Source organism: Mirounga angustirostris, unplaced genomic scaffold, assembly GCF_029215605.1.
Source record: "Mirounga angustirostris isolate CCGP_5_RB_7025 unplaced genomic scaffold, mMirAng1.0.hap1 SCAF_7, whole genome shotgun sequence".
In the NCBI taxonomy this organism is placed as follows: Eukaryota; Metazoa; Chordata; class Mammalia; order Carnivora; family Phocidae; genus Mirounga; species Mirounga angustirostris.
This window is the reverse complement of record NW_026991715.1, coordinates 130,621,586-130,765,764: the sequence shown is the minus strand read 5'-3', so window position 1 is coordinate 130,765,764 and position 144,179 is coordinate 130,621,586.

Genomic DNA, 144,179 nt, shown 5'->3' with positions numbered 1-144,179 from the left:
AAAGAAAGAAAGAAAGAAAGAAAGAAAGAAAGATCTAGGGTAACAGCATGGGATGTCACAGGAAGCCAGAGAAGTCAGGCTGGTAGGTTTTGGAGGAGCCATGGAGAATCCCAGCCTGTGGTACTGATGTGGGAGCTGCAGCTGTGTTCAAAATGCTCCGTCGGAGTTTTCACTCCTTATCTCAGGTGGCAACATCACAACAGGTGGCTCTCAGGCACTCACCAAGAAATGGCTCTACCGCTCTCATTTCCCCAGGCATCTGGTTACAGCCAACTCCTGAGAATAAGGACTCTGCCTCCCTCTGCCTTCCAAACATTTCCAAATCATTCCATTTGGCAAAAATGGAATCCTAGACCACAAGGGAAAGGAAAACAGGAAGCTTCTCCTTAACAATGCAAAGGTGACTTTGAAAGAGAGGTGAGGTGCTGCCAAGTTTACAGTAGGGAATATAACAAACTCACGATAGAAAGTCAGGTTGTTGGAAAGTTTTGATACCACAAAAACGAGGAAAAATTTGTACATCCATCCGAACAGGAATGTGGGACAAATTCTTTAGAATATTCTCTGTAGAGGCCGCTTTTAGGTAAAGAGGCTTGAGCAGTGGAACCTAGACAGGGTCTACAGTGACCCCCTGGACGAATTCAGATAGGCCCATCCAGGGACTCACCTCACAATATCCATAGGTCCTAACCGATGCATGGGCTACTTACAACCAGGCGCAGTTACCAAAAAAGGAAAGATTCCACATGCTGCCATACTTCCTCATCTCCCCCCCCACCCTTTAAAAACAGCCCTCACCCACTGCCTCATGGCAGCCATTCTCACCTCCGCTGCCTTACTTGCTGCTCCCTGGCAGTGGATTCAATAAACGTTTACCTCCTTTGTTCTGTCTCAGGTGAATCCTTTCACCTCCAATGCCACCAGCTTCCACCTGATCATTGCCCCACATTTGAGGGTCACTATCCCATCGAGAGACACCCCATTTAGACACCACATTCTGCAGCCAATGGAACACACCCGTAGTACATTTTTGTGACATTAAGTACATTCATATTATTGTGCAACCCTCACTGTCATCCATTTTCAGAATTTCATCTTTCCCAAATGAAATCCTGTATCCGTTAAACACTGGATAACCCATTGTTTTCTCCCCCTGCCCCTGACAACCACCATTCTACTTTCTGACTCTATGTTTTTGGTTATCTTAGGAATCTCACCTAAGTGGTATTATATAGTATCTGTCCTGTGAGTGGCTCATTTCACGTAGCATTATGTCAAGGTTTATCCACACTGTAGCATGTATCAGAATTTCCTTCCTTAATTTTTAAAGATTTTATTTTTAAATATTTTATTTCACTCATGTGGAATTTAGGAAACAAAACAGATGCAAATAGGGAAGGGAAGGAAAAATAAAAGAGGAAAACCGTAAGAAACTCTTAACTGTAGGGAACAAACTGAGGGTTGCTGGAGGGGATGGGGGTAGAGGGATGAGGTTATTGGGTGATGGACATGTAAGAGGGAACATGATGTAATGAGCACTGGGTGTTGTAGGCAACTGATAAATCACTGAATTCTACCTCTGAAACTAATGATATAGTATATGCTAATTAAATTGAATTTAAATTAAAAAAACGATTTTATTTATTTTGAGAGAGAGCAAGAGTACAAGCAGGGGGAAGGGCAGAGGCAAAGGAAGAGAATCTCAGCCAGTCTCACACTGAGCACAGAGCCCAGTGCAGGGCTCAGTCTCTCAGGATCCTGAAGTTATGACCTGAGCTGAAATCAAGAGACAGGTGTTTAACCCGACCGAGCCAGCCAGGTGCCCCCAGAATTTCTTTGAATAATATTCACTATTATTATATTATATTATACACTACATTTTGTTTATCCATTCATTCATCACTGAATACTTGGGTTGCTTCCACATTTTGTCTTATAAATACTACTACTATGAACATGGGTGTACAATATCTTTTCAAGTCTGATTTTAATTCTTTTGGGTATAGGCCCAGAAGTGGAATTGTTGGACCATCTGATTATATGGTAATTCTGTTTTTGTTCTGTTTTGTTTGAGGACTCACCATACCATTTTGCATAATGACTGCCCCATTTTACATACCTATGTAACCTGGGGTTTCCAATTTCTTCACATCCTCTCCAACATGTTTTTTCTTTCCTTTTTTATAATAGCCATCCTAATGAATACGAAGTGGTAATAGCCATCCTAATGGATGTGAAGTAGTATCTCATTGTGGTTTTGATTTGCATTTCTCTAATTACCAGTGGAATGTTGAGAATCTTTTCATGTGCTTGTTGACCATCTGTATATCTTCTTTGGAGGAATATCTATTCAGGTCCTTAGCCCATTTTTGCTTGGATTATTTGTTTTTGTTGAGTTGTAGTAGTTCTTTATATATTCTAGGTATCAATATCTTATTATATATTATTTGCAAATATTTTCTTTCATTCTGTGGGTTGTGTTTTTATTCTGTTGATAGTGTGTTGTTTTTTTGTTGTTTAATTTTGATGAAGTCTCATTTACCTATTTTTTCTTTTGATGCCTGTGATTTTGGTGTCATATCCCAGAAATCATCACCAGAAAGCTATTTTTGTACACAATGTTCACTGTGGTCCTCCTATTGTATTATCTTGTTTACAATTATTTGATTGATACCTTTGGACTTCCTATGTAGATGATCATTGTAAATAATGTCTTCCTTTACAATATTTATCACTCATTTCCTTTTCTTTTTTGTATTGGATAATGTCCTGTATTTTTTAAGCTAAATTGCTGGAAATCTTAATGAATTTTAAAATTTACCTTGGATTGTGTCAGGATTTGTAAGAGGCTGTGAAGGATATGAACCAGACCCCAAAATAGTTAATGAATATTGCCAAAGTGATTTCAGAGAGCAGAGTAAAACTATGTTGAGAGGAAACGAAGAAAGATTAGATAATTCAACAGATAATGAAGAGCATATTGATATGGAATAGGAATTCAGAAGACAATGTACAATTGAGCAAATGAAGACTGAAAAATGCTTACTCTTCCCAGGCTATCACATTTTGTAAGAATAAGATAAGATACTAGTGTCCAATCTCCTTATAATTTATTGTACAACTTATTATAACACCAGAATTGCCTGAAGTTTCCTGACTGTATCTAGATCAACTATAAAGAGGTGATAAAGATTGACAATTGTTTCATATACTTTTGTACTAGTGATGGTGGGGGGAGGGTTAGTTCTTTTCTTTCTGAATAAAAGTAGAAAAGCTATCTGGGCAAGGGACCTATTCCTCTAGATCAATATATACTATTTTAATACTTAAATAATATTTAAGTACATGTAATGAACAAAAATTTAATCACTGAAAATTATCGAGAATAAAAACTTAAAAAGTGCAGGGGCACCTAGGTTGATCAGTCAGTTAAGCATCTGCCTTCAGCTCAGGTCATGATCCTGGGGTCCTGAGATCAAGCCCTGTGTTGGGCTCCCTGATAGTGGGGGGCCTGCTTCTCCCTTCCTCTCTGCCCTTCCCCTCCCTTGTGCTCTCTCTCTCCCTCTCTCACTGTTTCTCAAATAAATAAAATCTTAAAAAAGAAAACTTAAAAAGCACATTAGTTGTTATTGCCACAATGCCAACCTGTCCTGTCCCACAGTAATTCTACTCCCTTTTAGAGCTAGCAACACCAGGTTGTGATATGTCCTTCCAGAGTTTTGAAAATGCATTTTTTGTAACCTGTCCATAAACAGATATATTGATTTAATGTGCTTCTTTTTACATGGAGTCAAACAATGCATATTGTTCAGTAAGTTTCTTTTTAATAATGTCTCACATATATATGTCCTCCTATTTCAAACTGTATCTCTAATTTATTTGTTCCATCATACAGTTACAACTTTATCCATTATTCTTTTGATGGTCATTTATATAGTTTCAGACTTTATATTTTTATACATTAGGAGGGTAATGATCATACTTACTATATCTTTGGGCATATGAGAATATCCAGCACATATATCTAAAGTTGGAAATAATAACTGAAGGGGCATTAAGATTTTAAAAATACATGAAACCTATTAAAATGTCTAACAAAAAGTTTGTATAAGGTCGTACTGTTTCTTGACTTCTGAATTCAACTCATCCTTTAAGGCCAGAGTTAATGCCATGTTCCCCTTAGACCACCTAGGGCCACATTTACTTCATCCTAATTATCTGTGAGATGCCCTTGCAATTTTCTTGTACTTTCAAAATTGCATTATCCTTTATGTATAATAGAGCTGCATATTGACATTATATCCTCTTACTTATTTCTCATGAGGAGGGCAGTATGAGTGGAAATAAGCATGGACTTTGAAGTCATTTGCCCACATCCCAGACTCCCTTTCACCATTTGCCACTTGTGCTATGTGGATAAATTTCTTCATCACACAGAACGATAGCTTCTTACTCTCTCAAAAAGAATTAGTAATGCAAACCTATGATTCCATACCAGAATTCACCATAAAAATAATTTAAAATGTTGTTTAAATATACTTAAAATGGGTGGTTGAAGTCACAAGGTTTACTTGATTTAAATAGCAATATTTTTTCCAGTATTTTTAATCTGAAAATTTAAGATGGATGAATTCAAGAAGGGTCTTGATAAAATATTGGATTTATTATTAAAATAGAAAAAATAAGTAAGGCACTCATAGAATTCTGAGCTTTAAGCAACAGGTTTACTAAGGTGCTATATGAAATATGCACAAATATATGTACAGGTATATTTCAATTTATTCTTTTTTAATTGTGTACTAAAAAAGAAATATGAACAATGATAGAATTTTGGTGAAACAAGAGTTTTGTTTTGAACATCTAATAGTTTATGTCTTTTGTCCCATTATATAGAAATAGTTTGTGAAATATGAAAAATGGAGAAAAAGTAATTTAAAAATTTGTATGGATAAATTTGTTTACATTTTAATATTCAGAAATTCTTTTACTGAAGAACTGATTCATCTTATATTTATGAATGAATTCACACAAATGCTTATGTTACTGCTTTTTGTCTAGCATGCATACAATGAACATTTATATCATACAGGTTGAAAAGAGTAACAGAAAAGAATTAAAAAAAAAAGGAGCTACCAATTTGTAAGGGCAGTAAGTAAATAAATATAAACAAGGCCTCCAGGAACTTTTAGTCCAGGTTAAATTAGTCACATAAATGTGGAATTGTGAGGTGGATATAATTTGGGTTGCCTTTGCCAGTGGCTAATAATAATGAGATACTTCCTTGTGAAGTAAAATCACATTATCTATACTAAGCACACATTTATAAACAATTTTTATAAATATCCTGCTCAGGGGCACCCAGGTGCCTTAGTGGGTTAAGCATCTGCCTTTGGCTCAGGTCATGATCCCAGGGTCCTGCTCAGCAGGGAGTCTGCTTCTCCCTCTCCCTCTGCTCCTCCCTCCCCTCACTCTTGCTCATTCTCATTCACTCTCTCTCTCTCTCTCTCCAATAAAAAAAAAAATCTTTAAAAAAATATTCTGCTCACATTTTTTGGTGGATAGATGCAGAGTCACTAAGACTTTACAGAAAGATATATCTTAGAATGGTTTGGTTATGGTTTATAATTTAGAAAGAACATTTCTCTATAAACATGTGTTAGATCACATTATTTTACCATCACGAATAGTGGCTAATGGTTTCCCTGGAGCAGAATCTGAGACAAGAATTCCTAGAGAAGTGACTTATTACAATAAGCCAAGAAGAATCTGGTAAGAGACTGGAGGAAAGCAGGTGAAGAAGGGAGAAGAGAGTCCAGTCAGGTGAAGTGCTGGCTTCGATGATAAAGCAGGGATGAGGACCATGAAAAACAAGGCAGAGTTTGTCCTCCACTGAGGGGAGGGAGCTGGATTTTTAGAATCCTATACCAGCCAATTGCTTGAGGGGAGAGGACTGAACTCTGGGCACAGTTATCTCTTGGAGCATCTGAACATCTAGGTATCTGGTACACAGAACCATTAAGGGGATCACAGATGATCTGACTGGCTATAGCTGCTGGAAAGAAATTTCAAATAATTGAAATGGACAAGATCATGAAAGAAATTATTTGCTTTAATTGCATAACATTACCAGCAATGAGATCTCTTGATATCATATTTGATAATTATAAGTTACTTGGATAAAAGATCATAAATTCATTGATAAAAATAATCAATGAATGATAATGATGTTCTCAATATTAAGTGAGCAGAAGCCATGAGAAATGCCAGGACCATAAATGATTACCTAAGTGAAGATTCTTCTCAGGAATGTGGTGTCACTGAGAGAAATCATGGTCTAACATAAATGTGATACTAACATTTGTTGACATGTAGCAGCCACTGTATAGTAGGCATTTTATAATCCATATCTCATTTCATTTTTTAACATGATCTGTGTTATAGGCATTAGTTTTCTGTTTTAGGCCTGAAGAAACTGAGGATCTAGAAAATTATATACTTTGTCTAAGTTTACATTATTGTTGAGTGAACTGTGGATTTGGGTCTCTCAGTGCTAAGGTCTGCACTCTTTTCAGTATTATTTTAGATATTTCCTAAAGTTCTACTTTTGATCATCAGATCTTCTGGATTAGAATTGAAAACTAAATGAAGCTGATATAAGCCTTAGAAACTTTCCTCTTGGAATTTTAATCATTTCCTTACATAAAGGGGACTAAGCTACTGCTAGGATTTAGAATTTAGACAACAAATATGAATCAAGAATCAAAAATTAAAATTTTACTAGTCAGTAAGACCCAGGTATGAAAACGGTGTGCCTTAATAAACTTGTATCCCTAAGACAAAGTAGATAACCCAATAGTAAGTAATCCCTCTATCTCCTATCTTCTCCTGGGCCTTAAGAGAAAATAATCTACAATTACTGATCATGCCTTTTTTTAATTAAAAACAGTTCTCAAGTTTTAAAGGAGAGAAAAGATATGGTTAATAATAAGCCAGGAAAAATAATTAACTCTTCTTTAAACAGGATGTGATATTTAGCCCATAATCTAGTAATAAAATAATAATTGTTTTATATTTATTGAAGTTTGAGCTCTGGAAACATTTCTCATACTTTAGGTATTCCTATATGCTCCATATTGAAAACCAGTATGTACTTACTAATTTAAAATTTATAAATTTTCAAAAGGTAATAGATTATTCATTAGGAATTATTCTGCTTGATTTATTGAGATAATTAGGACAATCTGACACATAAAAATAAATTGATTAATCACCAAAATTTTTCTTGTGAAGCTAATAATTTAATTCATTTTCATTTGCCCAGTTTCTTACCTTTCTTCTGAGAGAGGTTTCTTTTTTTAAGAGGATATTTTAAAGTTTGATCTGAAAAGCTTAAAAAAAATAGTTGTGCCTTGTCAAATATTAAGAAGACAAGATGAGAAGTGATTCATTTTAAGGCAGTAACACCAGTGACAATGAGCTGTGAAGGGTTTTATTTTTATAATAGAACTAATTCAAGAAGTAACTATGGAAAAGTTGAAACCCCATGAGCTTGTAAAGCATATTGCTGTAATTATCTCTGCTTTCTCCTTCTTTCACAGAAATGAAATCACTTCAAACAAAACTATTTAAAAAAGAGACAAAGCCACCACATATAATATACCCAAGCCTAGGAAAAGTCAGTTATTTTAATGAATACAAAACAAAGTCTAATGAAATGAATGACATTGAGTAGTGTGAGCATAATTTCCATTTTTTGCCTTCCTTTTAGGAAAATGTCTTTATACTTCATTTTAAAAATAATAATCTAAAAATAAAACAAGCTTTTACAGTGATAACTGGCATTGTTAGTAAATTGCAAATTCTTGTTCCCACACAAGAAAGTTATTTTTCCTTGTTCTTGTTCTATAGGGAAAATTTGCTTGTTTTGTTAATATAATGTAATAAAATATGCCACTTATTTCCAACATTTTGCTTGTAATTATTCAAAAGTTAACTTTGGTAGTAATTGAAATAGTCTTTTAATGACACTGTTCCAAAATAATTACCAGTAATTCTTACAAAATAGTTATTTGACAACTTTCTAAAAGCAATAGAAACCTTTCCTGTAAGGCAAATAATATGGAATTAAAAGAGGAGGATAATTTATGATTAAATCACATATATAATTAAACATATATAAATATAAGATATATAATTAGAACATATAATTAGATTTTATTGAGCTGTAATGTATATGTAGTAAAATTCACTTTCTTTGATGTACAGTTTTGTACTTTGAAATCATATGCCACCATAAAATTATCATAACCAAGATACAAAAAAGATCTATTACCCAAAAAGATTCCCTCATTTTGTAATCATTCTCCTCTGCCAAGTCCACCCCTATGCAACCACGGATGAGTTTCCAATCTATATATGTTTGCTTTTTCTAGAATGTCCTATAAATGGAATTATGGAGACCATAGGTTTTGAGTAAGGCTTTTTTCCATTTGAGTTTCATCCATGCCTTTGCACACTGTCAGCCATCAGCAGTTCCTTCATTTTCACTGTTGAGCAATATTCCACTCTAAGATTATACCCTTAGACCACAGTTTATCCACTTACCAGATGAAGGACATTTGTACTGTCTCCAGTTTGGGTCATCAGGATTAACATTAGTTATAAACATTCATACACAGTTTTTTGTGAAAATAGCTTTCAATTCTTTAGATAGATACCTGTGAATGGTATATCTGGGTATATCTGAATGTAGCTTTGTAAGAAACTGCCAATCTGCTTTCCAAAGTGACTACACCACCAGGAATGTATGAGAGTCCCAGTTGGTCCATGTTCTATGCCAGAATTTGTAATTGCCATTTTAATTTACTTCTATCCATTCTACTAGGTTCATAGAATATATTCTTTTTTAAAATAAAAAGTAACAAGAACTAATTTTTTTAATGGAGCTATTTTGGGGCACCTGGGTGGCTCAGTAGGTTAAGTGTCCCTCTTGGTTCAGGTCATGATCTCTAGGTTGCGGGATCCAGCCCCATATTGGGCTCTGAGCTCAGGGCAGCATCTGCTTGAGATTCTCTCCCTCTCTCTCTGCCCCTCCCCCTGCTCTCTTTTTCTCTCAAATAATAAAATAAATAAAATCTTTAAATGGAGCTATTTAGTTGAGCATAATGATTAATGTCTAGAAAAAATGACTGTCTTATGTTCTGAAAAGTAAAACTAATCCTCTGCAGTATACATTAATATTCTTATTATTTATAGTAAATTTAGAATTCAAGATATTTTATAGTTATATGATTCAACAAATTTTGTTGTCAGGATAATTCAAAACATCTAGATTATTAGAGATCTTAATAGCTATCTAAACTTACTTGTCATTTCAGAAATAGGATATCTGCAGAAGACAATATTTCTTTTTTCCTTTTCAAATAGGACAACTTACTGAGAATCTAAAATTTTTCTGAATTATATTTCCATGAGCAAGTTAAATAGAATTAAACTGAAAAGAAGTACATGCATTTCTTAAGCACTGTAACATTTGGATCAAAGAGTGAATAGTTTTTTTTGTTTTTTTTTTTTTAAAGATTTTTTAATTTATTTTTTGACAGAGAGAGAGACAGCAAGAGAGGGAACACAAGCAGGGGGAGTGGGAGAGGGAGAAGCAGGCTTCCCGCTGAGCAGGGAGCCCGATGTGGGGCTCGATCCCAGGACCCTGGGATCATGACCTGAGCCGAAGGCAGACGCTTAACGACTGAGCCACCCAGGTGCCCCCAAAGAGTGAATAGTTTTACTCATATAGTATGGCTTAGATCATAAACAAAATTATTATAAGTTTCAAACATCAGTGTTGAGTCAACAAACAAAAACATTTCTAGAAATTAAGTAAAAAGTACTCTGATCCACAGCAGCTGTGTTTCTAAAATCAATTAATAAGCAGAGAACGTTTTTAAAGACCACCAAATCTAATTTTTAGAAAATTTCATCATCTTAATTTCATCAGTGATGGAGTCACTCCTATACCATGATTTCACCCATTTAGTAGATATTCTGAGAATGTAGCACCCACGGAGTTAGCATCAAAAATTAAAAACTAGCAAATTACTTTCTCAAGATCATTTTAGGAATTCCGGAATCTGGCACTTTGCAAAACCCCCCAAACTGTGAAAATTAGATTTCCCTAATGTTTAGACTTTGATTATATGTGCAAAAAAGTTAGTTAATTGAAGAAAGGAAAAGAAAAAAATATATAGGGTACCATATTGGCAAACCCAGTTGATAAAGAGCTTCAATTGGTCTCATCAGTTGTTCTTCTTGGGATTCACTGCTATATGAGAATTTTCACTAAAATATGTGAAAATTTTTGAGCCAAATAATAATAGAGCTTGATCAGCTTTTAGAGGTGATTCTACTTAATGGTATCTTTGGTTAATTTCCACATGGCTGAAAAAAATTGTTCACTGTATATAAAAATGTACTTAAAACTTGAGAAAAATAATTTATTTTAATTTGTTGAATAATTTAGCATAATCATATGAAACAGTAAAAATTAAGAGTTTTTCAACTTTAAGCTATTTTTGTCATTCTCTATACAAAAAAATGCACAGAAATGGGTTTTGTCACTGTACTTTTTCTCCCTTCTATCTTGCATGATCATAAAGATAAACTATATTATTATATTGAAATCATCAGGAAAACGTTTTCTTGAAGGTTACTGCATAGCTAATGCAAAAATATTCAATGGAAAATTGGTTACATTTCCATATTTTTATCCTCTAAGTCTCTTCTTCTTAATGAAGGAGATTGTGACTGCCATTTCAGTGCTCCAGAGAGACTGGAGTTTACCAGGGACATGGTGGCATCTTTTTTTATGTTTTAAGACTAAATTTAATGTGCCAGAATATAACAGGGGCATAAAGACAAGAGATGGTGATACCTGTCAAACTCAACCACGTTAATTCGGATAAACTGAAACACAGAAAGTTAATTGTGTCAGATAAGATATCACACTTTAATTATGTGTTTAAGAGGTGTGATACGAACTTCAGCCCAATCCTTTATTATTGTAAAAGGTCTAGCTACTTCCACATGTGAAGTTTGAATTTGTTCTTTTGATTTAAAAAGAGTAAAATTCAGAAATCATATTTTGACACAGAAGACTACAGGTTTACGCTCTTGCTCATAAATTAGATAAGCTAACGAATGACTTGTACACCCTTGGAAATAAAGCCTCACCTCAATATTTACCTTAGAGACAAATGGAAAAGTGATGATAGTTATTAGGGACAAATTAGGAATAAGTAACACCCAAAAATAGAATATCAGTTTTGCCTGTAATAGGTATTTGATAAAATTGTGTTGAATTTATTTTTTTATTCTTTCCTATTAAATCTGAATTGAAACACATAGCCACATATTCAGTCTTATAGAATTGAGACTGAATTCAAAGTTAACTATAAAACAAGTATCCACTGAGAGATCATCCATCTAAAAATTATCAGAGATATATTTTCCTAGGAAAAAGTTCTCAGTAAGCAAAAATGACTAAAGTTAGTTCATTTATGCTTTGCTAATATGGTTAATATAATATATAGAAATGATGAAGGTCTAAAAGAGAAACTGATATTGAAATTAATATATCTCAACCCTTTTGTAGTTACAGAATTTGTGGAAAGGTTAAGTTAGTGAGCTAAGGTGCATTTTTATTGGCTTGTAGAACAACAAACAGAGTTTTAAGCTAGATCTGAGTTTGAAACCCATTCTTCCATCTATTAGCTATATGAAATGGGAAAAGTTATTTAGACTATATATTTTATCCTAAAATATGGGTTCTTTTGAATATGAGACCAACCATTATTATTAACTATGCCTTAAGAATATACAGGGACCAATACAACCCCAGGAAAACTGGAATTAGAGTTGCCCCTTGACAACATGAGTTTGAACTGCATAGGTCCATTCATACATGGATTTTTTTTCTTCAATAAATACAGTATTGTACTATGAATGTATTTTCTCTTATATTTTTCTTAACATTTTCCTCACTTTATGGTAAGGATACAGTCTATAATGCTTATAACATACAAAATATGTGTTAATCAACTATTTATTTTATCAGTAAGGCTTCTGATCAACAGTAGGCTGTTAGTAGTTAAATTTTTGAGGAGTCAAGAGGTATTCACATATGTCTGACTTCATGGGAGTGCAAGTTAGGTGCCCCTAACCTTGTGTTGTTCAAGGGTCAACTGTAATGATCATCCTGGTTATAATTTCTCAACTTCACTTTCTTCATCTAGCATAGTCACCATCTTCTGGTTCGCCTACCTAATCAAAAACATTTTTGGAAATAAAGGTTACTTCGAGAAGCTGTACCTAATTCAGATCATGTGCCTTCCATGGCAGATGTTATAGGATTTGGAAATGTCAACATAAAGAATGGCTTATTTGCTTATGGGGTCTAGAGTAAGATTATGAAAGAGGGAAAATCTGTCCAGTCTGAAAGCTCATAGATGGCTTTCTGTCATAGCTTAGTGCCTTCTCTGCCAGTAGCTATAGACACGCCGAGGAGCATGATCAGAATATCATGAATCTTGGCAAACTGAAGAGTCTGAAATCTCTGATACCTTATAGTTAATAAGCTTTTAGGAAACTGTAACATGGATAAGAGAATGGAGAGGCTGGAGTAATTAAGAAAGCCTAATCCCTCCAACTACTCACACATACTTCCTGCTAGTAGCATCTCATTTGAATTGGTTTTGGCCCTGACTGTGGATGTAGAAGATAGTCATGAAGAAATATGCATCTGTTCTTCTTGTTACCTTTCTCTATTATTTATTTCAGAATAGATACTTAAAGTTGTACGTTTAACTTGCCATGCTTGGGGTAGGTGAATTACCATACCAGCACTCTTAGCTAGTTGGGTGAATACTAACCACAGGACATTGACTAGCTGAGAAGATGGAGTGACATATCCCAGATCACTCAGATACTGCCAGCAATGAGTGTTTAAAATAGCCTTTGAAGACAAAATCATCTGGTATGTCTGCAGCAGGCTGTCTCCAAATGATTGACTATGGAAACTTCAACCCTATCTTACTAACTGCTAGCATATCCCTGGCAGAGGGACACAGCATGGCAGGTGACTTGCTGAGACAGTCTTTTCCTTCACTAGACATGCACAACATTAGATCGTGAGGCTGTCTCCAAATGTCAACCATTCCATGTGCCATTAATGACAATCACCATGAACTGTGTTCATTCACCCACACTGCCTCTTTCCTCTCTTGTTTAAAATGAGTGTCCCCACACCCCTCAAGACAAGGATTTGTACTTGAGTAACTCTCAACTGTGTGCTTTTAAAGTCTTCACTTCTCTCTCCCACATCAATTTATTTCTGCCAGCTGGAAAATACACATTGGCATACAACTATAACCTCTTCTGGTGTTTGTTATTTTAAACAAAGATTTTTCATTCTTAACCCTTTCAGTCTCTGTTTCAGTTTCCTTTCAGTCTTTGTTACCTTTCTTCATATCATTTCTCTGAAAGTTTGTTTGCAGATGTCTTCCTATCTTTACTTGCATTCATTCTTCAACACCCTTAATAATTTCCCACCTGCACAACTGCAATATTCTCTTTTGTTTTTGCCTTGTGACCCAAAATTTCTTTTCCACTAACCAGTCAGAGTGATTTAAAAATTTTTAATCACACTATTGCTCCCCTGCAATTGCCACCCAGTAGCTTCCCATTGGCTTTCTTTTTTTTTTTTTCAAGATTTTTTTTTATCCATTTTAGAGAGAGAGAAAGAGAGAGAGCATGCATGCATGAGTGGGGCTAGGGGCAGAAGGAGAGAATCCCCAAACTCCCTGCTGAGTGGGGAGCCACACACTGGCCCAATCCCATGACCCATGAAACCACGACCTAAAACCAAGAGTCTGTTGCCCACCCAACTGAGCCACCCAGTCGCCCCTCCCACTAGGCTCTCAACAGACCTCAAGATTCTTTGTGATGGGAATCTGCCTTTTCCATCAATGTCTCCCTCCCTCATAATCCCCAGATACACTGATAAAATTTTTTCCCTTAAACATGCCAAATTTGTTCTAAAAAGAGTGTTGCACTTGCTGTTCCCTCTAAGACTTCTCCACCAAATTCTTAGTATCATCCTCTTTCACCATTCAATTTCAATGTTTCCTTTACAGAAACTTTTTTGATCACTCTGATCACTCTAAGGAACTACCCACCTGCAATTTCTACCATATCACCTGTTTAATTGTATTTATGTCATTTGCCACGGTCTGAAATTATTATGTGTTTATTTTTCCACTACTTTAATAATTTGTCTCCTCCTATAGAATAAGCTGCCGAGGGAGGGAGAGAAGGGAAGTCTCTTTATTGTTTGCAATTGTCCCCCAAGTGTTTAGAACAGAGCCTGACACCTTATAGATGCCAATCAATGTTTGTTTGAAGAATCCATTGTTATGTGTAAATCAGGGTAAATATTACATTAAGAGGATACCTGAAGAAATCTGGCTAAATTAGAAACCTTTGGGGGATTTTTTTGTCCATAATAAAACAATGGGAAAAAGTATCTTCTAATTTGTTAACAAATTATAAGGGCTATGGGTGATTTCTCTCTAAAACCTAGAACGCATAGTTTGCATACTTTGTAACTTGAAATCTCCTAGGAAATGAAAACAAACAAAATAACTCAAGAAAACAAGGCTATTATTCCTTGCCAACTAATGTACCATTTGCTGTCACTTTGATGATACATTACCAATTCTATTCACCTAACCCCCCCAAAAAAAGTTCTATATGTTGTGAGATTAAATATGTTTTTAGAAAAGACAGACTTGTTCTGGGATGAACAGTGGTGCAGATATCCTTCCTTAGCTGCAGACCTTTGTAGATTATTTTTTTAATGAATTTTCAAAAGTCATGGAGTAAATGATAAATTAAAGATAATTAAACCTTACAAAATAAGTATGGATCTTTAAAGAAGTAATAAGTGTTTCATTGGGGACATCTCATGTATCCAGAAATGTCCCTTTGATGAAAGGAAGGAGAAACATTTAACTCTCAAGTTGATAACTAATCAGTGTCAACCCTAACATTTTGGGGAAGTTAATGGAGATTGAATTCAGGAGGTTGAGATCAGCGGAGGAGTTAAAATGCCTGAAGTTAGCTATTTGGAATCACACTGAAAACAAACAAAAACAAACCTAATGGCTGTTAAATAGCTAGTTTCACAGGGAGCAGGAAATATATTATCAAGCAACAGCTTTTAACAGAGGATAATTTATAATAAAAAAATGTCAGTTTGTTATTTCAATATTACTGAGATTAATGAACTATTAGTTATTAAATATATTTCCATTTTTAAGCACCCAAACAATTTGAACTTTTGAATTTGGGAGTTTTAAAAGTATTAACTATAATGAAAAACAAATGATTTAACATTCTGCTTTCCTTTGCCGTCAACTGTTGTAATAGAAAGTGAAAACATAATTATGGTACAGGAAGTGATGGAAATGATTCAGTGATCAATAGAGACAGGGTTAATTTAATATCGGGCTATCTATCATCCATGTTAACAGATCTGTACTGTAGACATCAACTGACAAAGAAAAAATTGAACATTTAACTGTTTCAGGTTAAGAATAATCTTCTTTTGGTATTTATTGCCTTGATTTAATAACACGGACATTTGAATTTACCAGGAAAAAGAAAAGTTACAGCTGAGACTGCCCACCGTATGGATCACGTGTGTTATATGTTAGTTGTCCCCACAGGGGAAGAGCTGATATCCTCCAGTATTGAGGATTACTATTAGCAACGTGTGGTGGTCAGGCATTGATGACAGACGATGTCAACATATGTAGATAAGAATTTACCAGGTAATTTTTTTAATTCAAATATGCAAGTATTTTGTTTAATGTGCTTACAGAAGGGGAAGGGAGGGAATATTAAAGGACCAGCCACACTATTCCTATTGGCTTGCAAGACATGTTAGGCATGTTATCTCATTCACTTTTCTTCACGACTATGTGTGTTATATTTTATTGCCATTTCACGGTTGATAAGCAAAAGTTTAAAAACCTACATAATTTGTCAGAAGCCGCTCTGCTGGTTAATGGCCCAGCTATGGTTTCTATGCAGTTCTTTCCAAGTGGAAAGTACACAGTGCAGCTTTTCCACATAATCTGGTGGTCTCATTCTGGATTGGTGGAGGTAGAGGGAGGAACAGATCGTGAGCAGGAACATGACTAAGTCATTGTCAAATGCAACCAGGTAGCAAGCCATCAGAAACTCAAAATAACTTCCTTTCTCTTTAACTCAAATAGTTCAGATGAGCTAGGGCCACTGCATAATGTTTTAGAATGTTGATTGCACGAGAAACCCTGTATTTCAAAGGGCCTGTCTTTAATTTTCCATGACACCTACTATAAGGCAAAGAACATGGTCTTCCACATAAGACACAACTTGTTTAAATCTCTGTTAATCAACTCTTTTCAAACGTCACTCTTCCAAGAATTTTGCAAGTAGTTTCTCATTTATCTTCATGCTGCTGGTAAGTACGAAGGCATACTGTTTTCTACCATTGTACAGATGTGGCATATAGTTCCTCAATCACAGGGTTTCGTCATCTATAAAATGACAACAATAGCATTCTCAGAGTGGTGGAGGGATAAGGGAGTGAATCTGTGTAATGTGCCTCATGTGTAGTATTTGCACATTAAACGGCACTTCCTTTCTTCTCCAACTGCATAAAACACAGCAAGTTTAACACTGTGGTCTTTTCAGGGACGACAAGGCTCTGAGAGTAATGTTCACCCCTGCTGCACAGTCCCTGGAGCTCCCTCTGACCTCTGGGACACAGAGGGAGTAGAATGAGTTGGGTGGACTATCCAAAGAGGAACTGGTCTGCATTTTGACAATAAACAAGAACTTTTGTTCACCAAATAGTGCCATGAAGCTGCAATTACCTTCAGAAGCATTACATTAAACTAGACGGCAGAACAGTGAACATAAATCACAGGCAGATTACTTAGGGCTTTTAATGCAGGCATTTATACCTCCCATTAACAAACCACGATGGCCATGGCTTATACATAGAGAGAACAGCAAATGCATCTACATAGACCCTGTTAGTTTGATACCCTATTGATTTTTGCTGTTACACATATGGGTACTTGATGCATAATTTACTTCATTATTACTAAACATGTGCTGACTTACTTCAGATGCCATTATTATGCAAATCATATGCCAAGACACTGAAGAAGCATTATAATATGTTTGTGTTTCTCTTTGGATTCATTCTCTTTGGAGGATCTTATAGTTACACCAAGTGTGATGATGGGAAGCTGTTTTGTTTTGTTTTGTTTTGTTTTGTTTTAAGATTTTAGTTATTTGAGAGAGACAGAGGGAGAGAGAGCACAAGCAGGGAGCATAGGGAGAAGCAGGCTACCCACTGAGCAGGGAGCCCGATGTAGCACTCGATCCTAGGTCCCTGGGATCATGACCTGAGCTGAAGGCAGATGCTTAACCGACTGAGCCACCCAGGTGCCCCGGGAAGCTACTTTTAAATAGATTTATGCTCAACAGAAAACTACGGCTGGTTTGGTTACCTTGTGTTCAAGCTAAAGAAAAGTCTGTTTCTATCTAAGGTTATAATTCAAATTTAACTTGTGAACCCATCCTTTGGAAATGTGGTTGATTTTATGTGCTAATTACTGCCTAATGGAAGAACTGTAGATATCAATAATGTTAACTGGTATATACTGTCAACGGCTGAGTTATTTTCATTCGCCAAATATCTAACTTTTAAAGATTTCATTATTTTGTAACTATGTTACAATAAAATATGTTAAAATAAATATTTCCTATGGATATTCATTTCCAATTCTGGATACATGTTACAAATGTATGCACAGGGATCACCTCATGGTCCTCACTGAAATTGTGCATTCTAATCATTGGTTTCTCCTATCTGAGTATCTACCATACTGACACTTATTAACCCACCACTCCCACGCTTATTTAATACATCCCATTGTCCTGATGCCCTTTTGCTTCCCAAGTTTCTCCTTAGCTATTTGCACAGTGATTGCACTATCAACCATTTATTTTCTTCAAATTAGTTCTGCATTTTGTGACTTTTCCTATTTGTTACACCTGCAATGTGACCTCTTCTATATGCTACAACTTACTTTCAACCTAAGTGTGGATTCATAAAATGCATATGTATGTGTAAATACAATGTCCACATAGTTTATCTGACACTCTGTTTACAATCCTATAAAAAATGATGATCAACGTATTATCTACTCAATCATTTTTAGGACATAACTTATAGAACCACAAAGTCACTAGAGGGCTTTCTTCCCCAGAAACAATTCACATAAGCCCCTAGTCCCTTTATTCCCTTCATAAGGAAACTAATTCTTGGTATTTAAGGGTGAATGTTAACACTTCCTTCACACTAAAAAGAAAAAGGAAAAAAAAAAGAGAAACAATGAAAGCTCATTTTGATGTAAAGCAATTTCTTAACCATATACCTATTCATATAAAATACACCACAGACTACTCCAATAGTTTACACTTCTAATTATAGTCTGTTCACAAAGAAATCAATTATCTAGAAAATTCAGCCAAATAAAAGCAGCCCAATAGGTTAACCAGCCTGATCAGTGGTGAACTGAGTTTGAAATCATGAGGGGTGGGGAGTAGAAGGTAGGTGGAAGGTTTAGTTTTTTCTAATGGAGTCACTTAATTAAAGAAAAATGATACTCAAGGCTGTGACCGTTTATTCCAGGTGTTTTGTCTTTCAATAATGGGTGAGTACAAGATTGTGAAACTCAGCTTGCTTATTGATTGCTTCACCTCAATTCCACCTAGAATGTTAACCACGATCTAGTTGTAGGTTACAGGCAGAAAGAAAGCAACACAATCATTTGTAAGCATGGAGGGCTATCTTTGATTATTTCACTTCTCTCCCACCCTCAGTGTTATTTTTGCAGTTACAGTCACATAAGTATTCAATTACAGTTGACCCTTAAACAGTGCTCAGGGCATAGGGGCACTGACCTCTGCAAAAAGCTACCTTTTTAACTTTTGACTGCCCCCAAACTTAACAACTAATAGCCTACTGTTGACTGGAGGCCTTACCAATAACATAAACAGTCAATTAACATATTTTATATATGCATGATACATTGTATTCTTATGATAAAGTAAGCTAGAGAAAAGAAAATGTTATTAAGAAAATTGTAAGAGAATACATTTGCAGCAACGTACTATAAGAAGTCAATGTGTCCGGGGTCCTGTGGGCTTGTCCTTGCTTCAACAGTGTTTGGCAGAACTGACCCAGAGATGGCCCTTCTCCCAGCCTCCAATCACTCTCCAACTTCCTCTCTGTTGCAAGCCTCCAAACTATTTTCTCAGCTGCCCTCTGCCTCCAGACCAGCCAACAACTTCACCCCCCTGCTTTTTTTAAGCTTAGCTCCTTATTTCCAATCAACCATAAGCTCACAGATTTTGTCAGACTTATTCCACCACTTTGGGGGCCGCAGTCAAACACCTAGTCAACATGCATCTATGGGCCTTTTACACCTACCTCTCCCTGGGCTTCTATTTCTGTGATGTAGGTCTGGAGTGGGGGCCACTTTTTCCATGAGTTGGCAGAGGAGAAGCACAAGGGCACCAAGCGTCTCTTAAAGATGCAAAACCAGCACAGCAGCTGCTCCCTCTTCCAGAACATGCAGATTGTCCCAAGATGGGTGAGGGTAAAACCCGGGATGCCACGGAGCTGCCACAGTTCTAGAGAAGATTCTAAACCTTTGACTCTGCGTGCCCTGGGCTCTGCGGAGTAGACCCACCTCTCTGTGACTTTCTGGAGAACCACTTCCTAGATGAGCTGGGGGAAACTTATTAAGAGCATGGCAACCACCTGACCCACCTCCGAAAGCTGGTCTGGCCCCCAGGCTGGGCGGGGAGAGTATAGCTTAGAAAAGGCTCACTCCCGGGACGCCTGGGTGGCTCAGTTGGTTGGGCAACTGCCTTCGGCTCAGGTCATGATCCTGGAGTCCCAGGATCGAGTCCCACATCGGGCTCCCTGCTTGGCAGGGAGTCTGCTTCTCCCTCTGACCCTCTTCCCTCTCATGCTCTCTCTCTCAAATAAATAAATAAAAATATTAAAAAAAAAAGAAAAGGCTCACTCCCAAGGACAACTAGAAGCTTCCTAAGCCAAGCTGCTTGTTCTTGAGCGGCCCCTCTGTCATCCCTCTGGTGTCAGGTCTTCTACCTGAGCCTCTCCCTGCAGCCACTAGGTACCTCTTTAACCCCTCTGGAGCCCTCTCCAAGCTGTGGGCCAAATGGAAATAATAAAGCTTTCTGCAGGGGAAAAAACATCAGCCTATGAGTGGACTTGTACTGTTCAAACCTATGTTGTTCAAGGGTCAACTGTGTTTGATAATTTGTTCGAAGAGCCACATGAACTTGAAGGAAAAAACCCCAAAAAACCTGCATTAAAGAAGAAGGTTGAACTGCAAAAAAAAAAAGATCATATAAACATTTATAAAGAATATGCTTTTAGGGGCACCTGGGTGGCTCAGTCGTTAAGCGTCTGCCTTCGGCTCAGGTCATGATCCCGGACTCCTGGGATCGAGCCCCGCATTGGGCTCCCTGCTCCACGGGAAGCCTGCTTCTCCCTCTCCCACTCCCCCTGCTTGTGTTCCCTCTCTTGCTGTGTCTCTGTCAAATAAATAAATAAAATCTTTAAAAAAAAAAAAAGGAATATGCTTTTAAAACATGTCAGTAAAACTTTGTGAATATTGTTGAAGTCAGTAGTAATGTGTTGTCCCATAAACACAATATGCAAATAGGCATAGGACACAAACAATATGCAAATAGGCATAGGCTACATGATTCAAAGTATTATTAATCTTTCATCAATTTTGTTAGCATAATTTATATACAATAAAATATACCCATATATAAAGTACAGTGCAGTGCCTTTGGGCAAAGTATACACCTGTATAACTCTTACCATAATTAAGATAGAATATTTCTTATATCTCAGAATAATGTTCTTGGCTGTTTATAGTCAATTCTCCCCTAACTTAAGGCAATCTTGGGTCTGATTTGGGTCACTGTAGGTGATTTAGGGGTTTTCCTATAAATGGAATCCTACTTTGTTTTCTCTCTGGCTTCTTTTTCTCTCAGTAACATTTTGAGATACGTGCACATTATTGTGTGTATCACAAAAATCATTGATTTTTATTGCCAAATAATATATCATTGTATTTATGAGGTGCAATTTATTTGTTAATCCACTGTTGATGGACACTGATTCATTTGAATTCAAGGCTATTATGAGAAATAAGCTGCAATAAACATTCATGAACATATGTTTTCATTTCCTTTAGATAAATAATTAAGAATTGAATTGGCGGACCATATGATATCTGCATGTTATACTAAAATGCCCAACTTTTCTAAAGCAGTGGACAAATTTGCATTTTACAAGCAAAGCATGAATATATCTGTTCTTCAAAAATTCATTCTACCACTTGGTTTGATGAATTTATTTTATTTTAGCTAGGATAGTAGGTCTGAGTGGTATCTCACTGTGGCTTTAATTAACATTTTCCTAATGACTAATAAGGTTGACAGCTTTCTTTATGTGCTTATTAATTGTTCATAATGGTTATATTTTTATATATATGAATTTCTCCTTCTTTGAATTACCTTTCCATTTTTCTTTTTTGTTTTGTTTTGAGAGGGAGAGAAAGAGAGAGACGGGGTTGAGGGGCAGAAGGAGAGGGAGAGAAAGAATCCCAAGCAGGCTCCATGCCAAGCGCAGAGCCTGATGTGGGGCTTGATCTCACGCACTGAGATCATGACCCGAGCCAAAATCAACAGCCAGACGCTTAACTGACTGAGCGACCCAGGTGCCCCTCATTTTCTTAATTTTTATATGGTGCATTTAACCGATTTTCTTACTTTATAATTTGTGCTTCCTGGTCATACCTAAGAAGTCATAGCCAATCCCAAGGTCACAAACACTTTTTCTTATGCATTTTTTTGGAAGAAACTTTAAGGATTTAGGTTTTAAGTTTAGGTTTATGTTCTATTCCAAAGTAATTTTTTTTTTTTGCTGTGATAGAGGTAAAGGTTAAATTATCCAGTACCAAATTAAAAGAAAAAATAAAACTCTTTTTCCCTAATTTTATTTCCTGAAATATATATATATATAATGGATCTATTTATGGACTCTATTTTGTTTCCTTGATCTATATGTCATGCCAATACTACATTTTCTTGATTCCTATAGCTTTATATTTTATCTTGAAATAAAGCACTCTATGTTCTCCAACTTTGTTGTTCACTTTAAAAGTTATTTTGGCTGAAAAAAGAAAAAAAAAACAGAGGTATCACAATTCCAGATTTCAGCTTCTATTACAAAACAGTAATAATTTAAATAGTATGGTACTAGCATAAAAATAGACACAGATCAATAGAACAGAAAACCTAGAAATAAACCCACAATTAAATGGTCAATTAATCATCAACAAAGAAGGAATGAATATACAATGCGAAAAAGACCATCTCTTGGGCGCCTGGGTGGCTCAGTTGGTTAAGCGACTGCCTTCGGCTCAGGTCATGATCCCGGAGTCCTGGGATCGAGTCCCACATTGGGCTCCCGGCTCAGCGGGGAGACTGCTTCTCCCTCTGACCCTATCTCCTCTCATGCTGTTTCTCTCTCTCTCTCTCTCTCAAATAAATAAATAAATAAATAAAATCTTTAAAAAAAAATAAATAAAGATTAAAAAAAAAAAGAAAAAGACCATCTCTTCAATAAATGGTGTTGGGAAAACTGGACAGTCACATGCAAAAGGATGAAACTGGACCATTTTTTTCACCATACACAAAAACAAACTCAAAATGGATTAAAGACCTAAATGTGAGACCTGAAACCATAAAAACCCTTGAAGAGAGCACAAGAAGCAATCTCTCTGACAGTAGCCATAGTGACATTTTTCTAGATATGTCTCCTGAGGCAAGGGAAATATAGGCAAAAATAAACTATTAGGACTACATCAAAATTAAAAAGTTTCTGCACAGTGAAGGAAACAACCAACAAAACTAAAGGCATGGGTGAAGATATTTGCAAAAGACATATTGGATAAAAGTTTTCTATTCAAAAATATATAAAGAACTGGTACAACTCCATACCCAAAAAACAAATAATCCAATTGAAAAATGGACAAAAGGCATGAACAGACATTTCTCCAAAGAAGACATACAGATGGCCAACAGACACATGAAAAGATGCTCAACATCACTCATCATCAGGGAAATGCAAACCAAAACGATAATGGGGTATCACCTCACACATGTCAGAGTGGCTGAAATCAACAATACAAGAAACAACAAGTGTTGGTGAGGATGTGGAGAAAAAGGAACCCATGTGCACTGCTGGTGGGAATGCAAACAGGAGCAGGCACCATGGAAAACAATATGCAGGTTCCTCAAAATTTAAAAATAGAACTACCCTACAATCCAGGAATTGCACTATTGGGTGTTTATCCCAAAAATACAAAAACTCTAACTCAAAGGGATACATGCACCCCTATGTTTGTTGCAGCATTATTTACAGTAGTCAAACTATGGAAGCAGCCCAAGTGTCCATCAATTGATGAGTAGATAAAGAAGATGTGGTATTTATACACAATGAAATGTTAGCCATAAAAAAGATTAAAATCTTGTCATTTCCAAAAGCATGGATAGAGCTAGAGAGTATTATGCTAAGCAAAATAAGTCAGTCAGAGAAAAACAAATACCATATGATCTCACTCATATGTGGAATTTAAGAAACAAGAAAACAAGCAAAGGAAAAAAAAAACAGACAAACCAAGAAACAAACTGATGGTTACTAGAGGTGAGGTGGGTGAGGGGATGGGTGAAATAGGGAATGGGGATGAAAGCGTACACTTCTCATCATGAAAAATAAATAAAATGATGAAAAAATTTATTTTTGCTATTTTAGGTCTTTGCCTTTTTCCAAATAAATTTTACAATCAACTTGATGTTACCCAAAACATTCTGTTAGAATTTTAATGGAAATTATATTGAATCTATATATCATTTTTGAGATAATAAATATTGTATCACTACTGTGTCTTCCAAACCACATACGTACATGTAGATATTGTTTAATATCTATCATCAATATTTTATACTTTCACTGTACCAGTCTTGCACATATTTTATTAAAGATATTCTTAGGTGTTTCATCTTTTCTGATAATACTGTAAATGATATATTGTATTTCATTATTCATTTAAAGGAAATATATATACAATTTAATTTTGAATTTTGACCTTGCTAAATTTACTTATGAGTTTTAGTGATTTTGTATATATTTCTTCAGATTTTCTCTGTACACAATCATGTCATCTGCAAATAGACTGTTGTGCTTTACCTTTCCAATTTGTATGCATGCTTTTTCTTTTCCTTTTTCTTATCTTTTTGCCATATTACACTGGCTAAGACTTTTAGTTTAATGTTAAATGGAAATAATCAGAGCAGATATTCTTGTTTTATTCTCAATCTTATAGAGAAAGAATTCAAACTTTTACCATTAAGTTGATGGTAGCTGTTAAGTTTTTTATAGATAATCTTTATCAACTTAAGAAAGTCCCCTCTCTTCTTATTGAGAGATTTTATCTTAATGGTTTAATTTTGTTAAATGCTTTCTGTGAATCTAATAAGTTGTTCATTTTTTCCCTCCTATATTTCATTTATATGGCAACTTGCATTAATTAATTTCTGAACGTTAAACCAATCTTATATTCCTGGAAAGAACACCAATTGGTCATGGTGCATTCCCTTTCTTATGTATTGCTGGATTCAATTTGCTAATATTTTGTTAAGGACTTTTATATCTATCATCATAAATGATGTTTTCTATATTTTTATTTTATCATAACAATTTTCATTAGTTTTGCTCTCAGGATAATGTTGGCCTAATAAAGTGATCTGGAAAGTTTTCCTTCTTTCTTGGTCTAATCTTGGAAAGGATTTACATATGAGTAATATAATTTCTTCCTTAAGAATTTGATAGAATCATGCAGTCAAATCATGCAGATCTAGGGTGTGTGTGTGTGTGTGTATCAGGTTTATAATTATGAATTCAATTTTTTTAGTGTAAAGAGGGCTAAGCTGATTTTCTCTATTTGAGTCAGGTTTGGTAATATATATGTTTAAATAAATGAGTTAATTTCATCTCAGTTTTCAATTCATTGATCTAATTTTATTCATATTATTTTCTCACTATGTTTTTAACATTTGTATGATTTTTAGTTATGTCCCCTCTTTCACATCTGATATTGGTAATATGTATTTCTTTTTTTCTTGATCTCTTTTGCTAGAATTCTATCAATTCTATTGAATTTTTCAAATAATCAAATAAAAAACTCATGGTTTATTTTTTTGTTATCATCAATTCTTTGACTTGTTATCTTATATTTTCTTCATTGATTTCTTTTTTTTTAAGATTTTATTTATTTATTTGACAGAGAAAGAGAGGGAAAGAGAGAGCACAAGCAAGGGGAATAGCAGAGGGAGAGGGAGAAGCAGGCTCCCTGCTGAGCAGGGAGCCCAACTTGGGACTCAATCCCAGGACCCTGGGATCATGACCTGAGCCAAAAGCAGATGCTTAACCGACTGAGCCACCCAGGTGCCCCTCTTCATTGATAATTGCTATTTTCTTCTTTCTGCTTATATGGGATATAATTTACTTTAGTTCATTAATTTAGATCTTTATTATTTTCAAAAATAAGCATTTAAGGTTGTTAATTTTACTCTAAGCCTTACTTTAACTCCTTCCCACTAGTTTAGATATGTTGTGATTTATTCTTCATTCAGTTAGAAATATTTGAATATTTAAATTTGTCTCTCAGATTTAATGAGACATGTTTTATGATCTGGTATCCAGTTAATATTGGGAATCTACCATTTCTACTTAAGATGAATGTGCTTGCTGTCTTTCTTAAGTATCATGTTCTAGAAAAAAGCAGTTAGGTCAAGTGTGATCAGATCTTCTAATTCCTTATTGATTTTCTTTCAAAATTAATTTTCAATTACTGAAAGAAGAGTATTAAAATCTGCACTTATAATTGTAGATTTGTCAATTTCTCCATTTTGACAAATTTTGTTCCATTTATTTAAGTGATCCATTTATATGAAAACTCAGCATACGTTAAGATTATCAGTTTTGAAAAATATGGGAATTAAAGTTATGCAGAAGAAAACACTGAGTGGTTGTGCAATTTGTTAGAGTCAAATACTAAGTGCTATCATCCCTCTGTCTTCCTCTGTTAGGATTAGGCTTGATTATATGTTGGAAGAAAGCACACAATATTAGCATAGCTAAAACAAAATATGACCTTATCTTTGAGATAAGAAATAAATTTGAGGTTGGGTGTCTTGTACACTATAGAAACTTGCTGCTATCTTCTGGGTCCCAGCCCCTACTTTCCTATTCCAAAATCCTCAGTTAGACCTCTTGCTTCAGAATAGTTGCTAAAGCTACAGCCATCACCGCAGACTTCTAGGCAGCAGGATGGAAGAATAATGTCCTAATATAAAGATTTCCAGAAAGCCCTTCACATAAATTGTTCTGGTATCTCATTGTTGAAACATTAACACACAGTCACACTAGCTTGTAAAAGACAATGGGAAATGTGGTCTTTTATTCTGGATAACTGTGCCTGATAAAAATTTGGACTTTGGTGACTATGGAAGGGGGATGATGGTTATTGAAAAGTGTCCAACAGCGATTGTTACAACTATTTGTCAATTTATTTTTTTTCACTTTACTACATATATTTCTCTTTCCATATTAGATTATGTGCTCCCTTGAATAGAAACAATATATATGATAAATGAGCAATACTAGTTCCATGGCATAGGCCAGAAATATTAACAGAATCTATAAATATAACACTAGTAAAATCTGGAGAAATCCAGAGAAGCTTATGGAAGGGGACATAGTTTCAGCTGGGTATTAAACAATGGATTAAAACTCAAGAATTTATTCATTATTCAGGAACAGGGGTAAATCAAATCTAGAGGAGACCACTGACCAGTTTTTATAAAGAAATAGCATTTCTATCATAAAAAGTGAGTGTATTTTTAAATTTTTTAAATTTATTTTATGGTTATAACATGGGTACACTAAATTTCATTCTATAAGAAACCTGGGTACATTTTTTTAATTAAAAAAAAGATACTAGTTATATCTGTGGCCATGTTTTCAAATGTTACCATTATTTAGGAAATTGCAAATAAAGGAAAATCATTTCTATGAAAATACCTTTCAAAATTTAGTTAGGTGTCTGTTAAGAGGTAGGTACCTGCTACGCAATAAGATCTAAAAGAAATAGGAGTGCAAGTTTCCAGCACACAGTTTTAATGGCTATGAGTCTCTGTGTGTCTATGAATGAGGAATGCCTCTAATTCCCTGTTTGATGGAAAGCTTATGGCCGCTGTTTGAATAAAGCACTAAAGTATCAAAATATAACAAATCCAAAAATAAGAGACAAATCCTATGCATTCCACCTGCTTCCTTAAGTCCTGTATCCTGTTCCTCTCAGGGTGTTTTGTCTTTCATCTCAGAAGCCCACAGAATAATTTCACTGGCAGTTAAAGCATGGTGACACATTTGACACCCAATTTCATTAATGCTAGATCAGTCTGGGAGACACAGCAACACTGCTATGTATGCAAGAGAGAAGGCCGTGTGTGACTACCAAGGAATACCCTCTAATTCCCAGGGTACTTGTTAAACAATTCGCATGTCACAATACCAGCAAGAGAGCTTGAACAATCAGAGGCACAATCACACAACGCAGGTTAACAGGTTGTTTTGAGAGCTTATGTGTTCAAATATATTGCCTTCATCCCTTCTCTCTCTGAAGTGGATTCTTCCCACAGCTCTTTTTTTTTTTTTAAAGATTTATTTATTTATTTGAGAGAGAGAATGAGAGAGAGCACATGAGAAGGGGGAGGGTCAGAGGGAGAAGCAGACTCCCTGCCGAGCAGGGAGCCTGATATGGGACTCGATCCTGTGACTCCAGGATCATGACCTGAGCCGAAGGCAGTCGCTTAACCAACTGAGCCACCCAGGCGCCCCTCTTCCCACAGCTCTTACAGTCAGTTTAAGATTCCAAAAGATGACAATGAGTTGCTTTACACGGGGTTATTGGAATAGTCATTACAGTCATTATTTTTAACACGGTACAGTATTTATTTAAGCTTTGTCTGTAGCACAGTTTAATCTACCTGATGTCTGTCAACTTTCACAAGAATTGGCAAAGTGCACTTAGTTGTTGCATTAGCAAATCTAAACACACAATAGGGCATGCTGCCAAGGCAAATTAATTATACAACACAGCCCAAATATTAATATTTGCACATGCTGATAAAAACTGGTGACTTCTTTGTTGTTTGTTGTTGTTCTTTTTTTTCTTGTTTTTTTACCAGTTATAGCTTATGTATATACATTTCAACTCTTTGGTGAAGTGCTATATGTAGTTCAATACTCTATAATTACTATTAAATTCATAAGAAAATTCGTTCATGTTAAAATCTTTGCATACTTGAATATCAGGAATGTTATAAATCCCTGAAAAATGACTTGTTTCAAACCATGGATACATCCTTAATATTTATGAACTTAAAATCTTACTTTAAAATTTGAGTTCCAGGGCCGCCTGGATGGCTCAGTCGTTAAGCGTCTGCCTTTGGCTCAGGTCATGGTCCCAGGGTCCTGGGATCGAGCCCCGCATCGGGCTCCCTGCTCCGCGGGAAGTCTGCTTCTCCCTCTTGCACTCCCCCTGCTTGTGTTCCCTCTCTCGCTGTGCCTCTCTCTGTCAAATAAAATCTTAATAAAAAAAATTGTGTGAAGTTAAAAAAATAAATAAATAAATAAAATTTGAGTTCCATCCATATATCAGGCACTCTATTAGGTAATGGGAATAGAACAAAAAAAAAAAAAAATACCTGAACCAACTGATATTCCTGAGAGTTACTGAGATTCAGAGGCATATTCTATCCTTCAAGGTGGTTTGAGGTGTACAAATGGAATGGGAGGTATATTTCCCTCAAAGATGGGTGATAATAACATCAAAAACACTAAAAAGGGAAAATGTTTACAATTTGTCTTTTAATAAACTTCAATTTTAGAACAATTGTAGATTTATGAAAATTGCAAAGATGTGGGAACAGAAAGTTTCCTGTAGCGTTTAATGTCTTTCATTAGTATGGTACGTATTTAACAATTAGTAAACTAATGTTGATACATTATTATTAACTAAAGCCCATATTTTAGGCACATTTACCCAGTTTTTACCTAATTTCCTTTTTCTGTTTCACGATCCCACCCAGAATACCACATTGCATTTAGTTGTCATGTCTTTTTAGGCTCTTCTTGGTTGTAACAGTCTCATACCTTTCTTTCTTTTTTTTTTTTTTTTTGATGACCTTGATATTTGGGGACAATGTTATTCAGGTAGAATGTCCCTCAATTGGGATTTGTCTGATTTTTTTAATGATCAGATTGAATAAGCTATCCATATTTACTGGCGATCAGTTGGATTTGGCCAATAAAGAACCTGAGTAGACAATCATAGGGGGATGAGGTTATTTTATATTTCCATGGCTCTCACCATGTGTACACCTTAGAGTGACTGTATCCCTCAAATACAGTACACAACTCCACTGAAGGTGTCCTATCTACAGTTCTCAAGTTCTCGTAGCCATTCTTCTCCTTGTCACTTCCAGGACTAAAAGGAATTGCATCTTTACTCTTAACCATTCCTAGATTATTTTATTACCACTCATGATTTCCCTACCCCTCACATACATCTTTGTAAACAGTATTTTCTTAAACACTCCTTGAATCATCCTAATGAAGTTATGGCATCTTTTTCCACTGGAACCCTGATTGGTTCATTATTGAATCAAATTTAGCTTCTCTTGCAATTGAGGCAGAACTAACTGCTTTAAATATATATCTTTATTATACTATAATACCTTAGAGGAGAAACTGTTTGTTGATGGGTATTGCTATTCTTTAGCACTTTCATTTTTTTTTTTTGAAATCCTCCCTCATGTGACAAAGATTTATTTTTCTATTTATTTTCCCTTTACAGCTGACTACAATTCCAAATAACTCCATTTTACTGCACTACTTCCTCCTACCCTTTAGGTTGGCTAAAGGCCTGCTTACCAGGAGAGAATTAACTGCTGCTCCAGCTATAGTCACAGGGAATAGGGACAGGGTGTTAGTTCATAACCTTCCCTTTGGGTCCCTGAGCTGTACCCTGTTTCCATCAAAATCCTATAGGCTCTGTCAGTTCCAGCTGAGACAGCCTTCCAGTCGTCGTTCCCAAGCCACAGCACATATGAGTGAAGACATTGTATACCTGGCAATCGAGCTCATCTGCCAAGTGAATCCCACAATGTTTTCTCATATGATGTCACATGGTACAGAAGACTTAACCAGACAAGCTCTATCCAAATGCTTGACCTAGAAAAAACATGAGATATAATTTTTAAAGTTGCTATTTAAGGCGCTTAGGTCTGGATAGTTTGCTATGCAGAAATAGAAAACCAGGGGCGCCTGGGTGGCTCAGTCGTTAAGCGTCTGCCTTCGGCTCAGGTCATGATCCCAGGGTCCTGGGATCGAGCCCCAGGTCGGGCTCCCTGCTCCGCGGGAAGCCTGCTTCTCCTTCTCCCACTCCCCCTGCTTGTGTTCCCTCTCTCTCTGTGTCTCTGTCTGTCAAATAAATAAATAAAATCTTAAAAAAAAAAAAAAAGAAAAGAAATAGAAAACCAAAGAAGAATCTAATACTCAGAAGAGGGGATTTCCCCAAATATCCTCGGCATATGACATCGTTTGGGGGATGAAGCAGAGGGCAGAAACTACAAGGGACTTAAAGGGACTGTTAGCAAAAGCCGGAAACGCCTGCAGAACACTCGACAAGGACTTTTAAAGACAATAAGGAAAATGTTATTGTCAGCTAGAGAGAAGCGGACGTCTATTACAGGATGAAAGGTTTGGTGACCCTGCACCTGTGGAAAACTAGGACAATGGATAGATGTTCATTATGCCGTGTGTTCAAGAAAGCTTTTCACAGTGTATGTTTGACGTGATAGGAGGCACACGAAAACCAATAGCATTATTTTATTTGTGGTGTTTTATTATAATAAGTCTTTAATAATAAAACTATGCATTTTTGAATTAAAAAAAATTGGGAATGTGTATCATGATGGTATTCTATTAGTCCAACAAGAAAGTTTCATGGTTTATAGTTGATTTGGGAAATATTAAGCTTCTGTGACTTGAAATACCACTTTCACTATATGGTAATCTTCAACTCCTCCTATTAAATTATTTTCCAGTTAAGCACTTCATTATGTTACTTGGATGTCCAAATCTGTAAGCACAATTATCAAAGATTTTAATTATGTATTAATCTAAACACTGTGTTCCCCTATCGCTTGTGCACATTTCTGGAGTTAGCGATTATGAGTGTTAATTGTGATATAACTGTGGATTCTGGGTTGTAAGGATTGCTGAAGATTTTTATACTCTGCTTTAAAGTGTGTTTGTAGGCCAGCATCCCAGATGTGAGAAAAATAAACGTGCTTAAAATTGTATTAGCTCTTCTAATAGTGAGACAGTGTCTAAATCGATCTTAAAAATGTTCAATTTAGCTGAAGTCTTCTTTGTCAAGTAATCGATGTGTTTACTGAATGATAAAAGTGGTGTCAAGATGCTAGTGAGACTCAAAGTTATTGGGAAGATATAATGTGGGCCAGGGAAAATCCACCAATGTGAACTTTACCATCATTAGTCAGAACTGATGATATGCAAGAGAAAAACGGAACATCTGTTTGCATGTTTCCAAAGTATAAGAATGAGGTAAGGAAGAATGAAGGGGGGGAATCGGAGGGGGAGACGAAACCTGAGAGACTATGGACTCTGAGAAACAAACGGAGGGTTCTAGAGGGGAGGGGGGTGGGGGGATGGGTTAGCCTGGTGATGGGTATTGAGGAGGGCACATTCTGCATGGAGCACTGGGTGTTATACGCAAACAATGAATCATGGAACTCTACATCAAAAACTAACGATGTAATGTATGATGATGAACGTAACATAATAAAAAAAGTTAAAAAAAAGAATGAGGTAAGGAGTTGACCTCCTGAATAAACACTGAAAGAAAGTTCGGTAAAAATAATGGGCACGAACAACAGATGGTATCCCCTCCATTGATGGCTTTGATTCTGATTTGAGAGAGTTTATAAATATTTTAGGAGCTGAATTAAAATACAGAAATCACTAAGAAATAACTGGTAGGTAATTATCGACTTAAACGTAGTTTGTTCTAGTCTTTGGCTCCTGCCTTTCATTCACAACCTTGTACACACAGGAAAACAGATAAGGCATGGCTTAACTCTGAGCTATTGTTCAGCAAAAGTAGATAACGGATGCTTCCCCCCTCCCCATTTTGTTATAGTGATCACATTAATCGTTATTTAAATTGTGAAAAGAAGGAAGCCTTGAAGAAATGTCCTTGATGTTGAACAAGGCTTATACAAATGGCAACCTATCGAGTGCAGAATAAATGAGGTAATTACCATTCAGTTTTACAGATGGAAAAGCTGAGTCACCAGGAGGTTAAGCGGCTTGCCCAAGGTCACAGAAGAAGCTACTAGCATTATCACATAGTTCCTCTTATTCTCTTTTATTTCTTCTATTTTATCTAGTACAGCAAGAAACATTCAAAGGTATTCTCCACATACATAGCAAGTTCATTCTTGCAATTTCACATTGACACAAAAGCAATGAAATCAAGTTTGGGGCTTTGTTTTGTTTTGTTTTGTTTTGTTTCCACATAAATATATTTTACTCTTTATTTCTTTTGTCCTTGTCACTGCAAAAATTGGTTTGTTCCCTTAATGTCACTAAGACAGCAGAGATCAACTAGAATACAGCAGAGTTTTCTACATCAGTGTTTTGGAAAGTGAAGTATGTTCATGGAAACGGACTTTGGAAACATACATGGAAACATAAATAAAACTCTTTCTCTCTTTTGATGACTCATTTAAATAGAAATCAGTTTGCAATATATGAATTACAGAAAAGCCAATAAACTAAAATAAAAATAATTTTGATATTATATTACATAAATCTACTATAATATATATTTTTCTAAGTGGTTAGTATCCTGATTTATAAATTAGATTAACAGAAATACTAATTTAGTGTGGCAAACATGGGGTAAATAATACTTGGATGCTACTTAATTTCTTACAGGATCTAAAATTGCCTGTGTGTTTTAACCTGATGTAAATTATGGTTTTACATAATATTGTATTTATGGGTGCCATGGGAACCAGTGTATTTTGTCATAAATGAGTTCACCTCATGGATAAGGATGAAATTATAGCCTTTAAATAGAAGCTGATTCTATCTTCCTATCTCTATAGCTCCTTACATAGATATTTTCCTCGTTCTCACATGGTTGTTACCCTAAAACATGTCAAAATTTAACTTCTTCCTACATTCTCCATTACAAGATAACTGTAAATAACTTAAGTTCCATTCTGCGAATGTTCATAGGTATTAAATTTACACACACATGTACACACATCTCCATCAATTTGTCACTCTTGTCTTTCTCAGATAGTTTTGTCTCTATGGCAAGTCAACACTCACATGGAGGTCTAGTCATGTATGTCAAAGGCATACAATATTTTTATACTAACAGGAAAGTTTGTATTATAAAGAATCAAAAAAGAATCAGATTTATAACCAAGCAGGATAATTCCACAAACAACATGCTGGCTTAATGTAAAACCCTGGTCAGTAGCCAGGACTACACTATAAGTATGGGTAGGAATTGCCCTAAGACAGTAATTTGTAACTGAAATTAACTTTTTCAGTTCTTTTTCTTAAAAACAAAAGCCGTTTCTCCCCTATTTTTTGAAATACATTTTCTCTTCCCTTAGCCGCATTTTATCCTGGTTTGCTTTCTATCTCTCTATCGATTCCCATTTGGTTATTTTTTGTTGTTGTTTTTTTTTCCTGTGATGGTTTTGTTGCCATTGTTGTTTGTTTGTTTGTTTGTTTTCCCATTTGCTTCTTTTCTGATTAAGGGCCCTTAAATATCAGTTTCTTTTACCTTCTTGTCTTCCTTCTCTATATAATTTCCATTAACAAGACTATCAAGGATTTTCTGATATTCCTAAATCTATACCCCCAGCCAAATTTGGTTGCATAACACTTCTTGAACACTTTACAGGTGCCTCAAACTCAAAATTGAAGTGACTTAATTCAATCCCTATGAACCAAAATATTTTACTTTTCCATGCAATTTATCTGAGAGAATGGTATCTGTCATACTCAAATTAGTCAGCTTTCAGTAGATTTTGCTACATAAAAAACAATCTCAAATTTATTTGTTCATTTACCCAAACAAAAAACCTGGCTGTCATCACTGACCCCTTCCTCTCATATATAGCTTATTCTGAAAATAAATAAAAGTGTTAAAAAAAAAAAAAAGAGAGAGGATGACCAAATCAGAAAAGTATTATTAGAAAAGATGGCTTTTTAGATGTACATAAAAGTGAAATGAATTGGGACATGAAGTTATGGTAGGGAAGGGTCTTTTTCATTTTCTTCAAACAAGTATTAAGTAATATTCTCATAAAGTATAAAATTCTTGGGCGCCTGGGTAGCTCAGGTGGTTAAGCTGCTGACTTCAGCTCAGGTCCTGATCTCCGGTTCCTGGGATCCAGCCCTGCCTAGGGGCTTCCCCGCCCAGCAGGGAGTCAGCTTGTATCCCTCTCCATCTGCTCCTCCCCCTGCTCATGTGCTCACGTGTGCGCTCTGTCTCAAATAAATAAATCTTTTTTTAAAAAAATAGAGTACAAAATGATTCAATACAAATAAACCACTGATATTAATATATTTAGAACCTTCAGTTTGTATTGAGAAAGTAAGACTTTATAATTAGCTCTTTCACTAAATCTGTAAGTCATCATTAAAAGTGACATTGAGAAAAAGGGGAAAGGTGGAAAGGAGATAGGAATGGATGAATGGTTAGACAAATATGCTCTGTAAGGTGTACTTGAAATCAATCACTATTAATCTTGTTCAGTTAGGTGAGCAATTGTTTAACTAGACTGCTTTTCTGAACTCACCACTTGCTTTAGCCATTTTTTCTATGTCTTTATTGATTGCCAATGAGGTTGTCATTTTGACTAATGCATTTATTTAAGGGCATCAAGGAATGATGATCTTGTTCCTTTGGCTTATGGAAAAGTGATGCCCCTCTGGATTTCAGAGGAGATACACAGAAGGAAGATATATTAAAACAACCACAACAACAACAGATTAGATGCAAAATATGCAAGAACAAGGAAGGGGAAAATGGAAATGGAAAAATCATGACATTGCAGAACCTATGGAGTTATTTTTTCATTTAAGTTATATTTACTGTCTTCTTGGTTTAATAATGAAGTTTAAATTTATGTAATACTCATATCATTTATTTAAATTCCATCACCTTAGTAAATATATTCATGGTTCTAACTGGATGATTTAGAAAGGGAGAAGGGGTGGATAAAATGTGAAATATGTCTTTGGGTCACTCTGACCCCATCTGCTCCAACACTCAAGAGGCACAGGTCTTGCCTTAGCTGGTAGAGAGAAGAGCTACCCAAAGCTCTGGAAGCTTTCTGCCTCCCAGTGTGTTCTTCACTACACAGAGTGATTATGTCACAGTGTAAACCTGATTATTACTTCTCTGCATACATTGTTCAGTGATATTCTCCACACTTTCTAACCTGACAAAAAGATGTCTCAAAATCCTAACTAATCATGTCTCTGCCTCTTGTTTTCTATGCTTCCACTTTTAAACATTTTGCCTACAGCTTTTTCATGCCAACAGCCTCCAATCAAGGCTCACCTGAAGTCTTTCCTTTGGCCCAGTCTAAAGCTTTGCACTCCTCTTGTCTGTGTTTGATTCTCCGCCAAAATGTATGTAACGTTGGCTGACGACCTTACTCTGGCAAGCTCTGAATAACTTTGCTTCTCTCATTTGGGAGTACTTTATTTATTTCCACAAATACCAGGTTTTCAAGTCAGGATTTTGTGCCTGGTCTTCTAGGAGTGATCTGCTAGGTATTCAAAGGGGCTCTAAGCTAAAATGGCTTAGAGCACGTGGAGGACCGATAGAATATGTAGGTGTAGAAGAACACAGTTTGGCTTTGGTAAAATACCAGCAAGGACATCCTGATCCTATAGCTATCACACTGATGAAATAAGGAGACTGGACTAAAAGATCTGTCATGTGCCTCAAGATCCGAAATGCTCATCTCAATGACCAGATTTTGAAAATAAATAACTCTGGATGATATTTGAGGAGAAGCAGCTACCTCAGAGACAGGCTACAGAATGGAGAAGAAATATCTTTGAAAAGTCCTACTGCAATTATCTCTAAGGAGTGCTTTCCTGACATCCATTAATAAGACATACTCTTGGGACGCCTGGGTGGCTCAGTCGGTTAAGCGGCTGCCTTCGGCCCAGGTCATGATCCCAGGGTCCTGGGATCGAGGCCCACATCGGGCTCCTTGCTCAGCAGGGAACCTGCTTCTCCCTCTCTCTCCCTCTGCTTGTGCTCTCTCTGTCAAATAAATAAAAAATCTTTAAAAAAAAAAAAAATAAGACATACTCTTACTGGTCTATTAGTGTTCTCCAAGATAATGATAATACCGATAATGATAATGAGAAATATGTTCGAGTACTTCTAATTACCTCAGAATTTCTGTGGTAGAGGGAGACTGTTATCCCTGAGTCCATTTCACAGTTAAGGAAGCTATAAATGTTTAACTCTAAGGAGAAAGAGGTCTTTTTCCTAAGGATTATAATCGCAAGGGTCCTATGAATATTTTATAAAATACTGCTACTAAGATAAATTACATGAAAACATTTTACCTGAATAATACCTCTTACCAGGATAAGATTTGGAAATTGGCATTTGGGATCATAGTGTAAATACATAGTCTATGATATGACAGAAGTAAGCAGAGTCTAGATCTACAAAGGGCAACATGACACTTACTGGACATCATACTAATAGTATAAATGTAGTTAATATGATGTATATATGTAACTCTTTTATTGGAGAGGGTCAGTTGTGAAAGGGGGTGAGAAGTTAGCTTGTATGTTTTTCAAAAACTGTCCCATCTATGATATACTGAACAACCCCCCATCCCAGCCTGTCTCCATCTTATCACTGGGGATGCTCACTTCCTTAACAATATCTCAGTTTGCTTGTACAGCTTCTCAGTCATACTTCTTTATTAAAAAGTCACTTTTATTATTTAGGACTTTATGAAAACCCCAGTCTCCTATTCGATTCAAAGCTCTTCTCTCTACCAGCTAAGGCGAGACCTGTGCCTCTTGAGTGTTGGAGTGGATGGAGTCATGTGGTCTGCTCTTCCATGGCGACCCCTCTCCCTTGCTCCAAGTGCTTGGTCTCCAGGCAGGGTGGGGGGACAGGCACGAGACAGACTCCTTCCTGACTCCAAAGCTCCAGTGCTCCGCCTTGTGGGCTGTCCCTCTTATCCTAGGCCATCTGTCTGGGGGATACCCCCACTCTTTCACACAAATGAGCACACACATGAAGGGTAGTCCCCAGCTTCATGGGGTAGTCACAGCCCTCTTTTCTACCCTCTCCTCCTGAGGAAGCACATGGCCATGCAGGGGAAGAAATGTCAGTCCATCCCATATGCAGTTATTCTTTTTTTTTTTTTTTTTAAGATTTTATTTATTTATTTGACCGAGAGAGACACAGCAAGAGAGGGAACATAAGCAGGGGGAGTGGGAGAGGGAGAAGCAGGCTTCCCGCCGAGCCGGGAACCTGATGCGGGGCTCGATCCCAGGACCTGGAATCATGACCTGAACCGAAGGCAGACGCTTAACGACTGGGCCACCCAGGCGCCCCCATATGCAGTTATTCTTTTGGGAAGTACCTTTCTCTTCAAACACTACACTCCCTGAGAGGTGACTCTGCCTTCCTCCCCAGATATATTTTCTTTCTTTTTTTTTTATAAGAATTTTTTTTTTTTAAGATTTTATTTATTTATTTGAGAGAGAGAGCACATGAGATGGGGCAGAGTCAGAGGAAGAAGCAGACTCCCTGCTGAGCAGGGAGCCCGATGCGGGACTCGATCCAGGGACTCCAGGATCATGACCTGAGTCGAAGGCAGTCGCTTAACCAACTGAGCCACCCAGGCGCCCCCCAGATATATTTTCATGTTGTTTGGGGTAGAGGGCATGAGTGCAGATATTGGAAGTATGACTTTTTGTGAAACGTTGATTATCAGAGAACCCATAGGAATGTGGTGAAATCCCTCTGAATTTAGAAGTAAGGAGACTTGGATGTTTTAATCCTTTAACTGTAAGCTTTGTCACAACTATGGGCAGATATAAATGATCTCACTCAGCAACTAACTATGGCTAACTAAAGTATTTCTAAAATAGATGACAAAATACAAAATATATGCTGATAGTATAACTGTTCAATTTAATATGTTTTTCTAAATTTTCTGGAGATTCTATAAATTTTTGCAATTCTATAAATGCACTTCTCACAGGGAACAAAATTCAACATTGCAAAATATAGAATGAGATGAGGATATCGGGAACAAGTATTTTAAGTGATTCAACCTACCTTAAATTCAAAAACTTAGCAAAAATATTAGATACCTAGAGTAAAATAATCCCTATCTTATACACACACACATACACACAAACACACTCATAAAACTGTGCTAAAAATAAATATCAGTTTGTGTTAGTTATTAAGCTTGTTCATCTTAGTCAAACTTACCAAATTGGGTCTAGAAGACTAAAAAAAAAAAAAAAACTATGATATAATTGGGGAAGAGCATATCATCTTCTCTCTTTTGTTATTATTTGTAGAAATTAAAAATTTAATGTTAGAACTTGAAAAAATATAATTTAAAATTATAATACTAATTATTCTTATAGTATAAAATATGTGTTTTAAAATCAACCACATAGGTAAATAAATTATTCATTTAATTAGATGTCACCCATAGAAAATCAAGGGTTCTATTCTAATGTGGTATCCTTTCAAATATATTTTATCACTGAAGAATGATATGTTAATTTGAATTTATTAACCTATGCAATTGAGAAATGAATCCCAAGCTAGCAGAAAGAAACCAATAACAAAATAATTTATCTTTCAGTTTTGTTAATACTAGAGTGCAAACATTTGTTGAAGAACTGAATCACCTTATTAATCAATTTGACTATAACTTATCATCTTGTACTCCTCCCCTCCACCCAAAATTTAAAAAAAGAAAATTGGAGACATAGACATATTAGGATAATTTATGAAATATACTAGGTGAGGAAATAAGTTCATTTTTTAAAACTCCACTTCCATAAACATAAATAAGTATATATATGTATATACATATATGATAGCTTTCATTTCCAGAATTTCTAAATTAAGAACAAATTATCCACACAATATGCGCATTTCTCATAGATATGTCAATAAACAATACTTTTCTCTTTGAATTTATTAATTCAGTTATTTAGATGAAGTGATAAAAATGTACTTGACATTAACATACTGTTGGCCAGAATCAAAATAGCCAGATCCAACAAACATCCTTCTATATTCATTGAGAAGTTAGAGAAGGAAGATATTGCCCACAGAGGCTGAGAGACTTGTACTTTGCGTGTGCTCATTCTATCAAGGGCATAAACACAAGGGGTGGTACCCAACAGTAACACAAGAGGCAAACACCTTCTTGTGAGGAGTAAGGGTTGGGTAAAATGAAAAATGTAAGTAACGGATAAAACGTTTGACTCCACATCAATAGCCATTGTGTAAATGGAAAATACTTGGGGTTTTTTGGTCTGGGGGCATAGGGTTATCAGGAAAAGTGTAACATTTACATTTTTGCCTGTGATTTAAAGAATGTAGACAAGATGACTGAAAGTAGAAGGTTTTGAGTTTAAACAGTCTGCACTATGCTTTTATCATCATTAAAAATCACCTCTATTATTAGTTACATTAAGTTTTTATAAAATTACCTCAGGACACTGAAAGTTTTCTTTTTCCTTTTTTCTTTCTTTCTTTCTTCTTTCTTTTTTTTGTTGCTGTTGTTGTTGTTGTTGGCAAACTTCTCATAGCTTTGCTTTTGTAACAAAATATAGTTATTGGGGTGCCTGGGTGGCTCAGTTGGTTAAGCGACTGCCTTGGGCTCAGGTCATGATCCTGGAGTCCTGGGATCGAGCCCTGCATCAGGCTCTCTGCTCAGCAGGGAGTCTGCTTCTCCCTCTGACCCTCCCCCTCCCCTGCTCTCTCTCTCATTCTCTCTCATTCTCTTTCTCTCAAATAAATAAATAAAATCTTTAAAATATATATATATAGTTATTGGAACTAGAACAACCATTTTCCTTATCTGTTGATTAAAATTCTGTCATGTAAATCTGGCTTTAAAAAGACACTATAAATAAATACCACACCAGTAACAGTGTAGTTATTATTAGGCAATACGGAGTATTCAGGTCGGACCACCACAAAGACTTTCTTAGAACAGAAACAAACATTAATCTGGAATAATTTAATCTATTTATACTTAATTTACAATGCATAATAATTTTATACTACCAGATATTTGAACTAATGGCTAGTATCTGCTTCTTTTTGCTTTTTAAAATTATAATCAAATATGTGTGAGAGAATATTAAGAAAATAAGGAAAGAATAATGAGTAAATTCATATATTAGTGAGTCTCTTATAATTATCACAACTGGTTGATGAAGATCTTACCCATCTCTCTGCTCCTCCTCCTGTCCCCTATCTTCTCATCTTTCTCTTCTTCCCCACATCTTCTTTCTTCCCCCATAATCTCAGCACTATAATAAATTATAACAAAGGCCAAAAATAAAAATGTTTGATAATCTGACACTTTTCTCCAAAAATATGCATACCAAAATGTATTGAAGTGGAGATACTTATGCTGAATATTCTTAATTTTGATTATAGTCAATCTCCTTTTTAATCTCAAATCATTTTTATGCTCTTCTGTCTGCTGAAAAAGACCCACCACTACTACTTATTATCACTATTATTGTTTTTTTGACCAATTCCATCTTATCTTTCAGTTCAGGCATCATATTCTCTAGAAAGATTAGCTTAGCTGCTGCTTTTTTTTTTTTTTAAGATTTTATTTATTTATTTGACAGAGAGAGCACAAGCAAGGGGAGCAGAAGAGGGAGAGAGAGAAGCAGGCTCCCCGCTGAGCAGGGACCCTGATGCAGAACTCCATCCCAGGGTCCTGGAATCATAACCTGAACCTGAAGACAGATGCTTAACCGACTGAGCCACCCAGGGACCCTGATTAGCTTAGCTTCTTAACTTCATCAGATAGGCAATCCTCCTTTATGATCCAATAAATTTCTAGATGTAGCTTTATCATTATATTTAACCCATACTTTTATAATTACTTATTTATATGCCTTTTCCTACAAAAGTAGAGAAATGTTTTGAGAACCAATATTTGTAAAATATTATTATATTTTGAATCTAGCATAGCACCTGAAACATGTCAAGGATCAAAGGGTATATGATGAATGCACAAATATATGAGCTAATAACTTAGTTTAATTTGTATGTATTTAATTATTTGCTTTGGCTTAGAAATCATGTTAGATGTCACGAGAAAAACAAAGCATAACATAATTCCCTGCTCCAAGTTTCCAAGAGGACCCCTGGCATATTGATATTATGTAACACTGGTATTGTGTTTCATAACATGTAGCTTAATTTATTGATATATGGATGTTGAAAATGAAGTTTTATATCTCAATGCCCAGCTCCAATGGTGGTAATTTCTCTGTATGGAATGCCATATAGAGAAAGATTCTAGGCCAGTGCCTGTCACATAATGGTTGCTCAATAAATACTTACTGGATATATTATTGAATGAACAAACTTTCTCTTAAATATGATGTTCTCTCTAGAGAATGACAGTCTTTATTCTCTTTTTCATCTTGATTTCTCAGGACGTTCTTTGTTGCTCTTGATTAACAAATGGCAGCAGGTCATCTTGGATCCACCAAAATGATAAAACAATGAAATAGAGATCAAGCTCTTTGACGCCATCCAGGTTACGAGACACCAGAGTTTGGACTCTTTGATGGGAGATAAACACAGTTATGTTTCTCATTTTGTATTCAAGTTAGAAAACATCTATCCTATTTGAAAGACTCCCATTAAGTAACATACTCTTACTAGCACTATAAAAGAGTTTTCATACTTTAAAAATGGCTATTTTTAGAGGTTCAAACTTTTACCCGTGTGATAGTGTGAAACAGTATTTGCATTCTCTTGATTAAAATAGAAACTTGCCAAATTTTCCCCCTGGTGTTTCTAACATATTCTGAATTCCATAGGCATTGTCTATGCATTACAAACCAAATGTCTTTATTGCTTTATGATGCTACTTGGTGAACTGAACTTTTTATACTAATGTAGTCAGATTAATTAAAGTTTTCCTTCAAGATATTCTCTCTTTATATAATATTTAAGAAATCTTTTCCTAGCCAGATATCATGAAGATAGGCTTCAGTATTTTTCAGCATCATTTTTAAATCTCTCTCTTTTACATTGATATCTTTACTCCACTAGGAATTAGTATTTGTGTATGATGCAAGATGGGAAGATGCATTTAGGTTATTTGCTTATTTACTTATTTGTAGATGAATGGCAAGGTGAAAGGTGACATAAATATATCTTTCACTCAGATTAAATGTTTTGGGGTTAAAATAAAGAGTGAATCAAATAATATGTATTAGCATAAAATGATAAGAATCTGAGTTAATGTAATGGTAATGAGAATTTTAAAAAAATAGTGTGGGAGATACAGGAACCATTACTCAGGAAGAATTAGCCAGACTTTATAGCTGGTCAGTTTTGTTATTGCATGATTACGTAATGGGGGTAATGTTAGAATAAAATGTAAAATGAAGAGAAGAATTTGGTTGAAGTGATAATAAATGATTTATTTCTGACCACATTACAAAAGATTATTTTAAAAAGGCCCAGCTCCTGGGTGAACACATTAATACTTTGACTCCTCTGAAGCATATCACTGGCATCCAGTAAATGCTTGCTGAATTAATGTAAATTGTTTAATGAATAAAAGCAGTAAACCATAGGACAGGATTAATAAAGAGGTGTTATCCGATAGCCAGATATTTTTATATTGAGAAAAGAAAGTCTTGAAAATATCACTGATATTACCGCAAGTCTGTTAAGTCCAGAAAACCAGCAAAGACAGGTCGTAGTGCATGGAGTTAGAATCTCAACCCTAAGTGGTAAGAAAGTATGGAATTTGAATTTCTGTGCTGGTGATGCTAGGTTAATCTGTGAGTTTATAGTTGACTCTCCTTGCTCTCTAATCCGCTCTATTTTTGCTGAGCCTGAGGCATTCCTGTTCTCAGGCATTATATCTTGTCAGAAGGGGCCCAGACAGCTATAGGTAGGTATTGATCCTAGTGCAAAGAAGAACAGAGAAAATGCTGAATATGCGGTGGCAGGCAGGCACCCAAGTGGAAACATCAAGGAGAATTCCAAGGATGTTGGACTAGACATAGGCAGCCATCTATGGTGATCAATATTTTAAGAGATTTTAACATTTCACAAAGCAGATAAGACTCACATCATTCTATTAAAAAAATAATAATGAAAGGTAAATCAAATACTCTAACTCTTCCAACTAAAACCAGGTTAATGCAATAATAATCGTTACCACTTATTAACTGCATATTTTTGTCAATACCCTATTCAATTCTCACACAGCCATAGGTAGAGCTGATTACTTAACTCACTTAACTGACGTGGAAAATGAGAGGTCAAGTGATTTTTTTTTTTCCAGATCATTCAAGAGGTAACTGACAGAAGCAAGGATCCAAATTCATGTCCGCCTGCCCCTGAACCCTGTGATTTTATTTCTGAGCTATTTTGCCTTCCCACCTGGAGAAGCAACTACAGAGAATACAATTTCTGAGAAGCAGGAAAAGGATTTGCTCACAGAAAACATACCTCTGCCTGCCAAGTGATGCTTAAAATCCCCTTTACAGGGTGTTAAATTCTTTGCTTCCACAGACTGAGATAAGGTTTAAAATGCAAATAAACTTTAGAGAGATAACATTTGGGTGTAAATTCATGAAAAAAAATCTTTTTGTGAGATTTGTTTAGGGAATTATGATTATGTGCCACATGGCATAGAAAGGGGGGCAGACTGGGGCAAGGGAGGGAGAAGGGGACCCTGGCAGACAAGGGACCAAAAAAAAAAAAAATGTCCTGCATTGCTGTTATTCTTGTGTGAGAGTCTGTCCTGAATTTCGTCCTGCCATGACATTACGATCTTCAGGAAAATAACAACAATAACAGCAAGGAAAACAAAACAAAACGTGGTTTTTTATAAACTTTCCTATTTTTGAACTCTGAGAGGGTAATAAAAACAATAATACTTACAAGAAAGGGAATATATTTAACTCTCTGATTTTGATTTCCTGAAAATTGCCACTAAGCCATAATGCTCCCCTCTGCCTCCCCCCTCCTCCACAGTCTTCTTTTTAAAAGCTGTGCATTCAGTTGTGTTCAGAGAGCCATTTCTACCTGCCAATGTTCTCTCTGGGAAAAGAAGCAAGTTAAAAGAAGGACATTCTGCTGCTCCTGTAATATTAGAAAATCTACAGGGCTGCTACGAATATGCTCCAAGGGTAACATCTGGATGAGAGCTCCCCGACTGATTAAATCATCGCCATTTAAGTGCAAATACACATCTTTCCTTATAGCTTTTCTCTCTCTCTTCCTCAATTCCCAGCTTATAACTAAAAAAAATCCTGCTTCGAGAATACCTGCATTTTTCCTAAATTTAGAATTCGCCTGAAGTGCGTTTGATTTGAAATTCACATGTATTAAGAAGTATTTAATCTGAAAACGGAAATCGTTTGGACAAATTCTCATAGTGCTTTCTTTTAACATTAAGTAATTAACTGACCCCACGTTAAAGAATGGGGGATATTTAATAACCGAGGAAAATACCAAGCAATTCCCAGTATAAAAACTTAGTATTCGGAATGTGCATAGAACTGTCTATGGGAAATTTAATTATCCAACAGGGAGATCTAAAGGGATGCTAGTTTACATTCACAAAACTTGAATTGCTTCCAGATAAGTTGGTAAAGAAGTCTCTAGGACTCTATTTTTTTTTTCCAAATATGTCTCGTCCACCAAAGTGAAAAAGCACCACACCTCCACGATGAAGGAAAAAGTAAAATAAAAAAATTTCAGTCTTTGGAATTTCAAGAACTGTTATAATCAAGAGAAAATGCTTTCCCATGCAATTTTAACTTTGTCAATTTAAATTATTTCATATTATAGGCTTAATGTAGCAGAAAGAGCCTTATTTATGATGATGAAAAGATAAAGTAGAAATACAGTACTAACAAAGTTGATTTCAGAATGAAAGTAACATGAAACATCTCCTCTCTCTCCCTCTCTCACACACCCACACACACTCGCTATGAAACAACTGCCATAATATTAGGCTTAAATAAATACAAAAAAAGAGCATAGTTTCTCCCAGAGCATTTCATTAACTGTTGTGCATTGTGAGTTGTCAAAAGATAGATATAAGCATGGGATACAGGTTTCCCCCTCTATCAGAAAGCAGAGCATTCCTATGAAACCTTTTGTAGGTGGGAATCACATAAAGTAAAGAAGCAATTACCACTTTATTGAAGTGAAAATCCTCTTTGGATTTCTTTCAATAAGGAAACAACAGGCACTACTGTAGCTCTTTCATAAAAGTAAAGTGGCATAAAGACTTTCAGATAGGGGAGGAAACCTGTTTGTCCCAAACTCATTGGATTCTGTAACTAATTTTTCAAGGAACTAAAAGTACTATCATTTATTGAATATATATTACATGTCAGGCATTGTATTAAGTACTTTATATATCTCATTTGATTCTCTAACCACTATATCACTTTATGAGCAGTGTTTTATTTTCTTCAGTTTGTACAAGTGAAATCAAGTCCTAAGTGGTTAGGCAATTTGACCAAGATAGCCAAAGTGGGGGAAAATATTGAACCCCTCTCCCTGATTCCCATATCTTCTCTCTTTCCTACTGTGCACTATTACCTCCAAAAATGTAACTTGAATCATAGATCAATATAGTATATGCAATCCCCAAAAGGATGTTCACTGATATTTGTGATCATTTTCAAGCACAGAGATAAATCTCATGAAGGAGTTATGGCCATTAGGCCCACTCAGCACATATAATTTACTATTAGTAATACCTTTATTTTCAGGTGGATTAACTTATTATCTACACAAGGGATCATAATATTAAGTGGAGGATTACATTTTGTATTGAAATGTACACAGTTTTCCATCCAGTGTAAGATCACTATTAACCATCATAGCAGTTCATTTTTGCCAAGTATTTTAATTATTCCTTAAACTCATGAGTTTGTTATTTGAGTTTTATGACTTGCACAACTGAAATATTTTTAAAAGCTTAACTTTGTGAAAATTCCATGTTCCAATTTAATGTCAGTATAATGCATTATAACAAAACTTCAAAATAGATAACATCTCTATTGCAGCATATATGTTTGAGAAAGAATGCAATGTACATTACCTTGTGACTTTTACAAAATTTTCAGAACCATTTAACATTTGTTTCAGAAAAATGGCTCCCTCAGTACTTGGCTTTCTGCTTTTCATGTGAAAATAATGCACTTGCCTTTTCTGTCTTTTCCTTTTTCAGCCTAGTTCAAACTGACCATCTGTAAAAGTTATCAACTTTCATATAGTATTATGAAACAGGACTATAAAATTAAAGATTGTTGTGCATCAGATTGTTATAAATTAGTAGAGATGAAAGAAGAAGCTGGATGATCTGGTAGCCTTCTCTTTAAGTAAAGTATCCTTACTTTATGCTCAGTTCAATAATTGGGATTCTTATAGGATTGTCCTGAAATTATCAGTCTTTTTTTTTTAAAGATTTTATTTATTTATTTGAGAGAGAGAGAATGAGAGAGCGAGTACATGAGAGGGGGGAGGGTCAGAGGGAGAAGCAGACTCCCCGCCGAGCAGGGAGCCCGATGCGGGACTCGACCCAGGGACTCCAGGATCATGACCTGAGCTGAAGGCAGTCGCTTAACCAACTGAGCCACCCAGGCGCCCCTGAAATTATCAGTCTTATTTAGATTTATTCCTTGATGTTCAAATATGAAAGGTCAATGTAAAATGTATTACATCATCTGATGATTTAGCAAATTTATACATATTTAAATAATTTTTAAGAGATTTGGAAAGGTAGACTTGAGATTTCTGAGAAGAATGTAGCATAAAGAGAGGAATTTACCATGTGGAGATAAAATTAAGTTATTACTGGGGACTTTATTATTTATAGCCTTTTGATCCTTTATAAATTAAACTATAGGGTTTCATAAAGCCACCTGCTCTGAATTCAAAAGAAGTAAGCTAGAAAAGTAAATTATTGCTCATGTATTATTTTAAGGAGCTAATATTTGCCCTACGACCAAACCCTGGTAAAAGACCTTCTTAAATTACTCGGTGGTCTTTAATTCTTGTGCAATTTAGTTTACATTTTAGAAGGACCTGAACCTTCATAGTCTACATCTTAAATTTTTATTGGATGGTATAGAAATTGCTATCCTTTATTGACTAGGGTATTGACCATTTATAATTAATGTAATATATATTTGAATTTATTCTATGCTATGCAGCATCATAACATTCTAATATGGCCCCCTAGTCTATGCCCTATGTAATTTCCTAGCCATAAGGGTCAGTGGGATTTGTGAATATGATGGGATATCATTCTGATAATTATGTTTTATGGCAGAAGGAATTATGGTCTCTAATCAGTTGATTCTGAGTTGATTGAAAAGGATATTATGCTGGGTGGGCACAATCCTTAAAAGGAAAGAGGTAGATTTTTATGATGGCCGTGTTTTGGAGATCACATGGCAGCAGCCTCTAGCAGCTAAGAACAGCCCCTTTTGACAGCCAGCAAGGTAACTGCTATTATTTCAGTCCTATAACTGCAAGGAAATAAGTTCTGCCAACAGCTAGTGATTTCGAGGATCTGGTTGACACTTTGATTTCAGTCTGTGATATCCTGAACAAAGGACTTAGTCATAGAGTGCTAGATTCCAACTTGTAGAAGTGTGAGCTAGTAAAAGCTGCTGAAATATACTGTAATGTGCCACTGGACAAGAGAAACTAAACATAGCCATCTTCTCATTCAGGGGCAATCTGCCATGATTTAAGTCTTGGTGAAACTTTGAAATAGAAAGAGATGGTATGAGGAGTGCCATGTGGGAAACTGCACAAGTTTAGCAGACATAACAGCAAGTTCCCACTGATGGCAGAACACCCTTGCTCTAAGAGATTCTTGCTAGTCACCATCCAAACTTTAAAAGGTGCATTTTAGGACATGGAAGAAATGAAAACAGGCCCTAACTGGATTCTGATCAGATTCTACTTCTTCTGAAGATACTGAACTTAGCATCACTCTGCATTCCCTCCTCAAGAATCAATACCTGGAAGAATGATGAAAGGCAAACAAGAAACAGAAAATGCTGTGAAAACCATGAAGTGACAGAAGTCAGTGTTGAACTGGTTTGGCTGGAGTGGTGGCTTCAGACTGGAGCAGGGGCTCTTCAGGCACCACCCTGGCAGGCAGTAACTTATGGAGTCCTGCTCTCTCACAGGTCACCTCCATTGGACCATAATCATTCACCTCCCACCCCGTGTCCAGGCTCCGCCATCTCAGCCCTACCTCACCATTGGCTTCGAGCAAATGGTGCCAACCACAATCCACAGCAGTGACTAGTGCTCTGGTCCATGTGTCTCATAAGCAAAACCAGGACATACCCGAATTCCTCTGTGATTTAAGTGGCTGAGAAAAATGGGCAGGGCTCAGTTAACTCTAGGCAAATCTCCTTGCTGCTATCCTCCAGATTTTCATGACTCTTGAATTAAAATCTAAAGTGTAGTCCTTCCTAAAGCCACTTCTCTATTGGGGGCAAAGGATGAAACCTTGATTTGAGGAGTGAGAGTGAGAAATGACTGAAGTTGATTTTGGTGCTTGGGGCTTTTTCAGTTGAGCACCTTTGGCTCCAGTATGAAATTTAGGATAACAAGAATGGCAATCTGGCCTTTTCCCTTATGCGTTGACTGACGAGTAGTGACAAGTAGTCGATGATGGGCCTAAATACCGAATATTTGAGAAGCACAATTACTTCAAAAGAAAAATGATACTGGATCATAGCCCCTATCAGAAGTATACAGATTAGAAAAAAATGCAACCATATACTCTATCATTCATATTGGTATACTTTGGGGAGTTAAATGTAAGTATTACTCTTAATAATTACCATGGAACAACAGGTATAAAATTGGACAGCCGCATGTGAATTGACTTATGGTGAGTCTACTAATAAATATACTAAAACAGATAAAGGAACTTATGAACAATTTGAAGGAAAAAAATGTTGCATTAAAAAAAAGAAACAAAATGCAACATTAAAAAAAATTTACTTGTTGAAATCCAAAAATAGGTGGATAGATTGTCTTCTGCATATGAAAGGCTTCTGTAATCAGACCTTACCTCTCAGCTTTTATATCTTATGAAAATTACTTCTAATATAAAACATTTTTCTTTATTTGAGAAAAGGATATCTCAGTCTACTGCCTCTTTACTAAGTCATGGGATCTAACTAGAATGTAATAAAATTATTTTGCTTTCATTGCATTAACATTAATGATCGCCCTCTATTTATTGCAAATGTAACTATTTTAAAGTTATAGCAGTGATGCCTTCTTTTAAAAGAATAAACTTATATTAAAAAAAGAATGAGACAATTTAAAGAAAATATTAAGTAAACATAGTGTAAGTAGAAAAGAAACAATTCCACATATCTGCCAATTGAATTTTAAATAAAATTTTTAAATGGAAATTAAGGAAAAGGAAAGTGCAGACCCCAGAAAGATAACTAACCAAAAAGAAAGAGGGGCGCCTGGGTGGCTCAGTTGGTTAAGCAACTGCCTTCGGCTCAGGTCATGATCCTGGAGTCCCGGGATCGAGTCCCGCATCGGGCTCCCTGCTTGGCAGGGAGTCTGCTTCTCCCTCTGGCCCTCCCCCCTCTCATGTGCTCTCTCTCATTCTCTCTCTCTCAAATAAATAAATAAAAAATCTTTAAAAAAAAAAAAAGAAAGAACGAAAGAAGAAAGAAAGAGAAAGAAACTGTGGCACTGATATAAATTATAAATAAACATAAATTGTAAATAAATATAAATTAATATAACTATATTGAATATATTTAATTTAATTTATGTATATAAATTTAATAAATTTATATAAAATATAAATGAGCTTACCCTGGGAGCCTAGCAAGAAACAGAACAGATTGAAAAAGAAAAGACATATTATAGTTGGTCATTATGCTTTTACTAAGAATTTTGTATTTTACCTTGAATAACGGATATTATTTTAAGTGGGAAAGTAATATATTTAAATGTGCTTCCTGTATAAAGATTACTTTGTAAAAGTATGCAGTAGAAAGTAGAGAGCCATGGGGCGCCTGGGTGGCTCAGTCCTTAAGCGTCTGCTTTCCACTCAGGTCATGATCCCAGAGTTCTGGGATCGAGCCCCATATCGGGCTCCCTGCTCCGCGGGAAGCCTCCTTCTCCCTCTCCCGCTCCCCCTGCTTGTGTTCCCTCTCTCGTGATGTCTCTTTCTGTCAAATAAATAAATAAAATCTTTAAAAAAAAAAAGAAAGAAAGAAAGTAGAGAACCAGGATATATTAGAGATGCCAAGACCAGTTAGGATACTATGGCAGCAGTGCAAGTGAGGTGTAAGTGACTGACCTACAGTATTAGCAGAACAGACAGAGACCAGATAAAAAATAAAGACAGCATCATGGAGGAAGAAACAGGTAAGTCTTAAGTGGCTGATGGGACAAGAGCCTCCCAGAGAGGATGAAGTCTGACGTTTGTCCCAGGTTACTGACTTAGATGACTGCTTAAATTATTTTTAGTTGTATTTAAATTCTTGGTGTTTATTCTGATAGTAAATAAACAATTTTTTTCTTGACAACAAATCACACACCAGGCTGTGCGCTAAGCACATTCCCTGAATTATGTCACCTAATTCTCTGAATTGGCGAGTAAATTTGGTGATATCATGGTGCCCATTTTGCACAAGAGGAAACGGAGATTTAGCCTGGCTACATAGCTCAGTGGCAGAGCACAGAGGGGAACCCAGGCTGCCTTGTAAACTCTGCCTGTTCCACCCCTAAGGATATTGTTTATAAATCCAAGCATCCGAGAAGAGAATGGGGAATCTGGGGGAGACAAAATGACTTTTGTTTGGTCCTACTGAATTGTGGATGTCTGTAGGACATTCATCATGCAGCTTTCTAATAGGCAATATTAAAGGAATCGGAGCTGGTTGCTAAGATTTGGGAATTACCAATAAACAGGTGGTTGAGTAAGCATTGGGTCAGGATAGTTTTCAGTGTGTGGCTTGGGGGAGAGTTTCAAAAGTAGAGAAGTGAAGGTTTTAAAGTGTCAAGGATGTAATGGATGTTGAGGCTTTATAATGAAATGGTCATCTGAACTGATGCCACAATCCTCTAAGAATATAACATGACTTCAGATAAAAATCAAGTTACCAAAGACCCCGCTGGAATCCAGTTTTCTAGCAGATGAGAGTATAGCAAGACGTCACCAAGCTGGAGGAAAACTATTTTTGCATGAAGTTGGAAGAATAATGTTTTGGGATTTGGCATTTTGATCCCCCCTGCTTCACCCAGCCCCTTGATATTTTAGAGAGAAATATTCATCGGTTGTTTGTATTATCACTGAAATTTGGGGGCTGTCTTAAGATAAAGGCTAGGTGACAGAGAGAGTCTAAAACATCAGTGGGAAAGGACAGAGCCCACGGGGGCACAGTGATGATGGCAGCCCTAGGATTTACACAGCAGGATTACTTGGGCTGATCCCAAAGAAAACTGTCTCCACTTCAAAGACTTTTCTGAGGAATGGTCCTCATTGTAAGAATTCTAACACAGAATTGTTAGCTACTCTACTTAAAACATTTTTAGAATTTTATCATGGTTTATTTTTCAGTATCTAAATTTAAATTTGGGGATAATGCTCATCTCAGCAACTTATTATCTACAGCCAACATACATAAATTAGAACACAAAAGCACATGCAGCTATTTATTGGATGGGAAAATCTACTAGGTGGGAAAAAATTGAGGAAAGAGTGATTGTAAATTATATATTTGTGTGCAAGAACTTAAGTTGGGCAAAATATGTTATTCCATCAGCAAAACTCATGGCATTTATAGATCAGTAAAACATCTTTGAACGTTCTTCAGATATCTGGCTTAGCAAAAACTGAAAAAGGACTTAGTCATATATTTTTAGGCTGGATGGTAAAGCCTATGAATACCACACAAGGCAAATTCCATCTTCATTTTTCTATATCATCTATATATGTCAGCCCCCATCTGTGCTGAACCTGTAGAAAATATTACCATTGCTGAATCATACAAATATTTTGAAAGGAAAGATTATGGATTCTCAAGGCTGTAAGAGACGTTAAAGTTCAGGAGCCCATCCACACAACTGGGCAAACTTGTTATGTGTAGAGTTGTCATGATTACCCACAGTTCTCTAAGGAAATGTTAGTCCCACTGTTCCCTTTGTGAGCCACAGCACTGGGGACATTTAGCTCTCCCTCTTCCTCACCGTCAGCCATGGGGTTAGGGTGTGTTGGAATCATTTCTATAGTACTGAGAAAGTTTACTGAGTGTGTTATTTGCTGAATTATGTCCCCCTCCCCTAAAATCCATATGTTGAAATCCTAATTCCCAGTATCTCATAATATGACTCTACTACTGATAGGGTCTTTAAGTTAAAATGAGATCAGTAGGGGGCGCCTGGGTGGCTCAGTCCTTAAGCATCTGCCTTCAGCTCAGGTCATGATCAGGGTCCTCGGATAGAGTCCCACATTGGGGGTCCCTGCTCAGTGGGGAGCCTGCTTCTCCTTCTCCCTCTGCCCCTCCCCCCTGCTCATGCTGGCTGTCTCTCTCAAATAAATAAAATCTTTTTAAAAAATGAGATCATTAGGGTGGGCTCTCATCTGATATGACTGGTGTCCTCATCAGAAGAGAAAATTGGGACACAGATGTGAACAGAGGGAAGGATACATGAAAACACAGAGAAATGACAAGCCAAAGAGAGAGGCCTCAGAAGAAACCAAAGCTGCCATGCCTTGATCTCAGACTTCTAGCCTCCAGAACGGTGAGAAAATAAGTTTCTATCATTGATGACACATCTGAGGCAACCTTAACAAACCAATACAGGAGGGAAAAGAGAAACAACCCCTAATATGCTAGTAAGTTCTGTGCGGATCCAGTTTCTAAGAGTCTCTTTCTGCCTCGTCAGTGACAACCCAGTTGTCCTTCCATAGACTGATACAAAGAGTTCAAGGAGAGGATTCAAGGCTGCCAAAGGATCTCTGTGTGTCTTCAAATCCTGACTTTTAGTACCATTTTTGCCCCTCATATTTCAGAAGGAGGGTTTGAAAAACAAGCTTAGCATTCCCTGGGGCAAAAGGGGTGGGAAGAAGAAAGAATTTAAATTACCTGCTAATGATAAAACTCCTTGGTGTATAAAGCTAAACTTTAAGTTACTAATTCAAAGATTTTCTGTTTAATGTATGATTTCAGAATACACTCCAATTTAGTGTTTAGGGCATTAGGAAAACTTAGAAGCACAGCTTGAATGCATTCTAATTATAAAATTAAAAGATGGGATATTGAACTGCTTAGTATGCCACTTACATACTTTCAAACAATAATGAGGGTTTCAAAATAAGCGGCAGTCTTATAAAATTCAAATGGATGATCACTGGGTTATGGTAAATACGAGCAAATTGTGATTTCCTTATCTCAACAGTAGTACATAGAATGAGACTATACCAAATATTTGTCTGCAGATGTCAACAATATAGTAAATCAAGCAATCTTTTGAGGGATTACAAAACAGATAGAAAATGGCTCAGTAGTAAAAGAAATAGCACATACTGGTAATTTTTTAATAGAGAAAACATTTCTTCTAAGTAAACTCGAACTTTTTCTACCTCTCAGTTACCGTATGATTGGGTGAAAGTCCTTCAGTACTACACACAACCCCTGAGAAACTGGCTGATCTTGTCCTGACGTAAGAGGGGATGCGCACTGACCAGATGAAGATACGAGGATTAAAACTGCTCTATGAGGGGCACCTGGGTGGCTCAGTCGGTTAAGCATCTGACTTTGGCTCAGGTCATGATCTCAGGGTCCTGGGATTGAGCCCCGTGTCAAGCTCCCCACTGAGTGGGGAGTCTGCTTGTCCCTCTCCTTCTGCCCCTTCCCCTGCTCATGTTCTCTCTCTCTCAAATAAATAAATAAAATCTTAAAAAAAAAAAAAAACTGTTCCATGAGTTGTTCTTAACTAGGAATCATTATACTACTAATACACAAATAACAAATAATTTCCCTTAAGTGGGAAAAGTATATATATCTTTTCAGTTGGAAAACCTGTCAGTACAATGTTCTCTGATGCTTTTGCCTCTCAAATGTATCCCTGAATCCAAGTGAAGTAGGCTACTTAAGTGGATTATTGATGAAGGAAGAAAACATTAAGTCTACAACAGGGGGAAGGATTGGAAGATACGAAAAATTGTGGATCCCTTTCTATTGACCTCAAGGATTATTCAAAACCTGTGATTAAAAGTGTAAAAGTGACTTTCAAAGTTTTCTTTTGCTCAAAAACTTCTAAATTTTATAATTTGGATGAAGAAATTTAAAACTGATTAGGAGACATCCCAAAAGAGTACCTCAAATAGTTGGTTGACATTTAATGTTGATATTATGACATACTATAAAATGATTTTATTCTTTTCAAAACATGTTCTAGTATTTATGACTGCCTTCACAATAGATTTACTGGATCTGGTTAGTATCATTGTTTTATTTCAAATACATGTGGTTTTCATATTATTTATCTTTCTCTTTAACAGCTTCTAGTTCAAGATGAAATATTATCATTTTAAAAATTGACTTAAGGGATTTCTGTGTGGCTCAATTAGTTAAGTGTCTGCCTTCAGCTCGGTCCTGGGATCAAGCCCTCTGTCCAGCTATCTGCTTGGCAGGGAGTCTGCTTCTCCCTCTCCCACTTCCTCTGCCTCTCTTTCGGGCTTGTAGTCTCTCTATCTTAAATAAATAAATAAAATCTTAAAAACAAAAAGGCTCAATAGACAGGGCTAATGGTTTAGTCCCCCTCCTTTCAAGAATCTCATTGAAATGACATATGTCATTATGGATTTTGCTAAACTTCTCTTCTTCCTAGGCCAAGATTTTAAAAACACCTCCTAAGGTCTTGGTTCACACCAAGCAAGGAAAGAAGAAGATGGTCTTTGTTAAGATGAAAAATACAACACGAATTCTGTATCATTAACAAAATAACATCAGCATTAACAATCAAAGGAGAGGGGCACCTGGATGGCTCAGTCAGTTAAACGTCTGCCTTCGGCTCAGGCTGTGATCCCAGGGTACTGGGACTGAGTTCTGCATAGGGCTCCCTGCTCAGCAGGGAGTCTACTTCTCCCTCTCCCTCGGCCCCTCCCCCTCACTCATGTGCTCTCTCTCTCTCTCTCAAAATAAATAAATAAAATCTTTAAAAAAATGAAAGGAGAGTTGACATGAATAATCCAAATGCTTGATTTATCTGTGTATATTGGTTCAAGTTTAGTTGGACAGTTTGTCTTCACTCCCCCCACTCCTCAAAACCCCAATAACAGACCTGAAAGACCTGAAGCTGTTTCCTCTTCTGACTCTTCAAAGAAAAAAGATCAGTTAAACCTTATTGGTAAAGGGCTTGAGTTAGAGTTGACAGAAGGCGGGGGGCACCTGGGAGGGGGAGGAGAAGTGGAAACAATCTGAGAAGACTATTCTGAATTAAGAAAAGAGTGAGGTGCACATGGAGAGGGAGAGAGGGAATTCCTGGATGTCCCAGATAACTCAGTGTAGACAGATGCGGACTGATAAGTACACTGAGGGAAAACATGAAAAGCAAACAAACAAACAAAAATTCTGCACCCATCCTCTGGATCCCATGTACATACTCGATCACATTAAATGGTACTTTTCTCTTATGGAATTAAACTTGCTATATCGATTAGACCATGAAGGATTATACACTGAAGAAGTAGAAAAATAAAAAGAACTTGATATCAAAATTGAAAATAAGAAGCCATCACCACAAGAAATAAGGACAGAGAATGATTTCTGGAAGATGTAAAGCATATTGGACCAGGTTGATCTTCATACTCATCAGTACTGAGGAATCCAGAGCATATACAAAGATGACAGGATCATAAGAAAGTACTTGCTCATCAGAATCCACAAACAATTCTACAGGCAGAAACAGAAGCACTGCAGGCAAGAGAAATATGCTGAATGTCAGAGCCATCCACCATTCTGCCCTACGGCTATCTGAGCAGAGTGGACCTGGGTCCAGAGCAGCAAAGTAGTGATCCAGAAACAGCATAGCATCTGAAGAGGCAGTAAACTACCACATCTAGAAGATGCAATCATCAGGGGGTTACTTCCTATAGTCAGAATTGAATTTATCACAAATACAGGAAGAAACAACATTCCCATTTGGACTAAGGACTAATGCTTATTAATTTTGCTTAAAAGTAATTTTAAAATGTGAAGTTAACTTTAAAATATTAACAAACTTACGATTTTTCTCCCATTTATTGGTGATGTGAGAAATATGTGGCAAATTTATTTATCAACTACTAAGTACCAGTCATGATTCTAGACATTTTATGTACACTTTCATAACATATTGCAAGATTATATTATCCATTTTACAGATGAAAATCCAGAGGCTTAAAAAGACTAATAATTATCAAGTAATTCAGATAGGAAACTGAGCCACCATCCTGCCTCTCTGAATCCTAAAATATTCAGGTATTTGGATATTTTAACCTGGATCAGGTATAAATTCTGGGGTCCTGGATGCAATTAACAGTTAGAGGTCCAAGCAAACATACGATATTGTACTAAAGTACACTTTATTCTGAGGTAATAATACATTTTCAAGGAAGAGAATCTAAGTCTCTGAAACACATAAATGTTTCAGATGTAAATGTGACATACATTTCAGAATGAATTCTGACTGTTGGTTTAATAGCACCTTGATATCTACTATAGCTGTATTTGCCCAAACTGGGAATCATAATGAATCATACAAATAAGACAGCATCTATTCTCTCGCTAATGGTTCTATAACTTCGATTGCTGTCAGCAGTAATTTTGAAGTCATACATTTTCGATGAAAAATCTTTGTGTTACAAGTTTTTATGCAGTACTTGACATGATTTCAGATTTGACAATAGTAATCTCACTATTTTTTACTTTGTTACATCTTTTTGTTAGTTTCATGGCCAGAAGTTAGACTAGAATGGCAGAACAACTACATATTATATATTAAAATTTTAACAATATAAGTTTTGTTCCAGTGTTAACTTCACTTTTCATTGACATTTTTCATTATCCTTCTATTGAACAACCAAAAGTTAGAGTAGTTCTTTTTTTAGACAAATGAAGAGAATTATAAAGTAAGATTATAAAGATCTGATATACCCCGACTACTAGTAAATATATTTATTTTTTTCATAGATATTCAATCATGTTTAACTACCCAACAAATAGTGAAGGTCCAAGCAGAAAAGAAAAAAAAGGTATTATTTCCCTGTTGCTTCTTTGTCTATCAAAACTGATTTTTAATAAAGAGTACATTTTTCAGAAAAGCTTTTAGAAATTAGAGAATAAAACACCTATCCAAAAAACATGGAGAAACTCTGGATTTTCATCAGAAAAGTTGCTGGCTAAATCACAGTTCCTGTATTATGCAAATAGTGTGCCTCTTTGCTCTGCTAATGTTATTATATCATTCCCCCTATTTAAAAAGACAGAGAATATACATTTATTTAGAGAGTACGTGGAGACTTTGAAGAGGGATAAAAATGAAATTAATATTTTTTGAAATAAGGTAGAGTGTTGAGAACTACATATTTGTAAATTATATAACATCCTGAAAGGCAAGCCTGAAGAATTCTTATTTTACAGATGACAAACCAAAACTGCGGTGAGCAACGAAGAGGACCAGCTGATGAGTGGCAGGGCCCAAAGTCTCCAAAACTCATGCCCATCCCAGCTCATGCAGAAGCACCTGATTTTTTGTGCAATAACTAAAAACTACAGCAGAAAATTTCTTTTGGGGAAAAAAGAAGGAAAAAAAAACTAAAATATTGGATTGCAGGTAGTAGAACATTCCTGCTTTTTGCAGATTGGGTGAGTGAATCTCTCCTGTACAATCAGAATCTGTCAGTCAGCTCTGCTTGAGCATAAGCTTAACAGGCCATAAATGCGAGAGCAGGATAAAGAGAGTAAGCGGGAGAACTGCTATTGACAATTTTAACAAGCTCTGATAATTGATTTATGTAAAAAATCCAATTAGATCTGGCTGACCAGAGCTCCAGTGACATCAGAATGAAGTCCAATTGTGAGCAGAGATTGTTGTTAGGATACCCGTTGGCCAACTGATCAAATATTTAAACCCCCTTTCATTCAGTTCCCGTAATAAAGGTACTACCATTACTTCTCCACACATTAAAATCCAAGTCCATGGAGAAAGGTGTAATAAAAACTTGACTGGCACAAATAATCATGTGATTTTGCATACATGTTATAAATAAGAGTATGTTATTTTTTTCTTAATCAAATGTTTCTGAACAAATTTAAGTCTTACATCCATTTCTATAGAAAAGGCCTAAAAATAGTCAAAGAGCATTTTCCATGGTGTTCATTTCCTGTTCTGTCACTAGAATTCCATAAAACTTCATCAGTTATTTAAAAAATAATGTAGCACAGTGGTTAAAAAAATACTTGTCCTCCCTAACTTTAAATTGAACGTATTTGTTATTTTTTGTTTCTTTTTCCTATTTTGGACATACCATTTTTACATGCATTCCTAATAAAATTCTATGTCGTAAGTTCCAAAGTTAATATACACTAAATGAACATATACACAGACTCAATTTGATTGTTCTTTGACCTGTTAGCGTTACTGGTAGCTGAGTCCCCACATCACGAAGAATGGCATTTAGCTCCATCTTCCATACACACTCAGGATTAGGTTCATCTTAATTAGGCTTTTATACTGTGAACTCAAATTTAGTAATATTCATATAGTGGATTTCTAGTGAGCTTGGCCAACCACAGACCTAACAATCAAATTTGGATACGTCTCCCTATGTGCTCTTACACTATTATGCACTTAATATGATTAGAGAAACCACCAGAAAGGCAGTTTGCACAGTTGGTAGGCAACAATACTTCAGTCTCTTGTCCTTGGGACTCGTTTTCTCATATGCCACATTTGCCATTACATTCTTTATTTTGGTCTGTCAGGTTTATATTTTCTTTAAATGGCTAAAGGAACAACTGAGCAGAATTAATTATGTTCTCATCTGGGAACCATTGTATTTTCTAGATTAAATCACTTTTTTTTAGATTTTTCTTATTTAGATTGAAACTTGGTTATTCATTTGTTCACAGTAACCAGTCTAGTGCTTGCCACAAGGTCTATGTTTAAGTTAATGAACAAGATGTCTAAGAAAAATATGCCATACATAGGTGTGTATCTATTTCAGCCCCCAAAAGTGTAAACTACATTGAGAACAGAGCACGTGGCTTTTGAAATTTTTCTTCCATGGCAGGTGCATGGGGATTGACAAGCAATAAACTCTCAAATATTTGTTGAAGGAATAAACAACTGAATAATTAAATTAATACATGATATTCATGGTCTATAAAAGATCACAAATACTTCAGAAAATTATGTTGTGTGAAAAAATTATTTGGGTCTGGATCCTGCCATATCAATCTATCATCCACACTTCGAGAATTTTCTTCTTCTCTAGGATCCCATTTGCAAAACAGTTTTCAAATATAGTGAAATATTATTCTAATGGTCCTCTTAAAATGTTTTGAAGTCTAAGACTTTTTAATCCCTTCACACATCCTCCATAAAGAATCTGAAGTTGTTTAGGAGTAGCATTCGTACAATGATAAAATATAAAATAGTTGAGCTGTGCACATAAGCATGTGAGACCATTTTAGAAGGAACTCCATGAACCTGGTGAACCTTTTTATCAAATCAATTCTGTGAAACCTTTTGCTTGTTGAAGCAAAGGGAACTGTCTGCAAGTGTTATTAAGAATTTCACGGAGACTAATGGAAAAAGACATTGCTCTCTTCGTGACCAGATGAGGCTCAGCCCCTTCTTAAGAAAAACTTACTCAATTCATCTAATGGACGAGAAGTAACAGTAAAGCCATAAACTCTGCATCGTAGGCTACTAAAAAAGGGAGCTGACGGGGGAAGTGTTCTCTCCCAAAGGAAATTTGTGAGTTATGATCTCTTTCCAAACTAGTGTGAATAACTACAAATGGTAGATTATTCTCCTGGGGACTGTGAATAATAACCTCTGAGTGGCCTTCACATTCCCAGGGAAATAGTCACTGGATCTTCAGCACACATCAAAACACAGCAAGAGCTAAAAAAATAAAATAATAAAATAAGATAAAAAATAAACCAGAATGTAAAAAAAATCAGGAGAAAAGGAACGTATTGTTCAGAAAAGAGAGTGAAAAAAATAAAGAATAGCAACACACACCAAATATTTCATTAAACTAAAAAAAAAAAAACAACAAACCTTTTCTCTCAATATCCATTCACACCAATTTTGTTGATAATTCATATAATTGATGGCATAGAGCATGTTTTGGAACATTATTCATGATCATAATATATGAGACATAGTAGAGAGCCTTTCTATAAAATTAGTGTCACAAAACTTCCAAAATTTTTAAAACAACTTATTTGACATGCCTGATCTCATCAAATTGATATTGGGTATAACTGGAAAGGAAGAATTCTGGCTAAGGAAACATTTTGTAAGGGTTTTTTGTTTGTTTCTTTTGTTTTGTTTTGTTTTTACATACATGGCATGCCTATTCTAGACATCAAAATTTTGTCTGCATTATAACCCCTGAATTAGCTAGCTCTACCAAATGAACCTGGCAATATTCTTTTATTTGGACACTATATTGAGACAAAGAATTGATTAAGCGTAACAATAAATAAAATAGCATATATATATATAATGTATTAATTTATTACACTGGTAAGTTAACCTCACAATACACAGCTATGGGAATCCACACAGAATGTGTTGTACATCTCCAATGACGTTCAGTAACAGAATTGTCAAGGTTGTGTAATAGAAACAGGTTCATATATGTGAAAAAGCCATGATGCAGTAATTCACTTGTGAAAGTCATACTTTCACATACTTGTAACATACTTTCTTTCCATTTATTAAAGCTGGTTCTGTCCCAATTAGAGTGAAACTGTGAACCTGAACATCTGAATTCAATGAAGCCATGTTAATAAAATTCATACAGCTTATACAAAATGAGGCAATAAAATCAACTGGAAGCCCAGAAGCTTTTGGGTCACATGCAGCAGCTTCGACAGTCTGCCCTCCCTCCCAGCTGGGGAATTCCAAGGAACCCTTTTGTCAATCTGTTCTCATCCCAGCTGGACAGCTTGAGACGTGAGCTGGTGGCTTAAATGAAGTGGCCTTCCTCTAGAGGAGGGCCCCACACAGCGGGTAGGGGAGGTCACTGTGCATTCGATACCAAACTCAACAAGACCTCGCCTCTCTTCAATTTCCATCTATGTACCTTTGAACCAACTATTATAGTAATATTGACAACAGTGTATTTCACAACAGCCGCGACAAGATAATAATAAACAATAAAGTAAATAAAGTGCCCTTCTGTTAATAAATCAGAATTCCTACTTAGAATTAATTTAAATTATTTCGGAAAAAAAAAGGAGAGGGTAATCTGCTTTGGTCTCTTTAAGATCCCTCCCTCCCTCCCTTCCTTCCTTCCTTCCTTCCTTCCTTCCTCCCTTCCTTCCTACCTTCCTTCCCTCCCTTCCTCCTTTCTTTCTTTTAGCAATTGCTACACTTCTCTGTGATTCTGTGATCAAATAATTATTTCTTTGAATGAAAGCATTCCATTCTTTGTGCAATCATTCAGAATCCCTGACTTAAATGCAGAATTGCTCTAATGTTGCTAGAGAGAAAAAGTTCTAATGAGCTCAGAAAAGAAAATCCCTTTCGCTTTATGTGTGAAACCTTGCAACTTTGTTACTCTAAGCCTATTCTTTGCTGCCTATGCTTTTTGCCATGACGAAAAATGAGAGGGAAGTTTTAAATTCCTTTCATTTCATGGGAATAATATAATTTCCAGGTAGGAACTTAGCTGTAATCAAATCTACACATGAACATAAATATGGTTATTACCTTTTTAGCATTATGAATGTAATTCCTGGTTGCCATAGTTTAGTGTTTTACAGTTTCTGCAGGATAGTGATTTCTAGACTTTTGGGATTTTGTACCATTTAGAGGAGCCAAGGAGTCACATAAAGTTACACTTTTTCTGGGTTCATATATTAAAAATAAAAGTGATTTATTTATCACCAATATGTCATAAAAGAAATATAAAAAAATTAGAAGTAGTGGGGTGTCTGGATGACTCAGTCAGTTAAGCATCCAACTCTTGATTTTGGCTCAGGTCATGATCTCAGGGTAGTGAGATCAAGCCCTACATCGGCTCCGGGCTTATCAAGGAGTCTGCTTGAGATTCTTTCTCTCCCTCTCCTTCTGCATCCCCTGCCCCAGCCCACACATGCTCTCTCACTCTCTCGCTCTCTCAAACAAATAAATAAATCTTAAAAAAAAAAAAAATTGAAGGGGCACCTGGGTGGCTCAGTCATTAAGCGTCTGCCTTCGGCTCATGTCACGATCCCAGAGTCCTGGGATCCAGCCCCGTGTCAGGCTCCCTGCTCAGCGGGAAGCCTGCTTCTCCTTTCTCACTCCCCCTGCTTGTGTTCCTTTTCTCGCTGTCTCTCTCTCTGTGTCAAATAAATAAATAAAATCTTTAAAAAAAAATAGAAGTAGAATTTAAGTATAGTCATAATTTTTCAAATCATGAACATATAACTTTTTAGAACACATTCTGTATATCATCATCCTTGTTTCTCTAGCTTTGGGGGACACTTCATCATGGACTGGCACTTCTCCTAAGACAGTCAGGAATTTGGGAACCACAGTCTTGGCTTCTCATATAGTCAGTCTATAGATAAAGAACACTTTGTACATTACAGCCTTAAACATATATATATGCATTACCTGGCATCATTTATTGAATTTAATTATTGCATAGAAGCTGTTTTTATATTCTGTGTCATAATTATAACTTTTGGAAAATTATGCAAGCATTGTTTAATAGTTTTTACTTTTTCTGTTGCTTAACATATGACTCTATCCTTTCATTTTTGGGAAATGTGACTTTGAATGATATTATGTTTAAGAAGATTAATATAAATTTAACAAAATTACTCACAGTTACTGCTTTTAATGATTCATTAGGTAAGTAAATCCAAGGAAGAAATAATTGGAGATTTGCAATTTACAGCAAGATTTAAAGCTAAAAGTGTTTATTTAGTAAAACTGCTTGATAAGGATGACACAATGAGAAGATACGTCTAAACCTTAACCTCTTTTACACTCTAGGAACAGCCACTTCTATTATTTTCTTATGGATACTTTCAGTGTTCTTTTGCAGATATAAGCAAAATTTATGTTATATATTTTATACATTGACCTTTCTTACACACAACTAGAAACTGTAGATCTTCTTATATGCTTATTTTTTTCATTTAATAAAAATATCTTGAAACTATTTCTGTATCAGTACGGAGACAATAACTCCATTCTCTTATCAACACGGAATGAAATATAACAAGCCTAGAGAGGTATAGCTTAAATATTTCACGCAAATAAAGACATCAATTTGATGTTATTGTTTGACCACATATATAGGATGTCTTTGTTTAACAGCTCAGTGTTTATAGATTACTTCACTTATTTATTAGTCTAGAAGGATGTTTTAAAAATACTATGGTAGGAAGAGTTCCAATTTGCTTATGTTCAAGGTGAAAAACAATTACTCATTATATAGTTATTTGGCATTTCCCATAAACCCCTATTAAATGTATGCTGGAAGCAGTGACTCAAGAGTTTTGTAGATCTTGCCAGTAATAATGAATGGGCACAGACATATTATACTGAAAGAAGTGGAAATAACAAAGACAAACTAAAAGGTTCAAATGCTTTAAATTCCTAAGGGTCATTTTATTTAGACTAATGATTACACATTTACTCAGAACATACGCCCTATTTACAAAGCCATTCCACATTTATTTATTTATTATTTATTTTTTTTTAAGATTTTATTTATTTATTCATAAAAGACAGAGAGAGAGAGAGAGAGGCAGAGGGAGAAGCAGGTTCCCCACCGAGCAGGGAGCCCGATGCGGGATCTGATCCCAGGACCCTGGGATCATGACCTGAGCCGAAGGCAGACGCTTAACCATCTGAGCCACCCAGGCACCCGCCATTCCACATTTATACCTATGTTTCATATTAACAGTCCAGAAGTAGACACCTAGTGAGAATGATTATAGCTAATTATTTAGGAGTTTAGGCTCTGTGTCTGATATAGTTTAGTTGTATTCCTGGAAAGTCACATACAAGCTGTAGGACATGGGGGCAAAGTGATTCCTTCTAAACTCCAGTTTCTGATTTGTGAAATGGGGAATCTATTTCATCACACTGCCATTCTTAAATGAGAAAGACATGTTTATCAAAGAACCTGGAAAATAGTATACATACAAAATAACTTATGATGATGATGTTGATGATGATGATGAATATATATATATGGGAATATTACTCAGCCATCCAAAAAAATGAAATCTTGTCATTTGCAATGAAGTGGATGGAGCTAGAGGGTAACAAGATCAAAACTATTAACAGAAATAGAATTAAAACTGTAACTAAATTATGTTTGAGGTTTAACTCTCACTTTGAAATAGGCATTTTTTAAAAATTGAACTTAACTCTTAAATTTATGTTCAATTCTGATAAAAAGTGAATTTCTGTCATACATTTTTAGTCTGAGATATATATTTTATTGAAGATTTAAGTGGTGATGTTTCTCAATATAATTTAAAGTGTTAGTTTGCAAAACATTAATTTTAATAATACTTCTGATGTTAACTTAAAAGAGGTACCAAATTTTTATAAAGATACAAATTTAAAAATAAGATATGTATTTCTAAATGTAATAATTCATAAAAATCATACATACTAGATATATGTGCTTGTGTGTGTGTGTGTGTGTGTGTGTGTGTGCCTGTAAGGAAAGTCCTGAGATTGAACTATATTTAACAGAGAAGTTTGAATATAACAATGTGAGTTTTGTTAGATTCCTTGGGAGAGTAACGCATTTATTTTAAATCTCAATTATACTACATATTTTGCTGTGGCTTTAGCATTCTATATTGTATCCAATTGCTTGTGAACCTTAATGTAGTTTCTTAAATATATACCCAAGAGCAAATAATGAAGTGCTTAGAAGTGTGTTGTACTTTTAGGATCATCCAAATCAACTTACCAGACACGTCTCTGGAGGAAAGGGAAACAAAAGCAAAAATGAACTATTGGGACTTGATGAAGATAAAAAGCTTCTGCACAGTAAAGGAAACAATCAACAAAACTACAAGGCAGCCTACAGAATGGGAGAAGATATTTGCGAATGACATATCTGATAAAGGGTTAGTATCCAGAATCTATAATGAACTTATCAAACTCAACACCTTAAAAAATAAATAAGAAATGGGCAGAAGACATGAATAGATAGACATTTTTCCAAAGAAGACATGCAGATGGCTAATAGATACATGAAAAGATGCTCAACATCACTCATCATCAGGGAAATATAAATCAAAACCACAATGAGATACTACCTCACACCTGTCAGAATGGCTAAAATTAACACATAGGAAAAAACAATTGGTGAGGATGTGGAGAAAGGGGAACACTCTTACACTGTTGGTGGGAATGCAAACTGGTGCCGTCACTCTGGAAAACAGTACGGGTGTTCCTCAAAATGTTAAAAATAGAACTACCTTATGACCCACCACTTGCACTACTAGGTATTTAAATACCCAAAGGATACAAATATACTGATTCGAAGGGGCACATGCACCCCAATGTTTAGAGCAGCATTAGCAACAATAGCCATTATGGAAAGAGTCCGAATGTCCATCAACTGATGAATGGATAAAGAAGAGGTAGTGTGTATATATATATATAGAAGGGAATATTACTCAGCCATCCAAAAAAATGAAATCTTGCCATTTGCAATGATGTGGATGGAGCTAGAGAGTATTATGCTAAGTGAAACCAGTCAGTCAGAGAAAGACAAATACCATATGATTTCACTCATAAGTGGAATTTTAAAAACAAACAGATGAACATAGGGGAAAGGAGAACAAAAAAGAGAGGGAGGCAAATCATAAGGGACTCAACTATAGAGAATAAACTGAGGGCTGCTGGGGGAGGTTAGCAGGTGATGGGCTAAATGGCTGCTGGGTATTAAGGAGGGCACTTGTTGTGATGAGCACTGTGACAAATCACTAAATTCTACTCCTGAAACTAATATTACACTATATGTTAACTAACTAAAATTTAAATAAAAACTTCAAACAAAACAAAAAAAAATGAAGTACCGATTCATACTGCAACATAAATAAATCTTGAAAACATTACGCTAAAATGAAGTCAGTTATAAAAAAACAGAAGTGTATTGTACTTTTAAAAAAAAGCTTATTTATTTATTTTTTTAGTGATCTCTACACCCATGTGGGGCTCAAACTAATGACCTCAAGATTAACAGTCGAATCTTCTGACTGAGCCAGACAGGTGCTCCAGAAGTATATTGTACTTTTATTTTTAATTTTTTAATATTTATTTATTTATTTTTTTTTAGAGGCAAAGAGGGGTAAGCAGAGGGAGAGGGAGAGAGAGAATCTTAAGCAGGCTCCAAAACCAGCATGGAGCCCTATGTGGGGCTTGAACTCAGGACCCTGAGATCATGATCTGAGCCAAAATCAAGAGTCAGACACTCAACCAACTGAGCCACCCAGGTGCCCCTGCACTTTTAATTCATAATTCTGTACCCATGGATTCAGGTATTAATCATATATATCCAAGGAAAATATTTGTTCACTTCTATTATTTCATATTTCGTAAAAACAAATCAATCATCACAATAGTGCTATCTCTTATTCTGTCCCTCCTTCATTTGATCCTTCCATTATACAACCTCTGAATCTCACTTCAAATTCTTCTCTAAACTCCCTCGGTATAATTCTACCATTTATTAGAATTACAACATCCGGTTAATTTATCTTCATTCTAACTCATGATCTCGCCTACATGAAGTTCCATTGCTGCATACATTTTCCTAAGACTTGTTTGATAAGATCTGGGTTGCCATTTTTAAAATAATTGTGATTATTCATATAATTATTTTCTGAAGTGGTGGCATCTTCCAATTATTGATATAGGACTAATCTGTTTTATTGGGCTAGAGGGCTCCCTTCAGAAATGGCCTAAGTAGAAAAGATAAAAAATGAGGGCAAAGGAAGCAACCAGACAGTAACATTGGAAATTTATGTTGGGCGTATTTTATGATGTCTCATACGGCTAGTAGCACTAACATTCAAATATATACTCTCTATTGAAATTATTGTACAGTGCCTTTAAGATGAGTTCACTCTTTAACTTTTGATAGGCGTCTGTTGAATTCTATTTTTATCAGAGATTTTACTCACAGAATTATGAGAATGAAATTTCTTATCCACAGCATTTTCTTCCAGACTTGATTAAGTGATTTGTATTGGGTCTAATCCGAACAATATTTGAATCAATAGAATTTCATCATTTAAATTTCTACACTGGGTTCACATCTCAGTGGAAATGGAATCGGCCCAGTATATGCTGCTTACCTCATTGATTACAACTGAAAACTCTAAACTAAGTATATAGAGAAGCTACCTGAGGACTCTGAGAAGTAAATAATTGCAGGCAGATTGGAGTGGAAAGTCTAATCTTGAATGAACCACTGTGAGTTTCCTGTTTTTCTCACCTAGATAGTGCTCAGCTTTGACTTGAAGGTAGCTAAATCCCAGAATCCCACTTGCAGGCTCAGACAGTAAAAACTGTGAGAGAAACAATCTCTTTCTAACCAAAAATCTGGGGGGAAAGCCTTCTGTGTGATACCAAGGTTTGGCTAAGGGAGAAATTCCTTGTTTTCCTCATCTCTCTCTCCCAGCCCAGCCCAACAAAGAATCCCTAGTGTTAAAATCTCATTGTTACTGTGTCAGGGATGATGGCCAGTGTAGACATGCTGACACCTAATCCTAACTGGCAAGAAAAAAAAAAAAAAAAAACTAGAAAAAAGGGAATCCTATGGTCTGAAGAGTATAGGGGGAAATCCCTGTTGTTCCTATTTTTCTCTTGCTGTCTCCCTCTGAAAAGGAAATCAGTTACACGAATGTCCATGATAGTGCAAGTGGCTAAAACCTTGAGCTAAATCAATTTTTCATCTGAAGGTACCAGGAAAAGAGGCCTTTGTGTTTTCGTATAACACCCAGTGCTCCATGCAGTACGTGCCCTCCTTAATACCCATCACGGGGTTAACCCATCCCCCCTCCCCCCCCCCTCCCCGGACTTGGGTTTAAAAGGGTGCTTAGATAAAAATGTATACCAGTAAATTACCATATTAGAAATGAAGAAAGTTCTCAAATCAGTGATCTAAGATTTCACCTTAAGCAACTAGTAAAAGAAGAGTACACTCAATCTAAATCAAGCATGTATATACACAGTAAGAGCAAAAATCAAGGAAATTGAAAACAAAAATAGAGAAAAATCAGTGGAATCAAACTGCTTGAATAGCAAGTCATGGCCTTTGACATCATGGAATAAAAAAGCAAACAATAAAATAGTAATCATACAGGTGAATAAAATGATTGCAAGGGCCACAGAAGGAATAAAGTGCTGTTTATTCCTTTAGGAGGGTATGGGGAAAGAACTCTGATTGTCACCTTTAAGCTGATATACACAGCATCTCGCACAGGGAAACTTCGTGAAAGAGGAAGAAGTCACTTGGACCAGGGGTAGGCTGGAGAATGCAGCACATATAATGTTCCTGAAGCAGGAGAGAGTGTAGTTTGTACAAGAACATTAGGATTAGTGCTTACCGAGTGATAAGAATCATGGTACAAGCTATGGGAATATACATTCACTTTTCTATTCAAGAAATAGTATTGGGGGGTGCCTAGGTGGCTCAGTCGTTAAGCGTCTGCCTTTGGCTCAGGTCATGATCCCAGGGTCCTGGGATCGAGCCCCGCATCAGGTTCCCGGCTCGGCGGGAAGCCTGCTTCTCCCTCTCCCACTCCCCCTGCTTGTGTTCCCTCTCTCGCTGTGTCTCTCTCTGTCAAATAAATAAATAAAATCTTAAAAGAAAAAAAAGAAGTAGTATTGGGCGCTACTCCTGATTTTAGGCGCTGGGATTAGAGTAGTAACAAAAAGTGTCAAAGCAATTGCTTTTATGGAGCTTGTAAAATTTATGAGAAGTGCACTAAGCAAACAAATAATAGATACATAATTTGTCCAATGGTTTTGAGCACTATGGAGAAAGTGAAGTCCTTTAGGGGATGGGGAGTGTGAGGGAGGAGTGAAGATTGCTATTTAGGGTAAATGGGGAGGGAAGGCTTTTTTGATGAGGTAAACTTTGAGCCAAGAGTAGAAAGAAAAGGAGTTAACCATGAAGGTAACTGGCTGAAAAAGATTCAAGACAGAGGAAACAGCACATGTCAATGTCTTGTGGTCAGAACATGGTTGGTATATTTGGGAAGTAGTAAGGAGCCAAATGTGACTGGAGGAAAGTGAGCCAGAGAAGAGAGGAAGGAAATGGCCCGATCACAAGTGGGCCAACCACATGGGCCATGTTAAGACCCTGGCTTTTACTCTAACTCTGCAGGATTTTTAGCAGAGAAGTGATACAACCTGAGTTGCATTTTAAAAGGCACTTTCTGGCTGCTATGTGAGGAAGAGACTGTGGGGTGAGGAGTGGGGGGAGAGAATTAAGATGGAGACACATATTGGAATGGGTTCAGAGGAAAATGGAAGGAGAAGCGGAGACAGTTAATTTAAACAACTTTTAAAATAATTTTGCTGTAAAGAGACCATGAGAGACTATGGACTCTGAGAAACAAACTGAGGGTTCTATAGGGGAGGAGATGGGGGGATGGGCTAGCCTGGTGATGGGTATTAAAGGGGGCACGTACTGAACGGAGCACTGGGTGTTATACGCAAACAATGAATCATGGAACACTACATCAAAAACTAATGATGTAATGTATGGTGATTAACATAACATAATAATAAAAAATAAATAAAAAATTAATGAGAATAACAAAAAAAAAGAAAATATATCAGTAAATGTGTTTGTTTAGGGAAACTATCTGTAGATCTGGAAATGTTGATAATGCAGGATATGCGGAGGGGAGGAGCATTACCAGAGTTCAGAGTCTGAGGGCCATCAAGAGTGCAGGGGTTGGCTGGACTTATGGGCCTGGGAGTATTTGTTTGGTTACAGGAGGAAGACAGATATACACGTGTCCTGTTTGATATGGTGGAGCGAACTTGTGGAATGTCTTTCTATTGCCTCTGTGCTTGTGTTTTTCCCTGTAGAATTGGAAATAAGTCCATCTGCTTAAAGTACATGGAGGAAATTTTGAAGAACTGAGGCAAGAGGAAATCATGTAAAAATTGCTCTTCAGAAAAGTTAGAAAATTTAGTATATATGTGTTTGTAGGTATATAGCAGAGGTTCTGAAATGAATATTCCTAGTTGCATCCTTGCACTACCACTTAGTAAGTGCCCAACCTGGGGTTAACTATTTAAGATTCCTAGGCCTCAGTTTCTTAACCAATCAAATAGGGAGAAAAAAGAGTACCTATATCACAGGGTGTTCTGAGGATTAAAAGAGCTATTCCTCTACCCCACAACACACACATTTTTGGAATAGTTCCTGACATATATGATGTGCTCAAAAGATATTTTTTATTATTATAGTTTTCAGTGTAATAAGGCTTACTATTTCTATGTATTTTTTCTATGTTCTAAAACACTTCCAAACTCACTATCTGACTTGATTGGAACCCCTGGAAAAAATGGAGGTTAAGCTAGTCAGTGTTCTCCAGAGACCCAAGGAAGAGTTGATGTTGTAGTACCAAGTCCAGAGGCAGTCTGGAGGCAGAAATCCTTCTTCCTCAAAGGCCCTCAGGTTTTCCCTTAAGACTTTGAACTGATTGGATGAGGCCCACCCATATTATGGGGGCAGGGGATAATCTGCTTCATTCAGTCCGATGATTAAAATGTTAATAAAATCGAAAACACACTTTCACAGTAACATCTAGATTGGTGATTGACCAAAAACCATGTACCATGACTTAGCCAAGTTGACAAATAAAATTAAACATCACACAGTGTAACCAGAAAGGAGGCTAGACTCTCAGTCTTCCAGTTCTTATTCTTTAGCTCTTTTCCTACCTTATGGTCTACAAAGCCAAATCAGAGTATCTGGTATGCAAATTTGGGCTTTCCTAACATTTCACAAAACCACTTCCAGCAAATCTTTTTTTCACCTTGACAAAACTTTAATAAAACTATCAGAGAAGGTCAATGTTGTGTGGAAAGGATTTGGAAATTAAAACAAACATATAAATGACACACACAGGTAACTATTAACAAGGAATTGTTATTGATATCATGCCATCCTCACCTCAAACTTAAAAGTTTTAGTATTATTAGTTCTATATTATGGACAAGGAAGTGGATTTTAGGAGAGGTTATGATATATGCTCTAGACCACACATGGAGAGTCTGGGATTCAAAGACAAAAATCTGATTTCAGGGTCTAAGCTCCTTCTATTTTAAAATGCCCTGCCTCCTGGTGGACCTTGAAAATCAGACGCAGGTTTTAGTTAAGGCTCTACCACTGGCTGATGATACATACTACTTGGCATATCCCTTAACTGATATAAATCCCAGTTCCCTTCTGTATAAGTGATAAAAATAATATCTGTCCATCCTGCCTGGCAGGACTTTTTGAGGTCCAGATGAGAAATTTATGGATAACTTCCTTCAAACGTTAAAACAGTCTTCATATATGAGCTCTTAACTTTTATTGTGGGAAAGATCAGCGACTTCACCTGGTGTATATTGTTTGGATGAATTATTTTTAAAATGGAGCTACATCACTATTGCTGATCTTGGAGACCCACATAATTTTAAAAATGTAGAGAGCCCCAGGGCTTTTCAATTTATACTGATTATTGTTATCTCCATCATATTTGAAAAAAAGTAAAAATTAGTTTCATCGAAAGTAAGAAATGTTGACTCTTTGATAAGAATTCACATTTGCACTCCATAAATTGTAACACTGCATTCAATCTCAAAGAAAAATACTAAAAAAAATACATTTTAATTTTAAAAGGCATCTTGTCAGCCAGATGCTTTTACTCTGCTGACACACACCTGACACATAATACCTGAAGCAGAATTGGACTCAAATAGATACATCTCACCATCATTTCTATGGGATGGACCTGCAGGGCTCCATTCATTTGGGATTTATTTAACTTCAGGTTTGTGACAGGCCAGCAAGAGCTAGAGATATAGGGCAGCTAAAATTACTACAAAATTCTACAACTTACTTGAAGAGATTTTTTTTATAAGTAACTTTCATTTCCCCCAACACAATAACTATATCAGAGATTATTCCTTTTTTTATTTTTTTATTATTATATCACCATACATTACATCATTAGTTTTTGATGAGTGTTCCATGATTCACTGTTTGTGCACAACACCCAGTGCTCCATGCAGAATGTGCCCTCCTCAATACCCACCACCAGGCTAACCCATCCTCCCACCCCCCGCCCCTCCAGAACCCTCAGTTTGTTTTTCAGAGTCCATCGTCTCTCATCATTCTCAGAGACTATTCTTTATATTTGATTCCAATAATGAAATCCATAAAGTGCTAAATTAACAAAGTCATTCAGCAGTAGAAATGATAAGAACATTCTATTATTTGTGGTTAATGACACCTTCTGTAGTCAAAACTTTTTGTCTATGTTAAGAAAATCAATTATTAAATATAATAATCTTATTCCAATTATCTTCCTTAAAATATAATTTAGTCATTTTGATATAGTATTTTCTGTGCTGTGAAAATGAAAAGGTGGTAATATATACTGGACTCTCTATACTTTACTTCACTATTATATTTTCCTTACAAAAATTATATTTTACCTTCTCTGCTGTATATTAAACAGAATATTAACTGTGTTCAGTATATACACACTCTTACATTTCCATATAGAATGAAGAAACTACAATGTGATTTAGTTTAGACAATTGAGTAAACCCCAACAGTATAATAAATTTGGCTTCTTTCAAACTGTGAATTGACAAAAAATTGAACTTATTCTTATTCACTTGCTCATCACTCTTCAAGGGAAAAAAAGTTCCATAAGAATGCGGTTGATGTTCTACTCCTACACAAATTCCTCTCTTGGTTTTCCTTTATTTCTTTTATTGTCCGGTCTACACAGACTGTTCTATATAATTTTAATCTATGTTTTGTTATTGTTTTGTTTGTAGTATAGTGAGATTTAGTATTTTATTTATTTATTTTAATTTCTCTATTTTGGGTAAAAATGCAAATAAAGAGTTCTATCTGATCTTTTCAAAATACTTGCAGTTCTTTTAGGCATGGACTACTTGGAATTCTAGGTTAACACCATATTCACCTGGTTTCATGTCTTGAGATGGTGAGTCCTTATCTTTTGGACTTCTCTTTTCCACATTGGTCATGAGTTTTAGTTTCTTGTTTTGCTGTATTTTTTGTATATTTTTCTCCAGGCCAGTGACTCACACCAATATATTTTTTAATGGATGTTTTCTATCTGATTATTAGAAGAACTATAAAGTCTCTCCCAGCTCAAGCAGAGATAGGATTTACACTCACTTACAAAGGATAGTAATAGAAGACATTCACATTCTTGTCATGCTAAAGCTCTTGACTTTTCACGATTTGCTTTTTCTAACTTTATAAATGGTTCAGTAACCAATCTAAAAGTAATCTCTAATTTCAGGGTCATAAAATGATTCTTCTATAAAAATACTCAAATCACATTTATAAAATGCAAATTACATTAATCTTCATCTTTCATTAATTTAATTTTAATTTAACTGATGTTTGTTGAGCAACTGTAGCAGGGGACTGGGGTATAAAATTGAATTAAACAGGGTCAGTGCACTTATGGGCTGATGGTTTAAAAGTGAATATATACAGATTATTTTAAAAATGTGGGCACTGATAAATATCATTTTTTCTTTTCTCTTTTATTAGATCAATGATACTTGGATACTTAGGATATGTTGGGCACCATGCTAGTAAAGAGCTTGGAATTTAAGTAAAACAGAAACATGGTTCCCACTTTTAGGAGGAAACAGTGTAGTAGGGAAGCAAATATACAGAGACCACTGGAATGTAATATAGGAAATGCAATTAAATATACTTTTCAAGTAATTATTTATCAATGTCATAACAAAATGACTTACATTTTATAGCAAATGGGCTTAGAGGCAAACCGTGATAGATATGTGTGCCAGGAAAATCAGTAAGCTATTAGTAAGTGTTATTCTATCAATGAGAAAATAATTAATAGAAATTGGGTTGAACAGAAAGTAACCAATAAAAGAAGAGCAGGTTGCTTTTTGAAGTGTGTGTGGGAAAAGGAGAGGAAAAAAGATTGAAGGGAGAAGTGAATTAAATGAAGTGAGATTTATTTTTTAGGCCAAAATCTATAGGCAAGAGTTTGTTGTGGTAAAATATTCCTGGATTTTGAACCCATCGTTGCCAGTTCTTAGCTTCATGGCCCTCAGCTTGTTACATAGCCACGGTTCTATTGTTTTTAGAATGGGAAGAATAATATCCTCTCTTGTACTGTTGTGAAGAATCACTGAGAGAAAGTAAATAAAAGATTTGGCACAGTCACTGACTCTAGTAAGAACTCAAGAACAGATGGAATAAGAGAAAAGTCAGTGAAGAAGCATTTTGCCCTTTACACTTTCAAAACCTCTAATGGCCTTCCATATTCACTTGAGATAGCAAAAACTTTAGTTTTGTCTTTTATCTCACTTTCCTGTCACTCTTTCTTAACCTACTCCATTTCCACTGACCTGTGGGAGATTTGCTGGACCTAACAGTCCATTTTATGTCAATGCATCTTTAATCACATGGGGCTTCCATCTGGAATTGTCCTCCCTCCACTTTTCTGCAAAACTTACACCATTCACCTTGAATTCAACTTGGTTTTCAACAATAAGGTCGTTCTGCAGCCCCCACACTTAGAACTCACCATGTCCCTATATCCTTCCCCGACAGCACCCGGACACACTTTTATTACAAGCCCTCTATGACTTCATTCCACTGTTTTTAAATGACTACCTCCCCATTTGTCACATTACCTTACGGATAGCCTAACCATCAAGGCTTACCTAATTTTACAACCTAAGTACCCAAGGCAGTACCTAAGACATAGTAGGGCTGAACTTGTTCTTTGTAGTAAGAAAAGAACTTTATGTAGATTTGTGCAGTTACAATTGCAGAAACAAAAAAAAAAAGAAAGAAAGAAAAAAGAAACATAATGCATGAAGTCTACATAGTTGAGATGCAAAGCCAAAAGGAACTTGAGAAGTTGCAGCAAATTCAGGCAGAGAGACAAAGAATCTTCTGCAACAAAAAGCATAGCACCTCTCTTGATGACTTCATGCATGTCTAATCCATCAGCATATCTGTAAATTCTAAATCCTAAATGTGTCATCAATCTTTTTTTTTTTTTTTTTTTTTTTTTACTTTACTCCATCTCTGCACTCATTCTTATTTGGGCTATTACAATATCTTTCAATTTTTTTTCCAGCTTTTACCCTTACTCATTTGCCTCCAAACAATCATATCTCCACATATTATGTATCCCTAGTGTCTAGAACATTATCTACATTTAGTATGTCTCAATTCCTATTCCATAAATGAATAAATTATCTAATAAAACTCATTAGATAATTTATACCTGAGATGTTTTGTGTCTGTACTTGAATATTTTTGTTGCTTTTTAAATTTATTTTTTAAAGATTTTACTTATTTATTTGACAGAGAGAGACACAGCGAGAGAGGGAACACAAGTAGGGGGAATGGAAGAGGGAGAAGCAGGCTTCCTGCAGAGCAGGGAGCCTGATGCAGGGCTCCATCCCAGGACCCTGAGATCATGACCTGAGCCAAAGGCAGACGCTTAAAGACTGAGCTACCCAGGCGCCCCTGCTTTTTTTATTTTATAGCTAAAATTTTTTTAAGTAATTTCTTATAATGCCTCAATTTTTCTAACTAATTTTGTTTTGTCATTATTCTTAAGTCCCCCAAACAAAAATCTTCTCATTCTTTGGTATAGTAAGAATACTTGTTCCCCATCAACACACAGTTTATTTAGCACCTGGCTGTAAAGAGCGTGTTTGTTTATTTGTAAGTCACTGAAATCTAATTCAGACCAGTTTGGACCACCATATAAACTAATACTGCATTACATAATTGATGGAGGTATTGAAAAATCTAACAGCAGGGGGAGTGGTGTAGCCACTGGGACTCAATATTAATGGAGACTTGAATTCTCTCATGACCTCAGCACTCAGACATCATTCTCTTGACCAGCAGAGAAGCTTCCCCCTCAGGGAGTAATAGGATTTCCAACAGATCCAGAAGTTGATATTTTAAAACTTTTGCCCTCTATTTGGCAAAATATCAAGGAAATGCTGACCTACGCAAGAACATGCAAGAACAAGAGGGTTGTCCAGGACTCAAATTGTTAGAGGGCGGAAGAGAGCAGTCATCAGAATGGGGGAAAGAGGAGAAACGGAGCAGGTGGGTGCTGGCTAGGGAACAAAGAGCATGCGGTGCAGCAAGGGACATATATGAATGTACTATTGCATCTCTTCATATTAGCTGTGACATTATTGAAAGGGGGTATATTGGATGTCAAAAAAATAGAGGATTAAGCAAACCTGTAAGAGCATAAATGCCAGGCCATCAGTATGTGTGTGCTAATGTGTGGATTGAGGGGCTTATTTGAAAGAGTGAATGGATAACGATGAAACAATTCTAATGATATTAAGTAGTAAATTGAACCCAGTTGTATATACTGATGTTGAGTTCCTCTCACAGACCTTATCTTTGCTCTCATCTTAAACACACACATTCACTGAGGAAAAAAAATAAAAAAATAAATATATATATATATATATACATATATTTTTAAAAAAATACTGTGTTCTCCATATTGTGACAAGTTGCCTGGAGTATTTATTTGAAACCTTGTATCTATAACCATATGCTTAAATTCAAGAGAAAGCAACAGCATTAACCTTTGCATGCAATAAGTACAAGTTTTACTAAGCTACGTTGGCATGAAATTTGTTAAAGTCAGTGTGTAGTGAGATAAAATCTTTTTGATGTTGTCAAATAAGAGTTAAAGAAAAAAGCCTGATGACGTAAAAAATAGGTAAAAGTGACCATTTTATTTTTATTAGAATATTGGTTCTAAATAGTTTTCTAGTGTATGGCTACAAAATATTTATATATACATATTATACAATGTTCTTAATATTTCAGTTTGCATATTTCAGTAGTTCAGGAGTATTAATAGTACATTTGTACTTCTTTCTTTTGCTTCCAACTATGAGCTTGAAATTGCTTCCTTCAGGGAACTAAAGATCCTTCCCAGAACTTTGCTTTTCTCCCCCACCATTTTATCACACATCCCATCTTGCTAAGAAACTAAATCCATGTTTAAATGCTAATGTGATAAAAATATATTTAAAAGAGAAAGAAAGTGATATCCTTTATTTGAATTCAAATTGATGGAGACATTTCAAATTTTATCTGGCATAAGAGAGCATAGTTTGCAAATATTAAGTTGGAGGAGAATCTCCAGAGCATACTGGTATATGGCAACTGGAGGTTGGATTTAAATAATTAGTGAAATCACCATTTGTGTGCTAGAAATATGATATTTTTACTCTGCATATTACTGCTGCAAAGATCAAATCTAGAAAGTCTGTCTTCCAGGGACTGTAAGATCCACTGCCTTGATTGAACTATAGGGAAATTTTATCTTCAGTTGAGAGTCAAGAGTTGTACTGGTAAAAGTGAATCATTTTCTATGAGGAAAAAACAAAATTAACAATCTCCTCATGGAAAAGCAAGACTTACTAATGAGCACAAAACATTAGTCAGAGCCAATTTTTTTTCTGCTTTTAATCATAGGATGTGGCATAATCTTTTTATATTTTCACGGTATTATATCTTTGCATGGGGCCACTCAGGATGGGGGGGGTCAGTAATGTGGAACCCTGGGGAACTAGACACACCACACTGTGACTTATCCAGAAGTTTGGAGGTGGGAGGGAAAAGTGTGAAGCATTTCCAACTAAATAAAACTTTAGGGTTTTTGGAGCTATGTAAGATAATCAAGATGGATGAGAGATCTATCAAGTCCTGCCTGCAGCATCTCCTTGAGGCCTGATTATATCAAGAGCGTTTTCAAACTGGAAGCACAATGGCCAACTACCAAGAAAACTTCAATATTTCCTCAGCTTAACGAAATCAATTTTTTCATAATCCCTGTGGCTTGATGGAAATAGGTATGAAACATTTTTTATACCAGACTGTCATTTCTAATCATTAGTTAAACTGATTTAATAAAAAATAGTATTATAACTTGTTCTATATTCCCCATTTATTTCTTTTCTTACATATTGTGTATCATCCCCCACTTGCCATTACAAAGTGTTAGTAAAATACTTAGCCATACAAATACATCTCCAACCTGCGTTTGCTTCAGTAAAGTTGGTATTTGTAGCCAGGGCACTGATGGTTTTTCTAAGTTATTGGGAAATAACTTAGAAAAAAAGATAAAGTTCATGGATTTTTTTTTTCTCCCAGACCCTTCTATTTTTATCATATATGTATAATTTTAGCACTCTTTTCTTCCACGACAGCTTGTGACATGAGTCAATCAATACTAGACTCATCACCCCATCCTTGTTTGCTAGCAACTTTAGAACACAAGTTGTACTATACAAGTGTATTGATCCGTGAATAAGTGGCAGATGGTTTGATTGGCAGTTTTCTGGTTCTGTAGAAATTATAAAATGTACCCAAAGATTCCAAAGGACCATACCTCACTAGAGAGTAGTTAATCCTCAATGGGATACAAAAAGAAAGTAGAAGAGCGAGATCTAAGATTTTTTAAATCAACAATTAAATCCTTATACCCATATGTTATGATTTTGTAACAGGTAGCATCTTTTTGAAATATCAGAAGGATGATATTGGTAATGATACTTTTGGGAAATTGCATTAAGAAACATTTGACCCAAGAAAAGAAAATACTAATATCTCAATGGTTAAATTCTATGTGTGTACATGTGTATTCACGTGTATGTGTAATAAATGCACATCTATGAACCATGTGGAACTGCTTGTATTTGATATTATTTGACCTCCAAAATGGAAATTTGTATAACTCAACCTGGAGTTGAGAAATCCATAAATGGAAAGAAATTATTTTTCTTTCCATTGTTACTCTCATTTCCCTGGCATATGGAAAAGGTTTAAAAATTATTAGTGCTCCTAATTCTAAGGAAGTGGCCTAATTCAAATACAACTGTTAGCAATGATGTGCCTGACCTTCCCCAGCAGATGATTATTTGTCTTTTCACTAAAAGCAATGGTATCTTGCCAGTTTTTGAGAAAAGATTTAGAAATGAATGTTTTACTGCTCTTTTTCATATAGGTTTGTAGATCTGCACTTTCTTGTTATTATTGGCACCATTACGTAAGTATCACTGGTATTCTGTCTCTGTCCTCCAGTCTGTCATCCTGTTCCCCTAAATTAATGTGGTATTAATTTGAACAAAGTTGAGAAGAACAAGTTTTTCAAACATAAGTTAAATTTGGATTGATTACAGATGTCAGTTTCTGAAACTATTAAGAGATATGACATTCTTCCAATGAAATCATAGAATGCTAAATTTGGAAGGAATCTATAAACCATTTATCTCAAACTTCAAGCAATCCATAAAAGAGAAGATCTAGAAATGATAGGATTATCCCCAAATCATGAAGCTAATTAATGGTTGACATTTTTCTGACTACTACCTAGGCAAATAAGCTGCCTACCAAAAAACTCCAACATCTCAATGTTGGCCATCTTGGGATTATGTGTTTCAGATTCTTTTGCTTTTTCATCAGCTATCACATTCCTTCCACAGCAATGATCAAGTTACTACCATCTAGATGTTTATTCAGTATCCCATTTACACCGTTTGTCTTCAAGGCTGTGCATATAACATACAGTCTACATATCCCAGTTGCTGGTAAATCAATTCCCAATTGTAGAACTTGGGTTCAAATGTCCATATGAGCTTGTGATTAGACATCCCATGCTTGCATGTCCCAAGCAGCACTATGTAATGATATTCTGGTTTTGTGGTAGAGGGAATTGTACAATATTTGAACTCGGAAGTAAAAATGGTTCTGCATTCAGGTCAGATGTATCTAGTGTGGGTCTAAATAAGTCCCAAGCAGCCCTATGTAATGATATTCTGGTTTTGTGGTAGACGGAATTGTACAGTATTTGAACTCGGAAGTAAAAATAGTTCTGCATTCAGGTCAGATGCATCTAGTATGGGTCTAAATAGTTTTATTGCTTTTTGCTTTATCGCTTCACAGATATTGTGGTGTTGTGTGTGTGTGTATCTCAATGCTGCATTGAGCAAGTCTATTGGCACCATTTTTCTAACAGCATTTGCTCACTTCATGTCTGTATCACATTTTGGTAATTCTCACAATATTTCAAACATTTTCATTATTATAATATTTGTTATGGTGATCTGGGATCACTGATTTTTGATGTTACTACTATAAGTATTCCAAAATACACCACAAACTGCCCCCACATAAGATTGCAAACTTAATTGTAAAATGTTGTGTATGTTCCGATGGATCCCACCGACTAGCCATTCCCCCATCTTTTTCCCTCTCCTTGGGCCTCCCTGTTCCCTGAGACACAACAATATTAAAATTAAGCCAGTTAATAACCCTACAATGGCCTCAAAGTGTTCAAGTGAAAGGAAGGTCGCACATCTCTCACTACAAATCAAAAGCTACGGATGACTAAGCCTAGTTGAGGAAGGCACGTCCGAAATTGAGAAAGGCCAAAAGGTAGGCCTCTTCCACTGGTTAGCCAAGTTGTGAATGCAAAAAAAAACGTCTTGAAGGAAGTTAAAAGTGCTACTCCAGTGAACACATGAATGATAAGAAAGTGAATCAGCCTTATTGCAGATAGGGAGAAAGCTTCAGTGGTGTGGGTAGAAGATCAAAACAGCCATAACATTCTCTTAAGCCAAAGTCTAATCCAGAGCAAGGCCCTAACTATGTTCAATTCTATGAAGGTTGAGAGAGGTGAGGAAGCTACAGAAGAAAAGTTGAAGCTAACAGAGGTTGGTTCATGAGATTTAGGAAAGAAGCAATCTCAATAACATAAAAGTGCAAGACGAAGCAGAAAGTGCTGATGTAGAAGTTGCAGCAAGTTATCCAGAAAATGTAGCTAAGATCATTAATGAAGATGGCTACACTAAACAACAGATTTTCAATGTATACCAAAAAGCCTCCTATTAAAAGAAGATGCCGTCTAGGACTTTTATAGCTAGAGAGGAGAAGTCAATGCCTGACTTCACAGTTTCAAAGGACAGGCTGACTGTTTTGTTAGGGGTTAATGCAGCTGGTTACTTTAAGTTGAAGCCAACACTCATTTATTATTCCAGAAATCCTAAGGAACTTATGAATTATGTTAAACCTCCTCTGTCTGTGCTTTATAAATAAAACAAAGCCTAAATGGCATCATGTGTGTTTACAACATGGTTTACTTAATATTTTAAGCCCACTTTGATACTTACTTCTCAGAAAAAAAAAAAATTCCTTTTAAAATATAATTGCTCATTGGCAGTATGCTTGGTAACCCAAAAGCTCCAATTGGAGATTATGAGATTATTGGAGATCCAATCTCCAATAATAAGATTAGTGTTATTTTCATTCCTGCTAATGCAATACCACTGTGCACCCATGGATCAAGAAGTAATTTTAACTTTTAAGTCTTACCATTTAAGAAATACATTTTATAAGACTATAGCTTCCATAGATAGTGATTTCCCTGGTGGACCTGGGCAAAGAAATTTGAAAACCTTCTGGAAGAATTCTAGAAACCATTAAGAACATTCGTGATTCATGGGAAGAGGTCAAAATATCAATATTAACAGGAGTTTGGAAGAAGATGTTGTGAAGACTGTTCGAATGACAATGATTGAGAATAATACATAACCTTCATTGGTAAAACAGTGGCAGGGTTTGAGAAGACTGACTCCAATTTTTAAAGAAGTTCTACTGGGGCATAAAATGCTGTCAAACAGTCTTGCATGCTCCAGAGAAATCATTTGTGCCAGGATGAGTCAATCAATGCTGCAAACTTCATTGTTGTCTTATTTTAAGAAATTGCCCCAGCCACCCCAGCCTTCAGCAACCACCATTCTGATCAGTCAACAGCCATCAACTTTGAGACAAGACCCTCCACCAGCAAAAAGATGACAACTCACTGAAAGCTGAGATGACAGTTAGCGTTTTTTAGCAATCAAATATTTTTAAACTATGGGATGCACATTTTTTAGACATAATGCTATTGCACACTTAATAGACTATACCATAGTGAAGACATAACTTTCATATGCACTGGGAAACCAAAAAAAGTGTATTTGCCTTACTTTATTACAATATATGCTTTATTGTAGTGGTCTGGAACCAAACCCACAGTATCTCTGAGGTTTGTGTATAGATGCACTCTCAAATAAGGTAAATATTCAACAAGAATCAACAAAAACTTAATGATCATAGGGTTATATCTGCAGAGCAATATATAGCTATTATTTATTTTGAGAATTGCATTTCAGCTAATGGAAAGAGGGAAGCCAGTCTAATTCTCAAATCTTAAGGAAATAGTCTTGTCCAACTGAATCTATTAGCAATCTTGTGTTTATCCCTATCATGCAAGTTATTATTTCTCTCTTCCAGAATGAGGGTATCTTGCTAACATTTTTAGAAAATTTGAAAATTCTCTTCTGTATAGCCACAGTGTATTAAAGTAGCAGGTTGTTTTATTAAAGAACAACTTCATTTGATTACATTTTTTCCATTTAGTACTCCATTTATCAGTTTGTTGTTTAGAGAAAAGATTTTTGTTTTCTTTTTCTAAATGTCAGAAATGGGTTGGAGAGAGAAAGGGAAGGAGAGAAAGAAGAACATAAGCAAGTTCATTCCTGGTAACATTTTAGACCCATTATTCAGATTTCTTTTCTTATCTGGAAATTGGCTGATGAATGAATTAAGTATATCTTAATTTTCAAGGCAGAAATGTTTCCTCAAGCAAATTTCTTTCTTTTCCCTGGAAAAATGGATTACATTGGCAAATGCCTTTTTTATAATTTAAAACAAAATTTGAAAAATATGGCCATTGTAATATTAAGACCATGCAAAATAATATTAATCAATCCCATCTAACTGTAAAATTCACATGAATGATATTCTATATTTGGCCTAAGGAAAAATTTCACTGTTTTCACAATGGTTGCATGGGCCAAATTAGGGTTTTCAATTGTCAGTGCCAGGTTTCTTTTCCTCTGAAAAATAATAACCTTAAAAATCTCTGGCCACTGATTTTTAACTCTTTCGTAATTAATTCATCAATAACAACAATAGTAGTAAAAATAAGAGGCAGTTATTTCTCTTAGTGTATAACAGACAAGAGAGTTATTAAAATAAAAATTATATCTGAGGCTAACTTCTTGATTCATTGAAAGTCCCTAATATTTTAGCTCAAATTATTAACAGTTTCTAAAATAGAGCAAATATTTGAGAGAATTTTGAAAGTATTTTGGTGTTTGAAATAGAAACTATCAAAGAAAGCTCATATGGCCTGGGATAATTAGCAGCATATCTCCATTTGTAAGTATTTTTTAAGGCTCCAAGTTCATTTCTGTGTATTTTAAAAACTCAAGGTTTCACTTTTGATCCAAAAAAAAAGGTTTGGAAAGGTCTCAGTCAAGGTAGTCATCCCATAAGCGAAAGCCAATAGTAATAAAAATGTCATCTATGGTGGCTCCCAAGATTCATCCATTGAGTCCAAGCACAACAGGACCTTCTAGTATTTGAAGACACTACCTTTGACTTTGTGGATATTAGCAAATGAATACATCACAGAATCTTCTCTCAAAAAGTCTATATTTAATTATGGAAGATATAACTTATTCTGTCAATTTTAAGAAGTTGATAAACCTTCAAAGTCTGCTATTTTAGAAATTTGCTTGTTTCCTCTTAATTTCAGAAGAGTTGCTGATGTCAAAAGCTGAGGTTGGTTTTTTTTTCTGTTTATCTTAATATTTTATTTTTTTTAATTTGTGGTTTTGTTTATTTATTTTTTATTATGTTATGTTAATCACCATATATTACATCATTAGTTTCTGATGTAGTGATCCATGATTCATTGTTTGCATATAACACCCAGTGCCCCATTCAGTATGTGCCCTCTTTAATACCCATCACCAGGCTAACCCATCCCCCCTGGTTTTTTTTACATGGTTCATCTCTACTCCTTTGAAATGAACAGTCTTTCATTGAGTGGTTTACAAGCATAACATTAATTTCCCTTTAATTTCATGAATACACATAAAATCAAAGATTTTAGGTATTTTAGGGTTATAGAGCATAATATTCTTTATTACCATTTATGAAATAAATGAAGTTGTATTAGATTCCTGTGGCTGCCATAATAAATTACCACAAACTTGATGGCTTAAAATTACAGAACTTTATTCTCTTAGTTCTGGAAACCAGAAATCCAAAATCAAGGTGTTGACAGACCCTGCTCCCTCCAAAGGTTCATGGGAAGAAGCCATCTTCTTCCAGCATCTGGTGGCTATTCCTATTCCTTGGCTTGTGGCTGTATCACTCCAATCTCTGTCTCCATCTTCACATGGTCTTCTCTCAGAAGACTTGTAAAGATATTCATCATTGGATATAAGGACCACTTGTGTAACCCAGGGTCATCTCTTCATATCAAGATCCTTAAGTTATTTCATTTACAAAAATTCTTTTTCCAAATAATTTTACATTTACAGGTTTCAGGAATTAGTATGTGGACATATCTTTTTCTGAGCCACCATTCAACCTACCACATACCAAAGGTAAAATAAAAGAGAGTGGCCTTATTTACAGTATCCATTAGGAAGTCAGATATAACAGATTGAATAACTTTTGAAATATGAGTGTTCTTTCTGAAAATCCTAACAAATTGTTTCCTTGGGAAGAAATTTTGACTTGGTGGAGATGAGTGTGCATTCTTTTCTCATATGGTGGACAAGCTAGATGGTTGTCAGAAAGTTAGGAGTAAACGTCCATATTTGAGAAACTTACACATAGAGCCATGTATCTTGGTTTACATGTGTGAGAAAGCAGCAATCTCAGGCTCAAGCTTAGACTGTATCATCAACAAATTTTTGAAATAATCAATAATTTATCCACATTGCAGGGATGACTCATTGGTTCAGTCCTTAATCAGGGGTTGGCAAAATACAGTCCCCATGCCAAATTCAGCATTATCCAGCCCCCCTCTTTGCGTATATACCACACATGAACAAAGAATGTTCATTCTTACATCTTTAAATGGTTAAAAAGAATCAAAAGAAGAATAATCAAATTTTCTTTTTTTAAAGAATAATCAAATTTTCATGCTCATAAACAAAAATTTCATTAGAACATAGCCATACTCATTCATTTACATATTTTCTGTGTCTTCACACTTCAGTGGAAGAGCTGAGTAATTGCAATGGGAGATCTACATAACATCATCAATTTTGTCTCTTGGCCTGCAGAGCCTAAAATATTTAGGTATCTGGTATCTGGACCTTTGTTTGCTGAAAAAGTTTGCTGAGGCCTGTCCTAGATTTTGAACTATCAGATTATTCTGTGGCAGAATGTAAAGTTTTGAGATTCTTTGCATATCATGTAATTTACATCAATAAAATAGAACTATCTTCTCTTTTGAATATCAAGTATTATAGATAGTGAGTTTACGTCTCTTGACTTATAGAAAAGTTCTGACTCTTTCTTTAGAAAAATGCTTCTTAGCGTGCCCTAATTTTTAGAAATGCTGTCATACCTACCATTCAGATTCAAAAACAAATTACAAAATTCTATTCCAACACTTTTGTCAGGTATTTATTCCCACATTTTGGATTCTAATGACTAAGACTATTAATCTCAGGACTTCAAAATTGCTTCAGTAAAGATTATGAGTCTCTATGAGCGTGTGTGCACACACGTGTGTGTACGTTCTCCAGTTTTTTAAATCCTTAATTTCCTCTGAACATTTTTTTCTTTTTTTTCCTTTAGGAAGTGATTTCTAACTACACTTTTCTGTTTCTGAAATAATTAGAGCTATCAAAAAAAAATGTGTATCATGAGCCTAGATGTTTTTCTCTTCCTCAATTTGCAAGTACAAATCAAGATAGTGTAAAAAACTAAGTTTTCTTACACCAATAAGTTATTTAGAGGTATAGATTAAAAATACCATGTTTTAAATACAATATATTAATTCAAAATATTTGGTAATACTTTTACAAAAGTTTAATTTTAATAACTATGTGCATTTCTAAGATACAAGAGGAAACAAAATATTTTCAAAATTGTTTTATGGAATACTTCGTAAGAAGAATTAAGTGGCATGGTCACATTATAATTGTATAATTTATTAATAATAATTAAGGGCTACTAGAACAAGTTCAGTATTGAGTTGCTTTTCTTAAATAAGTACATAGAAACATAAATATATATATACATATATATGTATATATATACACACACACATAATCAAAAGGACAATTTGGACTTCATCTGGCAAAATATAACGTAAAATAGTACTACTGTAGTGACTTCTATAAATTTTTTCTTTTTTTAATTCACATATAAAGAGTAAAAGGTGTGCATGTGTACCAAGAGATTTAATAAGAATATTCATTATTGGTGCGCCTGAGTGGCTCAGTCATTAAGCATCTGCCTTTGGCTCAGGTCATGATCCCAGGGGCCTGGGATCGAGCCCTGCATCGGGCTCTCTGCTCTGCAGGAAGCCTGCTTTTCCCTCTCCCCCTCCCCCTGCTTGTGTTCCTTCTCTCACTGTCTCTCTCTCTCTGTCAAACAAATAAATAAAATATTAAAAAAAAAGAATATTCATTATTTCATTATTTTAAAAAGGAAAGGAAAATAAAAAAGTCTTCATCCAATAGAGAAATAGATAAATAACTAGAGGCTTAGTCATACAACAGAAAAACATACAGGAGCTAAAATTGAATGAACTAGAGCTGGAGTGGGCAATTTTTTTTCTTGATAAATAGATAATAAATAAATATTTTAGGTTTGAAGCCCATGAGACAAAATCAACTATGCTAGTGGGCACTTACATAAAATGGAACAAATTTCCACATTTTCTAAATTAAAATACAAAATAGAGTGATAATAATCCTTGAGTACACTAGTGTAATACAGTTGGGCTAGATGAGGGAGGAAGCAGAGGGCAGATGGCCAAGGTGTGGCCAGCAGATGGCCATGTTGTGGCCAGCAGATGGCCAAGGTGTGGCAGAGATGACCCTTGGAGAAGAGACAAAGAGAAGAAAGCAGGAACAGCTCTCCTCAGGGCTCCATTCTCTGGGGGTCTCTCAAATATGTTTGGACATGGAAGGTAAATTGCAAAATGTTTGTAGCCAGTAGGCATGGTGAGGAAGGTCTAGTTAAAGCTAAAACACATAGATTTGGAGGCTGGGTTTGAAAGGCACAGAGACACGAAAACATGTCCTAGCCTTATTCTTGCAACTACTCAACTCCCTTACTGTAGCATGAAAGCATCCATAGGCAATACATAAATACATGAGGGTGGCTATATTCCAATAAAACTATGAACCCTAAAATTTCATATAATTTAAGAACACTTTAACACTTCACATAATTTTCACATGTCATGAGACATCATTTTCTTTTCATTTTTCCCCCAAATACTTTGAAATGTAAAGAAAAAAGGGGGGGTGCTCCACAAAACCCTGGAAAGACCAGATTTGTGTGTGGGCCTCCATTTGCCAGCCCCTGAGCTAAAGCTATGTGTAGCAACATCAACTGTCGAGTGAAAAGGATGGGTGTGTTAGTCCCCCTTCCCCACATTATGCTGAGATAACAAGCTAGTGTCACTACAACAATAAAGTTTATTTTTCATGCACATCACACAATAGTTGCAGGTCAGCTGCAGTTCTGCAGGACATGCCCCCTCTCCTGAGACTCTGGCTGATGAAGGATCGGCCCCTACCCTGATTTGTGACTGAGCAAGAAAAGAAACATGCAATGTTGTATGACGTTTCAGCATGGAGATAGCAAGTCAAAGAGCCAAGCCTAACTTTGGGGGTGGGGGTAGAAAAGTGCAGGGCAACACTGAAGTCACATGGAGACAGAAGTGGGTGTAGAATTCACTGAAAGGATGCACCATGGATCGTTAGGAACAGTAATACAATCTTCCACAATTAATATAGTAGACCATTTAAAACAAAAAAATATATATCTAGTTATATACATATTTAGTAAAAAATATAAAAATATTAACTATCATAAAATATGATCAACCTCAGTTTTGGGGTTGGGAAGTAAGGAAATGGACTTGGAAAGAGCAATAGAGTATATTGCAGTGTTAATAATCATCTAATACAGGGATGCCTAACTGGTTCAGTCAGAAAAGCATATCATTCTTGATCTCAGGGTTGTGAGTTTCAGCCCCACATTGGGTGCAGAGATTACTAAAAAACAACAACAACAAAAAACTAAAATAAATAATCATCTAATATATTAACTTTTATTGTTTGTGGCAAGAGGCATATCCTTTTCTATTTTTAATATCAGTAGATAATATAATAGAATGAGAAAATGTTACCATGGGAATAGAACAATTAATTAATGTTTTCTTTAGTTCTACATGGTCTCCTATTAAACCAGTTGCTATATTTACTGATTTTACTTCTGTATTTTCTACAAATTAAAAAAAACTGATAATTTGTATTATGTCAAAAAGGGAATAATTCACATTGCTCCATAATGAAGACTAACTAAATGCTGTGTAGGTGAACTTAAAATGTACTAGAATGAAATTACCTTGACTAAGTTTTCTAAATAGGAGGGTCTCTGACAGCTTTATCACCATTGCATCCAAGACTGGTTTACAATTTCTAAGAAATAGATACAGAAAAAACAATTTAATAGGAGGTATTGTTTGTGTTAGCATAGAGGATTTCATGACTTCTCATTTGTATTCTCTTTCCCTATCATTCTATCCACTATGCCATTTTTCTTAACTGGCCACAAAGATAACGTGAGTGGACTCTTCTGTGTTACCTTGAAATATGTGTCAACAAAGTTGTGATGTCCTACCAATGCTGAGTGGGCATTTCTTTTCTAATAGACAATTTAAAATTCATGATAAAAGCTTGACGGCTATTATTAGCTATACTACCAGCTTAATATTTAAAATATGTAGAAGGTTCTATAATCATCTTCCAAAGCAGTATATTCTTCAAAGTTCCTTGAGAAAACGGATTATCCGAGGAGCAAGAATAAATAAGTTTTTAAGATCTTGGAAGGAAATTATTCCCTCTGTGATTAAGTCTGGAAATGGTAGTCTGTGGCACTCTCTTCCTCAAAACATTAAATCTCAGTTTCCTAAGGTATCCTGAAAACAGGATGCTAGCATGAATGGGGAGTGGAGTTGTAAAAGGAGGCATTTCTTATACAGGACCAGTTTCACTGTATTTTATATCAACCATTATACTTCTATCTGATAGCTTGTATATATGATTTCAAAACACTTGGGCTCTCATCTTTGCATTTGATCTTATTTCACCGCTGTGCTAGAAATCAGCATCTTCACCACTGTGCCAGAACTCAGCATAGCAACTGGCATATTAAAAGCACATGGTGTCCTATAAATATCTGAGAAATAAATGTATGGCTGACCCTTCACCTGAATTTACTACTGTCAACACATCAGTGATGAGAAAATTGTTCAGTGCATGATTTCAAACTGCCATTTCACTTGTAACTAAAATTTATTTAAAAATTAGAGTGTGGGGGAATGGTTTGAATATTATTTAATTTTAAGATTGCCAACATTTTCCTAATCACTTCATAAATAATCTTAAGATTTAGAAAGCCCTTAATTCTTTTAAAAGCATCAATAAATAAACTGCACAAAAGTTTAAAAAATCACTGCTTTCTGAAGCAAATATTTAAGAGAATATTTTTACAAAGAATACTTTCCAGAATCTTATGTTTAATTTATACATAATGTGCAGGGTTCTTACTTGTAGGAAGGCGTGAAAAGTATGTCTATTCTCCCATACCAGAATGGAAGCTCCCACATATTAAGTCTTTATGCTATGTATGGCATAGTTTTCTTTCTATATGAAAGCTGTCTCCTGAAACATAACAATTTAAGCAAATCTTAAGATTGCTTCCTACTTAATTTGGCATAGGATTAAAATATATCTATAAACTTCATCTATGTGTTACTCCATTGGACAAGTGAAACTACAGTCTATAGTTACGACTTTAAGAAATACCTATTTGAAATATTAATACTTTCTTTCCAGATGTTATAATAGTTTCATTGACAACTCTTCAGCTTAAAAACAATAGAATACTTATTCAGCAGAGGTAGATAGCAGAATAGTTTTTGAAGCATAGAAACAATACCAAAGAGCACCTTCATATTATATATCTAACCAGTATCTTCTTAGTTTTAAGGAAATAAGAAATTTAAGAGCAGGTCCTGCTAAGAAAGTAGGGTCTTAGGAATAATAATTAAATAACCATCATAAAAATATTCTTTAGAATATCTTTCCAACTAATATTTCCAACTATTTACATGTTTAATAAAGTTGTTCATTATAAAAATAAAATATATAGTGTGTCATTCAGAGTTACTAAATATTCCCTGTAAGTCAATTTAATAAACAAGAAAATAAAATTAGAAAAACAGTTTTCAATGAGAGAAGGGTGTGAATACGTGCATAATTCAACGATATATTGATAAATCAAATTTGTGTCATTCAATAATGAATTGCAAAATGTTTCCAATTACTGTTATGTGTTATGTTAATTGTCAAAATTTTTATAATTAGCGTGGCATAAATGACTGTGTCTCCATTATGTCAAAACAGTTTCTGGCAAAATAATGTATTCAGTAATCAGCTTTTTTTCTTTCTTTATTCACCAATTTGTGTAAATAATCCCCACTCATTTGATATTTAATGAAAAATAATCCTGCTGTTTCTTTATACACTATATTTTTTAAATATCAATTAAAAAAAGGAAAATAAACATCTAAATTGTTTTTCTGTCTTTCCAGTGATTAGTTGCGAACTTTGATGGCATCTGTTTGATAGAACATGGGCTACAAATTACATAATTCTATTCTAGATTATATAAAGATGTCATTTTGTTTGAAAGGGCACATTTTTATTTTCTCTTGTTTCCTAAATTTATTCTGCTTTGATAAATAATTTAATAACATAAATGTTATAATGTAATATTTTCTAGATATAATACAGAGCATGCAATTATTTTTAAAAACCAAAAATATACATAAGATTTATTTCAAAATAGCCATGTCTGAGAATTGGGAAAATGAAATAAGTTGCTGAAATAATGAATCACAGTATGAGAATTAACCTTATTATTTAAAGATTAATGACAATTTTAGATTCAGATATTGCATATCTTTATATACAAAGAAGTTTGCAAAACCTTGATGAAAAATGAGATATGTGTGTATGTGTATATATAAATATTACCATTTTATATGACAGTTTGTTATCACCTTGACCCAAGACAATCAGATCAAGAGTAATTACAGAATATAAGAATCTAATAATGCTAATCCATCATTGTATGGAGGACATTAGGATCAAGAATCTATAGGAGAAGAAAACCAATTTTCCCTTTATCCTTCAATGCTCTTGGCTGAGACTCCCCTTAATGAAAGACAGAGTAGCAGAAGAAAAGCAAAAGAAATTTAACAACCTGTGTACTCGCGTACACATCGCAGATACCCAGAAAAAACGAGTAACTCTCCAAAATGGCTCACACCGTCACCTCCAAATACCAGCTTCAGCTAACAAGGAAAGATTTGCAGGGGAGAGCTATTGCAGCTACTAGGAAAAGCACAAGAAACAAGATTTTTATGCATATTTAGGTCATTGTCTTTTCTACTGACAAGAGTTTCTAGAACCAGTCAGTCATCTTTTTCTTCCTGGCAGAGAGAGGGAGACACCCTTATAAATGGGGATTTCCCTTATAAATGTACATGTCTTTTACAAAAGGGTAACTTCTCAGTTTTCAGAACTTTTTCTATATCTGCATTCCTTAAAAATAATTAGCCTAAAATAATCCTTAAGCCAAAGAGGCATATTTTAAGGTGGCAAATTCAACTCCTCTCCATACCATAGGAATACATTAGAATTTGAAAACATTTCACTAATATATAATATAACAAAGAAATTATTGTAGTACAATTATAGAAATAATTATCTCTTTATAAATATTGGCATATCATAAACTTTTGATAGCCATTCATATTTAAAAATGAGTAATTGAGAGTGTAACATGACATTAATGTTGAATATTCTTTTATAAAATCATTCACTATTGCCTTAATTTAATTTAAAAAATACTGTCTATATTTTTGAAGATATTTAAAGCCAATAGAAAATGATAGTTCTGAATCTCTTAGAAAGTCTTTTTGCTGAGTTGAACAGTGTCCTCCAAAAACTCACATTCACCTGGAATGTAAAGTATGAATAAAGTAAAATATTTTATTTGGAAATAAAATATTTGCAGATATAATTAGTTAATATGAGTTTATATCAGATTAGGATGAAATGACTAGTCTCCTTATAAGAAGACCATGTGAAGACACAGAGAGGTTCAAAGGTAGAAAGTTATGTGACAGCAAAATCAGAAACTGGAATGTTGTGCTTACAAGCCAAGGGATGCCAGCAATTACCAGAAACCACCAAAAACTGGGAAGAGACAAGGAAGGATTCTTTCCCAGAGCCTAAGGAATGAGCATGATTCTGCCAACACCTTGATTTTATGTTCCCAGCCTCCAGAACTCTAAGATAGTAAGTTTCCATTATAAACCATCCAATTTGTGGTAATTTGTTATGACAACCCTAGGAAACTAATAGTCTGCAACTAATATTAAGAAACTATGAATTATCTCTTAAATAAATGGTATTAAAATGGTAATAAAATATATCAACTTCACCACCTAAAATATAGCAATATAACATAACAATAATGATACTGATTAAACTTAGCCACCTGTTATTTAACAACACTATGTAATTTTGGTTTTGAAAATGAAGATTCATTGCAAAATGATGACATCTGTGTGCATTTTAACTAAGAATTCTTTCCTTCTATTCCCAGTTTGTTAAATGTTTATCATGAACTACTTTTTGAATGTTGTCAAGTGCTTTTTCTGAATCTATTATTTTATCACCATTTGTTTATTGCCCCTTTATATTGTTAACGTTATGAATTGCATTGATTGACCTTTAAAATTGATAAATCTCATAAACATTATTCTAAAATAAGCCAGACTCAGTAGAATAGACAATGTATCATTGCATTTACTTATATTCCCCAAACAGGCAGAACTAATGTAAGTTATTACAAGTCCAAGTGTGAGATTACCTCTGGAGACAATGAGAGCGATTCAGAGAATTGCTGGAGAGGCCTCTAGTTCTCACTCATGATCTATGCTCCTGATCTGTGTTCCTTCCTATATATATGTCACATTTCAGAAAATTAAAATAATTAATGCTTAAGTAAACATGGATTAAACAACTATGGTTTGGGGAAGAGTCAATAAATTCTCACAGAAAATACATAGGTGTCGTATTTTAGGATACTCTGCATATGTTAAAAATGCATATTCATTTCCTTATTCATTTCCAAACTGAACAAGAAATAAATGGCCTAATAGTATTTAACTTTGATTTTTAGGACATGATTAATATTAATAGTATTTTCATTTCCAAAAATGAAAAAATGTCAAGATTATTCCTTGACATTACAGAGATTACCAATATGATTTCTCTAGTTCTACTCTGGGGAATATTTGCATGAATTTTAAATCAAACTAATTAAATTAATCAATAATAAGGTGTTTAACCATTAATGAATATAGGTTCCTAAACTTTTTGCAGTAATAAAATCAATCAAAATGGTTAAAATTACATATTGTTAAGATATGTGAAGTGATTTTATCCTGGTTTCCCTCTCACTTCTAGCTGTGTGACGTTAGGAATATTGCACGATCTCTCTGATCCTCTGTTTCCTCATCGTTAAAATTAGGGTAATATTAATGAATATTACATCCTGCCAGAGTGACTGCTCAATGAGATAATCCAAGAAAAATGACAATAGCAGCACATAGCCTGCCTCCTCGTGGATGTCAAATGTATAAGAAATAAATGGAACATTTATTTTTGGTAGTATATTTTCTATCCAGATTGTGATATTATGAGTATAACAATGATAATTTTATAAGGAACCATTGATAAACAGGCATCTCAAATAAAAATTTCTCGCAATCAGTAGTTTGATTGCCCTCATCTTAGAGAATATGAGAGGATAAAGACAATCTTGATGCAGAGGAAATAAAAGAAATAGTTATCACTGATTTTTGGTCTCATTTTTATAGATTCTAACAGTCTTTTTAATTTCTGAAAGTCTTTCCATTCTATTAATACCATGGCACCATCAACAAATACTGAAAATACAGGGCTGCCTGAGTGGCTCAGTCGTTAAGCATCTGCCTTTGGCTCAGGTCATGATCCCAGGGGCCTGGGATCAAGCCCCGCATCAGGCTCGCTGCTCAGCGGGAAGCCTGCTTCTCCCTCTCCCACTCTCCCTGCTTGTGTTCCCTCTCTCGCTGTGTCTCTCTCTGTCAAATAAATAAATAAAATCTTTAAAAAAAAATACCGAAAGTACAAATTGGATAATCATCACTTTACTTTCATAAATATTAACCTAATTCTTTAGAATATGAGACTAGTTTAAAGCCTTGATTTGAATATTAGGTAGATCTGCATTTTTTTATTTTAATGCCTGTCAAAGGCATCCTTTTAAATGCACATAAAGAGGAAGATAAAATATTAGGGGTTTGCAGTGCTGGCCAGTATGATAATAATACTAAGAAATTTCTTCCAAGGAGCAAGGACCATTATTTGATATACTTTTAAAAATGTTTCATAATCAAGGTGGCCAAAATATGTCTTAATTTGTCAGAGTGAAAGCTTGGTAGATATGGATTAATGAGCTGCATACAGCATTATTAGTTTAGAAGCTGGAACTAAACGACTCATATCCATTGCCAAGAGCAGACACGATTCCATTAAAAACAACAATCAGGAGGTCTGGTACTTTTTCCAATGAATTTGTTATATCTATTTAAAACTATGATGTTTTTTTATTTCAGTTCTAAGGCAAGATCTACTGATAACAATGCACTGGCTTGGATGATTATATAATTAATACTAAATTTCAATGAATAATTTATGAAATGTGTTTAACTTTTGTCCAATTAGTCTAATTAAGCAGAAGTTGGACAGAATCTTGAAGTTACTGAATTAGTCTAAGAAAAATATATTAAAACAAAATTCCCTTTGATTAATTGATGAATATGTGGCAAATATCAGTAAGAATGATACACCTACTAGAAGTTTTATTTTAAAGCTTTTAAAGTATATATACAAACATTTGTAAATATAATACAAAGATTTTCTCATATCTTTTTTCACTGATATTTCCCAATTTTAAGCATTTAATGACATTTCTTTTTTTTTTTTAAAGATTTTATTTATTTATTTGACAGAGAGAGACACAGCGAGAGAAGGAACACAAGCAGGGGGAGGGGGAGAGGGAGAAGCAGGCTTCCCGCGGAGCAGGGAGCCCGATTCGGGGCTCGATCCCAGGACCCTGGGATCGTGACCTGAGCCGAAGGCAGACACTTAACGACTGAGCCACCCAGGTGCCCTTAATGACATTTCTTTCATACACAAACAAATACACACATATACAATATCATCAGTTGGTCTTTTTCTGAATCATTTTAGAGCAAGCTATTAATACTTTAGTGTTTTTCCCCAAAGCAAAGACACTCTCTTACTCATCCCCATACAATCTTCCAATTGGGGAAATCAGTGTTGAAACAAACTACAATCCAATCCACAGACTCCATTTATATCTTTCCACTGGTCCCAGCAAGATATTTTTCCTTTATGGTTCAGTGTCCCATCCAAAAGCACAGGTTACAGTTAATTGTCCTATCCTCATTTTCCACTATGGAATCTGAGAAACAAACTGAGGGTTCTAGAGGGGAGGGAGGTGGGGGGATGGGTGAGCCCGGTGATGAGTATTAAGGAGGGCACCCACTGCATGGAGCACTGGGTGTTATACACAAACAATGAATCATGGAACACTACATTGAAAAAAATAATAATAAATAAATTTTAAAAATAGAATTGCTGCTCAATTTTCCTCCATTTTCATGTCCCCTATTATTTTAAAAAGAATACAAGCCTGTTCTCTATATCAATTCTTTCAACCTGGGTCCATCCAATGTTTCCTCAAGACAAGAAATCTGATAAAGCCATGCTTCTTTTTTGAGAATATCACCAAAATTATGCTGTTCTTCTTTCCTTTTTTAGGATTTATTTATTTATTTATTTGACACACAGAGAGAGAGAGAGAGAGAGAGAGAGAACACAAGCAGGGGGAGTGGGAGAGGGAGAAGCAGGCTTCTGTCTGAGCACGGAGCCCGACGCGGGGCTCAATCCCAGGACCCTGGGATCATGACCTGAGCCGAAGGCAGATGCTTAATGACTGAGCCACCCAGGGGCCCCTGTGCTGTTCTTCTTGATGCATCACATCTGTGGGACCCTGACCTATCTCGTCGGAAGTGGTATTAACCTTGAGCACCCGGACATATTGGTGTTCTTCAAGTCTTTTCACTAGAATGTCACCATTTCTCCTTTTGAAATTGAATATTGTTATTGTGAGGAATATTCTAATATTAAGCCAATATCCTGTTTTTCAGTTCCTCATCAAACCACCCACCGACTCTGGCCTCTATTGACAACTATACCATCTAAACCAATAATCACTCTGATACTTGCCAAGCGTAGATTTTCTATTTCAATCATTGTACATATTTCTTTTAATTAGTATTTTGCTAAAGAATCTTCCTTTAAATTTGTTATGGGCTGAATTATGTTATTCTAAAATTTTATGTTGAAATCTTAAGCTTCAACATCTTAGAAGGTGATTTTATTCGTGGATAGGCTATTTAAAGAGGTAATTAAGTTAAAATGAGTTCATAAAGGTGGGTCCTAATCCAATGTTACCAGTGCACATTAGTATACAGACATTGCACACCTGAAAGACCATGTGAAGACCCAGGGAGAAGACTGCCATCTACAAATCAAAGAGAGAGGCCTCAAAAGAAACCAACCCTTCTAATACCCTGATCTTGAACTTCTAGCTTCTAGAATTATGAGAAAGGAAATTTCTGTTATTTAAACCACCCAGTCTGTAACACTTTGTTATGGCAGCCCTAGCCAACCAATACTTATTTCAGTATGAAATCTTGATTCCTATTTTACCCAATGGAATGAAATCCATTGCCATCATTATTTATTTTTATGCTTAAATTATTCCAGACATAGCCAAGGCTGTTTCCTTTCAAATGAACTTTGACATGTCTCCACTGTTCTTTAAACACTTCTTTAGTTTCTGGCACAATTAAGATGTTCCAGATTCATTTCTACCCCAGTTCTGGAACTGGACATTTCTGCAAGAAGTAATGGTTCATTTCAGTGGCGAATGGTAAGTAGAAATTCAGGTCTGGGTGTTCAGTATAGCCATTTGTTCTAACTCTTCTCATCTGGCACAGCGAGGAAATGTAAGTACATTACACACACATCATAATCATAATTACAACCATAATTATCTCTAAATCTATTTGTGTATGTAAGTTAAAAAGTAGATTTGTATAAAATGGAAGTGAATAGTAACAAGTACAAGAAGGGATGATTGGAAAGGAAGAGGAGGAGAGAAAGAAAAATAGACATAAGAGAACAACTGCTTGCCTTTTTTTATTATTTTTTTTATTTTTTTAAGAGAAATAAGCCTCATTGAGGTGACAAGTACATGCTTAAGTGGAGTATTTTCTATTCTTATCATACAAAATAGAAAAATTGGCCTGGATAATGGTAGGTTTAAATCCCTCTATGGCCATAAAGCACAGTGCTGGCTCCCTCCTGCAGCCAGCTGTCCCCTGTCCCCAGCCCATTATTAACACCTTACTTATTACCACCATTAGTGAGAGGTCTAGTGTTCCTATGATGGTATTCGGTAGTCCAAGGAAAGGTTTGTGGTGGGGTAGTAAAATATTTATTTTGCTTTTTTAAACTTTATTGACAGGTAATTAAATAACAATAAGCAGCACCCATTTAAATTATACAATTTATTGAGTTTGACATATATATTCACTCTTAAAATCACTGCCACAATGACAAACTCTGAACCCCCACCATAAACTCTGCCTTTCCTTTCCTTTCTATTTCCTGTGTGCTAATTCTCTGAACTTTCTATTAATGCAATTATACCTAGGCTGCCCTGTCCTTTGTACTTTCAGTTTCTATCCATCCTGGATAGAATAAGGCTTCCTTTAGGCCCTTCCTCAGGATCTTTCCTAATTGGAACCAGTATCTGCAGTACCTTCAACAGTGTAGCAGAAGAGCACACCCTCTGTTTATTAGAAATATCTTATTACTATCCTGCCAGAAAGAAGAATAGGTAAGCCTTTATTTCTTTACAAAAGCTTGAGATATAATTTTTCACCAGAGATTATATGTGCATGGGAAAATGCAAACACACACAAACACACACACACACACACAATATATAGACATTTACAGTAAAAATGTATGGAGCAAATTCATCATTTATTATTTTCATTTCATTCATTAGAAATTATATTTATTCAAAAATCTATTCCTCATTTTCCTTCTAAAATTAAATATCCCCCTCCAGGAAAGATGAAATCATATCAGCACTAATAAGAAAAGTCATAAGCTCCCAGAATTTGGGTATAATTAGAAAAAAATCAATGATTTATCTATATTGCTGAAGACAAAGAATGCACCGGCCTTTTTCCCTATCAGCGTCTACTTTATAATCTAGGTCAGAGAACTTGTTTACCCACTAGACTACAAAATCTTTTTAATTTGTCATTTGAGAAACAGGCACTATTGAATCTAAAGAGGCTTAAAAGGCATGGCCCTTCTCTGTGGATTTCTAAGTAATAAGTGAGAGCTATCCTTCTTAAGCCCAATCTCTCATATATTTACCTGTTCTAATAATCATTAAACTAATGTTTGTTGAGTGCCTACGATGTTAAAGAAATGGTGGCAAAATAGTATTACTTATCTCAAGTTACTCACAGTTTGGGGAGGAGAATTGAAATAGAATCCCAAGATTCATGGGAGGAAATAAAAATGGAAAAATAAGCAATGCTAAATGCTACAGGGAAAACAAGTGGTATTAAAAACTCAGACGTGTCCATGAGGATAATTCCCATAGTCTGTGTTTTTCATATATCATGCTTTCTCTTTGCTTCCTGTCCATTTCTTTCAGTCTTCCATTGGATTAATCAAGCTTTCTCTGTCCCATTTTCTTTCCTTTACCTTATTTGGCATTGTGGCAAAGAGAGCTGTTGGTTCTGTGATAAATGTTCTTCTCTTCCATCGTACTGTACCCTCTGATTTTTAGGTGGGTAAACAGCCACCCAAAGACCACAGTACAAGTGTATGTTGTTGAGCCATTGGACTAAAGTCTTGCCAAGGAGACTGAAGCTGAAGCATCTTGTGTAGGTTTCAATAAAAGGCAACTGAAGAGTGCCCTATACCCCACCTCTTTATTTTTCCTCCCCTAATTCTTGCTGGATGGACTATACTGGATATTTGAAACTGGAACCAACACCTTAAGCCATGGGGTGAATTGAGAATGCTGGATATGGAGTGAGGACAAAAGAGAAGGAAATTAGCTCCCTCAGGAAGTGGTAGAGCAGATCCATCAAACAGCTCTGAATTGTCTAACTGTAGATTTTCATGTGAGAAAAAGAAATATCACCCTTGCTTAAACCATTGCTATTTTGAGTTTCTTTTACTCTCAGCCAAAACTAATCATGGTAATACATTTATAAGAACATATGAACATTATCCTATCAAGGCAAGCACTTCATCAAGATTTTACTTCCTTCTATCACCCCGCTTTGTACTCCCTACATTTTGCTTCTAGATCAGTATAAAAACATGTATTCTTTTAAATGTTTATTTGTACAAAAATGAATTTATTTGCTTAACAGTGTGTGTGTGTGTGTGTCTGTGTGTGTTTAGCCTATTTTCTTCTTTCTGGATTCATCTTTTCAACTTCAGGGGAGTACATTTTTCTAGAGGGTTAGCCTGGTGATGGGTATTAAAGAGGGCACGTATTGGGTGCCTGGGTGGCTCAGTCGGTTAAGCGTCTGCCTTTGGCTCAGGTCATGATCCTGGAGTCCCAGGATCGAGTCCCGCATCGGGCTCCCTGCTCTGCAGGGGGTCTGCTTCTCCCTCTGACCCTCCTCCCTCTCGTGCTCTCTGTCTCTCATTCTCTCTCGCAAATAAATAAAATCTTAAAAAAAAAAAAAAGCAGATCAATTATTAAAAAACAAAAAAAAGAGGGCACGTATTGAATGGAGCACTGGGTGTTGTACGCCAACAATGAATCATGGAACACTACATCAAAAACTAATGATGTAATGTATGGTGATTAACATAACATAATAAAAAAAAACCTGAAGATGTAATGTATGGTGATTAACATAACATAATAAAATTAAAATAAATAAATAAATAAATAAACATTTGGAGACAGAATTTACAAAATCGTTTTTTCCTTTAATAATTTTTAGAATATGCTCATTGTTTTTTTAATAAAATACTGATGAAATTAATCGTGAAGTCAGTCTGATTCTCATTGCTGTGTAGGTACTTTATGTCTTTACTCTGCTAACTTTTAGGATTTTCTGTCTTGAAAAAAAAATCATCACAATGTTTTGTTTTGTTTTGTTTTAGCCTGACTGATGCTTAATAAGGTCTTGTAATCAGAGGATCCTCTCTTTCATCATAAGAAATTACCAGCTTTTACATCTTCCATAACTGCATTGTTATCTTTGCCTTTATTCTTTACTCCAAACTTCTGCCAGAGAGAGGTTAGAACCTCTGTACCTATTCTAACCTCTTTTCTTTTCCTACTTACTTTCCATTCTATCCCTGGGTGCTGTGTGCTCAGAAAATTCCTCCAATTTTCAACATCATTAATTTTTGTTCAGCTATATGCCTTCTACTACTTAACCCACCTATTGATTTTTTTTTTAATTCAGTAGTTATATTTTTCATTTCCGAGATCTCCAATAAATTCTTCTCTTAACTGCCAATTCTTTACCTTGTAGATGTGGCACCCTAATTTAAATCTCTGAGTGAATTCATTGAATTTACTTTCAATATCCATTTTTCCTTGGGCCTAACAATCTGTTGCCTCTGATGGTCCTGGCACACACCTCAGTGATTTCGTAGTTATTGACTCAGAGCTCATTTTTGCAGTTGAGAATACCTGCTAGAGTGTGGGCTGTCATTCCTTGTGATTTCCACTTGGTGAACAGGAATAAATACTTCTGGTATGTGTGTTCAGCTCTGTGAGAGTAAGAAATGGATAAGATGTATGATAGGATTCAATCTCAAAAGCTATTCTTTGTCCTTAATATTTCACAGCGTTTTCAACTACCCGAGGACACTGTTCTGTCCAAGAAACTGGAAAAAAAAAACAAAACTCTTAATACTTATTGACTATTTATACTCCCAGTGCAAACAGCCACCCTCTCAATCAAATACATCTTTTTATATATTTATAAAGCACTACTGTTGGGTAACTTTTAGAACACTCTCACTGAGACCGCACAGAAACTCATCAATTGGATCATGTAGAGAGTGACTACATTTTGAAGAAAGGATGGTTAAATTTCATGAAAATTGATTTCTTTTAACAATGTAGCTACTGGATGGAATCTAATGTTTTTCTGAACACTCCACATTAAAAAAATAACTTAGGTAAACTTTAAAAAATATGTTAATCACCTAAATAATATTCCTCAAATGAAATCAAACTCCTACAATATAAGCACATTAACATCCTGCAAGGTTTAGTCTCACGTTGGAAATATGAGGAAACTCAGATGAACTAAAGATTATTTGCTAATATCAACAGCTGTTCATAGGGAAAAAAAACTATTGATACATATATTTTCTTTATATATTTTCTTTTATTAGTATAAACACTGGCCTTTATGTTTCTGACATGTTTTCATGAGAAGGCAGAATTAATGCACATACCTTTACGATATTACAGTTTGTAAACAGTCCTTCCTTTCTTATTGTACACACAGAGACTTGATACTTCTTTATTTATGATTATCTCTGTTTCACCTTGCATTCCTTCTCTCCTCTTCCAGGGAGATGAAAATAATGAACTTATGTGTATGTTCACAGAAAGTAAAATGTACATTCTTAATATATATATAAGCTTTGATGACTTTTGACAAATATATGTCAATGTAAGCAGCACTTCAGTTAAGAAAGACCACATTTCCTTCACCCCAAAAAGTTCTCTTATGCACCATTTTGTTTATTTTTTATCATTTATTTATTTTGTTGTTTAATTTTTTTAATCATTAACATATAATATATTATTTGTTTCAGGGGTACAAGTGTGTGATTCATCAGCCTTACACAATTCACAGCGCTCACCATAGCACATACCCTCCCCAGTGTCCATCACCCAGCCGCCCTACCCCTCCTACCCCCCTCCACTCCAGCAACCCTCAGTTTGTTTCCTGTGATTAAGAGTCTCTTATGGTTTGTCTCCCTCTCTGGTTTCATCTTGTTTCTTTTTTTTCCTCTCTTCCCCTATGATTCTCTGCTTTGTTTCTCAAATTCCACATATCAGTGAGAGCATATGATAATTGCCTTTCTCTGATTGGCTTATTTTGCTTAGCATAATACCCTCTAGTTCCATCCATGTTGTTGCAAATGGCAAGATTTCATTTTCTGATGGCTGCATAATATTCCAGTGTGTGTGTGTGTGTGTGTGTGTGTGTGTGTGTAACATCTTCTTTATCCATTCATCTGTTGATGGACATCTAGGCTTTTTCCATAGTTTGGCTATTGTGGACATTGCTGCTATAAACATCGGGGTGCACGTGCCCCTTCGGATCACTACATTTGTATCTTTGGGGTAAATACCCAGGAGTGCAATTGCTGGGTCATAGGGTAGCTCTATTTTCAACTTTTTGAGGAACCTCCATACTGTTTTCCAGAGCGGCTGCACCAGCTTGCATTCCCACCAACAGTGTGGGAGGGTTCCCCTTTCTCTGCATCCCCACCAACATCTGTCATTTCCTGACTTGTTAATTTTACTCATTCCGACTGGTATGAGGTGCTATCTCATTGAGGTTTTGATTTGGATTTCCCTGATGCCGAGCGATGTTGAGCACTTTTTCATGTGTCTGTTGGCCATTGGATGTCTATCTTTGCAGTAATATCTGTTCATGTCTTCTGCCCATTTCTTGATTGGATTATTTGTTCTTTGGGTGTTGAGTTTGATAAGTTCTTTATAGATTTTAGATACTAGCCCTTTATCTGATATGTCATTTGCAAATATCTTCTCCCATTCTGTCGGCTGTCTTTTGGTTTTGTTGACTGTTTCCTTTGCTGTGCAAAAGCTTTTTATCTTGATGAAGTCCCAATAGTTCATTTTTGCCCTTGCTTCCCTAGTCTTTGGCGATGTGTCTAGGATCTTATGCACCTTTATTGTCAATTGGCTGCACCCCAACACAGTCACTATTCTTGTTGCTACCACCTGAATGAGTTTCATCTGTCATAGAACTTCATATAAATGGGATAACAGAGAGTGTATTTTTCTGTGCCTGGTTCTTTTGTTAAAAATAGCAGTTTGAGACTAATTCACATTTTGCATATAATAGTAGCTGATTCTCACTTACTGCTTAATGGTATAATTTTTTACCCATTCATGTATAGATGGGCATTTGCTTTGTATTGTTTTGTTTTCCCAATTTTGGCTATTACAGACATAGCCACTATGAAATCCACATAGAAACTTTTGTGCAGATATATTTTCCTTTCTCCTGGGTAAATATACAGGAGAATTGCTGAATTAAATAAGTGTATGTAACTTTATAAGAAACTGCCAAAATATTTTCCAAAATGACTATTTTACTTGATTCGCCCTCTAGCTTAATGATATTAAACATCATTTCATGTGCTTGTGGTCCGGTGGATTTCTCCTCTTTTAAATGATCTATTCAAATATTTTGCTCATGTTTATATTTATTTTGTTTTGCATATTTATTATTGAATTGTAAGAATTCTTTATAGATTCTGGATTGAAATCTTTGGTCAATATATGTCTTGTGATATTTTCCCCATGTATGTGGCTTATCTCTCCATATTTCTGATATTCCCTTTTTAAGGTATATTTTTTAATAATGTCTCATTTATATTGTTTTGTCTTTCTTTGCCTACTCCAAGTCTCAAAGGTTTAATCTTTTGTTTTCTTCTAATTTAAAAAATGTAATTTTAACTTTTCGATTTAGGTCTATTATCCATTTCAAATTAATTTTTCTCTGTGGTGTAAGGAAGAGTTCATGTTTCCTTTGTTTTTGATATGAATTTCCAAATGTTCCAACATCATATGCTATAAAAATCTATCATTCATCCTTTGTTTTGTCTATAAAATTTGTTCTATTGATCTCCACAGTGTTTTGATTGCTAGAGCTTGTTGCAGTTAGCTTTGAAATAAGATTAGTGTAAGTCCTCCAATATTATTATTTTTTCATATTGTTTTGGCCCCCAAGTCATTTATTTCTTTTAGTAGCTATTTTGTAGATTTTTAAATATTATTAATGTATACAATCATTTCTTTTTGTTTAAAAGACAACTTTACTTGCTCCTTCCTAACCTTTATGACTTTAAGTTCCTTTGCTTGCCTTAGTCATTAGCTATGGTCTCTACTACAAGATTGACTAAAAGTTAAGACAATGGACATCTCTGCCTGCTTCTGGATCTTAGGAGAATAATGTTCAATATTTCACTATTAAATATAATGTTAGCTGCAGGTTTTTCATAGATAGCCTTTATCAGATCAACTAAGATCCTTTAATTACTAATGTACTGAGACCTTTTATCATGAATTAGTGTAAACTTTTGTTAAACACATTTCACATTTCTCTACATCCATTGAGATTATATCATTTTTCATGTGAACATATTCAATTATGTTCATTTTTTAATATAAAATAAGTCTTGTCTTTCTGAGATAAGCCTCTTTGGTCATTTTGTAAACATTTTTATATTATATATCTATATTTTCTATATATATAATGTCTCTATATAAAACATTTCTATATATAATCTATATATTTACTGCTATATAATTTCTCTATATATAATTTTTAACATATATATAATTTCTGGATTCAAGTTATTAATATTTTGAGAGTTTTTACATCAAGATTAAAAAAAAATTTTAGTCTGTGCTAGAAAAATTAGTCTGTAACTAACCTTGCTCTTTTCTTGTAACATCCTTGTCAAGTTTTAGTATCAAAGACATGCTAACCTCATAAATAATTTAAAAAGTGTCTTTTTCTTTTCTATTCTGAGTTTATATTAGATTGTCATTTTTTCTCAATTAAATGTTTGATAGAGTCAACTAGTAAAATAAACTTTACATGGGATATTTTTGTGGAAAGATTTTTGATATTACATTCAATTTCTCTATAACAATACGGCTATTCAAATATTCTAATTATCCCATCTAAAGTTTGGTAAGTTGCACCTTTCAAGAAATTAGTCTATTTTATCTATGTTGTTGAGTTTATTGTCATTAACTGATAAAAATCCCTGATTTTGATAATTTGTGTTATCTATCTTACTGGTAACATGGTAAAGAATTTTTATTTTTCTTAATCATTTTATAGACCCACTTTTTACTTGTTTACCTTATTATTTTATTTTTCAAACTACTTGATTTCTTTTTTTTAAATATAGTCTTTCTTTCATTTTTGTTGGGTTTAATTGTCCTTTTTTTTTAACTTCTTTAGGTATACAACCTCTTTAGGTATATAACCTCTTAGGTATATAAACTTCTTGAGGTATATAACCACAAAACATTAGATTTTAAACACTTCATCTTTTCTAATATAATTATTTAAAGACATACTCTGTTTTAGATACATTCCACAAATTTTGATATGTTGTGTGGTCATTATGTAGTTAAAAATATCTTCATTTTGTCTTTGCAATTTCTACTTACACCCACAGTTTATTTAGAAATGTTTTTCTTAATGTCTAAATATTTGGTTATTTTGACATAACGTTCATTTCTATTTTAATTCCATTGTAAACAGAAAATGTGTTCTATATGACTTCAATCCTTTTAAATCTATTGAGATCACTTTATGGCCCAACGCATAGTAAATATTTACAGTTAGGGTTTGCCACACTTCTCTAACTCAGTGGGACTTCAACTCCACGTTCCATTGAAGTGAGCCAGAGCTGAGATTTCTGGTCGACTCTCTCAGCTTTGCAGTGGTTCTTTCCCCTCTGATTCTTTGACAACTCTCTCACTCATGTACAATTTTTAGATCAGCCACAGATCTGAGAGTTTATATAAAGGTTATAGAGATTGTCTTTCTGTGGTTCTCTCATTTCTGGGTTATCTCTCCTCAATTTCTCTCTAAATTAGCGCTCCTTAATACCATCCTCTGATTCCTTACACAAAAAGACTGCAAATTTCTGCTTGATTTCTAGCCACCTTGTACCACAGAAACTGTGGGGTGTCCTCAGAGCAAAAGTTTTATAAACATAAATCTCACCCCATGTGATACACTTCTTTCAAGGATCTAATTCCTTTCTGCCTGCTTTTAATCTGTTGTTCATTCTAATTAAAGCCTCTTTATCAGATCAACTGATCTGATCAGCAAGTCTTTCAATCTATTGTTCATAATTTGTCTGAAGTTTACAATGGTTATTTGAGGTAAGATTAGTGTTGTAAATACCACCTGACTTTCAAAGAAACCAAAACTTCCAAACTGAAAGTATCTTCAACCTGTCTAAATAATAATGGATTACAAGTTTTGAGCAAGTATAACCTTCATTTTTATTCATTACAAAATGTCTTTAAACCTACTTGAAGATTATTTGACCTTTCCAATTCTTATAGGTTTTCCTATACATCACTTCTCAAATGCCCTAGGTGATACAGAAAGTCTTCTGAAATGTGTTTTTTTTAATATTGTGATTGTCATATTCAGTAAGTGGGTAACACCCATGTAGACATGTTAGTATAACTGTGGAAAATCTTATTAAGCAAATAATATGAGTTAGATATCCCATGGATACGTAAGGATTGGAAATCTGTTTGAAGTCTCTATGCAGTTCTTGTGGTAGATAGCTGAGAAAATGCCATATTTTGAGAAAACAACTTGCATGTCAAGAATAATATTTTGCATTGCAAAATAAATAAATAACAAAACCTCACTCATGGAACATTAATAACATTTTCTTAGGTAAGATATATCCAAACCAATGTCTTTAAATCAACAGTTAAAAAAATCATAGCAAGACTGCTTTCAAAATCAAAAGCCTACATATATGGCAGATGTGAGTACTAAGTTACGAAGTCTGGTTAGAGATTGAGAAAGTTGATTTATTTTTGTCAGGATGGGGTCATCTTGCAGAATGATAAAATAATTTATTTCATAATGCTCACAGGAATAAGTCTGGATTTTAGGGTTTAATTAACAAATCTAACCTTGAGGGCCACCTGGGTGACTCAGTTGGTTAAGCAACTGCCTTCGGCTCAGGTCATGATCCTGGGGTCCTAGGATTGAGTCCCACATCGGGCTCCCCCTGCTCTGTGGGGGAGCTTCTCCCTCTGCCTTTGCCTGCCACTCCCCCTGCTTGTGCTCTCTCTCTCTGTCAAATAAATAAATAAAATCTTTTAAAAAAATTTAAGCTTGAATGAATCCATTTTCCATATGTTCACCTTTTGCTATTTTAAGTATGAAAATGAACTGTTTTCCACATGATGCAATAAAGTATATAATTCAGATGAATAATCTTTTAAAAGTATAAGATGTTTCACTAATAACTACATTACAATATAGGGTCAAATATTTCCTCTCGAAAATGAAACTCTTACTCAAAATCTCTGTTCTTGGTCACACCTGGTCTAGGTGGAAGGTCTGTATTAATTACAATTTTGATGTTTCATATCTCCAAATGATCACTATAATTAAAATACAGATATAAAACAAAAGTAACAGAATAAAAATTTGAAAATGAGATGTCATCTAGACTACCAATGGATCCTAGAGATAGTTAAGAATCAGTTTCCTGGAGATCAGCAACCCGTATGGTTCATGGGAAACTAAGAGATTTTTTTTATATTGTCAATATGCTTTAATGTGTTGCCTGAAATCTAGAGCACAAACTATCCACTGTCTTGTTCTAAAAGGACATTCTGACAAATTTATATTAAAAAATGTGAGAGAAAGAAAATAACTTTTTTCATTGCAACATTTTGCAGTTCTTTCATAATTCAGATCCTTACTGACACAGTATTAACTAAAGGTGGCTTTGCCATGAAATTAATAAAGTATAAGCTTCAGCTCTTATAGGATGGGCTCTTACAATGTATTCACATGTTCATCTAATTTTGCAAAACTTTCAAGTGTCAGATATTTTATTTTATTTGCAATAGATTAACACTAGATTAACACTTTTTCTACTTTGACCATTCTTTGTATCACTCATCCCCTTAGGTTGGTGTTAGAGAGGTTACAGGACACTTTTAGGGATCAAACTTAAAGTAATGTTGAAAAGAAGATAAATTTATAATTTTATATTTGGGTGAGTCTTTATTTCCTCCTATACAAAAGTAGAGATAATAATGCTTTTCATTTCTACATCATCACTCATTGGGTGGACTAATTTATATATAAATACATAATATATGTTATATATATTACATATACATTACATATATTACCTATGTACACATATATACATATATATACAATATATATAGCATATATATTACATTGCAGGACTGATGATTGCTATATATTCCTTTATAAACAACCAATGGAACAAGATTACAAGTACTACTACAAAGAATTATATTTCTAAAACAATGATATAATATTTATTGAGATGTATTAATTATAAGATGATGGTATTGATTTGCCTCAGTTTCAGAATCAGTTTCAAGGAGCCAAAGAACATGAATGGCCAAAAAATCAAACCATGGACTGACTAATAATCCTTAATATCAAGCATTATTATCCTTGATACTGCTGTGGTAATCTTACCCCTCCAAATTAGCAACATGATTTATGTACTGTTTTAGATTATATTAGTTGCTATTTCCACAGACTCAAAATGGAGGCTGAAGTAGTTAAAAAATACTACTGAGTACTAAAAATATTGTTCAAAAACCTAAGAATTTTTTTTTCAAAATGGGTCAGCAAACACAATTCACCTTTTAGTACAAATGAGTGCTGGAGCTGTTCCCACTTGAGTGACATTAGCATTATCTTTGACTGTGATGATAATTAGATCTGTGTTCTATCCTGAGGTCCTACATCTGGTAAATTATTTTCTTGACTGAGTTAGATTCCAGTGTCAGCAAGGACAACAGAAGGCATTCCATGCCTCAGGGCATCTCATCTGGCCACTTCTCTTTGACCTGTGAACTCCAACACAGTAGTGTCTTGTACTTTCACCAAGCAGCCCAACTGTGTTTTAGATCCATTTGTGACCTTTACTAAGTCATTGAATATGAATAAGCAGTTAACAGGGGCTCTCAGATTTATAGATATGTAACCAGTTCATTGCATAAGTGACTGAGATCATTTATGCAAGTGTTCATTAAACTATATTTGAGGTGGAAAAGGGATAAACTTAAATATGATTATGAAGAGTAAATAATTTTTTTAAAAATTTCTCTAACTCTACATTTATATATATATTTTTTGTCCACAAAAATATAAGGTAATGCTATGGCTCCTCTATACTTCCAGAGTTCTGCCAATATTACAGTGAGATCCCAGGGGAACTGGTTATTTATCCTCCATGATGTTGACAACATCCTTGGGAAGGACAAATAACCACTTCCTCTGGATCTCAATGTAATATTGACCGACCCTTTTTTTAATGGAAATGCATGGAGGATATCTATTTATTATCTATCTATCTGATATAATACAAACTATAGTTTCTAGAATTCCTCAATAGGCTTTTTTTTTTTAAGATTTTATTTATTTATTTGACAGAGAGAGACAAAGCGAGAGAAGGAACACAAGCAGGGGGAGTGGGAGAGGGAGAAGCAGGCTTCTGGCTGAGCAGGGAGCCCGACGTGGGGCTCGATCCGAGGACCCTGGGATCATGACCTGAGCCGAAGGCAGACACTTAACGACTGAGCTACCCAGGCACCCTAGAATTCCTCAATAGGCTTTTAACACAATATTTTTTTAAGAATTATGTATTTATTTATTTGAGGGGTGGGGGAAGAGGTGCAGAGGGAGAGAGAATCTTAAGCAAACTCTGCTCTGAGCACAGAGCCCAACATGGGGCTCGATCTCACAACCTTGAGATCATGACCTGAGCAGATACCAACAGCCACCCAGGCACCCCAACACAATAATTTGTTCATAAACATGCCATGGTCAGTAGTATCTGAACAAAGGATTCACTTAACACAAGAGGCTGCCACTGAATGGTCCTAAGATAGAGTATGAAACAAAATCTAACATCTTTGACTAAACCCAATTGCTTAATATAATGGATTAGAATGGTTCTCTTAAGAAAACTATTCAAATCCATTGCAAAAGCAAATACTTTATTTGGATAGCCCAAATTCCTTCCTCATGTTCAGTATCTTCAAAATTAATCCATATTTGGAGTTCGGAAAAAGTTGTAGGTATTCATAACATGTCAAAGTCATGTCTTACTAATAGGTTTCTTGAACCCTGAAGCATTTGGGGCCATTTCTATGATGCAAAGCCTAAGTGAAGTGTTAGAAAGAGATAAAATATTTATTTTGCTAAGACCCCCAAATTCGAAGTTGAGGTAAACAATATATGACTAAGAAAAATGAATAGATTAGAAAATATAAAAATAAAACATATGGTTTTAAAAGGATACCTAATTATGTGCTTCTTCCTGCTAAATTATAGGAAGCCCTTATTAGCAATGCTGTGATTAATTCAATTCAGGAAATATTTTTGAATATTTTCTATGGGCAGGTAGTCTGCCAGGTAAGATTCAAATATGATCATAAAATAATTACCATAAATTGTATCAAAAAATCTTTAGTCAGACCAAGAACTCCTTTGGTCATTTGAAGGATATGGGGGCAATTTCAGATTAGTCATCTGGGAAACAAAAAATTTTAAAAAAAGGCTACTGAAGGATCAAAAAATAGATAATAGACATCAGAATAAAAAAGAATAAAAATATTATATATATATAAATAAAATATACATCAGAATAGAAGTATAGCCTAAAATTTCACGTGTATTTCTTTTTTAATTGCTCTTTTGAAACCAAAGAAAAGTGCAGAGTGGCTGCTGGAAAACCTGTTTCTTATTGGACAAGCAATGCTGAAGATAAAAGTTTCAAATCTTATGCATGTGGCTCAATAAGGAACTAGCCCAATTTTTAACAATTAAGAAGATTCAAATTGAATGATTCTTCCATAGAAATAATCAGGTACAGTGGGAAAACAAAAATGGAAGGATGAAATAATCCAATATAATTAAAATGGCTTCTTTGTTGTCATGGACAATGGATTTAGAGATGTTACCTTTACTGTGCATGAACTTTAGGAATTGAGGGTTGTGGGGCTGATGAACAAAATCTTACAGGTATGATTTAATGAATAATAATTTACACTTGATTGTATCATTTCTTATTCTTCTAGCTTAAATCAACAAGCACAGTAAATAGTTTTGGTTCCTGGAAACTAGAAGATAAAATAATAAACATGGCTAAAACTTTTTTGGAAACATGACAGAAAAAGGGTTTAGTTGATTCATGTTTCAGTTGTAATTACCAGTTGATTGGGGCAGGTTACAAACTAGACAAGTACACAGAGGGATTTTATCTACCTCTAAGTCCTTTGGTGTCCTTGTACTTTTGGTGGGGCAATCCAGGCAACTTCTACTTGAATGGTATTGCTCACACTAGGTAATAATCTCTTTAGTCTAGTCCACCTGGATATGATCTTTTATTCTCTTAGAAATAGACAAACCTACCATTTTTATTAAAATCTTGGCTAAGGTTCACCAGAACAAGTATATCATGATATAATGCCTGTGATACAGTAGAATCTATATTTGTCCTAATAGTACAGAATAATTATGGGCCTTATATGCCAACTGGAATGGAGACCTAGGCACATGACAACCACCAAATGTACACATATATTAAATTGACCAAAAAAAGAGTCAAGGTAATGAGTAATTTTGACTGGTCAATAATAGCCCTACCCAACAGTGGTATCTCCACAGCTTATATAATTATAAAAATCTTGTCTTTGGGGCCCAAAGCACGACCCAAGATTGGAGCAAACTTGGAATAACAACCTGTTTAACCAAGATATACTATGGGACCTACAGAAGAAAATACTATATTGGGCACATAACCTTTTTGGTTCCTCTAGTCCACCACTAGGGTATGCAATGATCAACTTCTCCAGATTAATCCCTCTTTTATAGACATATACTCAGATCCTGCTCCATAAATAGAAAGTTATAAAATGTCATCTGACCTAAGGCCATGAGTTTCTGGTGAATATAGATCCATACAACTAGGAATATGGTATAATTGCATTACTCTCTTCTCCCCAGCCAATATCTCAAATTCATGGAGCCTGAGGCCCCCTCATACCTACTAGGAAGAAAATATAGCCCTACTAGCTACTTACAGCACATAACAATTATTGCTGTCCATTTATAACACAAGCAAGATAGAAAAAAAAATCTGATAAAAGTCAATAACCCTGACAAAATCATTGACATAAGGGGAAAGGATATATCCTGCCTGATGACTCTCTATATAATCTCCCTATATTGAAGATCTCCCATATGTTTGAATATCCATAAGTTGATTAACTTTACTTTAGTGTGTTTTTCATTTACATTATAAAGCAGTATCCAATTTTCTTCTAAAAAATAGATATTCAAGCAGACATTCTGAAAGATAAATGAAATTTGCGTTATGAGATGCTGAAAATCTAAACCTATGTGAGTGGTAAATCACAAGCCTTAAAACTCCTTGTTATAGAAGAAAATTCTCTCAGTACAGTTATCCATAGCTTGTCATATACTTGCCCTGGAATGATCAGGCTACCCTGCAGCAGAGAGTAACAACCATTATATCAAAACAGAGGGATTATAGCAGCCGTTCTGTGACCTCTGGGATAATCAGTTAATCTGCTCCCATTTAACTCTAGGGGAAAAAGGGATGAAGTGTCTTAGAATTAGACTGAAAAGAATCTCAATATCAGGCCTGTCATCTTGGACATAAAACCCACTTTGTCATATGTGATCCTCTTTGGGAGGGAAGACAAGTACCATAAAGTTACATTATTGAAATAAAAATAAAGGAGAACAAGTTCAAAATACATAGTCTAGTTTTTGGATCCAAGATGCTATTAATTATAAGATACAATGAGACTGCCAAGATACCAAAGCAAAACCAATGTGTCTCTTAAGGGCAATGAACTGTGGAAGCCAGAATGACTGTGGCTTGCTGGAAATTTGTGGTTGGTTATAATATTCAATTAAAACTTTTGTTCAGCATGTCCGTTCTACATACTCAAAGACCAAAGAGTGAACTGGTGTCTTTTCCCACATAAGATAAAAGGGAGTCCTGAAGGTAATAAAAAAAGGGACTCACTTCACCTGACATCATAGACCTGACTTTTCTGAAGGAATCTATTACTGTAGTCCAGTTTGGGCACCCTTCAAACACAGTGACTATAAATCCTCAGGCAATTCTGGCAACTACTGTCAGTATAAGTCCATATGTTACCTGAGTTGGTTTTTCTATTGTATGCAAATAATCAAGTGAAACAAACAATTGTTTTTGATCTGTAAGAAACATATAGTCACCTCCTGAGCCCTTTCAAGAAACGAATACAATACGATGAAAAATTATGAGTAACTATCATTACTTTAAAAAGAGATGATTCTTTCATTCATTTATGCCCTTATCCTACAAGTTCAAAGGTCTAACAGGCACAAGTAACATTATATGCCATATGGTTTATGTAAATTTCCATTGGTTATGACAGAAAAACCAGGAAGCAGTTATCTTTTATTATTCTTATTTTATAGATGAATATTAAGGCACAATTTATCTAATGTCACATAGCAATAGAGTGACAGATCAGGGGCTTGAACACAAGTAGTCTAGTTGCTGAGTCTATATCTTTAACATTACACTGTTCAATAATGAACCTAGGAACAAAATTAACTTAAAAAAAATGGGAACTTTCACATGCATGAGCAATACCTAACTGAAAATTTAATAGGAATATCCCATTTGTAAGTCAAAGTTATAAATATATAAGAATCAATTTAATTGGATAAGCAAGACTTATGTATGGATAAAATGTAAAATTTTGCTCTAGTTCACCAGAAGTTCTTTTTTTTTTTTCACCAGAAGTTCTTAATCAACAGTAATTCTGTTTACGAGTGGGAAACTGTATTTTAAAGTAGCAGTTCTATTAATAAATTTAATGTACATATATTTAAAAATCTGAGAATTTTTAATGAAATGAGATATGTGGGTTCTCAATCTATTAAAAAAATGATGAGAAGAGCCAAAATAATAAACATGACAAAGAAGATTAAACAGTAGAGTAAAACTTATGGGTATCTACCATCAAAAATATAAATAATCCAGATAGTGAAAGTGGGTTCAGGAATGGACTTTCAGAAAACAACCCAGAAACAGATCCCTACATAAATAGCAACTGACTCACATATAAAAAGCATGACATTCTGACTATTTTAGAAAGAAGATACTATTCAATAAATGGTATTGATTCGACTACAAATATTTGGAGAAAAAAGTAGCTCCTCATATCTACAAATCAGTTAGATATTTACTATTGATATAAATAGGAACCAACATTATAGAACAAAAAATATATGACTATATTTTATATTCTCTTACAGGATAAGGTATAGTACAAATTCATTTTACTGTTTTTCATATTTTTCATTTTATGTTGGATAAAACAAATGTTTAAAGTAGCAAAATTAGTCACCTTTCAGACTTTTATAGCTCCCATACAAAATAATCCATTTTTTTTTAATCAAATGAAGAGAAGAATGCAGGTGTATATAAAAAAATCTTTTGACTTTCTACCTCTGTACAAAAAAAAAAGATGCTTCATAGTATTTATACATCTGCATGACTGTCTCTGAGTGAATTCCAAAGCAAAAACTAATGAGTACTGAATTATCTGTCAGATGGAGAAGATCATACTGATTATTTCATATAAGCAAAACTATCAGACTGAGTTTTTAAAGCTGAAAATAATATAATTATATAGTTCTGTACTGAAGACTATTCAAAACTTATTTTACATTTCAATCAATTATATAGTTTAAGGAAATCTTTCATTGTTCTTTTACAACAATCCTTTTAACTTAAAAAATTGTATTATGTAAAAAAAATGTGAAGACTAACTCACATGAATGGGTCTCTGGATTACAGTCTGTCACTCCTAAAATGGTCAGGATCTCAATACCTTTGCTACTTATTTTTTCTAAAATACATTTTTCTAGTTATATACTGTGGTCACTACAATTCTTGAGCCATTTTTATTTTCATAATAAAAAAAGATTTTTTATAATTAAATGATTTCTAATAAAAGTATAAAAGCAGTTGGTTTTTTATTCATTTTTGATCTAAATAAAATATAAAATACCCTAAAGAAGATGAAAAATATATTCAAAATGATTTAATTTTTCACATTTTCTTCTCTTGTGTATTTTTCCCAAGATGAGTTGTTATTTTTACTCTAGAAAGGACAAGAGAAGTCTCAGTCACCAGGATATATCTTCTCTAAACTTAGTCAGTAGCAACCTCCCTGCATTGCTGCCAAAACCATTACTCATTTCAACATAAGGGTACCTCTTCTTAAAAATCATACAGTCACCTGATTTTCTAGATATTAAGGTTTCTTGGAGATTTTTCAATTTGAAGATGGAGAAACATCACTGTCTAAACTCTACACTATCAAAGCCTGGACCTGAGCACAAAGTGTATCCTGAATCTCTGGCCAGTAATTAAATTCCATGAAGTTTAAATAAATTACATAATGTTAGAAAACCCTTCAATAGTCAATCCGAACTATGTTACAGTATGTTTTGAAAATGACAATTTATTTACTGTTGGCCTATGGATTTAAAAGTCTCAGACTTCCATTTTTAGTAAAATATAGACAAAATGGCTGTTGATAGTTAATACTTCCTTGGTGCTTGCCATGTAAATGGTGCTGTTCAAAACTCATCATCTGTCCTCCCCCAAACTCTAGGAGATAGATACCATTATGATGCCCATATTATGTAACAGAAAAGAAGAACAGCTCCAAGAGAGCACAGCTGGTTAAGTATTAGAGCCAGGGCCCTGTGGTTACACTGCAGACACCATGCTCATGGGCCGTGCACTACGATGCTGATTTTCCAAGGATGACCATGAAATAATTTATGCGATGCCCAGGGAAATTGGGCTTATATATTCTTTTTTTCTCTAAGTGTAATGATTTAGATTTTCAGTGTCAACTAGTATTTGTTAACACAGTTCCTGTCACAAAATCAGATATTTATTAAAATGTTTAATGAATCAAGTTAAATGCCTTTTAAATACAAGTGCTTACCAGAGAAACATTTTGGTTGTTCAATTCACATGTTCCCTTCAGAATTAGACAATGTGTATTTCCTGAGATAAGAAAAGCTTTGTAATTCTCCACCTCAGTAATTTTCTCCTGAGCTGCAACTATGTCCAGTCTAAGAATAGAGTAGTTAAGCCAAATTAGTCATTTTAAGTGTGACTTTTTGTTACCAGAATCTGAAAGGTGTGTAGAGTTAACTGAAAAGAGAGTAATTAAGAAAATGACCAAATTCTCCATCTGCTATGCTCCTAATGGATTCATTCATCTTCCTTCTCCAATTTTCCCTTCAACTCTTATTTTATTTTTCCATACATAGATATATAGGAACTCCCTCTGTTTAAATTGCTTGGGATATTTGCTTGGGATATATTGCTTAATAATGTCCATACAGGATTGTTTACTTTCTTGAAATTTTGTCACATACTGCAGAAATGATTCTTGTGAGGCATATTATATCTCAAACTATTTATTTTATTTTTTTATTATGTTCTATTAATCACCACACATTACATCATTAGTTTTTGATGCAGTGTTCCATGATTCATTGTTAGTGTATAACACCCAGTGTTCCATTCAGTACGTGCCCTCTTTAATACCCATCACCGGACTAACCCATCCCCCCATCCCCCTCCCCTCTAGAACTCTCAGTTTGTTTCTCAGGGTTCATAGTCTCTCATGGTTCGTCTCCCCCTCTGATTTCCCCCCCATTCATTTTTCCCTCAAACTATTTAGAAGAAAACTGATGTGATGAAACAAATATAATAAGTGGCTTCACACTTTATGTGGTATAATTATTTCAAATTAGAAGAATTATAAGTTGGGTACATTGGTTTTCAGTTGAGCAAGAAAATTATTTTATTCTTCAATCAAGCAAGTAATACACTATAATTAAATAATGTAATAACATAAATGTTTCAATTTCCAAACAGAGAGGAAGAGAATACAAAATTTGCCTGAAAGCTAAATGGGCATTCAGATTCCAAGCAAATGTCAAATACAACCCACTGTATGAGTGGTAGGGAACAATGTTTTGTCTCTTTCCCTCTGAGGGGTAGTCTGCATGCAAAGAGCTACCACAATTTTGCCACATATTTTCCATCTTTCCATTTTGATTCTTTGGCTATTTCCTGTGGAAACCAGGGGTTATATCATGAGGTCATTCTACTAAATGACATTAAGTAGAACAATGGTTTTACTATCAATTACGGTTACTAATGTGTTTGATTCCATGGACGTCATGTTCAATAATACAATGTGTCTCCAGTAAAACTATGTGCAATAAGTGGTCATTGGCATGATTTTTTAAAAAACAAGTAAAAATATGTACTGTATAGTTGGAGCACCTGATATGATGTCACAGTGAAATTATATGTCTGTTTCTCCTGACAAGACTGTAAGCTCCTTACAAGCAGGGACCATGTTCTTGGCCATTACATGTTCAATAAATACTTGATAAATTAATGAATTAGTATTACTAACTTTGATCTCCATCAGTGTGCATTCTTTCTCCCAAGTCCTTTTCTCTGGATGAAATAATGTATTTTTAAAGGAGGCATTGGATTACAAATAGTATTAAAATAAACAGCACTGGAAAATTATTTGTCATAATAGATATTCAGGTGAATGTTAACAGTCTTCTGAAGTATTTCTTCTTTTTGTTTCTTTTTTTTTTTTAATTGCTTGAGACATTACTTTTCACAGTACCCTGGTCACTGATAATATTCCAGACATTCTTAAAGTAAGCTCAGTCTTTATAAAGCAAACATGACCTTTGTTTAGTATTACAGACAGCATATATGGGCTCCCAAAACTCATATGTAGAAATCCTAACCCCAGCGTGATGATGTTTGGAGATGGAACCTTATCAACTAGACCCCAGAGAGCTCCCTCCTCTCCTGTCATGTGAAGAGACTGAGAAGAAGACCATTTTATGAATCAGGAAATGAGGCCTCACCAGACACAGAAACTGCTGGTACCTTGATCTTGGACTTCCCAGTCTCCAAAACTATAAGAAATAAATGTTTGTCATTAAGCCACCGGGTCCATAGCATTTTTTTTTTTTTTTGTAGCAGCCCAAACATACTGAGATAATTTAGCTTCTGTCATGCCTTCCAAACAGCATTGTCTTCTTTTGTTATTTTCCCAGATAAGGAAAGTATTTACTTATTTATTTATTTTAAGTTTTCATTTAAGTTCCAGTTAGTTAACATACAGTGTAATATTAGTATCAGGCATAGAATTTAGTGATTCATCACTTACATACAACACCCGGAAACAGCATTGTCTTCTTAATTAGGAATCATCCTTACTAAGACTCCAGATTCCTTTAATATCAAACACTCCCCTTATTATAAGGCTCATTTATTTATATTCAATATTCCTTTTACACATGCACCAAGAATGCACCATATTCTGAAGTAAACAAACTCTAGGTTTAATCACTGTAACAATGTATAATTTCATATTGTTTCTAACCCATTAAGTAATACAGGTGGAACATTGTATAGTTATGAAAGCTCACTGATACTAAATCCCTTTTGGGGAATCTGAAATGAATGAAAGAGAATGTTAGCATAATTAGAAACTCTGGGGAAATGCTAGAAAACTTCCTTCTATCACACTCTTCTCTACATTCACGCTTACTGAAAAACAAGAGTAGCTCCTGTTGGATTTCTGGGAGTTTTTGATCACATCAATTTTTGCAAAGTGATGATAATACAAAATGTTAGCAGTCCCTAAAGCTTGATCATATATTTGTAGACCTCAGTATTTTTTTTCTTTTTTTTTTTTTTTAAGATTTTATTTATTTATTTGAGAGAGAGAATGAGATAGAGAGAACATGAGAGGGGAGGAGGGTCAGAGGGAGAAGCAGACTCTCCGCCGAGCAGGGAGCCCGATGTGGGACTCGATCCTGGGACTCCAGGATCATGACCTGAGCCGAAGGCAGTCGCTTAACCAACTGAGCCACCCAGGCGCCCAGTATTTTTTTTTTCAATTTGGAAATAGTATCTGAAATTTCCAACTGATACCATATCCAAAGTTACTCTGCTAAATAACTTCAATTAGCTTCTAAAACAAAAATTTGTGTACTTCTATGATGAAGCAAGTTGAGAAAACCTTATTCAGAGGGGCTTATGAGGCAATAATATGTATCAAAAAATAGCTAATAATATCAGCAAAAATAGTTATTTTATATTTGTGGTAAAACTAGTTTCACCACATAATATAGATACCTTAATTTGCTATTGGGTGTTTGTTTTTCCTTTAATTTTTTTAAACATCAAGAAAATAAATAAGCAATTAGACATTTATTCTACATATCATCTATCACCAGAACATATAAGGTTTATAGCAGAGGCCCTGTCTAATCAGAAGTTGATACAGTGACTAATATGCTGCATCTAACTGACAAGTGGAGGCTAGAAGTTAATATAGAGAACCAGTAGAAAGAATAGCTTATTTTATTCCCTCAATCATCTACTGAAGATGAGAACGATCTTTGGTTCTAATTTAGAATTAAGCCAATCAACACTTTCCATAAAAATGTCAGCCAATATTGAGAGTACATGGCATATCTTCAACATATTCCATATCTCTTCCAAATAGTCTACGCATTAAGAGTCCTGTACCTACATTACATCAGTGTCTTCCTCTTCTATTCATTACCCTTGCTGTCTGAATTTCCACTAACTTGGTTAATGTTTCCTTAGCCATTTAAATAGTGAACCACTGTGATCCCACATTAGCCACAAGAGGAGCTAAAAATACACTTTAACTCAGGGAATGGGACTATGTGGAACAGAAAATAACAATAAGGATACGTCACAAAATATTCAAATTTGATACTATTCACAGAGCACAGAAAATTTTTTGTCCAATTTAAATGGAGCTCTAATTACGCCAGCATTTTTATTGATGAATTCAACTTTTAACTGGTAAAGTAAGAAAAAAAAAAATTAGCTGAAACTCAAACCTCTTATTTCAATTAAAAAAATAGTCATATGCATTTTTAAATGAATAAAAGTTTAATATTTAAAATTTGGAGTATCCTCGGTCATATAAAAACTGGTATTAACTTAGGGAAAATGCAAAATCCCTAAAATAGTGTAAAACATTCTCAATTTTTTTTCACCACGATGCGTATTACAATATTGACTGTATTCCCTGTGCTGTATTTTTCATCCTTATGAGGACATTCTTAAGGTCGCCTTTCTAGTACAGTCTAATACATCCTTATCAAAAGCAGTCTCACAGTTTAGATCCCCAATCAGGATTATCATGAAAGTCAGAGAGCTTTAAGTAAGAATATCCTTTTCTCAGTGGGTAGTGGATTCTTCAAGAAATTGCCTCAAGAGCTGATTATTCCCTTGCCCACCAAACAAACAAACAAACAAACAAAACCTGGTAGAGGTTTTTGGAGAAGGTAGCTGTCTTGGAAATATTTATCTACGTTTAAAAGAAAAAAAAAACATACAGAACTTTCTCTGAGAAAATTATGTCTTTAATCCAGTGAGGGTTTTTGACATAGACCCACACTCAAATTCCCAAAATGACATTTACTACTTCTCAGACATTGAGTTATATGACTTAATCACTATGAAATTCTTCACCACAGAATGGATAAAATAATGTATTCCTTAAAAACAAACTGTAGGTAAAATGAGATGGTGAGTTAAGTCCTTAGCGCAGGGTCTAGTGCACAATACCATAATGAGAGGCATCCTATTATTATGAAAAGTCTAAAAAGAGGGGTGTTCTTGCATTTTGTTTTAGTTGTTGTTGTTTCTGGGAGGAGGATTAAGAAAGAACTGAACTTTTTCTACATAAATGTAGTCATATATTTTTCCAATGATTTGAGCAGTGTCTCATGTAAAAACTAACTTATTAAATGCTTATTATTCAGAGAAAATAGAGGAGAGAGAAAGAGAAAGAGAATGGGAGAGAGAAAGGGAAAAAGAAAGAACATGGAAATCAAAATAAAATTCAGTAGGCTACTAATGATAAATGGCTAACAAAAGATCTTGGTTTAGAGATAAGTTCGTGGATATTTTCCTGGTAAAACATTTTGTTTGCCAAATAATTATGAATTCATTCTCCCCTCGGATTACAAAATTTGTTAATTTTCTGCTTAAAAGAATCAGAATATTAATATGAAATGCATGCTTTGAGGATTAACTATCAAAGTTGCTACTAATTATTAAAATTAATCAATGGCTAAGGGACTATGAAGATTTCTGTTGCCAGAAAACATTAGCTTTAAAAGCATAAACTGCTAAGAAGTTTATGGTGACTATTATTTATTAAAGAGTATTTGTAGTATTGTCAGAGTTCATTTTTACTTTGATTCAAAAAGCAAAGCATTTTAACATCAAAGTTATTTCATTACCATGAACTATCAGGCTTGTGGACAATTTTAAAACCTACTGAACTTTTGGTTATTATATATATGTTATTTGCTAATTTTATAAATATCCAAAATAATACCCAGACTGTCTAGTCTCTAATATTCATTGACTAGATGGTACCACTAGATATTAAGCTCATTTCTTGTCTTAGCTAAGAAAAAAATATTCCTAGAACACCTATTTGATGATTCTTGTTTCTATGTATAAAGAAGTTACCCATTAAAGTTTCATTTCTGCTAAACAAAGGTTATTCCATGACTTTATTTATGGTTTTATTTGAGACTGTTACCTTAACATTTGTGAGACTCTATACTCACAGGATATATACCTACAAATTATTAATGTATTTTAATTTTAAATATAATTTTAAATTATTATTCTTGACTCAAACTCAAACAACTTGATCTACTACAAATGTTTTGTTTATACAAAAACTCATGAATGTCTCTTTCTAATGTTTACTTTAAGTTTCAAGTTTAGTCTTACTTATTTCAATTTTATGAGAAAAAAATTAAATATTCCTTAGTGTTTCCTTTCCTTCATATCTTTGGATTAGAATGGCAATCATTTAAAGTTTGTTTTTATTTTCTTTTGTTTTCATTGTATTTTTTAAAATTTTTATTGTTATGTTAATCACCATACATTACATCATTAGTTTTTGATGTAGTGTTCCATGATTCATTGTTTGTGCATAACACCCAGTGCTCCATGCAGAATGTGCCCTCTTTAATACCCATCACCAAGCTAACCCATCCTCCCACCCCCTCCACTCTAGAATCCTCAGTTTGTTTTTCAGAATCCATCATCTCTCATGGTTCATCTCCCTCTTCAACTCCCCCCCCCTTCATTCTTCCCCTCCTGCTATCTTCTTCTTCTTTTTTTTTTTTCTTAACATATAATGTATTATTTGTTTCAGAGGTACAGGTCTGTGATTCAACAGTCTTGCACAATTCACAGCACTCACGATAGCACATACCCTCCCCAATGTCTATCACCCAGCCACCCCACCCCTCCCACCCCACCTCCCACTCCAGCAACCCTCAGTTTGTTTCCTGAGATTAAGAATTCCTCATATCGGTGAGGTCATATGATACATGTCTTTCTCTGATTGACTTATTTTGTCTCCAAGGACTTTTAATTTAACCTATGGCAATAGTTGAAAGGCAATAAGAAACAGAGGGAAAAACAAAAAACAAACAAAAGTCCCTTATCACATATGAAACAACAGAAATGCTACAATACCCAAACACAGACTCTGGGAGAATCTAGATCTAGATGAGACTGCTATTCCAAGGTTGAACCATTCCCCCTTAGACCTTGAGCAGGCTCTGTATTTTCCCCAAAGTAGGTTGCACTGACTTGAAAGGCATAGCCATCAATCTTTGAATAGAACAATAAAAGATAGGAATATTGATTAAGTACATGAAAAAGTTTAAGAGCAGGAAAGATGTTAAACACTCTAAACAGAGGTGAAATCAGAGAAGAGAGAATAGAGACTTCTGCTACAATTCTGTTGTTTATTATCAGTGGTTTTCAAATTTTATTGAATGTTAAAATTACTTGTAGTACTTATTGAAATACAGATTTTTGGGTCTCAAACACAACATTTCTGATTCAGTAGGTATAGAGTGGGGCCAATAGCTATGCATTTAAAACAAGTTTCTAGGTAATAAAGATATGGCTGAGTTAGGGACCACAGTCAAAGAAATACAGATCCCTATAACCTAACCTACTAGCACAGGAAAAATTCTATAGTCAAGCCCACTAAAGAAAAAAAGGAGACAGGAAGTTTCTTCTGTGAAACATATAGACACATGAGTGTGAAAACTGAGGGGAAATCCAAGTGAAAGTGGCAGATTGATGTAGCCCACACTCTCATCACTCTATTATCTTACCAGCCACAACACACGCACACACACACCATAATTATTTAGAAGGTAATATTAAAAACCACTTTTGGGGTGCCTGGGTGACTCAGTCCATTAAGCATCTGCCTTTGGCTCAGGTCATGATCCCGGGGTCCTGGGATCCAGCCCTGCATCAGGATCCCTGCTCAGTGGGGAGTCTGTTTCTCTGTCTGCCTCTCTCCTCACTTGTGCTTGCCCTCTCTCTGTCTCTCAAATAAATAAATAAAATCTTAAATTTAAAGATTTTATTTATTTATTTATTTGAGAGAGAGAGAGAGAGAGAGAGAGAGAGAGAGAAACAGCATGAGAGGGGAGAGGGTCAGAGGGAGAAGCAGGCTCCCCGCTGAGCCGGGAGCCCGATGCGGGACTCGATCCCGGGACTCCAGGATCGTGACCTGAGCCGAAGGCAGTCGCTTAACCAACTGAGCCACCCAGGCGCCCCTAAAATCTTAAATTTAAAAAAAATAAAAACTGGGCGCCTGGGTGGCTCAGCCATTAAGCATCTGCCTTCGGCTCAGGTCATGATCCCAGGGTCCTGGGATCGAGTCCCGCATCGGGCTCTCTGTTAGGCAGGAAGCCTGCTTCTCCCTCTCCCACTCCCCCTGCTTGTGTTCCTGCTCTCGCTATCTCTTTCTCTGTCAAATAAATAAATAAAATCTTTAAAAAAAAGAAAAAAGAAAGAAAAAAGAAAAACACTTTCCAAGGCTTGATTAGAAAGAATTGAACTGTACTCCTATTCAGAAAAATGGCTAAAAATTAAAAAAAAAAAAGAATCAAAGAACAAAACTGGAAAGCAGACTAATAAACACATAAGAATTGCAAATAGTTTTTCATGTTCTGAAATATATTACAGACAAGATGAACAATTAAAAGAAAAAAACCTGAAAGTAGAGATCAGAAAGTTTAAGACAAAAGATTTTAAGAAAACACACAAAAAAATGACTTAGTGGAGCTGAGAGAGCAGTTAGAAAGGAAACCGAAATTTAATAAAGGGAATTAAATATTAAAAACAAGAAAAATACAATGAATAATCGGAAAATACTGTGACGTGCTAGCTATACCTAATGAAGAAAGGACAGAAAATATGAGAATAAAAGAAAGATATGAAGACAGATGTATAAGACTCAACACAGATAAAACTGGGTTTATAATAAACATATTGGAAAAAACCCCATAATGTCATGCACAAAATATATTCTGGAAGGATTAAAAATCCAAATGTTAAAAGTAAATTTTAGAATTATTAGAAGAAAATTTATGAGAATAGATTTATAATCTTGGATATAGACATTTTAAAACTAGACCCAAAAGGAACAAATCACAGTATATTTAGCACTGCTCTTAATGTGAAAGTGTAAGGTTTCATATTATGTGAGTCTGAATTGGTTTGAGGCCCCTTCAGCAAGGAAAAACTAATATATATATTTGTTCTTTGTTTTTGGAGCAAAAGATCTTGTCCTCTTGTTTCAGTATGGCTACTATATCTTAATAAAAATTTAAAATATTTTATACATTAGCCCTTTATTTTGGGAGAAGTTTTAGTAAAATTACACATGAGATTAGTCCTGGATCTTTACTGAAAATTTGCTACAATGCTGTATGCACAGAAAAATTCCAACTGTATAACATAAAATTCATGATAAAAATTTTGAAAATATTAGAAGAAATTAGCTAATGTATACATGGTAATTAGCTGTTTGGTTGAGTTATGAGTAATATCTTTTCTCTAATGTCTAAATTATTATAGTTTTAATCAAGGTCTGATTATATTTTCTTCTGAGGATGTGATCCACAAACAGCTTTATGAAGGTGAACTTTGCAAATGGAATACCATGTCTTAAACCATGTGAGCCTACTCTCTAGGTGTCAACTGTTTGGACTGGACAGGTCATCACTGGTCAATAAATTTAGTTCAGTGAACAGTCTCTTTAACACCTAACTCTGTTCTGAGTAGTGTCCAGTTTCTACCCTTGTATGTCACCAATCAAAGAAATAATATACTGTGTTGGGAAAGAGCTGGTTAAAGTTAAGAACTAAATCCAGAATTATCAGTATATTTTTAGCAATACTCCATTTGTGATTTGTAGTATGTTAATTTTTTTAAGCTTCAATTTTCTGATTCTAAAATGTTAATGATAGCTATATTAACCTCATGTGTTTGCTGTGGTAATAAGACCATGTACATAGGTATGTTTGGTATGAAATTAGCATTCATTACATGCCATACATTTTCTTAATAAGTACAATAATACTGCAAAAAGAAAGCCAGACCCTGAGGAGCAACATTCTGAGGCAGCAGAAGCCATGAGTAAGCCAAGATTTGGGCTGGAGGAAGTTATTTATGGAATAGAAACTGTGGAAGAGATTTGATTTGGGTGGACTCCATAATGGTGAACCTATAGAGTCAAGAGCAACTTATCTTCTGGAAAAATAAAGGACAATTCATCATTTTGTCTGATGTCCACTATGACCTGATCTACATATCCAAATCCAAGATAATTTGCTGTGTGTCTTTCGATACATTTCTGTCATTCCAGTATTTTCTATGTATCCATACAACAAGCTCCCATTAGGTAAGGCGATCAGTCACATCTCTGCCTTCAAAACATGGCCCTCTGTCCCTTCTAATAGTCATTTAGATATCGCTTCCAGTTGAACATTCTTACCAAATTTTATTTCAATATTTTTCAAAGTCTTGTTCTAAGTACTTCTGCACCAAAGCACCTGAAATATTAGTTTGAAATGAAGATTCCTGGGGTCATATTTACATATTAAAAAACAAAAACAAAAACAATACACCTCTGAGATCGAATCTCAGAATCTGAAGGCTCTAATTTCATATTCACAAAAATACTAAATACTAAATTATATTAGATTTATATTTTTTCTTTCCTTCAGTCCTTAAACAGTAATTTTCAAATAGTAAGTTGGGGTTATTTATTCAATTTCCAAGAAATCTGCATTTGAATAATCATTTTAGGTAAAACTGATGGAGCTTTCTGTGGCTCACACTTGGAAGTAACTCTTTAATGTAATTTTTTGTATATTAACCATCTGATAATATCCTCACCTGAACTGCAGTATTAAAGCTTTGGATGATTACATTTTTCACACATTTCTTTCAACTAAAATGTAAATCTCCTGGAATGCTGGGTCCAGGCTTAAGCCTTTTTTGTACGATCTGTAGAGACCAATAAAGTACTATTCCATACTAAGAATTCTATGAAAGCAGCAATTGATAAAGGTTTCCAAGATTGCTAGCCCTCCTAGAGAGTAGGAAAATACTCTGTCCCTATGAGTTTTATCTAACAAATTCCTGAACACTCAGCTAGTATAATGAAACTTCTCTATGCTAAATATCTAATCTAAAACCTGCAGCAAGAAAAAAAAAATTAAACCTGCAGCAAAAGATATGTAAGCATTTGCACGTGTCCTTCACATGTGGAGGTAACGAAAAGTGCAGAAAAACAGACAAATACGAGGTAAAAGTTATGTCAGTTGAAAGGAGAAAAACGGTTTTTAGTAAGTATCCCATGGATGACTTTGATGATGTTATCTTGCATAATAATATAGATATTTACGATACACAGTCGTTGGGCTCAAGTACCCTCTCACGTGCCTCAGAGGCCTGATACTATACCACTCATTTTGTGATTGATTAATACACATTTGCACATGACAAAGATTCAACCTATATCTGTAAAATGCAGTCTGAACATATTGAAAAGAATTTTAGCAAATTGGAAAAGTTCTTATTTTATCACGAGTATTTAAGGTTTGTCAAGAAAAAAAATTACTCACTTGACATTATTTCCCTAGTATTTACTTTGTTTCATTTATTTAAAACAAAATCCTCAACCTTGCTCATTCTGTTCATATGTAATACATTTTATATGTTTATTTGACTGAAATTAAAATACCACATTTTATTGGAATGACAACTGAGTGACAAGTGTTAAGTGTCTTCAGGGGAAAATTGTTTAACATAAACATATTTTGAAATTTCCTATTGAATCAATCATTATTTCTAACACTAAAATTTTCATAGAAATGAAAGATGGATGAGATGGTGATAAAGGCAAATAGTTTTCATGATATTATGGGGTTTTGCCTGGTTTTGTACCATGTTTGACAAACAGCAACATCTGTCTAAAATCTGTCAGTATGATGGATGGGAAGCATAAATCACATTATCTTATGTCAACACTCCTCTCAGAACAATATTTTAACATAAATTCAGTGCTATGTCATGAATATGACCCTTGGGAATAAAGAGAGAACATATAACATTCAGCTGGGTCCTATTTACATAGTTATTTTTAACCTCCTTTGACTTAGGAAACCTAAACTTTCAAACAAAATCTCAAAGATATAAAATATATTCCATACAGTTTGTGAACTGTTAATATGGTATCAAAATGAAAATTTAAGCATACATGCTATTGTTAAGTTCTATATTGACAATGGCATTTCTAGTAAAATCATGTTCTGAAGATAATGAAATTAAAGCATTCAAGGGACAAATTTGGAGTTTTGGCTAAAATTTATCTGAATGCATTTATAAAAAGCTCACGCAATTGTTATACCTCCTTGACCCCAGTTTTAGACCTAATGATTTCTAGTAATTTATAAAGAGTTCCAAAACATCACAAACCTCCTGATCCCTGAAGCATCACTTCACATAATCACATATCTTCTCTTATTTTTAACTCTTAGACAGAAATTTACCAAGGTTTGTGAATACATTAATTGTGTCCTAGATGTGTTTGGTAAAAACATTTTCTCATTCTCAGTCAGAATAGTCTTTTCTAAATGGGTGAGGCAACTAAATTTTTATTTGTTTAAACAGTGTTTTTAAAGATTTAAACATTGGGGCGCCTGGGTGGCTCAGTCGTTAAGCGTCTGCCTTCGGCTCAGGTCATGATTCCAGGGTCCTGGGATCGAGCCCTGCATCGGGCTCCCTGCTCGGCGAGAAGCCTGCTTCTCCCTCTCCCACTCCCCCTGCTTGTGTTCCCTCTCTCGCTATGTCTCTCTCTGTCAAATAAATAAAAAAAATCTAAAAAAAAAAAAAGATTTAAACATTTATAGCTGAACCTTAATAAAATCATCCAGAATTTTGATTGATGTATTTGGGCTTTTTTTTCCTTAATCCACAAACCTATATACATTTGCTTTGTCTCTCTGTGCTGGGATGGGATGACCCTCTTTTGTCCATGACCTTAGAAGAGTCAATCCTAGACTATTTTTGTGTTAGAAGAAACACAGCCCCCTCATGCTCCTACTGAATTCAATTTTTTCACTACATTGAATAAATCAATTGAACTGCCTGCCCCCTACAAATAACCATCTTATCTAATGGAGTCTCTTTCTATTGCTTTTTAAGTCTCTTCCAGTTATCCTGAAGCAGAGATTAGAATGGCATGCTTTTCTAATTGCTGTTCTTTCTTAAGGAAATTAGCCTCGACTCTCATGGCACAAAATGAAGGGATATTCTGGTAGTTTTAAGCACAATATGATGAATGGAACTACCACAAACAACATAGGCAATAAAGCATTATTGTTATTTTTTGTGTTTTTACATTGTTTGTTCATTACTAAATCATGTGACTTAAATTAAACTTGCCAGAAAGAAAAACAAAAGCCTACTTCATTTAGCACAGAGTAGTTTTAATGGCATTCTGCCTGATCATTCATGCAAAGAGAACTTTGTTGTCAGTGGGTGTGATCACACCAAATAATTTAGACACTCAAACTGTTTTAACTCACAGTACTTGTCTATTTATTTAACCTTGATAATCACTCAAAATTTATACTGAAACTGACTACATCTGAAGAAAATAATAATTTGATTAAATTCAATAATATGGTACCTATAACTAAAGTTTTGATTCACCTAAGTAGTTTAAACTTTATTTTACTTTTTTTCTTCTCTAATAGATATTTACTATTCTCTGTCATGATTTTCACCTCTAAAATGATAACAGAAAAGATTATAACAATTAGGTAAAGATTAATTTTATGTCTTATATATCCTTATATATGGATGATAAACCTTACCAGTCTTCGTAGTTTTGCCTAAGAATGGTGAGTGACTCAGACAAACTACCAGGCCAATCTGAAATTCCCAGGACAAGACTTATATCAGGTCAGGCAGGACAAGCCTCTATGATGGATTGTCTATTGCTCCAAGATGAATGCAACTATGGTTTCAAGTGAGTCTAGATGTTCCCTTGATGTCCTTATTGAAATTCCCAATAAGGCTGCTGTGGCAATAACCTTGTATATAAAAAAATAAGATACTGGGAGACATAATAATATAAATGGGGCAATCTGTATCTTTGTTGAAACAATTTCTTCTCATTTCTTCACAAGATAAATTAGAATCAACAAACAAATTTGGATATAATTTATAGAAATATAAAACCAACATGTTCTTTCAAAAACAGTCTTCGAGCTCTTTTTTAAATGCAAAATAACTTATTGCTTTATAATTGACATAGAATATTATATTAGTTTCAGGTATACAACATATTGATTTGATATTTTTATACATAAGGAAATGATCACCTCCGTAGGTCTAGTTACCCTCTGTCAGTAATATGGCATTATTATTGACTGTATTGCCTATGCTATGCATTGCATTCCCATGACTTAGTTTATAACTAGTATATAGCTCTTAATCCCCTCATAAATACAGAGTATAGGAAATATAAATGAATAGGGCAATACTATTAAGTAATAACTATGAGAAGGATCACATGAATAGCCCATTTTACTATGTAGAAAGCAATTCAAAAGGAAAAGTAAATTATTTTTAAATGAAGGAAATGTAAACATTATATATCCTTGACTTCCACCCCCGATTCCTCAATACTCCCCACTCCCTCCATGTCTGAAGAACATGCATTATAGGGAAGTTACAAGAGGAATTATACCTTTATTTATGTGGAAATGAAGTCAGGAAAAATAGAAACCCAACAAAATGTTTAAAAAATAAGTCATTTGTTAAGGGTCATAATAGAGGAAGCTATATTGTGAACTACTTGATAGGGTGGATATGTTTGTCCAAAGTGTTCTTTCCCTCCCTGGGCATAATTTCCAGTGACTGATTATCAAAAGTAACTATCTGTCTCAACAACCACTGAACAAGCAGTGTAAGGAGCTCATTCAGTAGCTAGAAGCTTGAGCCAAGATAATGACACATTACAAATGAATTCCACTACATGTTTTGATTCCAACTGCTTGTAAAGTACAGCAGCGATATGATTCTTAGCCATCTATATGGTTTCAAAAAATGTCTCTAGACTGAGTCAATGCAGAATTAGAATGGAAGTCTTTCCTTTACTTTTAGTTCTTGGTGACAAAGGAAAAACTGGTTAATAACTTTCTTGTCAATTTCCTAATGTTCTAATTTGTTGGTAGTATTCATTACATCTCATGGTGTGTCAGTGACAGCACCTCCAGCATAAATCCTAAGGTAGTAATATATGATTTGATTCATTGCTGTGGGCTGTGATACCCCTGAAGACAATCTTCATTGTCCTAAAATTCAAAGAACAAAAATCTCAGGAGAATGTGTTCTTTCCTCTATGGAAAGAGCCAAGATGTCCATCGACAGATGAATGGATAAAGAACATGTGGTATATATATACAATGGAATATTATGCAGCCATCAAAAGGAATGAAATCTTGCCATTTGCAACAACATGGGTGGAACTGGAGGGTATTATGCTGAGCGAAATAAGTCAACCAGAGAAAGACATGTATCATATGATCTCACTGGTATGAGAAATTCTTAATCTCAGGAAACAAACTGAGGGTTGCTGGAGTGGTGGGGGGTGGGAGGGATGGGGTGGCTGGGTGATGGACATTGGGGAGGGTATGTGCTATGATGAGTGCTGTGAATTGTGCAAGACTGTTGAATCACAGACCTGTACCTCTGAAACAAATAATACATTACATGTTAAAAAAAAAAAAGAAGAAGATAGTAGGAAGGGAAAAATGAAGGGGGGGAAATCGGAGGGGGAGATGAACCATGAGAGACTATGGACTCTGAGAAACAAACTGAGGGTTCTAGAGGAGAGGCGGTGAGGGGATGGGTTAGCCTGGTGATGGGTATTAAAGAGGGCACATATTGAATGGAGCACTGGATGTTATAAGCAAACAATGAATCATGGAACACTACATCAAAAACTAATGATGTAATATATGGTGATTAACATAACATAATACAATTTTTAAAAAAGAATGTGTTGTTTCCTTTGTGCATTTAGGATTGAGGTAAGGATAAAAAGATTTTGAAGGAAAGTTATCAGTTCTTTCCTTTAAACGTGGGGGGCTGCTTGGATAAAAGCTGGTTATTCTATGAAGAAAATTTATCAAAATCAAGTAATCATGGACAGCTTATTGCTGACTTTCATGGCATTTCTGGACTTAGAATAAAGATAAGCCCTATTAGGGAAAACAGTATTTAAAGAGATAACATTTCTTAGAATTCTGCTTAACAGGAAAAGCAGGATGTCAAGTTAAGTACATGTTAAGTATTCCCTTCAGCATAAAAACTGCAATCACAAATAAATCACATTAAGACAATGATTCCTGTGATCCGTATCACAGAAGCCATTTTATCATCCTCCGAGTGGCAAGTTACTCTTATCAATTGCTCAGAGTTTACATGAACAATTTATTAAAACATGAGCAATTTCAAAGTCTTAAACTCTTGGCGGAAGGGTGACAACATTGTCATGTTAGGGCACTGATGAAAACCAACTGCACCTGAAGGAAAGGAGCAAGAAAAAAGCATTCTACCTCTGGGGACGGAGCAGGCATATGTGCTCTACTCTGAGCTCTTCCAGGAAGGGGCAGGAGCACTGAACAGGCACACCACCACAGATCAGGACCATGTTCATCTCTAAGATGAAGGCTTAATCAGAAGCACAGCATAAAAAAAGAGCCAAAAGCTGAGAGAGTAGAGTAGGAATAAAAGAGAAGAGAGGGGAAAAAAAGGACAAAGAGAGAAGAGAGGAAAGGATTGAAGAGAAGAGAAGAGGATAGGAGAGAAGGGGAGGGGAGGGGAGCAGAGGGGAGGAGAGGGGAGGAGAGGAGAGGAGAGGAGAGGAGAGGAGAGGAGAGGAGAGGAGAAGAGAAGAGAAGAGAAAAAGAAGAAGAAGAAAAAAGAACCTTGGCAAACCAGCCCTCACCTAAATTCAGTATCATTGAACAATGTGATTGTAGAGAACTTAGAATAACAGTATCAACCACAAATCTCAAACCCAGTCCAATTCTTAATTAGATTAATATTCCTCACCTCACATATTAAAAGCCTATCAGAAGGCATGTCCATTTCTAGGCATAAAACTGTTCAATTGCATCATCAAAATTCCCTCATCTTTGTCATATAAGGTAATATAATCACAGGAATAAAATCCCATTATATTCACAGACTCTACACTCAAGCAAAGAATCAAAGGGAGAGAATTATACAAAGATGTGAGTCATTGGTGGACACTGTAGAACTCTACTGGTCACAATATGCAAACTACCTGCATTAAAGTCTAACACATTATTTCACTCCTATTCCTGTTAACGGCAGAATATAGCGAGTGTAATAGGGCCCCTTTTTTACATACTAAAAAATTGTGGTCAAGCCCAATTTTGCCCCAAAATAATAATCTTTGGCTTTTATGTAATTCTGTGGAACTAAATCCAGAAAGAATTTCACTAAAGGTAAGGAATTTTAGTCATTTATCTTTTTTTTTCCCAATTGAACAGCAATCAGGTGATTCCTATCATTCAAGAAAAGAGTAGTTATTAAGCATTACAAAATGAAAAAACAATCATCAGTCCAATTAACATCCACACTCTTAATCTTAGTTGCACTAATTTCATTGCACATTTTGAACTTGAAGGCACAGTTACTGCATAGGGCATTTGCAAGCTATTATTTTGTGTATATAACTGCAAATATTTAAGATCTTTCTGTGTGTCAAAAGCAATCTGGAAACGCTATTCCACAATAATGTTCATTTATACTTTATTGATAAAAGCATTCAGCATGTTGAAGGGAAATTACTATATCAGCTGATTAAGGATACATGATAGGCGTACAGTCAGACTTTTAAATTTAATGTATGAGCATTATATGAATTTTTAAATGTAAAATAGTGTAAGCAAAAAGCAAAAATATCCAATCTATGTTCAGAGAATAAAGAGGCATCTTTCAGTTGGAAGGATCACAGAAGGCTGCATGGAAGAAGTAGTATTAGTCCAAGAATTTTATGATGGTGTGATTAGTATACTTAGGGAAAAAGAACATTCCATCTGAAGGGAACAACACAGATGATCTAATAAAGGAGAGCATAAGTCATAATTGGAAAATAGCAATTTGACTCAGAGTAATAATAGGGAATTATTACTATGGTTTATGTGGAAGACAATTTAGCCACTACTTTCCCAAGGAAAGATCTAATGGAAGAGTCAGACACTTAACTGACTGAGCCATCCAGGCACCCCTCATTATTACTATCCTTTATAATAATGGACATATTACTCTCTGTAAAGCAAAAATTCAACACTTTTTACAAAGAGTTAGGAAAGTGGAAGAATTTGTGGGATTGAAGACTTATGAAGTAACTATTTTTGGAATATTAGTCATCATTTTACAGTTAACAAAGGGATTTCTGTAAGGCAACAAGAGCCAAAATATGATGAGAGAATATATTTGTCATTGACTCTAATAAAGAGGTTTTACTTTTTCTCCCTCCAATGTCCAGTCACCTAAGATAAGAATGAAATAAAGCAGTAAGGTTTTACCCAAAACAAGTGACTAGCCCTCTCATAGGTAAAAATCCTCTGAAAGGCATATAGAGAGGTAAATCATAATCAAGTGCATTAATAATTGAGTATAACGAAAGTAGGTGGCTAGAGAATATCAAAATAGTTCTAAACATTGCCATAAAAGTTATTGGTGTGAACTTCAAAAGAAAGGGTGTTTTAATATTAAGAGCATTAATGATAATTTCAAAGAATCCATGGGAGCACATAGAATTTATCAACTCCCATCTTTCATCTTAAGAAATGGTGAGGGAGCAGGAAAAATATAATATTTCATCATGATGTGTGCTGCATGAACCATACAATTAGTATGATAGAAATTAAAGGGGGAAACAATTAGTAAAGCATGGTTTTTACTCTTTAGAAGTTAAAAACAAAGAGGATTCTCTAATCATAGAGTGTTTATATGGGAAAGGTCATGGCTTGTTTATGACAAATATTTAAAGAAAAGTTTAAGTGAAAAGATACAGAATAATATCACAAGCACTTCAGGAAACAGAGAAAGAGGCTTCTTAAGCAAGATAAAAAAGTAATTCGAGAGAAAGTGGGCTTTCCCACTTTCAAAATAATCAGACTAGAGTTGCTCATAGCAGACTGGACAGAGTATCTTAATATACTTACCTTCCAAATGCTGGATTCATGGAACAATATGTATACACAAATTTTATAGTGTATTTGCCATCAAATATCACCTGGCCCTGGAAGAGCCAACAAACTCTTTTTGCGAAGATTCAAATAATCATGCAATGAAGTGCAGAGAGTAGGTAAGATTTACTACTCTTTTCTAAGTAAATTTCTTATTTGAACAAATAATACATTATATATTAAAAAAAAAAGAAGAAGATAGCAGGAAGGGAAAAATGAAGGGGGGAAATCGGAGGGGGACACGAACCATGAGAGACGATGGACTCTGAAAAACAAACTGAGGGTTCTAGAGGGGAGGGGGTGGGGGGATGGGTTAGCCTGGTGATGGGTATTAAAGAGGGCACTTTCTGCATGGAGCACTGGGTGTTATACGCAAACAATGAATCATGGAACACTACATCAAAAACTAATGATGTAATGTATGGTGATTAACGTAACATAATAAAAAAAAATTCTTATTTGAAAGTCATGGTTACAACATGTAACTGGTGATATCTTAGATGGAATTATCAGGCTGAATGGTGAAAGATTATATGGCACTACATAAAGAAAGGATAAGTGTTGGAAAAGGGATAAATACAGGTAAAATATACTCCTTTATATTTCTTACCTTTAATTGATGTAAAAGATATTTTGTCCAAAGCAATAATATTAACAATGTCTATTGTTCACAGTACATGGAAAAGTTGAACAATGGCAAATGGGGAGGAGGACAGAATGGTCAATATTATGCCATAAAAAACGAACACTGCTTGTGTGATTACTTCACTTTTAAAGTCCTTGTAAACACATTTTTAAAGACTGGTCCATACAAACTATAGAATGACATGTTAAAATTGTAAATCTGTAAATTTCATCTTTACCAGTAAAAGATAAATGAAGAAGACCTCCTGTTTTCAGAGTTCACATGAATCCAAATTCTAGTATGAATTTGTCTTTTAAAATATCATTTCTGCAGTTATATTTTATATGACCAAAATGTTACAGATTTTATGTTATATGATCGTTATGATCACTTCTTACACTGAACTTATAAAGGTTTATTTTTCTACTTTTCATAAAATTTTATGAACACAGAGTCATGTCAATATAGAGAGAATGATCTAAAAGCATCTTTTCTCTGAATTTTTCATCAAATTGCAACTGGTTTTTTTAAGATTTATTAATTTATTTTAAAGAAAGAGAGCACAAGTGGGGTGAGAGGCAGAGGGAGAGGGAGAGAATCTCAAGCAGACTCCCTGCTGAGCGTGGAGTCCCATGCAGGGCTCGATCTCATAACCCATGAGATCATGACCTGAGCTGAATCCAAGAGTTGGATGCTTAACTGACTGAGCCACTCAAGCACCACTGCAGCATTTTAACCTAGAAATATCTAATTCGAGAGCACATTTTGTAAGATACTACCAATAAAAGTCATCAATCTGTAGTATAAATAAGTGCTATATTTTATAATATAATGTGCAGAAAGTATGAGTAAAGAGCTATAGAACTAAATGCCAATGTGTTCTTAGATAAAATTCATGATATATATAATTACAGAAAAGTAAACATCAAAGATAAAGTGTCATCACTGTTTTGTTTTGTTTTTTTTTAAGATTTTATTTATTTATCTGAGAGAGAGAATGGGAGACAGAGAGCATGAGAGGGGAAGGGTCAGAGGGAGAAGCAGACTCCCTGCCGAGCAGGGCGCCCAATGCGGGACTCGATCCCGGGACTCCAGGATCATGACCTGAGCCGAAGGCAGTTGCTTAACCAACTGAGCCACCCAGGCACCCGTCATCACTGTTTTAATTACCATAAGTATATTTGTAATTACTGGAATTTCTGAGATATTATATACAGAGAAAGGAATTTTTTAAAAAGACACTTGAAGGATATATAGAATGTCACAATTTCTTTGAAATTACTTAAAGTTCAGTGAAAAATTTTATCCCTTTAGAGATATATAAATTAAATTATATTACAATGTAATATGCACCAGTATCACATAATTGTACATAACAAGATAATATAATTCATAGCCTTAAGATGAAAATTTTATCACCAATTCTCTAAGTATATTCAAAATTGTTTTTATAAATTGACTGCATCTGACGTATTTCTTAAGAAAAACCAATTCCTGTTCAAAAGCACATATGTATACACAACATATACATAGAATTGATCTATTATGAAACGTAAATCCATTAGTTATATAGATTATATTGCAGTATAGAATCTGTTGAGGCAACACAACTGAAGCTGACCAAGACCTGACTTCAGGACTAATCTTTGAGGTCAAAGAATTTCTTAACTACTGGGGAAGTTATACCCATCAGAATCACAATCAAAATACTGTTTTTCACAATCCTTGAAGCAAATTGATAGCATTTCTAACTTCATAAAAAGTTTATGTTGTTTCATTAATAGATAACTATATTTAGTGAAGAGAGTTGAACAACATCCTTCCTTCAATTATGTATGTATAATCACTGATAAAGAACTGCCAATGAATGAACATCACCATATTTGCTTTTTAAATGAAGAAAGATGAAACTTTCCCCACAGGGATTCAAACACATATCTATATAAGAATTTGTAACTTTTATTTTAAATACTACTGTCCAGAAATATGACATCATACTCCAAGGAGAAATTACAAACCATGACTTTTCTTGTTTTCCACACATAATTGCAAATGTAGAGAAGAGAGTAGAGAATAATTGGTCTTTTAACCAGTGTGCATTATTCAAAGATAAAAGAACCAATGAAACTGAAGTAGGCAGTTTAATACAATACTTTTTGCAAAATTATTTAGTAATAATATGAAGAAATAAAGACAAATCAGGTGCTACACAAAATCAATATATAAATCAAAGGCAATTGTCACATAAAGTAAATAATTTTTTATACGTTCTTTGACATTGATAGAGAATAGAGAGCTGTCAAATCAGATCCTAAAAAACAGAGATTTTACCCAGCATAAAATTGACTAATAATTTCAGAAGTGGTTCAATGTGCTATTTGAGCCAAAATCTCCTCATATTTAATTCCTTCATTTTTTGAATATATATTCAAGGGCTAGTACCTATGAAGCAGAATGTGTAATCCTAGTCATTTTACCTACTTAGGCCATTATTTTAATTAGTAAATCATAGAATTTAAAACTAATAATAGCACACCATAATCATTAATGTTTTTTTTTAACATTTTGCTTAAGTGAATTAACTTTTTAGAACTCTTTAAAAAACAAATATACTTTATTTTGCTTATGTTTGCACATTTTTAAAAATGTTAGTTACAAATATGACATTAGTTAGTTCCTGTGAATTTGAAATATAGGCCTTTTACAGACATCTATCACTATAGTTTCATTGCATTGATTCTGATATTTTGTATTTTTGAAAGATATATACTGAAATTATTGATTCTGGCTTCTTGTGAACTTTAAGATGTACATCTAATTGTATTTTGGTTCCTATTACTTAAATTTCTTTTTGTTCTTCCTTTTATTTCTAAAATGCCCTTTTCATTAAAAAAAACTTTTTTTTAACCTCAGTTAAAGTTGGCCTTATTTTATTAATTTGGGTCATTGCATCCATTTCTGTCAATTTAAATGGACCTTCTCTTTCCCAGGTGAAGCGGCACTGAGCAGACATTGGCTTATATGGATGCTTTTTCAGGTCAGTCTTCTCAGACACCACTCTATAAAATGTTGTCAACATTCATCTCTGCTTTAAAGAGTCCATATATTGTCAGTGGCAATATTCTATAAGAAATAGTCCACTTTTATATCCATGTTATTTTATCCAAAATTAAATCAGTATGATGTTAATTTCTACAAAAAATATCTAAAATAAAAAACATATTAGAGGTATTATTACCAAGTAAAATCACTGTCTTTTCCTTTCATTTGTGTATTCAACAAGTATATATGCAATATTTTCTTGACATTTTGTTACATATAGGCACAAAAAGATGAATACGTGAAATGTGTTCTCTGGGATCTTGATCTAACAGCTAGGATTAAATATATTCACAAGCATACACAATATAGCAGGTTTTACAAATAAGAGAATACTATATATTACCTGTGGAAACTGATCCACAAATGACAGGGATCGATACAGTTTCTATATTTCTTTCAGATTTTGAGTGTATTGCTCAAGTCCCTATGTATACTTTCAGTGGGCAATCAAATACCTTCCCCATACAGAACTCCTTTGACATAAATTGTCAGAAACCCCAGGCTTTTCATGGTTTAAAGAGACTGAAGTTATGATTTGGTATGACAATACCAAATGCCGCCCTATGATCCAGTGCTATCCCTCAGTATGAACCACACTTGCCAACATCAAGCTCATCTCCAAAAATGCTTGCTCTCAGGATGCTGTTTTCTGGAAAACTACCTTCTAAACATGTCATCACCAGAATCTGTTATAATACCACTGCAATGCCTTATATCTCTCAATCGTATTTGGTTATAAATTGAAATGTTAGTTTATAATTTTTAAGACTAATGGAAAAGCATATAAAGAAAATGATCAACTGATTTAACCCAAATCTGAGAAGTTGTCAAAAAATTAGTAGAAAGAGGCCTGGGCACAAATTGGATGAATTTGGTTAGCTCTTATAATTACTGGTTCTTATAATTACTCTTTAAACTTCCTTAATCTGTACAATTTCTTAATCTGGATTCTAGCATCAGAATAAATCATCTCTATATAGCTTGAGATATGTTATTTATCTTTAAAACCATAGGCCCAACAAAAACCCTAAGGCTGAGAGATGTTTTGATCGTGGAGCTCTCCTGACAACGTACAATTCATCTCATTTAAGCCACCCGCTCTGGTTACCCCAAGTTCGTATATAATTTGTTATTTACTCCATGTTGAAGGTGACATCTGCTGAAAATAACAAACTGCACAAAAGGAAAACACCTATCAAATCTACCACTTCAGTTATCTGATTCGTTATACTAGATAGAAAAGAAGTCTCATGTGATCTAGGACACATTTCCTTCCCTTTAGACTTAAACAAGAATGATAAAAACTTCCCCACCACAGAAAAATTGTCCCTCGGAATAGAAAGTAGCACAAAATGATATACTCCAGTGATCAGAAAGAGAGAATATATTTCATGCTTTTTCCCACTATATTAACTCCACGTAGCTCTTCACAGTCCCATTCAGTCAATAGTCATCGAATGTTTACCATTTCTATGGCCAATGCTGTGAAAGGTGTGTCAGCCAGGAGGCACCTGTACACAGAAGTGAGTAATGGATAGCAATGAGAGGCTGCCTGGGGGTCCTAAGGGAGAAAAGAAGTACATAGTTTTATACCAAAAAAAAGTCTACCAGAAATGATTAATTCTCAAGCTTCCAAGAAATTTTATTTGGTACTAAGCTCTAGAAATAATGAATTCCTCCCAAGAAAAGTTTTCATCATTCAGTTAAATCACAGTTGAGAGAGATGCTTAGAATTTATCATTTAGATCGCAGCTGAAAAAGTAAATAGATTCAAAACCTTTGAATCGGAGTGGAACTGCATATGCAAGAGTTCTTTTCTTTTTTAAAAAAGATTTTATTTATTTATTTGACACAGAGAGAGAGAGCATAAGCAGGGGGAGTGGCAGGCAGGCAGAGGGAGAAGCAGGCGACCTGCCGAGCAAGGAGCCCAATGCGGGACTCGATCCCAGGACCCTGGGATCATGACCTGAGCCGAAGGCAGCTGCTTAACTGGCTGAGCCACGCAGGTGCCCCAAGAGTTCTTTTCTTGACATCTTGTTTGCACTGAGTGTGTAGAAATGATTTGCTATCATTGTGCTCACAGTCAGAGAGCTACAAACATAGGTTCCTAACCAGAGGCCACAGTAACTACCACCTGGGGACTTACATAAAAAGTAATCACTAGGATGAAGCTGGCATCAATAGATACTTTTAATTGTAGATGTTAACTGTATACAAACAATTTTGCTTCATTTTACCATTAAAATTTTTTTAATAAGAAGAGTTTTCAGTTACATGAATTAAAAACTCCTGGGAATGTTTTCTGTTCTCTTATACAATATTGAATTATTCTGCTTTGCACAGATTCTATTTTCACAACTCTAGTGGTCTCTTAACCAAATGGCATATATTAATGTAATCAGTTACATCTCCCTTATGCAAAAGCTCATCTACTCTCATTGAATCCATTCCAAGCACTGTTAGAAAAAAAAAAATTCTGTAAAAGATATAAAGTGTTCTGCATATACTCTGTTCTTAATCAAAAAGAATGTCTTTAAAATGAAGAAAATATTTATACTTCATTAGTACTTTCATTGCCAGGGTATGAATGAACTTTGAATATTGGTGGAAACAGGTTTTGTGTCATCTCTATATACATTACTTTTGAATTGCACAATTACAGAACTTATGGTTAGTTGAAAAACACTTTAATATACATTCATAGCTATCTAAACAATTAATTTATGAGTACAGAAATAATAAGGTCTACTCTACAACTATTGTGGCATTAAAAGTACAGGAGAATATTTTTATAATCTTTAGTGATAAAGGATAAAGCCAGAAATGAAAAGATTGATGCATTTGACTACATGTAAATAAGAAACTAGGTTCTGAAAATACAATAGTATTGTAAACTTAAAAAACAGAATTTAACTTTTTTTGCTCTTTCCTTGGTTATCTATTTTAAATTAACAATGCAAAATTAGTAACAACATTGTATGTCTGTTCTTTATAAACTACAACCCACTATAAATTTTAATAGAACAAATTTAAAGTTTCATTTCTCTTTCTACCTTTTTTTTTTTTTTTGGCCAGTGAAGAGGAAATTATATACAAGTGTTTTACAAATTGTTTTAATTTTGCAGTTCATGGTACCAGGCACATGTAACCTTGGAACAGATGAGGGCCTCGTTGCTCCTGACTTCTCCCACAGGGGCTCTGAGGGGTCTGTAATGTCCACGAACTTGCATATTTGCAGATGCTATGAAACAGTGAATTCTCAAGTCATGGAAATAGGATAGGAGATTCCAATAAAGGTATACTAGACTTATTGAGATGACAAGTTTAACAATATTTCAAGGTATTTTTAGTACGATAGACTTATTACCTAGAAAATTTGTTTGTACATAATGTTATACTATTACTGAAGAAAAACTAAGTTAAAGATCAAGATGCTCTACAGTGGTTATTGGTTTCTACAAAACTAAAATTCATTGAACAATAATTTAATTCTATCTGTTGTGTCACCTTTATGCATCTATGTACAGAATAACAAAATAATAATGTCAATGGGTTGATTATGTGAAAATTAATAATCAAACCCAGTTTACACATTCAAGTTACATTATGTTTTGCAATGTTCTACATCAACTTATTAATTGTAAGGATTTTATTTCTGTGTTCTTTCTAACCACTTGATATACTGTGCCCAAAGTTACTAGAAGTATTTAAATGTGTGCATGTGTGTGTATGTGGTGTGTCAAATTTTTAGGAGTGAATATTTGTCTATGATAA